We start from the raw sequence: 113,146 nt of genomic DNA, 5'->3' as shown, positions 1-113,146 counted from the left end.
CCATTTTTTTAAAAAAAAACTTATACATTTAATGAAATTCAAAATGATAACAATAATAAATATATGTTTTTTGTTTGTTTTTTCCTAACTATTCTTGAATTCTAAAATAAAATGAAGAAAAATGAAATTTAGCTATCATATTTTAGAATGAAAAATTTTGCTATCATTTTTATAATGAAATTTAAATTTATCTTCTATTTTTGAAATGAAATTTGCACTCAATTTTTTTTTATAAAAAATATATATCTTTAATAAAATTTAAAATAATAATAATAATAATAAATATATTTTGGATTTTTTTTCTCATCTATTAGTGAATTCTAAAATAAATTGAAGAAAAATAAAATCCAGCCACCACTTATTGAAATGAAATTTACACTCTATGTTTTTTTAAATAAAATTATATCTTTAATCTTTAATGAAATTTAAATAAATAAAACAATAACGAAATTTACATTCCATTTTAAAAAAAACGAACTATTTTCTTATTTTAAAAATAATTATTTTTGTTCTATTTATCTGTTGGATGTAATAATTGTCCCTGCTTGGTAGAGCCATCGAAACGTGATGCTTGAGCTGTTGTGCGGTTTAAAAAGATTTGAGTTGCACCATTACCACTAGCTATAGCTTTTGGTAAAGCGACAAGTGCTCGATCCTACAATTGATATCAGAGCTAAGGTCACGAGTTCGATTCTCATTGATTGCAATGAGTGCAATTATTGGGAGGGAGATTGTTGGGTGCAATAATTGTCCCTGCTTAGTAGAGCCATCGAACCGTGGTACTTGAGCTGTTGTGCGGTTTAAAAAAATTTGAGTTGCACCATTACCACTAGCTATTGCTTTTGGTAAAGCGGCAAGCGCTCGGTCCTACATTATCTCCTTTTTTGTTAGAATATAATTGAAGTTTACGTTTTTGTTCAAAATTTTATAATTCTCCAATATTTTAGTAGGTCTTTGTATGACCGAGTGCTTATTGATTTACCAAAAGCTAAAGCTGGTGATAATGGTGCAACTCAAATATTTTAAACCGCACAGCAGCTCAAGCACCACGGTTCGATCGCTCTTCCAGCAGGAACAATTATTGCACCCAACATTCTTTTGTAAGACGGTATCAAGTAAATATATCTCAAAAACGAGTTGATATTTTTTATTAATTAATGTTAATTCATTTAAAATAAATCAAAGAAAAATGAAGTTTATACACTTGTCAAAATTTTATACTTCTCCAATTTTTGAGTAGGTCTTTTGTGAGACGGTTTCATAGATATATATACTTGATACGTGTCAACCCAGTCATTTCCATATTGAAAAACAATGGTTTTTCATAATTCGGGTTGGATATGAAACATGTTTCACAAAATTGACTTACGAGACAGCCTCATAGGAGTTTCTGTGCTAATTTATTTTTAACTTGAGCAAATTAACATCCATGAATAATGTAAATAATAATATTAATTAATACATATCTATTTGTTTGTTTATTTGTTTTTTTCCATCTATTAATCAATAAATTCTAAAATAAATTGAAGAAAAATGAAATTTAGCAACCTCTTTTTGGAATAAAATTTAAATTTTGCCTTCATTTTTTGGAATGAAATTTACACTCTATATATTTTTCTAAGCTATTAATGAATTTTAAAATAATTTGGAAAAACTGAAACTTAACAACATTTTTTGAAATAGAATTTATACTCCATTTTTAAGAAAAACTATATATTTAATAGTATTTAAAATAAATAAATGAATAATAAAATTTATGCTCCATTTTTTAAAAATGAATTATATCCTATTTAAAAAATAATTTTTTTTGTTTGATTTTTCTCTCTTTTTTGTTTGATTTATGAACTCTATCTTAATTATTTTTGGATGTCATCTTTGTTTGATTTTTTTATTAATTAATGAATTTAAAATAAATCAAATGAAAATGAAGTATACACTTTTGTTCAAAATTTTATAGTTCTCTAATTTTTGAGTAGGTATTCTGTGAGCTGGTATCATGGATATATATCTGAGATATGTTGACCCGGTCCGTTTTCGGAGTGAAAAATAATTTTTTCACGATTCGAGTCGGATAGGAGACATGTTTCACAAATTTGACCAGTGAAACAGCCTCAAACGAGTTTTAGTGCCAATTTTTATTTTTAACTTAAGAAAATTAACATCCAAGAATAACGTAAATTATGTGAATTTACATGTGTGTCCTTATTTTTGTTAAATAGTATTAATAAATACACGTTATTTTTTGTTTTTGGGTATTAATTAATGAATTTTGCAATAAATTAAAGAAAAACGAAATTTTATTTTGGAATAAAATTTACAATCCATTTTTTTAGAAAAAATTATATCTTTAATGAAATTTAAAATAAGCAATATGATGTCAAGAGTACGCACAAGAACTTCCTAAGAGTTCATCAATCTCAGCACTACTTTCACTCATGCACGCTTAATCTAACAAAACTGAATGATAGTGAAAGATTAATCTTTTAATTCAAACATTTCTTGATCTTCAGGTCAAATGTTATATTTGTTACCCAAGACAAGACTTTTATTTCTTATAATTGTGATATACCGTGCAAAGCCATATACAAAGCTAATTATGAACATAATGAGAATTGCACTGACGTGGGTGTCAATGGGCCAAACCGTAAAAATTTATGCATGTCAAACCCAAATAATTGTTTGGTGCCATGAGAGAACACTTCAAAAGAATGAAAATGAGTTTAAATTGGGTTGACGTGTAATAATTACTCTTAAATTGGTTTGACGTGTAATAATTACTCTTACATACATCAAAGTGATAGAAAATGAGAATAAGAATGAATTCATATCTTTTTTATGTGAAACAAATTAGTCTTACATCTATATGATATTCCTAAAAAACGGGATAACAGATGCAATGATGAGCTGGGAGATGATCCAGTACCTAAGGATGGCGTGAAATCACGAGCAGTAATGTTAGAAAGGGCCGGAAAATGTTTCCGACGCATCTCTTCCGACGCTCAAGTTAAGTATGAGAAACGGGAAATATAATGAGTGTTGTTTGTGAGCAATAATGACTGAATTTTCAATTGATATATCGAACATGGTACTTACAGGAGAAAGGTTACCATATGTGTAGACTTCTTTCCTTGTTAAACTTCTTTCTTTATAGGACTCTTGATTTCGAAGACCTCGGACAAGATCAAATCATACCCAGGTGGTCCCTTTATCTTAGATATAGGGTTGCCACTACGTGGTCTTTTCTAGTTATACGAGCTTTGTTGTGACAAGAAATTTTAGTTATCAATGAGGGAGATCAGCTAGGGAAGTCAGATCACTGAAAAGGTTAATAAATTAAGCAGCATGGATTGAGGTCTGACATAAGGTCATCCGGTAGCTCAGCCAGATGTTGGAAAATGGGTGTGCGTGAGTGAGGTTGGGCAGTCCTGTGAGGATGATCTCCCCAGCGAACTCCAGTGATGAATGGACCGATGGGTCTCGGTTCTTGGGCCATAGAGAATGGGCCGTGCTGAGGGGTGAGCTGAGTTAATCCCAGGGGTGTCACAAGTCCCCATGAAGTCCAGCTCATGTCGTAGACGTGAAGCTTCTACCTTTGCCTCGAGATACCCCCAAGTTCTTCGACGAGCTGAGCTCCAGGCGAGGTTCAATCAAGGGAATTTGATCGATGCCTATTCAGATTCTGAATTTTGAAAAGAATTTCCATGGCAAAGTCGTTGCGTTTTTGACAAAGTCACCACAGAAAAGTTCTTGGTCATGACAACAATTGCCCCAAGAATGAATGTCAACTTGTTCAGACGATATATTCAAGATTCTCACCTACATGATGAAGGAAGCTCAGTCTCCAGGGTTTGCCATCCCCCTCTGTTAACTCCTGGAGAATATTAAAGTCAAAATGGTAGATGCAATTAAGCTCCACAAAGTCAAGGTAATTGGCAGGAACCACTGCGGATGCCACCGCAAAAGAAATATGTCAACTGATGTACAACTGTTGGCTGTTAAAATTGAGAAAGACGAGGCTCTGAGTCAGACTTATTTACTAGTTCTTTATTTTCTTGTGCTTGTTTCTTTCAGGATTTCACTGATGATATGACTTGGATCTCCATTTAGCTCATAGAAATGGCTATAATTACAATGACGGTATTCTTTCGTCCCAAAATGCAGCGAGACAACCTAACGGACGGGAGGACATTTGTTGTTGTTCTGTTTTTCATTGTCAACATTGTGATGTTTTGTGGAATGTCAGAGATAGGAATGACTATTCAAGGGCTTTCAGTGTTCTACAGACATAGAGAATTTTTATTTTATCCTGCCTAGACATATGGTCTTCCTGCATGGATAATCAAAATACCTACTAATGTTGTTGAAGTTTTTGCCTTTGTGGTACTTTCCTACAATGTAATTGGATAAGTACCCCTCGTCCTGATACAAGAGACCTGCATTTCCGAAATCCACAGCCTTTATTCACTCAATGCATGGCTTGTTTATGGAAACAACACAGGTCATATGGGCAGAATCCCCTTTACACTGCAGTAAGATTTCTGTATACATTCTTCCAAGCTCTTGTCGTTGGTTCCATGTTCAGGGATCTTGGTTCCAAAAGGTAAGTGGCAAACAAACTATTCATGATATGATATCTGGGATGACCTAACAAACACGAGTAGGACTGTGGTGACATCATCCAAATATGTACTGTGTCTTGTCTGCCCTTGCTCACTGATGTGGATTGGAAAAATGTATCATGCCCTGATTGCATGGATACTGAAGAAGACATTTTAATGCTATGGAATCTATGTATGCTTCTGTGTTTTCTTGGGGGATGCAATACTCCTCATAAGCACAGCCTGTGGCGGCGGCGGTTGAGAGAATAGTTGTCTACAGAGAAAGGGCTTCTGGGATGTATTCTGCCATCCCATGTGCCTTTGCACAGGTGATTACAAAAATTGACAAAGCAAATCTTTTCAAAAAAGAAAAGAGATCCATTTCGTTACATCAAAAAACAAAAACAAAAAACTCAAATTTCACCTCCACTTTTTGTAAAATGTTATTTTCCTATCTTCGTGGTGCTTGAGTAAATTATAGAGTTCATCCATGTGTTATACCATGCAGTACCAAAGAATTGACATATTTTCTTTTGATTTCAATATCACAGTCTTCCATTGAAATTCCATACACTTTTCTTCAAATTGTCATCTACGGAACCGCTGTCTATGCAATGATCAGATTTGATTGTACTGCAACAAAATACTTTTGGTATATATTTTTTCATGTTCTTCACTCTGTTGTACTTCATCTTCTATGGCAGTGGTTTGACTTCAAATCAACACATTTCCTGCATCATATCCATCACATTTTACTCCATATGGAGCCTCTTTTCTGGATATTTAATTCCAAGACCAGTAAGTTCAGATAGGTCTTAATTTGTAAAACAATTCATGCATGCACGATGAGGTGTGCAAGTGCGCTTGGGTTTGGTCAAACTCAAGGCTGCTATTTCTTTAAGAAAGGTCAAACTCGTGCTCATAGACAAGTCATATATTTATTTAAAGTTTTTAAATATTGCTCAGGTTGCTGTTACATTCTGAATTCTGTTGTTTTGAAAAATAATTATATAAGACTTCAAGGGAAATTCACTATTTTATACAGCAAAAATATTGTTGAAAATACAAAAGGTATATTTTATAAATTAGCTTATGGCCTATTGAACAATCAAATTTGAAGTTCGGTTTCAGTCAAGCTGGCTGGGCTTGCACTTGTGAGTTGAGTTCGAGTTTGAACTTGTATGCTCAACTTAACTTGAGCTGGGCTTGATGGCTTAATATTCGAGGTCGAGTATGAAACAGGTTTGAGCTCGAGACAACTCGTGTGCACCCTTAGTAGCATGCATGTAAATGTGCCAGGTAATTTTAACAAGAACTACTGACAGGTTTCTTCTCTTTTTTACAAGAACTGCTGACAGGTTTCTTCTCTTTTCTTTCCTTCTTTTTTTGCATTGTATGCCACAGAGCACACCGGGGTGGTGGAGATGGTGCCACTGGGCATGTCCTGTGGCATGGATCATGTACGGTTTATTTGCCTCGCAATTCGGAGATGTAACATATCAGCTCGACGCAAAACAATCAGTTAGAGATTTTGCTGCTAGTTACTTAGGTAAGACACGATTATTTTATCATTGCTGCAGCCATGGTTGTTGGATTTGCAGTTCTTTTCGGTCTTGGGTTCGGATTCTTCATCAGGGCAATCAATTTCCAAAGGCGATAAGTGTGTAGTGCATCCATCCATCTTACTTAAGAATTAATTATTGTGTAACAAAGTTATGTGTGATCTTCTGTTGTATTGTGTAATTTGATGTGTCATACATAGGCTATAACACATGATTGCCAGAGTTCTAACAATTTCATGTTTTCGCTAATCACATTTATTTATTTATTATTCACAAGCTACTAAATATTATGAACTTGTTAGATGGGAATTTGGTGATGTTTTTGAGCAACTCCATTTTATTGTGCATTGTTAGACATTATTGGACTACTAGTCCAAATTATGCATGTGGACATGTAAATAAGTAGATATATATATATATGTCATGTCCAATGTTTTACTGCCTAACAAGAAAACGTTGGAGGAAACAAACCAAAAGGAACCCCCACAAAACATTAAGACAACAGCCTAGTAAGTTGAACCCTGCTGGTACGCCCATGACTACTAGTTGAATGAGCTATGCCGATCCGAATTCAGAAAACCACTTTTCGTGCTTTTCAATATCAGCAGCACAAACACTCGGTTGGACTTTGGCTATGGCTTCCATGAAGTCACACATGGCAACAGGATCATTTGATATCTCGTCTTTGGACATGTTCTTGATCTCATCTCGTGTCTTTCCAGCTATTTTGCGTCTCATGTCATTCAATGAAGCGTCCCGACAAACATTAGTTAGATCGTCTCCACTGTATCCTTCAGTCTTACGAGCCACTTCATCAATATCCACATCTGCAGCTACCTGGTAGTGAAAACCCAACTCATAGAAGTCCACGAGTAGAATATAGCTAACTGGTCAAATGAAGAATCTATGTACTTGTATTAGAAAATCCAGGACAAATTTCTGAAGTAATGTATAGCGTTTTAACGTTTTTGTACGCGATGATGTGTCTTAAAGGTGTAACAAAGTAAGATTAACAAATAAGCTCAATAATGATAATGTGTCGGGTCGTATTAAAAATATATAGCATTGGTAGATGGGAATACAGTTCGAGATAGTGTCCAATGAATCGATGCCGCTTTGCAGTGAGGCTTGTTATCTCAGGGTAAAAATTAACGGGAGACAACAAACATCCTTAAGATATTACCTCAACAGTTTTCAAATTGATGCGTATCAGCTCCTTGCGAGACTCAAAATTCGGTAGCGGGATGTATATTCTTTTTTCCAGTCGCCTCCTGCATATATATAGATGAATCAGACAAAGTGACCACTCCTATTTAGAATGTTTTTAAACCACACTTCCATCAATTTTGGACAACAATGATAAATCCTGCCGGACAAAAAAGAGAGAATAAAGTAAAATGCAACCTCAAGGCCTCATCTATATCCCAAGGGAAATTTGTAGCTGCTAAAACCATCACAATTTTGCGAGTACCGTCTTCATTGGTGGAAGAAGCATTGACACCGTCTACCTGAACTAGAAGTTCAGATTTCACCCTTCTGGATGATTCATGTTCTCCCGAAGCCCTGAAAGATTGAAATTGCCCACATATCATGAAGAGTTCAAACTAGATGTCAAGCATGGCAGCTGAGATTTCTCCAGAAGCATGCCAAATAAATAGAGTTCAAAGTTTGAAAGCAGAGTCATTCATCTATTTCATGGAAATCACAATTAAAATTGCACTTCATCAGTTTCCAGTTTCATTATCAAGGCCGCCACGTTAGGAATGGAAAGTTATTTTATAGAATCACAAGCTACACAGACAATATGAACTGAAATGCATAATTTGGTGGGTTACAGGGAAGAGATGATCATATTCGTTCAAATGTAGCATACATTCTGACAGACAACTCACACGATGCTCAATAACCATACTGAGAGGGTCAGTTTACCTAGAAGAATCTCATAGTAAAGGTCGCACTCATGGTATATATATGGTCTAGAAATTCGAACGACGTAAGCTGACTGCATGCAAATCTAGGGTTTTGCTAAAATATGTGTGTAATTATTTTCAATGCATTAAATGCGTGATCATGACATGAATAGGTGTTTTATTTCATGATTCGTTAAGATTTCATTTATTAGGGCTTTTAGCAGTATTTCACGCTCGAACGATGAACGAAGACAGTTAAGGAAAAATGTTTTTTATTAAATAATATTTTTAATTATTTAATATATGATGTATATATATGATATTTTCGAAAATGGGCTTTTGTAGGGTATTTTTACTCATCGAGTCGTATTTTAAACCGGTATGCAATTTTTAGCAAATCAGAGGACTTTTTGAAGGTTCGGACAATATTTTCAAAAACGAACCTATATGAAATATTTTACGAGAGTGTTGGCTTATTGGGCCTACTTTAAGATATATTGGGCCTAAAATCCTACACATCATTATTATTTTAATTTAGGACCCAATATACACTTTTAAAATAAGTAAACTCTACCTTCCCAGACCCTAATAACTCACTCTCATTTTCGGCTAGCCTGTCATTATTCCAGCAGCTGCTCGTGCTCCTCCATCAGCCCTTGTGTCGACTTTTGCAAGAAAAATTCATAGAAACTCCTCCCTCATCTTTCCGGTGTCCATTCTATGCGATTATATCGAGATTTTCGAGCGTAAATACGCAAAGACACGCCCAATACCTCGTTTCTCGCATCACTTACATCATTATATGTTTATTTGGACGTTTATACATGAATGATATCAGATATATCATGTTGCATTGGATTTACACGACTTTGACACGAAATATGTATGTACTTTGACATGATACTCACGTTTTCCCTTGCTTGTGTGTAAGGGGCTGCTAGATTTCGACTCCTAGGGGCTGTACACGTCAAGATCGAAGGTGGCTAGGTGTGTCGATCGGTTTTGGGGTCGATTTACGTAAGGGCCGATCGGATCATGGTTTTGTTGGGGACGGCTTAGTGGAGATCGGGCTAAAGAGGAGAGGTGGCTGTGTAAGGGTCGAACCAGGCCATGGTGCAAACCCTAGGGGGTCTGAGTCGTGGTCCAGGATAGCTCGAACACGGCTGGTCACGGCCTAGGGGCAGATCGAGGAGCTAGGGTCGAGTTGTGTAGGTTTTTGGCTTGCTTCTTGTGGTTCTCGCACGCTTTCGTGCATGGGGCTAGGGTCCACGGCTAAGTCCGTCCAGGAGGATCCAAAGGTGGTCTGGGAGAGGTTGGTTCGAGTCTGGTTCGGGCTGATTGGGAGTAGGGTAGGGTTTGGCTTTGAAAGTCGATTTTGGGATTTTTCTGCAGGGTTGGGTTGGCGCTTCGATGCTTGTAGTGCCGCGGCACTGGTACATGGCGCCTAGGCCCTTACCCAGCGCCGCAGCGCTACATTGCCAGCGCCTAGGTGCTGGTACTGTACGTGTATTGTCGAGATTTTTGTGGATATTGCTCGTTTTGGGGTTTCTAGTAAGTTATACCTACATGTCTGTGGTTATAAATGGTTTAAGTTGAGTCATACGGGGTTTGGTTAGGAGTCGGTGAACTATGGTTAAAATTTGATTAAGTCTCGGGTTAATTCGGGTTAAACGGGACTCCGATCTAAACCCTGAAACGAAATATAGAGGTTAATGCAGGGTTTCAGGTTACGTTTAAGGAAACGTTAGGAGTATGTTTAAGGAGTTTGTTAAGTTTGAGCGTGTCGAGTTAGCAGTCCTGGCAGTGCCCTGATAACCAAAATTGCATGTTGAAAATGTATATGTTTAATATGAATATGAATTTTTATGAAAATACGGAAAATACATTGCATGATTGGCTTTAAGAAAATGTACGAATATACATGAATTTTATAAGTGATGAATACGATGACATGTTTTTGAAGGAGGTGAGTAGGTTGTAACTAATACGAACACGAACACAAACACGAACACGAACATGAACATGTAAGGCCAAGGTACCGTGGTTATACGTAAATGGATAGATCGACTTAGAGCTGATACGAAAGTCACAACTAATTATCTGAATTCAATAAAAGAAAAACGACCACGTATATGTTGATATGATGAGATATGATATGAATACGTTTATGCTTTGTCATGCTATGTTTAAATTCACGCTTTTAAGATCATGAAGTTTATTTTAATTACAGTTCTTTTCACTATTGCATGTTATGTATATGTACTTATTATAACGGTTCAGGTATGTTGAGTCTTTAGACTCACTAGGTGTGATTGATGCAGGTGACCACGATGAGGTAGAGACTGTAGGCGTCGCTGGGAGTGCGCACAATAACCCGAGGACCTCATGTTTTTCCGCACTGTATGTTTATGAGTTAGGAGTGAAACAGGGTTTTTATACATTTTACACCTTTTGATACGTCGATGATTTGGCAGGCTTTTGAATATTGCATTTGAGTTCTTTTAAAGCAGTAGTCTACGATTGGGATGATATTTAGATTTTTATTTAACTGCAGTTATTTTTATGCAGTAGTTGAATGACTTTTTAAACTGTACGATTGACTACTTTTATTGCATGCATGTATTCGAGAAATTTCGAAAATAGCTTACAAAAAAAATTCTAGTAGTAGACGTCACAGTATAAGTAACAAAGTTCAAAATCTTACCCTCGAGCATTGCAAAGAGAATCAATCTCATCTATGAAAATTGTACTTGGAGCATAAGCCCGTGCAAGATCAAACAAGCAACGGACCATTCTCTCACTTTCTCCACGCCATTTCGAAGCCAGGGTAGCAGAGGAAACGTTGAAAAATGTAGTGCCACACTCAGTTGCAACTGCTTTGGCAAGCAGTGTCTTCCCAGTACCAGGAGGGCCAAACATGAGTACACCTTTCCACGGCCTCCTAATTCCCTGCAAGCAAAGATATTTTAAGGTTGAACTAAATAAGCCCATGCATGAAATATTCTCACATTTGACAAACAACCCTGATTTTAAAGAGTACACAAAACAGCATCTAGTCACCGGTCCACTATATTGACAAGTTCAATTACAGTTCACACAAAAACAAAAGTCAAAGCTTTATACCTTGATCTGGAACTTTAATAAAGCAAAGAATAAAAGGCGGATACCAAGCACTTTCAGAATCCATCCATCTACCACTAAGTGCATTGTGAATGTCACAGATTTCAGTAGGACAGAACTAAACAAGTACAATAACTGAAAAATAGAAGTTTAAGAATGGATTTGCCGAGTAGGACCCGACCAGTGACCACAGATCCCTTGAACCATCTTCACAAACCAAAATCGAACCATTCCAAAACCGGAAACAGAACCGATACTCAAGGTTTGTTTCCATTTCCTAGAAATATGAAATCAGAACCAAATCTGAAACAAGAATTGTGTGGAACCCTAAGCTGAATTATAAATTCATCTTACATTTGAAGGTCACGGAGCATACAGACAACCCCTATTTGTATTTTTTAAACAAATAATAAAATATTCATAACATTTTTTCATAAAACTGTTAAAATTAAATTAACTAGTTTGATTACCTCGCAAACCATTAAGTTATTTTTTCTCAACCATTAAATTTAAAGATTTAGATTTATCCGACTGTAACCAAATCGGAATCAAAACCATCAGGAATAGAAAGCAAAACCATACTCAAGCAGTTTGATTCAGGTTCTACCTTCCACTAGAACCGAAACCCCCGATTTCAAAACCGAAACCTTCAGCTTTAGAACTGCCTATTTATGAGGTTATAAGAAATAAAAATCGTAGAAAAGAATCAATTTCTATCCAATTTCTAATACCTGGAAATATTCAGGCATCCAGAGTGGAAGAACCACAGCTTCCTCTAAAAGCCTTTTTGCTTCACTCAGCCCAGCAACATCGTCCCACCTAACACCTGGACTAGAATCCAAGACATCCCTTTCAAGCATAGCGGCCAAGTCAGAGTCAGGCCCTTCATATTGCACCTTTTTGGGTTTTCCATCCTCAGAGTCACCATTCTAACAATCACAAGTGAGATTGGAAACAAAATCTTTCAGCTAAAAGTATAAAAATATTGAAAGCAAATAAGATCAATAATCAATATCCTGAGAATGGTTTTCAATCCCCTCGATTACAGCATGCTGAATGTGAGGACATTTCTGAAAAACTTACGAGTTATGCTTAGAGCCGAGGAAAATTGAACATGACCCGTGAACTTTCTCCAAGTAGTAATAACTTTAAGGTATCCAAGGAAAGAATGGCCAAAGAAAAAATAGAACAAAAGAAGCATCAACCAAGAAGTGAGAACGTTAAAATAAACATACGGTACGACAACCTCTCAACAAATATAAAATTTCAAAAACATATAGTGCCAATAACATTAGTTTTGAATATGAAATCTGTTTTCTGACATTTGAATATTCGAATATAGAAGCATCAAAAGACTGTTCAAACTCGACTTGCATACTAGATTGGCTAGAGTATCTCATCAAGCCATCCAAGTATAGAACCCCCCAAACAATACTGCAATGTCACAATTAAATGCAATTAGAAACTGACCTGGCTAAGGGGATGATAGGGTGATTACAAATGTAGTTATAGATAATATAACTTTGTATGATAAAAACATTATAATAATTAGTCGATTGGATATGAAACTAAATTTACACTTTCGTGTAAGTTGACAACATTGCCCTTGTAAAACTAATTACTTTTTTTAAGTATCCATTTACCCACAATATCTTCGTTTCTCTCTCCTTCCATTCTAACACATGCGTAAACATCAATCATTTTCTGTGATCGCGTTTTCTCCATTCCTTTTAATCTGTTTCCACCTCCTTCTCCTCTCCGATTTTTGTTATGCATTTTTTATAAACTCTTATCTTCAGTTTTTCCTCTTTTCCGAAACTTTCACTGAAAACCATACTTTGAACAGTGAGACACTCACTGCACATAGGTTTTATGCCTTCTGCCATCCCCAAAAATATGTGAAACTGAGAGATGGGGAATCTGAAAATGTTGAGATCTATGTTGCAAAATTTGAGTATGAAGTACTAAATAAAGAATTAAGATTTCTAGTCAAGAAAATTGGTAAGTGCGAAGATTCGGGAAAACACGGGATAAAGTTATAACAGAACTGAAAACCACTGAAATTGCAGTGATGTCTAGAATCTAGTTAGATTTTAGTTTGAATAGAGAACCGGGACATTAAAATAATTCCCACCACTAGACCTGCTTCCAAAACCGATATTTTTGTGCCTTTCACATCACACATTTTACACATTTCATCTTCTCCGCTGCTGCAGATCCCTCCCTGCCGCAACCATTGCCGCAACCACCATAGATGTGGATAATTGGGAAAGCATTAAAATAATGGTTTGAGGGTATTTGGTCATTCATCCCACTTATCCTCTCTAATTCTACTTTTTTATTAATACTAGTATGATGCACGTGTGTTGCACGTAATATCAATTATATTATAAAAATTAAAAAAATTTGATTTTCTAAAAAATAATTTGAACCATTTTGTTATTTATTTGGGTTTTATATCTTATCATATTAGACGATTTATAAGAACTTATATAATTAGTTTCAAAATTGTTTCTCAAATTAAAATTCAAGCACTTGATTTTATATTATATAATAAATTATAATGAACATAATATATAGAACAAAATGAACTGAAACAAATTTCTGAAAAAATTATATATTCAAACATCACGTATAAAGCATAATAACCTAAAAATCAACCAAATTATGGATTTTATCAATATATAAATCATAATCTACAAAATCGAAGCATACTAAAGACAAATAATTATCAATTTAAAATCACTGTGACTAACTCATAAAAACAATATTAAAACAAATGAAATAGTAATATTGATAGTAAAATATAACTCATAATATTTACTTTAATCTCCTAAAGAATTTTTTTCTTTTTATTTTTACAATTCTATATCATGGATAATAAATTCTATATATCGATATTTCGTAGACTAACATTGATGACTATTAATTTCTTGTTAAATATATTATAAAATAATAAATAAATCAACATATGTAAAAAAATGCACATTCAAATAAGATTATATAGCAAATATCAAATAAACTCATATAATAATTATTAAATATATATTTTAAACTATTGGTATGATTTTCACCATTAAAATTTGAAATATAACAAAAGAAATAAACTTTCATAAAAAATGTTATTTTTGTATCTATTGAATTAATTAGTTTGATTTCAAAATAATTAAATAAAGATATTAAATTATATCATATATAAAAATTCTGATAATTTGACAAATGCTAATAAATGATCATTATAATTATATTTATTATAAGGATTATATCATATATTGTTTTTACAGTAGAAAATAATTTAGTGTCTTTTTATTGCTCATTAAATCTCTTTTCATGAATTACATGTTCAAAGTTTTGATTGATGATTGATTTTATAAGCAATACATGTAATTTTTTAGTTAGACAATTTAATAAAATAATTATGCATATAACATATATATTCGTTATAAATGATTTGTTTCATATTTTTTTGAATTCGTACTATCTTTTAAAATCAAAATTAAGCTCTTTACTTGCAATTTTTTGTTAAAAAAACCATTAAAATATGTTAGTTATTTTACTATTGCACATATAGTTATAAAATTTTCATATATCTTTTTGTGATACAATAATTTATTACTTAATTAGAAATTGCACTAAAAATATAATTACAAAATTACAATAAAATCATTGGAAAAAAATGTAGAGATAAAATTAAAAGGATAAAACATTTAAATGTAGTATATAGATGAGTTATGTAGTTATAAATTTTTCATATATCGTTTTGTGATACTATAATTTATTACTTAATTAGAAATTGCACTAAAAATATAATTACAAAATTAAAGTAAAATCATTGGGAAAAAATGTAGAGAGAAAATTAAAAGGATAAAACATTTAAATGTAATATAACGATAAGTTGATAAAATTAATATAGGAGTTACGTTATATTCTTGAAGTGTGTATAGAAAGTTAATTTTGTCATTGCACAATTGAAAAACAATGCCCTTTATCCACACTTTTATAGGTATATTTATTTGAATGACTCTTCATTCAAAGCACTCAGATACTTTATCATGAGTCCTTCGTATATATAATTTTTTGAAGTTTTTTTTAAAATCTAATTATACTAAAATTTATTTTTAATAATTCATTGAATGTATTCAAATGATAGTGAAATAGAACAATAAATAACGTAATTAATTTAATTTAGAATTTAAATGAATGTCCAAGAAAATTATTAAAATGAAAAAAATAATTGATATTAATATTAAGTAAATTTAATAGTATGTTTTTTTTTTAAAATTAGCTCAAACATTTAAGAACATCAAGAAAAAAGTCAAAAGCACAAAATCATAACCATAAAATGTGGTTAATTAATATTAATTATTAATTAATAGACTAAATGTGAAATTACCACATATGTTACCTAATAATGAAAATAAGTAAACATACGAAGGGTAAAAATGTCCCTTCACAATGAGAAAATTTTTCTATTATCCACACTTTTATAGGTATATAGAATATAGATTTAGCACCAAGCTCACAATTTTGCAACCCAACACATCATAATCCTGTATTATGAAACAATCCTCATGTTACATATCTACCAAACGCACACTTCATGTCGTAGGTCCACATTTTTCCAAAAAACCAACGTTAATGAGCAACAAAATCAATTCTTACTCAGAAGATATGAGTGCTAGTTGGATTGTTTCCCTTTCTACACTCTGGTGTCTCATGAATCACCAGTCATTAAATCAATAGGAATTTAGTCTCTCTAGTCCCTCATACTTGCAGCGCTCACAAAGGAAGTAAATAATCAATTTCAAATTTATTTTATTCTAAACTAGAGCATTGTTAAGTAGCCTGTACAACAAAAAACACAACTTTACGAGCAAGAAGAAAAGCTAAATTAAACAAACTGCAATAACTAGAATAGTAACTTACTGCAGAATCTGGCTTCGCAGAGGTGGTGGATTTCGCAGAAGCTTTCTTTCCAGTTGTCAATGCTCTAACTCCTGTGTTGACCTTACTAGAAACGCCTGTCTTTCCTCCTCGGCCATTTGTTCCTGTTCTTGTGGAAGCTCCACGAGCCCAAGCACCATCTTGTGGAGACTTTCTGATGCCTACTTGACCACCTCTTGCAGATCTTCTACCCGAAGGGTCCCGACTAGGAGGCCTCCACACATCAGGGTCATCCATTGGGTTACCAGATGACGATGGGTACTCATCCAATGGTTGATATACGAACGATGACTTGGTTGAAATGGGTGGCGAATTAGGTCGCCTACCCACGGGAACCTCCTTGAAAGACCTTTTCTCAGCATCTAATTGCTTCACGACCTCTGTTTCTTCTAAAATTGCTTTCTTTACATTCATCCATTTGGTACGAAGCAAAGAATCGTCAACTGTATTTAAATGCCTGAGAAGATTGAAGAGGATGGAGGAGGAGGAACGAACAACGGAATTTTACACGAGATCTCTATCAGATGAACTATTTCAATAAAATAAACTTAAATATTTATAAAAACAAATAAATATATTGTTTGCCTCCCTTATCGATCGCGTCAGCTCACAAAATAACTTCTGCAGAAATACAATAATTCCAGCCCTCCAATAATAATCATAACCTATGAACTACTAGCATTCCCTAGTCAAAATGCATCACTCATTTTCACTATTTAATCAAATAGAGTAAAACATGACGATCCAAAAAGCTTATCATCACATCTGTACATAAAAAATAACAATAACTCAGTCCAAAAAACAAAGGAAAGATTTTACTTGTTGATCTGAGCAATAGCACCGTCGAAGAAGATGATAGAAGTATCATAATGTCCTTCCACTGCATAATCTCTGGCCAACTTGACATGATCTTGCAACCCCACCAAAGACGAGCCTGCCATTTTCAAACCTTCCGTATATTGCACAAATTTTGTGCAGGAATTCAGAGTTTCATATCAGCAGGGAAATTCCCAGGAATTCAAAAGGTGGGAAATGAAATCCAATTTCAACAGCAGGAGAATTCACGGATTTCTTTTGCTTGCATTTTCGGTGGGTGGGTGGGTGCTGGATCTGGGGAAGACACGACGTCGGGCGATGGATTATTGTGAATTGGCCAATTGTAGGGTGAACTTTAAAAAACGGGTCGGGTGGTTTTCCAGTTGATGCGTATGTTTGACCCGATCACTTGAATGAACCTTTTCAATTTTCAACTGCTAATGAATTCAAAGTTATTATAAAATCATAACTATAACTATTTTTCGGTTTCATCCTAAAATATAATCAGAATCAAATTATTGAAGAATAGGTCTCTTGTGCGATAGTCTCACGAATCTTTATCTGTGAGACGGGTTAATCCTACCGATATTCACAATAAAAATTAATACTCTTAGCATAAAAAGTAATATTTTTTCATAGATGACCCAAATAAGATATATGTCTCACAAAATACGACCCGTGAGACCGTCTCACACAAGTTTTTGTCATTACGAGTAGGTCTCTTGTGAGACGGTCTCACGAATCTTTATCTGTAAGACGGGTCAACCCTACAAATATTCACAATAAAAAGTAATATTATTAGCATAAAAAGTAATATTTTTTCATGAATGATCCAAATAAGAGATCAGTCTCACAAAATAAGACTCGTAAGACCGTCTCACACAAGTTTTTGCCATTAATATAAACCAAACCTATAATTTTCATGACCCCTGGACCACTTAAGAATTGTAATTTTCATGTGCTTTGATGAGTCAATCTTGAATCTTGATACTAAATTTCTCCATCTTGTACTCCTTTATCTTGATATATATCTATATGACTATATATATATATATATATCAATATTTCAAAAAATTCTATATCACCTCATTCTTATCTTTTTGTCTGATAATAATTTATCCATACAATTTATATACACACTATTTTTGAAATTTGTACATTGATCTAGTTGAACGTTTCGAATTTCTTGAACATAATTTCCAACAATTCTTGATAATTATCCAGTTCAAATCTTGATAATCATCCAACAGAAATATAGGTAATTAAGAAATTACTGAGATTGAAATTCACGGGTTTTAAAGTTTTATCCAAAAAATTTAAGGCAAAAATTTGTGTGAGATAGTTTCACATGTCATATTTTATGAGACAGATCTCTTATTTGAGTCATCCATGAAAAATATTACTTTTTATGCTAAGAATATTACTTTTTTATTGTGAATATTAGTAGGGTTGACCCGTCTCACAGATAAAGATTCGTAAGACCGTCTCACAAGAGACCTACTCAAAATTTAAAGTGGAAGTTTAATATATTAATTTTAAATTAAGCATGCATAATAATCCTAAGAACTATCAAATTAACGAAGTGGTAAAAAAAATTGCAATAATTAAATTATATTTGAGATTTTCATAAAACAATGATAACATTTTCTTAATTTAATCTCATTACACAAAATTGAATAAATGAAATAGTTAAGAAAATATTATTTAAATTCTCAGATTATATAAATAATTAAAATAACTGACAAATCATTATCTTAAATAAACGAAAACCAATCACTAACCTGAAAGAACATAACTTGTGGTAAATCTTGCTCTTCCCTTAAAAAAAAGAAAGGTAAATGAGTTGGAATGCGTAGGACATCATCGTGTATTCAGTCTTCAAACATGTATCATATTCGTAGACGACATGATGTAACTGTGGTATGTAAGAAAAACGTGACACATAGCGTGTACAAATTGAAATTGGCGACGGCCAAGAAAATTAAGTTACGTACACGAATCTTCTTTTGAAATTCATACTCCCAAATTTTCTCGTTGATGGTATGAGATGCCTATAAATAGCAACGATTGAGGTCCCTAAGCACACACATCTCATAAGAAATATACATCATATACGGAAAACGTGAAGTGCTTAGAAGGCTTCAACCATAAGAAACTCAGAGAAATCAAAAATTTTCAATGGTCGGAGGTAATTCTCGATCCGCTTCCGCATATTATATATCATGTTTATATACGTGCAAAACATGATTTTTGAGAAAAATTTCTAACATTTGGTATCAGAGCCAGTGACACCTCTACCTTGAAAATTTGTTTTCTGAAAAATACGCGATATCATAAAATTTCTTTTGAAGTTTTTGTATATGAAACTTAACTGGAATTTGTTCTCGGCTGCATCTTGAAGATGAAAATATTACGTTTTCTGATTTCTGAAAATATTTTGAGAAAAAAAATTTTCAGACGAAAGGAAAATTTTATTCCAGAGAGAATGAAGATGATCGATATAATGAAGATACCTTTGTGATTGAATCATTATAAAATGCATGCGTGATTGAGCCATTATTAAATGCCTTTGTGATTGAATCCAACATGCCACGTGAAGTCATCAGAAAAATTAAATGCATGCAAATTTTATATTATTTTAATTTTTTTTAAAAAAAATTAAATTAAATGTGGGACCCACGAAAATTGACAAAATTGTCAATTCTCGGTAATGTTTTTAAATTATTATTATTATTATTTTAATAATAATAATTAATTAATAAATAATGATTAATGTGTTATTAAGTTATATGTTTAATTTGGTATACATATAACCTTTGGTTAAATAATTTGTACACATTAAAATAATTTGAACTTCGATGCAATTTTCAATACATTTTAAGAAATTATTTTTGCATGTTAGATATTGTGTCAAATATTATGGATATTTATTTGATATGGACCTGCAAATTTAATATTATATTTGCATTTATTTTGAAGTTTTTTTTAAATGCAAATTGTATTGAAAATTTTTTTTGGTAAATCAAAATTCACGTTATGTTCATATTAAATTATATTGAGTTGTTTATAATTTGAAATGAATATATCAAGTAAGATGTGAATATAAAATTTTAAAATATTTCAGATGTTCACAAATGAACAAATAATTCTCACTTTATCACTACTCTGATAAAAGAGAAAAACTGATGAGGAGCCCACATTTTCACATAAATGTGATCCTCACTTTATCACTACTCTGATTGAAGAGAAAAACTGATGGGAAACATATTTGTTCATATTAAGTAAAAATGTGAATATAAAGTTATTTAATGAAAAATTTTGGCTTATAAACATTCACATAAATGTGGATAATTAAGTTGAATAATAATTATAAGGTGACGTAAGAAAACATGATCCGAGGGAGTTCTTCATAGATCGGTTTAAATTGCCTTGACTAGCCACTGGTCTCCCTGAGGAATGTTGCTCTGTCTAGGAGTTAGGTATTTAAAGAGCATTAGCCCTACCTATCTTTCCTGGGAGCACTCTTGGAAAGTTTTGATTGCGAAATAATTATTATATAAAGGATTAAGTAAAGCCAAAATTTAGTCCGGTGAACGGTATAATTTTAAATAATTGAGGATTAGCCACAACATCTTTAATTATGAAAAATTATACATTAAGAGGATTTGGATCACATAATGGACAACAATTGTAATTAATTATATAGACATAATAAATTTTTCCCCACATGGATTTTTATTATATTTATATAACTAATTAGGTTAAAATATCAAATTATATTTTTCTTAATTTACCCACAGGAGTTAACGAAAATACATTTTGATAGTTTTATCATAAAGTTACAGAAAATTCTTATTGAATTAAAATTTTAGCCCACAGGCAAATTTTATGTCACTATATTTTTTAAAAACATGAATTACATTGGTAAAACATGATATTGTCTCAAAATTTTAAGCATATTATATTTTGTGCAGTTATGCAACCTGCGAGTTTTTCTGATATGAAATGTGACATTCCCGATCTAAAGGGCGATAATTATAAAATTTGGAAAGAAAGAATTCTTCTTCAATTGGGGTGGATGGATATTGATTATGCTATACGGAAAGACGAACCATCTGCTATTACTGAAAACAGAATTCCGGATGATGTTGATCTTTATGAAAAATGGGAGCGATCTAATCGACTCTGCGTAATGTTCATAAAGACCAAAATCTCTGCTGGTATGCGTGGTTCTGTCGATCAGCATAATAATGTCAGAGAATTACTGAAGGCTATTGATGAACAGTTTCAGTATTCAGATAAAGCACTTGCCAGTACCCTAATTATGGAATTATTTTCATTAAGGCTCACCAGTGTGAGAGGTGTGCGAGAACACATCATGAAAATGCGGGACATAGCAGCTCGGCTCAAGACACTTGAAGTGGAAATGTCTGAGACTTTTCTTGTACACTACATTTTATGCACTCTTCCACAGCAATATGGATCCTTCAAAATTTCTAACAACACACATAAGGATAAATGGTCAATCAATGAATTAATGACCATGTGTGTTCAAGAGGAAGGAAGGTTGTTGATGGAAACGAGTGATAATGTATTTACGACCACGCAAGGAAAGTACAAGAAGCAAGTCAAAGTCAAGGGAAAAGGGAAGGGAATAATTCCACCTCAACCTGACATTAAGAAAGAATCCAAGTGTTTCTTCTGTAAAAAGACGGGACACATAAAGAAGGATTGCAATAAATTTAAGGATTGACTTGAAAAGAAAGGTATTCCTACTTCATTTGTCTGTTATGAATCTAATATAGTTAATAATATTTATAACACATGGTGGATTGATTCTGGTTCTACAATCCATGTTACAAATACCTTGCAGGGTATGCAAAACCTAAGGAAGCCAATAGAAAATGAGCGAAGCATCTATTCAGGAAACAAGACGTCTTCGCATGTGGAGGCTATTGGGACTTGCTGCCTAGTGTTGAATAGTGGTTATATTTTAAAATTGGAAAAGACTTTTTATGTTCCTAGTTTTTCTAGAAATTTAATTTCAGTTTCAAAACTTGTACCCCTTGATTATTCATTTCAATTTTTGAATAAATCAATAAATTTGTTTTATAAATCAAATCTTATTGGAAATGGTATAATGGTTGATGGTCTTTTCTCTATTTCTTTACAAAATAATAACACCACTATGCATGTTCAAGGAGATATTAAAAGATGTGTTATAAATGAAGATTCCTCTATATTGTGGCATCGGAGATTGGGACACATCTCCATAGAGAGAATTAAAAGATTAGTAAATGATGGAGTACTCATTACTTTAGATTTTACTGATTTTGAGACTTGTGTGTACTGCATTAAGGGAAAGCAGACCAATAAGTCTAAAAAGGGTGCCAAGAGGAGTACAGAAATATTAGAAATCATACATTCAGATATATGTTGTCCAGATATGGACATGCAAAGTCCGAAATACTTTATCTCTTTCATTGATGATTATTCACGATACATGTATATCTACATGCTTCATAATAAAAACGAAACACTTGAAGCCTTTAAGGTTTTTAAGGCTGAAGTGGAGAAGCAATGTGGAAAACATATTAAGATCGTGAGAACTGATAGAGGTGGAGAATATTACGGTAGATACACTGAGAATGGACAGACACCTGGTCCGTTTGCGAAGTTTCTCCAAGAACATGGGATTGTTGCCCAATATACTATGCCTGGTTCTCCGGACGAAAATGGCGTAGCTGAGAGGAGAAACCGAACATTATTGGACATGGTGAGGAGCATGTTTAGTAGCACTAAACTTCCTAAATCCTTGTGGACTGAAGCTCTTAAGACAGCTGTGTATATATTAAATCGAGTTTCAACTAAGGCTGTCTCAAAGACGCCATTTGAGTTATTTAAAGGTTGGAAACCGAGTTTGCAACATATACGCATTTGGGGTTGTCCTTCTGAAATAAGAGTTTACAACCCACATGAAAAGAAACTAGACCCAAGAACTATAAGTGGATATTTCATTGGGTATGCCGAAAAATCCAAAGGCTACATATTCTATTGTCCATCTCACAATACTAGAATTGTGGAATCAAGAAATGCAAAATTTCTTGAAAATGAATTAATTAGTGGGAGTGATCATAACATAGTTTTTTAGAATGATCACATTAATGCACAACCCTCTTATTCAAATGACAGATTGGTCGTTATTCACATCCCTCAAGACCAAATGGGTGTTAGACAACCAGTTACTGAAGTTCCACAAATTGCTGATGAAAATCCAGCAGATCGAGTTGTTAATGAAGAACAACAAGAAATTGTTGATCAACCAAACAACCTAAGGAGATCTACTAGAATTAGAAGATCAGCTATATCTAGTGATTATGTTGTGTATTTACAAGAATCGAATTTTAACATCGGAGCCGAAAATGATCCTGAAACGTTTTCACAAGCCATGAGTTGTAATGAGTCAAAACTATGGTTTAATGCTATGAAAGAAGAGATGAATTCTATGGCAGTTAATGGAGTCTGGGATCTTGTTCAGTTGCCTGATGGTGTAAGAGCCATTGGATGTAAATGGGTCTTCAAAACAAAGAAAGACTCATTAGGCAACATTGAAAGGTATAAAGCAAGACTCGTTGCTAAAGGATTCACTCAACAGGAAGGAATCGATTATAAGGAGACTTTTTCTCCTGTATCTAAAAAAGATTCTCTTCGTATCATTCTAGCATTAGTTGCACATTTTGACTTGGATTTACAACAAATGGATGTGAAAACAGTTTTTCTCAATGGAGAACTAGAGGAAGAGGTTTATATGAAGCAACCTGAAGGATTCTTCTCTAGTAATGGTGAGCAATTGGTATGTAAGCTTAAGAAATTTATATATGGATTGAAACAAGCTTCCCGTCAATGATATTTAAAATTTCATGATGTTATCTCTTCATTTGGATTCGTTGAGAACCTCATGGATCAATGTATATACCAGAAGGTCAGTGGGAGTAAGATTTGTTTCCTTATTCTATATGTGGATGATAAGGGTTGTTATATGAGGTGAAACAATTTCTCTCTAAAAACTTTGATATGAAGGATATGGGTGAGGTATCTTATGTGATTGACATTAAGATACATAGAGACAGAATTCGAGGAATTATAGGTCTGTCTCAAGAAACCTATATCAACAAAGTTTTAGAGAGATATCGGATGAAAGATTGTTCACCAAGTATAGCTCCCGTTGTGAAAGGCGATAAATTCAATTTGAGCCAATGCCCAAAGAATGATCTAGAGCGGGAACAAATGAAAAACATTCCTTATGCTTCTGCTGTTGGAAGCTTGATGTATGCTCAGGTTTGCACTAGACCTGAAATTGCATTTATTGTTGGGATGTTGAGAAGATATCAGAGTAATCCAGGTTTAGATCACTGGAAAGCTGCAAAGAAAGTAATGAGGTACCTTCAAGGGGACCAAAGATTATATGCTTATGTTCAGACGAACTGAGAATTTGGAAGTAATTGGCTACTCTGATTCAGACTACGCTGGCTGCATTGATTCAAGAAAATCCACTTCAGGATATATTTTCATGCTAGCTGGTGGAGCTGTATTTTGGAGGAGTGCAAAACAGACATTGACTGCTACTTCCACTATGGAAGCTGAGTTCGTAGCTTGTTTTGAGGCAACCTCACATGGTGTATGGTTGAAGATTTTCATTTCAGGGCTTAGAATTATGGATTCTATATCTAGGCCATTAAGAATATATTGTAACAATTCAGCTGCTGTTTTTATGGCTAAAAATAACAAAAGTGGTAGTCGAAGCAAGCACATCGACATTAAGTATTTAGCCATAAGAGAACATGTTAAAGATAAGAAGTTACTTATCGAGCACATTAGCACTGAATTGATGATTGCAGATCCTTTGACTAAAGGCATGCCACCATTGAAATTTAAGGATCATACAGAAAGAATGGGACTTGGTTCCTTTATGTAATTTTGTTGTAAGAACAAATTCAATGAAACTATGATGTGATATTTTCTCATATTTGTTGTGCACACATTCAGTTATTCGAGAAATATCGATAAAGTTGGACCTCGAATAAACATAGGGTTTATTCATTAAGTTATTTTAGAGATGTAATACATTGTGATACATGGAAGATAATAATCGCTTTTAGATAACCTATCGCCATGATTCATGTATTTTATTTTCTCCTATGGTAAATGAGATATATGTGTCAAGTGGGAGAATGTAAGAAAAACGTGACACATAGCGTGTACAAATTGAAATTGGCGACGGCCAAGAAAATTAAGTTACGTACACGAATCTTCTTTTGAAATTCATGCTCCCAAATTTTCTCGTTGATGGTATGAGATGCCTATAAATAGCAACGATTGAGGTCCCTAAGCACACACATCTCATAAGAAATATACACCATATACGGAGAACGTGAAGTGCTTAGAAGGCTTCAACCATAAGGAACTCAGAGAAATCAAAAATTTTCAATGGCCGGAGGTAATTCTCGATCCGCTTCCGCATATTATATATCATGTTTATATACGTGCAAAACATGATTTTTGAGAAAAATTTCTAACATGGTAACCATTTACATGACTTCATATCGTGTCCATGATCAATTAAACCTTGTACATTTTTTTTTAAATCCGAAAGCAAAACTTGTGTGAGACGGTCTCACGGATCATATTTTGTGAGACGGATCTCTTATTTGGGTCATCCATGAAAAAACATTATTTTTTATGCTAAAAGTATGACTTTTTATTGTGAACATCTGTAGGGTTGACCCGTATCACAGTTAAAAATTCGTGAGACCATCTCACAAGAGACCTACTCAAATCCGAAAATAGTATCCCCGTTATAACTTATCTTTAGGCTCATACTTTATGTTTATAACCGATTTTCATATTTGACTAATATCGATTTCTTTTGTCATTTGTATCATATCTCATATTCTAAAAAACTTATAAATACTCCTTGTATAAGATTTTTTTTTTTTCCCGTGCAACACATACAACACATTATTTAAACGTTCAAAAGCATAAAAACACATGCAATACATAATTTAAATATTTAAAAGCATCAAATATATATTAAAATAATTGGTTTCCTAGTAAGTGGTCCAGGCTTCATGAAAATTACAATTCTTCTACTACAAATTAATTTCATTTACTTGTATTTAAATTTGAAATCATATATATATATATATATATATTACATCCGATATGCATCATAAAATTATGAGTAGGTTTCTTGTGAGACGATCTCACGAAATCTTTATTTGTAAGACATGTCAACCCTACCGACATTCACAATAAAAAATAATACTCTTATCATAAAAAAATAATATTTTTTCATGAATGACTTAAATAAGATATCCGTCTTACAAAATACGACCTGTGACACTGTCTCACACATATTTTTGCCAAAAATTATATCAAACAGAAAAATGAATTATGTAAACTACAATGAATTTATAAAAATAAAGAAAAATCTCAGAGTAAGTATCTTGTGAGACAGTCTCACGAATCTGAGACGGATCAACCCTGCCGGTATTCACAATAAAAAATAATACTCTTAGCATAAAAAGTAATACTTTTCATGGATGAATCAAATAAGATATCAGTCTCACGAAATACGACCCGTGAGACCGTCTCAAACAAGTTTTTGCCAAAATCTCCAACATATCTTAACTTCCATGAATAAAGTCCCGAGTCCATTTCCACCCATATTTTGCAAACTTGAGAATCAGAAAAATTTTGGGGGAAAATTCCTAGCTCCTTCCCATGTCCATTTCTGTTTTTCAAGCCATGGTTGTAGTTAAAACGTACATTTGAAATAGTCACTGTCAAATTACAACTGTTTCTCTAATTTATCGTTAAAAAAAAAAAAAAAAACACCAACGCAAAAGAGATTCTTTTGTTTTTTGACAAGGTATTCAAACATTACAGAAAGATAAAGACGATATTTTTCTATATAATATAAACATTAAAAAAGAAAAAAAAAACATAAGTTGACAGTCTCAATCAACTTTTTCTTTTCAAATTAAAAAAAGTTATAATATTTTTTGAGAAAAAAATAAGACAAAAACTTGTGTGAGACGGTCTCACGGATCGTATTTTGTGAGACATGTCTCTAATTTGAGTAAAAAATATTATTTTTTATGTCAAGAGTATTACTTTTGATTGTGAATATCGATAGGGTTGACATGTCTTACAGATAAAAAATCGTGAGATCGTCTCACAAGAAACCTACTCAAAAAATAATTTAAAATACCATAGTTTTGTTTAAAAAAATGATAATAATAAATAAATTAATTTGACCAGTTTGTCCCGAACAGAGCAAGTGGCTTATTTTACGTCTCTCCCAACAACCACCCATTTGAAACGGCCGAAAATCCTAAAAGGTTAAGCCCTTTTTGGTAATTCAACATTTATCGGATGACACGCTGAAGATCATTATAAAGGCTTCGCTTTTCTGGTGGTTACTACAATGGCGGCTTTCAACGTACTATCCCCGCGAACCAGAACTTGTCCGGTCCCAAGTGGTTGTATCAGTAATGGCGCCTGTTGGAATTATAACTGCAGAAAACTTCCCAATTACGGCCCATTTCCGTCGGTTGTTGCTGTATCTGAGGCTGAGGATCGACGCACGTTGAATTCCATGCCGTCCGCTAATGTTTTTGGCCTTTCAAATTCATACGGTAATCCGGGAAGAAAAAAAAAGAGATGCTATCATTTTGAGATGGTTGATTTGTATGACTTTGAACGGTTTGGAAACTATTGTATTGATTGTTGATGAAGTGTTTGTGTTTTTGCCCTTTTTTAATTTACTAAATGGATTTAACAGCGTTGCTAAACATAAAGAGCTCGGTTCTAAATGTGCTCTTTTATTCTTTATTTCGCATCGCGTAAAGAACAAAGCTGAAAAGTCATTAAACTAGTATCTGTCTAGTAATTTCTGTGGCTAGGGTGTCTGTTGAAGCAGAAAAAATGACACCATCAATCCAAGGATACGTTGTTTCACAACTCTAGTTATTGGGTTGATGGGAAAATTCTGTTAAAGGTATCTGGTAATTGCTGGAACTTAGCAATAATGTTTGTTGAAGTAGTGACAGATCAATGCGGTCACATGCTTTCACAATCAGGGATCCCTCGTCAGAAAGGAGTGTGAATGCATTAGTGAGGTGAATTATTTTGTGTTGGTTACTGAAGATGACCTTAACTAAACTTCCCGGTCTTCCTAAAATTCGGTTAAACTAGGCTTTACTATGCCTATCCATTGATGAACTGCGAGGCATATCTCTTGGTACAGAGATATATAGGGTTGTAATCATAATAGATGATGCTGTTGTATTCTTTCAATAATTTATTCATTCATTGTATCATTTCTTTATTTCTTTCTCACTATCTCTTTCTTTCTTCTACTCTTTTTTTTATATGTATTTTGCCCATGGAATCTGTGCCATTGTTTCATTATTTTCTTCATGCTTATGAAGGCAGTGGAAGAAAGTCAGGCCCATTGCACGCCGTGTTTCCTTCAACGCCAGCAAAAGTCTCCTCGGTCAGGGAGCTTTTTGAATTTATATGTACAGGTCCCCTTTTAGAAAAAATTGGCATGACCTCGGAGAAGATTGCCGAATCCATAGACAATTGGATATTATATGGATCCCAGCTCTGTAGATTGTTTGAATTAAATGAAATGTATTTAACAGAGCCTCAGAAAATTCGAATATACCATTACTACATACCTGTCTTCTTGTGGTGCATACAAGAAATTTCCCATCACAGTTCATTTTTCAAAGAAGGAGATCAAATCCCACCTTTAGTGGTACATTTAATGTTCTTCTTGATGATATTTAAGTGTCAGAACCTTATTTTGTTTTCTTTGGGGCAAGGTGTGGGAGCTAGAAACACTAAATTTGCTCATTTGTATTTTCAACGAGAAAATTGCGTTTATTTTCTGTGGGCATATAAACACCCTTTATGTTTCTTTATTTTTGTTGCAGATTGGTTTCAGTGCCCCACAAGGTTGTGGAAAAACCACCCTTGTCTTTGCCCTGGATTTTCTTTTCCAGCTTAATGGGAGGTAGAATATAGAAAAATGGCAATGTTTTCGAAAAATCATGTTGACATCTAAAAAAAGATGCTAAAAAGCTGGCAAATTAAATCTCAGGAAGTCTGCAACTATATCCATTGATGATTTTTACCTGACGGCAAATGAACAGGTAAAATTAATTAATTGCCAACCCTTGTGCAAACCGGTAAATTTTTGATGGTTTCCGATATCTTTCTAGGCCAAGTTAAGGGAAAGTAATCCTGGCAATGGACTTCTGGAGGTAGTTTTAACAAAATTTGGTGATTTTGGAGTTACAATTGTTGCTCAATAACGAAGAAATCTTCACATTGGCTTAGTTTCGTGGGAATGCTGGAAGCCATGATCTTCAATTGTCTGTTGAGACCCTGACTGCCCTAGGAAGTTTGACTAAAAAAGGCTAGTTGTAACTACTTATTTTTCCATCTTCCATGTTTTAATCATTTTTTCAAGCATGGTGTAAAAGCTTTGTTCTTGATTTTCAGGTGAAAAGATTAAGATTCCTCGATATAACAAGGTTGACATTTGTGACCAAAGTTTTTGATCTTGGTGTCTGGAATGTGAATTCGCTAATTTTGTATTTATGTACAGCATGCATTTAATGGTAAAGGTGACAGAGCTGATCCTGCTACATGGCCAGAGGTGGAGGGCCCTCTAACGGTAGGTGGCCATCCGGCATATTAATATCCAAGCTATTGACATCATTGTTGAATTTGGAAAAGTTCTTGGTGCCCTTTGTTATTTTTGGATAAGATGTTTTTTTCCGTTCTTTATTTTAAGACTAGTTAAAATGTTATTGGAGGTTTACAATGAAAACACATTCAGTGGCTTCAAATATAAAATTTCTTGAATGGTTGTACACTTGTTTGGTTATGGATTTAAACTATTGCCTTCTGATTCTAGTTCATTCTTATTATCATAATACTTTACTTGGTCAATAGGTTGTGTTGTTCGAGGGTTGGATGCTCGGTTTTAAGCCTGATCCAGTTGAAGTCGTGAAATCAGTTGACCCTCAGGTATGAGACCCAACTTTTAAAACTTGTTACCTTCTCAGTAGAACTCGTTACTTGAAATCACTATTGAATTTAAAACTTGCAGCTGGAGATTGTTAACAAAAACTTAGAAGCTTACTATGATGCATGGGACAAGTTCATCAAGTCCTGGATAATAATCAAGATTCACGACCCCGTTTATGTTTATCAGTGGCGATTGCAGGTTGTTCTTGCATGTCCTTGTTTTTAAGCTTTAAGAAAATTTCATGATCCATAACCAGTTTGGTGGGGATGATACACAGGCAGAGATCGCGATGAGGAATGATGGAAAGCCAGGGATGTCTGATGAAGAGGTAGGGAAAATGTCTCTACCCTTGAAACCAGCATATTTTATAGTTTTACTACGAAATAAAAAAAAATTCCTCCTTGTCACACAGGTTATGGACTTTGTTTCAAGATACTTACCAGCATACAAGGCGTATCTTCCTACCCTTTACTTGGAAGGGCCTAAAGGTGCTGATCTGAACCATATACTAGTCGTTGAAATCGATGAAGGCAGAAATCCCATCCTTGGAAATTAACTCAGAAGCATTCAGGTGAAATGAATCCTGTAATTATGTATAATTAGTGAGATTAAGAAAGTTCACGTGCATTGCGTGTTAAATCACATCAAATATGATCTTAAAAAAAATTTAGTCAAAGATCTAAGTAATACCAGTTTAATGTGATACGTTTCTTTATATATATATATATATAAATAAACGTAGAGTTATAAGCACCATATTGGTCTCTATTGTTTTATTTGTTTAAGTTCATTTTTCTAGAGAATGTATATATGTACAATTAGTAATGTATGACAATTTTTTAAATAATTATCATTTTTTCTTTTTCTATGTAATAAGAAAGTGAAACAATTGCAGTTCTCTTTCTCTACCAATATCGACCTTCTATTCTCTCCCAAAGTCCCAAGAATTTAGTTTTTTAGCTTCTTTATTTTGTTTTATGTTTAGAAAAAAAAAACCTTAGATGACTCATATGCCAAACTCAGAATTAAAATAGTTTAATTTGAGATGAACATGACAAATTTATAAGCTATAAAATTTACTTTCAGTCATAATCAACAACTTTATTTTTACTTGCACATTACTATATATAATACAACAGCGTCATATACTAATTATATGAAATCATGGTATAATTTTAAATTTGACTAAAACGTTTTTCATCTGATCAAATCAATACATAGTTTTACTATATTATAATAACATTTTTCCTTATTTTATTTTCTCTCTTATCATTTCAATTTTAAAATTTTATTATTTTTAATATAATTGTTTTTGAAAAAACTACTTCATTTTTTTTTATTTTACGAAACACACACGTCGTATGTTCGTACTATTCGCTACTATTTAATTAAACTTAAGAGTCCTATAAGAGTCCTATAATATTTATCATATGGTCAAATATCACAAATTTGGGAGCAACATATAAAGATTTAATTTTTTTGATTTTTTACCAAAGACCACTTCTACTTTTAGTAATTTTTTTTATATTTTTACCTACCTATAAATTCTGAATATTTTTAGAATGTATAAACAAAATTTAAACCGTGACACTCAAAAAATGTAATTTAAAATATCGGGCTTCCAAAAATCAGAGTTATTGACAACCATTATCATCTTTCCCTTTACATGCCCTTGATTTTAAACCGATTCATGATCAGTTTGAATACAAAAGTTTTAAAAAAATAAATAAGAAGAAACTATTTTATTAACGTTTTTCTAAAGTCTTTTTTCGAAGACTATGTCTTCCTCGACCAAAAAAAACTACGACACATCTCATTGTTAAGCCCTACAAATAAGAACAAGGGGATGATGAGCCATGAGTAACAATAGAAAACAGTAAATAAGACTGAGACCACCTGAGGGATATAACTTGTTGCCAAAGGTTCTTTTTCAAACCCATTGGGTTGACGGTCTGTGTCTGTCTTTATCGAATATGGTCGTTTGATTCGCTCTCCGACCCAGCTTCAGAAGCATGGTTCGCCGGAATAGTTGCGGTGCTTGGAACGGCAACTACTGTTCCAGTTTCAATGTTACATTGTGGAACGGTTGCGGAACGCTTGTATAAAAAAATTAATAAATTCAAAAAATTAGTAAACAAATTTAAATATAAATTACATCGTACTAAAAAAATAAAATATATGAAGTTATTACAAATTAATATATCAATACAAAACTATTTTACAATAATAGCACAATAATAAATACACACTAAAAATTATAACATACCAAAGCTAATACTATGAAGACTGACGCGGAGGAGCGAAATCATTGTTATATTCTTCATCAGTATCTCGTATATTAAATTGATTTCGAACATTTGGATATTGACGTGATTGTCCATAGGGATATTGATTAGTTTGTGATGACGAAAGATCATTAGAATGAGATGACTGATTTTGTAATAGTGTTTCGTCACGACGATTATAGTATCTGAATCCACGATACACAGTAGACCTATCATCTGTACTTGAAGATCTATACTGGGGACCATGACGTCCAACACCACGCCATATAGATGATGAAGATTCATTGTATCTATCACCAATATATTGAGACGACCCATAATCAAATCCACGATGTCTAATTCCATGTGTACCAGATGTTGAAAAATCAAATGATCTATCAAAAGAATCGTGTCTAGAATTATAATTACCCTGATATCCATATCCACCTGATTGATATCCAGTTGGATCATACCCAACATGCTGAGAGTCCCAATTGTAACTCATCGATCCATAATTATCTGTCATTTGAATTTGTCGATTTTCCCCAATCCAAGACATCTTATATGTTCTTCGACACCCATGTATGGTTGAGTAGAATCAGCTGAATGTTCTTTATCACTAGCACTAGAGAATTCTGATAAACTTTCCAAGAAACGACGTTGTTCCTCAATTCCAGGACGGTAACCATGATCAGTATCTTGTGTTGCATAATAATTTTCATCTCCTTTTGCCCATGTCATACCTGCGATATGTTGGTCATCTTGATGACTTTTATCATTTGTTGTATCTTGTGATTTGTGATATTTTCCACGTTCCGTTCCACCGTTCCCGTTCCACCCCACCGTTCCCTCGCCGTTATAACGTTGAAGAACGGCGCTACAAAGCATTCGCCGATTGGCCATGGAACTTTGGAACGCCAATGGCCGTTCCTGTTCCGAGACTGGCGTTCCGGTCGCGACGCAGCCGTTCCGGCGAACCATGTTCAGAAGTATCATTTGGTGTAGATGAAGAATCAATATAGTCTTTTACAGTTAAAGTGTCAGTCGATGTGCTGGGAGTGGATCTAAGGGCCTCAATGGACAGTTTGGTGGAAGTGATAATAAAGAAAAATTCAGCTGATGAAGAATTAAGTCTGTTCACAACCCATTTATTATAAATTCATAACACTTTTTTATAGGCATGGAAGAAATAACAAACCTAAAATTTCTCCTAAAATAAAGGTAACAGAACGTTTACTCAACTACTGCTAAGGAATAGGACTTCTTGACTAAGTCAATAACAGTAGACTTAAAACCAAACAAAATTATTTTATTATCTTAACAATCTATCCCTTAAACTCAAGTCCTTCATACTTTAGTTTACTTGTGAAACATCACTCATCGTGCAAACTCCCATCAAGCTCCTCAAATATTGAAAGGGGGCAAACTTGAGAGGCTTTGTAAATATGTCACCCAGTTGCTCTTCACTTTTGCAAAACCTTAGCTCAATTGTTCTAGCATTGGTGAGATCTCTTAAAAAATAAAACTTCACCTCGATATGCTTGCTTCTTCCGTGTAGCACATGTTTTTTAGAGAGTTTGATGGCTGAGTTGTTATCACAAAAAATTACAGTGGCTCCAACTTGCTTAAACTGTAAATTTGCAAGAATGTTTCTTAACCAGATTGCTTGACAAGCACAAACTGTTGCTGCTACATATTCAGCTTCCGTCGTCGACAACGTGACGGTTGGTTGCTTCTTGGATGACCAAGAAACAGCCCCAGTCCCTATGATGAAAACATAACCAGAAGTACTCTTCCTATCATCTTGATCCCCTGCAAAATCACTGTCAGTAAAATCAAATAAATCGTATTTTTGGTTTTTCTTATAAAACAACCCATATTCCTTCGTTCCTTGCAAGTAACGAAGGATCCTTTTTGCTGCTAGCAAGTGCATATCGGTTGGATTCTCCATATATCTGCTGATCAAACTCACAGAATATATTATATCTGTCCTTGTGGTAGTTAGATTCATAAAACTACCCACAATTTGCTTGTAAAGCTTGTCGTTCACCTTCTTCCCTTCATAATTCTTGTGTAGCTTTACGCCAAACTCAGCAGGAGTGCAAACAGGATTGCAGTCTTTCATTTCGAATCTATCCATAATTTCTCGCACAAATTTCTTTTGAGAAATGAAAATTCCATTAGTAGACTGATTTATTTCTACACCTAAAAAATATCTCATCATGCCAAGGTCTGACATTTCAAACTCAATCATCATAGACCTTTTAAACTCTTCAAACATGTTGCCATCATTTCCAATATATATAAGATCATCCACATATAAACAAACCATAAGCATTTTCCCTTGTTGTCCAGTTTTAACAAAAAGTGTGTGCTCATAAGGGCATTTTTGAAAACCTTGTTTCAGAAAATAAGCTTCAATGCGGCTATACCAAGCTCGAGGTGTTTGTTTTAGTCCATAAAGAGCTTTTTTTAGTTTATACACTTTATGCTCATTTCCAACCTTAATATAGCCCCGAGGTTGATCGATGAATACATGTTCTTCCAAATCTCCATGTAAAAAAGCTGATTTAACATCCAGTTGATGGATAGGCCATGAATTTTGCGCAACCAGTGCAATCACTAGTCTGATTGTGTCATGCCTCACTACCGGTGCAAAGACTTCCTTATAATCAACTCCATACTCTTGCTTGTACCCCTTAGCCACTATACGTGCCTTATACTTGTCAATTTCGCCATTTTCGTTTAGTTTTGTTTTAAAGATCCATTTCACACCAAATGTTTTGATTCCTTTTGGAAGATCACACAATTCCCAAGTACCATTTTTGTTTATGGCTTTTATTTCATCATCCATTGCCTTTTGCCATTTTGGTTCTTTGATAGCACTTTCAAAAGTTGTAGGATCAGAATCTGCATACAAAGCAAAGTGGGTGGCTAGATCTTCAATTTGATTAAAGTGACTTACCTCATAGTCTTCCATCCACGCAGGTGTCTTTCTAACACGACTAGCATTAGTTGCTGCTACAGTTGTATCTTCACTGGTTTGTGAAGTTTCAGCAGTGGAAGATGTTGCATCTGAAGAAATTTCATATGCAAGTTCTTCTTCTTCTTCAACTTCATCATCAACAATAATTGGAGTAAGCTGCTCCTCATTCCAATTCCAAGTGTTTTCCTCATCAAAAATGACATCTCTGCTAGTAACAATTTTTTTTGTGGAAGGGTTAAACAATTTATATGCTTTAGATGCTTCACTTACACCAAGAAAGACACATTTTTCACCCTTCGCATCCAGCTTGTTTCTTTTCATATCTGGGACATGTGCATAAGCGATACAACCAAAAACTTTGAAGTGATCTACAACAAGTTTTCTCCCACTCCAAGCCTCTTCAAGTGTCATATTTTTCACAGCAAAAGTAGGACTCCTATTTAAGACATGGATGCTCCAATTTACTGCTTCTTGTCAAAAAGTCTTTGGGATTCTCCTGCTTGCAAGAAGGCTTCTTACCATATTGAGAATGGTTCTGTTTTTCCTTTCCGATACACCATTTTGTTGTGGTGTATAAGCTGATGTGAGCTCCTTCCGAATCCCATGTACATCACAGAAAACATTGAACTCTTTTGAGCAGTATTCTTCCTCCGCGATCTGTACGAAGAGTTTTAATTTTTTTTCTTGTCTCATTTTCAACATGCGCCTTGAAGCTTTTAAATGCACTAAAAGCTTCTGATTTCTCCTGAAAGAAATAAACCCAAGTCTTCCGTGTAAAATAATCAATGAAAGTAAGTAAATATTTTTTTACCTCCATTAGAAAATGGTTTTATCGGTCCACATATATCGGAATGAACCAGCTCCAAAACATTTTTCACTCTCCATGACTTTCCTTGAGGAAAGTGAGAACGATGTTGTTTACCAACAACACAATCCTCACACTGGAATTTTGATTGGCGGAAGGCCTATTACCATATTCTTTTGTTCAAGTGTTTTTAGTCCACCAAAACTCAAGTGACCATATCGATAATGCCAAAGCCATGACTGATCTTTCCCCTCAGCCAACAAACAAGGTTGAGTACTTTCGATTTTCAAAGGGAATAACCTGTTTGAACTCATTGGAAAAACTGCAATAGTTCCTCTGGAAGAATCATAAATCTCACATGAACCTTTTTCAATAGTAATAACATAACCTTTTTCGAGCAATTGGCCTACACTTAGCAAATTGCTTTTCAAATCAGGAACATAGAAAACATTCGTGATTTTTTCGAGAAAACCATTCTTGGTTTTGATGTTGATATCACCCTTTCCCGTCAGATTTACAGTAGAGCAACCACTAAAGCTAACTACATAACGAAAGTCTTCATTTAAGTATGAAAAAGAAGACTTACTTCCACTCATGTGATTACTACACCCCGTATCCAAGTACCATACATCTGGCTGAGGTTCTTGGTTGACTTGAATAGTCATCAACAAAGTTTCAGTCTCTTTCTTTTCAACAAAATTTGATTTTTCTCTCCTTTCTTTATCATTAGGCAATTTAGCATTGCATTCATAGCTAAAATGACCAAGATTGTGACATCGAAAGCACTCTACCTTAGATTTATCATATCGTTGGTCTCCTCCTCTGCCTCTGCCTTTGCCTTGTGAATTGTCACATGCTTTATAACTCCCATTATTATTTTTGTTGCCTCCTCGATCTTCTTTTCCCCGACTTCTACCCCTACCTATGCCCCTTCCTCTATGATTTGATGAATGAATAAAGGTAGAAGCCTTTAAAGCTTTTTTCTCTGAAGTTGAACTTCCGTTCATTTTTTGTTCGTGAACTAATAATGAGCTTTGTAATTCATCAAGAGAAAATGCATCTATATCTTTAGATTCTTCTATTGAATAGACAACATAATCAAATTTATGTGTCAAGGAGCGCAATATCTTTTCAACTACATCAACATCTTTCATCTTCTCACCATGACATCTCATGTTAGCTATTCACATAGTTCTTGCACAATAGCTTATTACTGATTCTCCTTTCTGCATCTGAAGAGTTTCAAAATCTCTTCTTAAAGCTTGAAGATGCGCTCGCTTTACTCGAGATGTGCCTTGATATTGTTTCTTCATGGAATCCCGGATATCCTTGGAAGTTTCTTTGCAAAGAATGGTTTCCAAGATAGATCGATCAATTGATTGAAACAAATAATTTTTGGCCTTCAAGTCTTTGAGCTTCAGTGCTTCCAACTCCTTTTGATGGGCATCTGTGAGCACTTCAGCAGCTGGTATTGTCACACCACTTTCAATAACCTGCCTGTACTCTTTAGATCTCAAAAAATTTTCCATTAGCATGCTCCAATGGTCGTAATGACCATTAAACCGTGAGATTGCTGGATGAACAAAATTATCAGTAGCCATTTGTAGGTTTCCTTTTCCTGCTGAAAAAGAAAAATTTATCACGTATTCTGGCTTTGATACCACTGATAATAAAGAAAAATTCAGCTGATGAAGAATGAAGTCTGTTCACAACTCATTTATTATAAATTCATAACACCTTTTTATAGGCATAGAAGAAATAACAAACCTAAAATTTCTCTTAAAATAAAAGGTAACAAAACGTTTACTCAACTACTGCTAAGGACTAGGACTTCTTGACTAAGTAAATAACAGTAGACTTAAAACCAAACAAAATTATTTTATTATCTTAACATGAAGATTGGGTCCGTCTCCTCGGCAGAACGGGCAAAATTGCCTTTTTCTCTTTCCCAAACGTGGTTTGCTTGGGTAGGAGTTGTTGTGTGTCCTTAAACTTCTTGTTGTTCCTTGTAGCTGACATATCCAATTCGCATTTGGCACTTTGAGTGGCTGCAAAGAGAAACATGATATATATTCACACAATGGTGACAATAAATGGCAGGGAATCGATATAAACATGAATAAATGTGCCGGGAATCCCCAAAACCTCGGGAATAAAAGAAGTATATATAGTAGTCCACCATGAGAGATAACCGTCAGCCACTAAAATAGAAAGATTAATGATATGGTTCTTAAAGAATTTTGCTTGCTCGGATAGTTCAATGAGAGAAAAGGAGGTAAGTTTTTACGTGAGATTTCCTTCATCATCATGTCATTAAGAGAATGAGGCGTGTGCAACAAGGAACCCTCGGACACAGCCTTAGCTGGAAAGGATACATTGTTGGGTCCCCTATTCATCCGTTTGGTTCCTATTAGGTGCCACCTAACCCCAGATCCCAAATGATGTCCGCCTTCTCATATTGTCATTTTTCTATCGGTAATAAAAATTCAAAAGAATGATTGATATGGTCAAGGAGGGAAGTCCCATCAGGAACTAAAAACCTGGGTGGAGGATGGAAGTCTAAATAACATCAACAATAGATGAAACGTCTGCCTTCCTTGCAACAACTAGGTGTTCAACCCAGGGATAATTCTTCGCTTTGATAGTAAAATGACGGGGATGATGAGATGGCCGAGTGAAAAGTAAAGATTGAAAAAAAGATAAGGTCTTAGCAACAGTAAGATCACTTTGGCAAAATAAAATCTCTCTCCATGATAGGTGCTCAGTGATGGGCCTGGGGCAGACTTAAATGCTGGGACATATGAAAACAATCACATTTGAAGAATCCACATAATATCGTTAAGTTTGGACAAAGGGGCTTCGTTTACAGTGATGAACAACCATTGGTAAATTGACCCTACATACATTACACCACGACCGTGGACATGCCCAACACTCAAAGACCTAGCAAGAGCTAAATAATCTATGGTGGGCTTGCCAGAAGAGGGAGAAAACAAGTACTTACATATCAGCACCCACATGAATGAAATGCGCTCATCACTAGTGGGGGAAGTATTGAGCATATACGAGGGTCTAATGACTTGAGAATATGAAAAAGGGTTTATAAATGGTTCAACGAGCTGAGGTAGATTTTGAGTGTCAACTAAGCTGGCAAAGTCACTCTCAAGGAGCGGAAGCCCGGTGGATTGAAGGATATCCTGGAAAGTGATGGCCATAGGGCCGCAAGGGAGTATGAAAGAATTACATAGAGGGAGCCCATAGCCTAATGACCCCATCAAGAAGATTCAAGATAAAAGTAGTGTCAACGGTGGACATTTGGATTAATTGACAGAGGCTTTGTTTGCGCCACATACCACCATCAAATTTTTTCAATCGATCAACTCAGGCATTCCAATTTGTGTCACCTCTTGGCAAAGATTTGATCATATAATACTCGAAAGGGGGTGCTACTTTGCGGTTCAGATGCAAGGAACTAGATCTCAGAGATGATAAAGGAAACAATAAGTCGCTCGTCTCAGTGACTAAAGGAATGTAATTATAAGAAGGATCAATGATTGGGTTGAAAACTTCCACCAAGGTAGAATCTTCGGGGATTCATCGAGCATGAGTTAGTTTTTATAGTCAGATAAGACAGAAGACATGCCTAGGAGCAAGCATGGTTTTGGCAGGCAGAGGAAGATCAGCTTGTTTGTCGGAAAGAATTGTGCCATAGGATGGAAGATCACTATAATTTCCTGCAAACAAAGCTCACAAATCAATACATACTCAAGTCAAATACTCAAGTTTCTTATCGAACAAGCCACATCAAACAAACAAGACGATTGATTCTCTTTAAAAGAAACCGAGATCAAGCTAATTAGATACATAGTATATTTAAATGAAAGCCCATGATAATAAATACAAACAAGTTCTCCATCTCCAAACATAAGCGAAAATCTTGGGACACAAAGATCGCATAGAAGGACCTGATTTGTTGGATCCATAGCGGTAATTTGGTTTAAATATAGCCAAGTTGGCTACGGGAGCATTTGTGCCAAATTGTTATGTGAGCATTTGTTGGACCTAAATATTGCAAAAACCATCGGCAGTTAAATCTCAATTATACACAAAGGCCATAAATTATCAATGATCGTCAACCATCAAAGCCCACTAGAAATTCGGTTGGTTTGAGAAGAAAGCTGCATGAACGACTGAGAAAGATTGACCCATGATCCATGATGGACGATCGTGGAAAACGGCCAAACCGCTAGGAAGAACGGAACGAAAACGGACAGAAGCGCTGAACAATTTTCATAAAAAAAAAAACCTACTGCAAAACTCTCTATCTCAAGTTTAGCTTAATGATATCCATATTTCCAGTAGAATTTCATTTGTTTCCTTCAAAATTTAGCATCTTTATTCTTTTTTCCAATTTTTGTCGTAAAACTATTATCCCAATTCATAATAACATAATTAAATTAGATGTTGTTAATCAGTTTCTCCTGCAATTTTTATCATATTCCTCAATTAAATTTGTAGCTTGGTGGCAGACAGAGAGAGTCGTATTCATCACAAATTTGATATGATTACGTGCAAACACACCATAACGATTTTCTGTGCAAACAGTTGGCTAATTAACTAGTAATTCTAATATGAACTAAACAAGTACCATGTACTACAACCAACTTGAACACTGAATGATCTTATTTCCTCGAATATTAACAAAAGCAAATGCAATATTACAATCCCCAATGCCGCAGCTGTGAAGGGACAAATACAAATCAGATATTAAGACTACAACACATGCTAAAGAGATACTCCTCGAAATTAAAAACGAGCAAACAAAGGTCACCAACCACCACATAATATGACTAGGACACGTTCTTTTGATACTCTTCCATTTCCTTAAACCAGAGATCCCCGAACTCACAATCCTTCCATTGTTCAAACCATGGCCCCCCGAGTGTATAATGTATTGCCTTTGGGGACGTGTTTGGATCGCCTTCTACAACCTTATTATGCCCCACCAAGAAATTCCATACAAAAGAGATCTCCCCAATCTCATCATCCTCCAACCATTGAAACCTATGGAGGAATGCGCCACTCTCCTTATTCACCACTTCTGGGGTTAAAACTCGATTCTTTGGGTGACCGCAATTGTACAACACCATGGATGACCAATTCTTCCTCGGGTACACGGTTTGCATCGCACCATCCATTTTCGTAGTCTCTTTAGGTGTATAGTCGTGTTTCACACACATCACAGCGTATTTATCATCCACCATATCAAATAATTCCTTAATATCAGCCAAGTACAAGAAATCACAATCCACAAACATAGCCCATCCTTGATAATTGGCTAGATATGGGGTCAAGAATCTGGAAAATGAGAATTCAGTGCTCTCTAATTTACCCCTCTCACGCCAGTAAACACCTTTTTGCCGTATTTCAGATTGCTTAATGGGAAAAATCTCAACTGGGATTGAGGCTCTCTTCAACAAAGAATAGCGGCATACCTCATAAGCAAGATCCTCCCTTTGATCATATCCTACGAATATCTTGAAATCCTTTCCATTTTTATCAATCTCATTTACCAATTTTGCATTACCATTGCTCAAATCCTTCAAGAAAACATCAGAATTTTTCCCCTCTACGCTACCATTTGAATGCAAATATGTGCACCCTGACATAATTCTCAGCCAAGAACTTCAAATCTACAAGAACCCACAAAATAAATCCACGAAACGAACAAGATCAAGCTATTTCTTCCACTATCTAAGCATATAAAAGCAAACGTACCCGTACGGCAGATCTAGGAAGCGCAATGACGGAACGTGGAAAAAAGAGAAACTTTAAATTTCTTGAATGGAAGATAAAGGATCCAAGATTTATTTACTTTTATAGAAAAATAATAAGCGTCCGGGGATCGCCAATAAGGCCGTGATTGAGTGGAATAATATTAGAGGCAGAATTGAGGGATGAATGGCTGTCAGGTGCTTCAGTGATTTAGAATTAGCGGGGTAATAAAATCATCATATACAAATTTGGAACGATTCCGTCTGCCGGATATCCAAATACGATCCATTAGCTAGGCCCAATTAGATTCATCTCAAGCATCAATTAATGTGATGAATTTTCGTCTCGACTCGACTCGATCCGACGTCACTCGACTCAACTCTTAAAAAAATATTGTTTTTTTTTTTATATCAAACACAAAAAAGGCTACTCTTATAAATTATAAATATAATGTTTCTATATTCTAGGATGCTCTTTCATTAAGCATTAGAGCTTGATCACTTCTTTAATAAAGTATTGAATTTACCTTTAAACGAAAATAGTTAAAATCTGGATCTCCGAATTTAATAATTTTATAAATACTCATTTAGTTTTAAATTACTAATTCATCTATAATTAATATTATTTTCCAAGGGCTATTTTAATTTCGATATAATATTGAGCTTTTATAAGTTGAAGTGTATCAAGGTTTGTATTTTTCTTACATATAGTTTAAGGACGTTACAACTAACTTCAAAGTTGTATTTTGATTAAGAGCAGGTCTCTTGTGAGACGGTTTCACGAATCTTTATCTGTTAGATGGGTTTATCCTACCGATATTTACAATAAAAAATAATACTCTTAAAATGTACACAACATCAGTCAAAATTTTATACATAAAGTAGCATGGTGTGATCATCAAAAATTTGAAGTGCATATAACAATAATCTATATTTTAATCAAATATATCATATTTCCGAGTTTTAAATAAATTGGGATAATGTTAAAAAAATAAATAAATAAATTGGGATGAATCCAATATAGGACAACTATGGACAGGGCATGGGGAAATCAATAGTGATGAAAAAAAATGATCACGTGAAATAAATAAATCAATCAATCATAAATATACCAAATATATTAGGTTTTTTTTTTTAAATTATTAGGGCAGAAATAAAGATTCAGAAATAAACATTAGTGGACTCTAAATAAGATTGTAAACGAATCGAATCGAGTTGAATACCGCGAAAATTTGAAGACTCGAATTAGTTCTATTCGAGTTCGAGCTCGATTTGAAATTCAGAATTTTTTTTAACTTTTGACTCGAATTTGTTTCGAATTAAAGCTCGAGTTGAGTTCGAGTTCGACTTGAAAGATTTGAACATGCGCCCGAACTAGTTGAATCATTGTTCGAAAATAAGTACTCGAAAGGCTCGAATTCTATTTATTTAATACATAATTATATTATATTAAAAAATACTAAAGCTCGCGGGCGACTTACGAACAATCCAACAAATTAATTTAGACTCGAGTTCGGTTTGGAAAAAAGTTTGAACATGTTCGAGTTCGACTCGAATTTGATAAGTTCGAATACGAATCAAATATTTTTCGAGTCATCTCAAAAAACTCATAAACCACCTCAATTCGTTTACACTGAATGACATACGGAGATTATAACAGAGACGTCCTGTGTACCAAATTACAGCTCATCTCGTCCCTCTTCCTATTTCTGCCTCAAATGTCTTTTTCTTTTCTCTCTTTTTTAAATAATAAAATGTCATTTTCTTTGTTAACACGGCTACCTCCAAATTTCATTTCATTCATTTCATTTTATGAAATTTCAGTCGAAATTTAGGAGCTTTAACCGTATAGAAATGATATCTCACTAGTTATTGGAACACTTCCCGGAAATATTGAGAGATATATAAAAAGCTTGCATAATTTTACGATTGTCATCGTCGTAGTCTAATAAAGATTTGGCAAATATGGTTTAGTATCGCAGGAATCTAAAAAAAAATATTACCATGCTCCACTTGCCCGTATAACTATATCTTATAAATCACTCTGAAGAAGTTGGCTTTTCCTAGTTCTCCTAGGGAGTAGGGAGGGAGGGTGGACCATAATTACATTAATCTCAAGTGCAATATTTTTAAAATATGGATTTCACGTATGAAATACATTGAATTATCTAGCCGATTGAAAGATATACAAGAGATATCTTATGTAAACATATTTTTATATGAAAAAAATCATTTACAACATTTTCGTGGAGTTTTTATTGGCGTAGAGTTCTTGTATGTTGTAACTTTGAATCCGTAAAGATGGTCATGAGATATTTGGCATTACAAGTTAAATTTAAACCAATGACCAAGAAATAAGTTCGAGCTTGATCAGACCTTTTAGCTGGTGAGGTCTCTGATAAGATAATCATGGATGAATTTAACAAGAAGTTTTAATGATAAAGAGATTCAAGGATAAATTAACACTTGCTAAAAAAATAAGAAACTCTTGTAGAAATTTATTTCTTGGTCATATGCTAACAAAATTCCGTAACTAAAAGAACTTGTACATCACAAAAATGTAGATGATTTAACAAGTAATACAATTTTTTTGAGGTTTAATACCCCTATTGATTTGATGTAGGTTTATAAGCAGAGTATCCGAAAGAAGATTTCTTGCAAATTTGCCTCCAAATCACAAGCCAAACACGAGCCTCTCATGGTCCAGTAATCGAGAGGAAGACAAGATAATACAAACCAACACCGAATGTGCTTATGGTATACGTACTTGCAACATAGCGCATACCAGAGTATGGTGAAATCCTGGTTGATGAAACTTCAGAACCAATATTGCAGAAGTTTCTCCTCTTGCCTGGCCATATTTCTAAGTTGGGCCGATGATCAAGAGGGCCGATGATCTTCTCTTGATCATCGTAGCCTGATAATCATTTTTCCAAGGTGAAGCAGCCATGTCCAAGATCCAAATAGACACTATTGAATGACAAGATTTTTTAATGCCTCCAGTTTTTCTACATTTCCGTTTGATGCAACTGGGAATGCACGGTGGTTAGTAACTGAAATGTCGCCACCATTTTCAGTTACGTGAAATGGGTGGTAAGCTGAATTGGAGATAACAGAGCTGTGTTTGCCCTCAAAGTACGAGGAGTGTGGGAAGTACTCAGCACATCGAGCCTTCCATCCTACAAAGCACGACAAATGAAGTCACATGAAGGAAAGATTTTTCTTAATCTGGTAAAATGACAAGAGGCTTCCATTCTTTTGTGCTTTTATAATTTGACTATTTCTACCATCAATAAACACAATCACATAAGAAGTACATGCTTGAATAAATTGTCCCAATGTCTTGTGCCACTTCCATTACTGAAATCGGAGACTAAAGAAGTCAATCTATAGATTCTTGTAAAAATATAAATCTCAACCTTAAGCAGCTAGTAAAAGTTCAATTTGTCGTGTATATTTGTATTCTTGCTTGTGACCTAAAACAGGTTCAGGACCTAAAATCTGGTACATAGATCAACCATATGTGTTCTTAATTTCAGTCTCGCACTCTGATAACACGTCAAATTTCAACGTTCCATAGGATGTATCATTGAGCAAACGTGTTGAAGCAAATTTTCTTCATGTGGATACGAGATAATATTAAAAAACCAAAAGACTACAGTCAAAATGTAAACGGACTCTATAAAGGGCTACAAGTGTGATGCAGCTCATACTGATATATCAACAATTTTACTCTAGGCATCTGATGCTCCTTGTGTTAAGAAGAGAAATTATAAGACTGTAATCTACGGATACCATAGATTTAACTAATGACTTACTTGATGCAGCACTATGGTCATCAAGAGTCGACTCTAGTGATGCGTGGACTCTAATGCAGTCCTTTAGTTTCCAGTTTCTGATGGACCCAAGAGCTCCATTGCTGAGAGAGAGAAAAAAAAGCTACTCGATCGTGCAGGAAATTGTGGATTGATGGTTTAAAATACATTTTAATAACGCGACATACAGTGAAACTTGGTTGTTAGTTGATTCTTCTATCAAGTTAATAGCCTCATCCTTCTTGTTTGGCTCCGTAACAAAAATCATTTCTGCTACAGCAGCTCTATGCCTCAACGAATCTGTCAAAATTATACGAAAAATGTAATATTACGGACAAATTACTGTAATAACTAATAATCAATATTCAAATTGGTAGATTATGACCTTTATGTGCCTCAAGGAAAAGGGTGTTTGCCTCAACAAGAGATTTTCCATGCAACTGGCTGCAAAACAAAAGGAAGTGAACAAATCTATGATCTCACTCAGTGCACCAACAACAGTGAAAATCGGGTAGCAGAGATTCACCCAACAAGTGAAGGAAAAAGTAGACATAAGAAAGTACCTAAATAAAGGACGCTCAGCTTCTAAAACACCGCATACAAGCTTTTCGGTATAAGTTACAGGAGCTGGTATGGTTTCCACTTTATGGAAGAATTTTATCTGCAAAAAGCAAGTATCAAGTACAGCAAACAGCAAATCATTCCATCTGGAATCATAAGAAAGTGAATTAAAATCTAGCACAAATACAATTCCCATATATAAGATAAAAATGTCTTCATGCGAATGCATATTATATTGGTGAAAATGATCCAATAGATATCTACCATACCAGGCATCGATGTGTGTCTGGGTCATCGGCATCCAAACGCTGCATATGCTTTACTGCCTGTGGTAAATAATGAGATGATTTCCATCACTCCCAAAATTTTAAAAAAGCTGAAGCATCGAAGGAACATAATCCGGAGACTGAGGCAGCCCAATGTCAGGTTGATAGAGGAAGGAAAGATAATAAAAAAAACAACACCCATCATGATGCACACAAGGTACAATTTCCGCCTGACGAAATCATGCAAAAAAGATAAATAATGGCTTCCAGGAGAATTTTAGAAAATGTTTGCTGCAAAACTATGTAGTGAAGACTTCACCTGCAATGCAAGTATAATTTTCTGCTTTCTCATATAGACTTCAAAGGAGAGCAGGTGTGTCTCCAAGGAATTAGAAGAGTGTTTCTGAAGTAGCTTCAAATACTTTGCAGCTTCCATCAAGGGATCTTCAACCTACAAGTATAGATTACAGTATAATCGCTCCACATCAATTTTGGCAAGTGTGTTTTCAACAATCTGTTACTATTTATTAACTGCGACAGGTGGATAAAAGCTAGCTTCTTGCATAAAATGTTTTACTGAAATTAGCCTCAACACTCCCACTTGGATGACAAATAAACAGATAATAAACAAAATTAGGAGTGCTTGTATTTCAACAATAATGCCAAGACTTCACAAGTCTAACTTTAAATATCCAAAATAATGTGTATTACCTAAATTTCCTCGTTTGAATAAAATATATCATCATTCAACCACAGCAATAAAATTAACTAAAAATTCAAAATACAAAGATAATTTCATTAGGGACTACTAAAACAATTTCATTTTAATGACGAAGACATAAGATGACCTAAGCTGATTAAAGAAATTTGAAGGCATCAGGATAGATATCTTGCTAAAAGGAATTTTAACAATAACATGTACTCCCATGAAAGCATAAAAAAATACCTGCAATAACTTCTCTCCATGCGGATCAGTATCTACTGATTTTGCATGGCGTTTTCCAGATCTTGAAACAGTAGGGGCATTTGATCCTTCCTTGACTTCTGCTTCCTGCACCATTGCAATCAATGACTCAGAAACTATGTTAAACTACTTCTTTCAGGGAAGCTAAGGCTAGAAAGCTGATCACTTTCTTAGCTCGGGCCTCAGCTTTCCTCTGCTTTTGCCTTAACTTTTTTTTCTGTGAAGTTGGCAACTTTGATATCTCCTCATCTTCTGCAGATGACTTTGAAGGAGAATCATACAGTTTTAAGTAGCATCTGCAAATCATTTCAAATGTCAGGAACAAAGGTCGGAAAAGAAGACACCAAATCTGTACTTATTAGTCACTGATCGTGATGGCAATATGAGAAGTACTTCAGCCCATAGGATCCCATGTTACAAGAAATATTATTGAGAAGATGATGAAGCCAGAAAATATATCAGCGGAGAAATATAGAAAGAGTACTCGATTACTCCAGCAGCTGCTTTATGAAAATAACAATACGAGTGAAGACGATCTTGAAATTTCAGCATTTCTACATAAGTTCGGAGAGTCATTTTTCTTAAACAATAGGCATGGAAGTCAAATTGGTCCTCAGTAATGTCAGCATAATGCTTTTCCACAGATAAGAATTTCTTCAAAGCCCTTCCAAGGTCCCCTTGGCGTAGATAGCTTTCTCCCGATGCTAGCTCATACCTTAATAATAATGGGTAAAAAACAGCTTATGTATATGTTTGTTTACTTGAAAGAAGTAAAAAAATTAGAAATTTGTTAAAAAAGACATACCACATGCACTGCATATCATAAAGGTTATTGTGCTGTTCCCCATCTTTAGTGAACAAGACAGCTGTCTTTTCTGCCAAGACAACCTAGAACAAAATGTCCAGGATAAGGGCATAATGAAAGGGAAAACATGCGCTAATGTAACAAAGAATTATCTGAGCAAGGTTATGTAAAGGTGGAATAGAATGACATTGAACCTGATCAGATTGTAGCATACGCTTAACACATTGACTATTGACATAGCGATCCGCAAGATCCATGCATCTTGCTTCATCAGCCAATGCAGCCGCTGCTGCCAGGTCACCAGCATGCTTAAGAATACGGCTCTGTGATAATAAAGCCACAAAAATATATTAGCGCTACAGCAACCATGTAATCTCCAAATAGATATTAATAGGTTCTTAACCCAAGGGTAAGTGAGACATACGAATCTTATTAGTAAACAGGAATTCGAAGTTTAATAAGTAAACACATTGAAACCAAGATATTTATATCTAAGTCATATATTATGAGGAATGAAGGACAACAAACCATATCCCAAAACATCATTTACTCAGGTCAAAGAAGCTTTCACAAAAAACTCAAGTCAAAACACTCTGGAAGCAAATATACTACCATCTTGTGGGGTGCGCAGTGTGTGTGTGTGTCTGAGAGAGGATTAAACTGAGATATTCATGGACCCAAATCAAGAATGCATGCAGTTATAGGGATGACACACAACATATATGGAATGGAAGAGAAAAGAGCATTATGCATTAAAAAGCCACATTACAGGAAAATAATCTAGCTTCACCCCTAATATTGTTGGCTTTCATTTACCACAATAATGGATTCAACATCTCCAATCGATAAATTGCAGTTTTTATGTGAATTGAACTCATAAACGCCTCGCCTACTCACACACTTTCGTGGTATAGCCCATATGATAGTATTATTAGCTGTTCAATAAAAAATTATCCTCCCCCAGGTCCAATGGAACATGATCTTACTAATCTGACAAGTTTTTAGATATCTTTTTTTTTTATTGTAAACGAAAATTTTATTAGAATAAGATAACAAAGTACAAAAAAGCAGATGAGAAATCCGCAAACAAACATCAAAGAAAGAAAACTATTACACTTTTGTCAATAGCATAGAAATTTCCAATCCCTCGCTACGTCTGAAAAAAAGAGGTTAAAATCTGGCAACTTTGTCGTCCAACTCGCGACTCTGAATTTAATCTTCTCTAATTCCTCGTCCGTAGACTCGGCTATGTCTGTGAAAATTCTGTTGTTCCGCTCCAACCAAATTGACCAAAATAGGCAATGAATTACCAGATACCAAAAATTCCTAGTTCTCCTCCCGGTAAGTAAGCTTGGCTCCAAAAGAAACATGTTTCTTGAAAAGGTCCATTCGAAACCCAATTCCTGCAATACTTTTATTCAAATTCCGCTCGTGAACGAACAATGCAACAATATATGGTCTTGATCCTCTTTGTTCAGGCATATGCTACACCAGTGCGGGCTTAAAGCACAGACAGGCCATCACTTTTGCAACGAATCGCAAGTCGGCAATTTTCTCAAAGCTACAATTCACGAGAAAACTTCAACTTTATGCAGGATAGGTACTTTCCAGATATTAATGAAATACGGGAATAAAGAAAGTTGTTGATCGTAAAAAAAGAGTTCTGAAACGCAGATCCCAGTCAAAGTTGGAGTTAACCGGGAAGTCCACGACACTGATTAAGTTGCTAACAGGTTTGTTAAGGGACGTGGAAATCTGAATCAGAGATGGAAAACGCTCTTTGAACGACGAACCCCTCCCCCCCAATGATCCTCCCAAAAACGAATGAGATTCCCCCTTTTGAGCACCGCCCTAATTAATAGATGATAAGTCGGGTAAGAACGAGATATAAATTTCCAAGGGCTTCTAAAAGTCGAGTTCCTAGCCAACCCCATGTCCCACACATTTTCTTGTAGACCATAAATGCTCTTGATAACTTTTTTTCACAAGGAATCCTTTTCCACTGAACATCTCCACCAACATTTCCCTAAAAGTGCCTTATTCTTCAAACAAATATTTCCCAAGCCTAGACCTCCCTATCTTTTGGTTTACAAACTTGATCCCAGGCAACTACATGACAATGCGCCTTCCCATCGTCTCCGTCCCACATAAAGTCCCTCATTAATTTTTCCACCTTTTTTGCTACCCGAATTTGCACTTTAAAGAGAGACATGAAATACATTGGCATTGCACTTAACACCGACTTTATCAATATTAAGCAACCCCCCTTGGGAGAAACGTTTTTTTCCGCTTGCTAGTTTCTTAGACATTTTGAAAACCACGGGTTCCCAAAAATCAAAATTCCTAGGATTGCCTCCCAACGTGCCCCGAGATACTTAACTGGCCACTTCTCTTTTTTACACCCAATCGCTAAAACCAAACCTTCGACCTCCTCCACTTCCGAATAATTTAATTCCAACAAAACGCTTTTTTCCAAGTCAATTTTCAATCTCGATTTAAGGCTGAAAGAATTGAGAATTTCCCCCAAAGCAAGCAGATGTCTCTCTCTGATTGGACAAAAATCAAAGTATCGTTTGCGAATTGGGTGTGAGAGATTTCTATTTTGTCTCTCCTTACAGCCCTACTCCAGCCCTCTTACTTCATCTGTACCCTTGCCATGTCTACCAAACGCCCCAATCCATCGATCACTAGATTAAAACGGAAAAGGGATAATGAGTCCTCTAGCCTAAGACCTCGCTCCCCTTTAAATTTGCCTCGTGGCCATCCATTAATAAAAATTGAAAAAGAGACATTGGATACACAACCCTTAATCCACTTTCTTCATCTAACACCAAATCCTTTCTCTTGAAGCACAAAGTCCAGAAATCTCCAATCTACGTTATTGTATGCCATTTCCAAATCAACTTTAAGCACCCACCCTTTCCTCTTTTTCCGTCTGCATTCATCTACTATTTCATTCGCGATAAGAGAACCTACAATATGTCTCCCTTGAATAAATGCACACCGGTTTTCCACTATTGTATTGCTCAAGACTTTCTTCGACCTGTTGGTTAAAACTTTAGCCAAGATCTTTTACATGCCCGTTATCAGGCTAATTGGTCTAAAGTCTTTAACCTTGATCACTTCTTGTTTCTTTGGGATCACACAAATGTAAGTTTCATTGGTGATACCATTAACAACGCCTCCTTCGAAGAATTCAGCAAACACCTTCATTAAATCCGCTTTGACTGTATCCCAACACTTTTGATAGAAAGCCAAGGTAAACTCGTCCAGCCCTGGAGCTTTCGATCCATCGCTTTCAAACACCGCTTTTTTAATCTCTTCCTAAGAAAACGGAATCTCCAACTCCTCTGCTTCAAGCCTATCTAAAGGCTCCACTCCAACCCATCGAAACCCCCTCCCATCACCATCCGATTTCCTATAAAGATTTCTGTAAAAACCTATAATGGTCTATTCAATCTGGCTCTCCTCCGTAACCACAGACTCATCCTCCGGTTCCACCTTATCTATCATTGACCTATTCCTTCGATTATTCAGTAAAGCATGGAAAAATTTGGAATTCTGATCCTCGTCCCCCAACCATCGCACTTTTGCTTTTTGACTTTCCATCCGGAACTTTCTAAACGATATGACTTCAAGTTCACACCTCGCCGCCCTTCTTTCCTCATTAAGAAAATCTAACCAATTTCCCCCTGCTTCTAAATCATCCAAATGTTTAATTCTCTTTACCAACTCCGTGTATTCAACATCCACGTCTCCAAAGACCTCTTTATTCCATTTGGAAACCCCAACTTTTGTTCCTTTGAGTTTTTTCATAAACTTATACAATTCCCACCCCTGACTAACCCCATTGTTCCACCAGGACAAAACTGAGTCTTTCAAAGTTTGATGTGACAGCCAAGCATTCTCAAATCTGAAAAGAGATCGACCCCAACTCAACTTAGCAGTATCAAACAACACTGGATAGTGATCAGAAGTAGTTATGGGTAGCACCGTTTGTTTGAAAGTGGGGAAAATGTTCATCCATCCCCCGGAGAACATGTATCAGCCTAAACGGCAACAAATCAGAGTAGCCCCGAAGTTAGACCACGTTTACTTTGTGTTCAATAAAAAGGGGTCATGCAGTCTCAATTCCCTGATCAAATTGTCAAAACACGACATGCTCGTAGTATTTGAAAGGCCATTCATCTTTTCTCCCGTGTTTCTGACTACATTAAAGTATTCTCCCAAGCACCACTTGTCACCTCGTATTGATTTCAAGCCCGCCAGTTCGTCCGAAAAGAGTTCTCTATCTCTTGGCTTGCATGGTCCGTAAATAGCTGAGAACCCCGATTTGATATCATCTTTCCAACGGATCTCAATCGAGACCGAAAATCCCCCTATCAAATTATCACTGACTACCACCACTCTAGAATCTCACATCACTAAAATACCATCAGATCTTCCTAATGCCTGTAAGATTACCCAATCAACAAATCTGAACTTCCACAAACTTGCAACGAATCGATTATCCACCGTTTGTTTCTTGATTTCTAGAAGCACCCGATATCCGGTTTTTCCTTGCGTAAAACAGTGCGAACTAGTTTTCGGCTTCTTGTTGCCCCTCCACCCCTAATTTTCCAAGAGCATATTTTCATATCAACGCATTTGGACCCTTCGAAGTCGAGCCTTTCTTGTAGTTAATCACGCACTTCAGTCTGTTTAGTTCTCTGCTTAAGACGCCAGTTGATTTCTTGACACCTTCCCAACACTTATACTCTGAATACATTCCCGGAATCGTACTCTCAGCACAAGACTTGATCTCCATCTCAGCCCCTTTGGAAATTAATCTCTATACTCGTCTTAGCATCTACCCTCATTTGCCCTCCTAGAAAACCACCAGACAACCCCGGAACAAAGAACGACGAAGATAGAATAGAATGAAGCTCGAATGAGTAATTAAGAAATGATGAATGAAAACAAGATAGTAACTCTCCCACTATAGGTTTCGCATTTTCAGGTTGAAGTGACCCGGTAGCAGGCAAAAGTCCGGGAGATGATGAGAACAGCCCCTTAAGATCCACTACCTCTTCCTCGGTGTGAGCTGAAGACTCTGATTGACAAGAGACGTGGCTAGGCAGTAAAGCTTTGTGCCTAGCTTGCTCCTCGGACTCGTGGTTTATCAGGGATTGAATGGGTGATCTTCTGAATTCTTTAACTTCTTTAGGGACAATTCTTTTTGAAATCGTAGAGCAGCTGATAGAATCCGCAACTCTTTGTTTTCTACGAATGTTTGAATTACCCCAACCCGCCAAAGTCCTTTTGCCATTAACCACGACTTGAGCGTATGATTGTCGTTCGTAATACTCATAGGCTATTATGTCAAAAGTATCAACCTGAATTCGAATCTTTGTAGTCCCTTGTCCTCCCCATCCAACAGAATCTTCATCCTACTTTTATAAACCCTCCTTCGGTACCTTTCACCTTGATCTTAGCTGCCCCAAGATCTCTGAAGTATAACGTGTCAGCGCTAATGTCCATCAAACCCCCACAACGATCCCCGACAATTTTAAAAGTATCTGGCGACCATAAGTTTCAAGGCCAAAGATCCTAACCAGCTACTGCAGCAATTATAAACCATGTCTGACGTGTTGACTTCTGGTCTCCACTCCTCAAAGACCAAAGACACCCTTCTGTCGAAGAATCGTCTCTTTAATTTTAGAAAATAAGATAATTCTGACAAATTGGAAGGCCATCTCACGGCTTTATTAGCTTGAAAAGGAAATAGTTCAACCCTTCTGTTTACATAGTTACCAAGAGCAAGTTGTATATGCTCCCATGAAATGTTGACCCTTCCTTTGGTAACAATAAGTGCTTCATGCCATTTTTTATCCACCATTTGCCTACCACTGTCCTCAATGACCTTCAGCCCTCGACGAAGCTCAATCTCGTTTAGTCTATCTTTCTCATGTACGAAGTTACCTCTACCTGGAGCGTTGCCGCGTTCTAGAATGGGTTGGGCCTTCCTCTGAGAGTTCCCTGCCAGTAAATTTGCCAAGATGTTGGAAATTCTTTTCCAACCCCCTGAATTGTAACCACTAGGCACTAAAGTGATCTGTTTTCTGCTTAGCTTGTTGAATTTAGACACCTCTAGGAAGCTCGTTTGTTTGTAAATCTCTGAACGGTAAATACTGCATTTCTTCCCCTAAAGCAGCTATTAAAATCCGAGCACAAAGAAGGAAGATTGACGAAATCCTTAAATTTTAAACTGATCCAACGTGCCTCTTCTGGATCTAGATCAAGCACATAGCTAATGTTCCTAGTTTTTCAGACCACCATATTGAAGAACCCCCAGGTGCCCACCCTCAGCGTGAACACGTTTTGTTTGATCTTCACTTCTTCATCCCCAACTACTGGCCTAAAAACAGGAAATGACCTCCGTTGATACGACATAGCCCTGTTCAGGGCATACATCTTCTTGAAGGCGCTAATGTTCAGCGATCTAGAAGCAACAAAACACAGAGAAGAGGCCTCAGTACAGAGAGCGGTCAGAAGGCACCATTATCAACAAAAGAGCAGGAAGCCGGAGAGAAGACAAGACCGCTGGCTAGAAAGAAGACAGAGACCGCCAGCGAAGAGGTACTCCAGCGACGGCCGCTATCACCGGGAGGGGGAGAAACGAGGCAACAGGAGAGAATAAAGAAAATGAAAGAAGACGAAAAGGTAGAGGACCGCCGACGGCTGGCGCCGGGGGAGGGGGGGGGAATGCGGTCGACGATGAGCAGGAATAGAGGACAATGATTGAAGAAGAAAAGTTACTGATGGAACCTAGATGCATCTAGAGCAATAACAGAAACATTAGTTTTGTCAGACTCATTACATAATAAACTTTATAACTTAAAATAAAATAAAAGCAAAGAGAGAGAGTGATGGGAATTATTTCCAATCCTAGACCTTTACCTAAGTTCCACTTCTAAGGAAAAATGGCGACCGTATCAAACAAAATGCAGATAGGAAATTATTCTCCACTAACAAACACCGAATAACACAAGATGCCTTTTTGCGAAACATAAACATCTCCAATGCTTACTCAAATCTCATCGGAGGAACTGATTTTTCTCACAACTGATTTCAAGGAATAAAAACTGTAAGAAAATATTCACTAAAACATCAACAGCGCAATAGAATAAAATAGTCTAGCATATAATTACCTTCACCAAGTACAAATCAATAACAGTTGGAGTGTGTTCTATGGCCTCGTCAATTTTTTTGAGAGCAATATCATATAGACCGCGTCTGTCATAATGCTGGACAAAGAAAGCAAATCAGCAAAACAAAGAAAGCTTCTTTAACAAACTCAAGACAAAATCCAGCAGAGCTATTGTGGGAAGGGAAAACATCATATGCATCAAAGAGTAACAGCTTACCTGAGACAAATAAAACAAAGTCCACAGAAGTGTTGGAGGTGGCTCCTTGTCAACACTGCACATACCATCATATTTAATTTAAATGACATTCTGTATAATGGAGAAACTAATCATCCAACCAAGGGGTTGAGGTCAATGAGACTCTAGAGACATGCAAATATGAACCATAAAAGAGTTTGAAAATACGGTAAAATTCAAAGTCATTCCGAATCTAACTATATGCCAAATGTTTCTCGACATACCAGTAGATATATAAAAAGGTAAAAAATAAAATATCCTATGTTGCATGGATACAGGTACGAGTATCGTATCGAATACGATACGGATACGGCGACACGTCAAATTTTGAAAATATAAGACACGATACGACTAGGATACGATAATCATTAAAATATATATAAATATTATATATATTTATATTTTATATAAATTTAGTATTGAAAAGTAAAAATCATAGAGATAGATGTAATATTTTATTAATCATGATATCTTAGGTACAAAATATTAAACGCGGAATTCATCTTAAACAAGTAAAAAAAATCAAACATCCATATCGGTTTCATCACCAACACTGCCTTCATCAGTAAATAAGACTGACTCCAATTCAGGTACGTCAAGAGACAAATTGGCAATTTCAAGGATAGCAGCACCCTCCATGTCCATGGAATCGAATGCATCCGCTCCAACATCCCACATCTTACTTTCTCCTTCATTATAATGTGGACTCCTCCTTGATAAAAGACGAAGATTGTAGTGAACATACACCAAATCTTCTGCTCTTTGTGGTGTTATTTTGTTTCTCTTCAATGAGTGTATGAAATTGTAGGTGCTCCAATTTCTCTCACAACAAGAAGAAGAAGAAGGCTGCCCAAGTAGCTTTAAAGCTAAACTTTGAAGAGTTGGTGTGGAAGCACCATGTATAACCCACCACTTAGTTGGAGACATCAAACCTCGATCACGCATTGCATCATTATCAGAAAAGTCGTCAATGGCGGCTGAAAAAGAGGCAAACTCCTCGTTGACACTTCTTCGTTCTGATGAACAAGAATAATATCTTTCAATGCACTTTTTTCTTTCCCTTGAAACTTCGATATCCCTATGAGGAGGAAGACGATTGGGAGATTCTTGGAGCCACTCATCGCTGTAATATCTATACAAAAAGATTGATAATTAGATATGAACTCATATGTATAATTTGCTAAAACTTAGTTAAATTTTTTAGAGTTTTACCTCGGATTCAAAGAATGCGCCAAACAATGTAAAGGTGTATTGCTTTTATTCCATCGCTGCACCAGAATATCATGAACAATCTCATAAAACTTTGAATCTCCACTGTGAGGCCCTTTCGAGATAGCAACCCTAATCTTCTCTATCATTTCATTCCACCACTCATATACTAAATGAAGACAAGGATGATCAGTGTCTGCTTTCCTTAGCATCTCATAAATTGGACTTGTGAAAGAAAGTATATAATCAATGTTTTCCCAGAATTGTTCATCTAATATCTTGTACTTCACTGCTCTAGCCTTCAGTACGTCATCCTCCTTGTACAGATCCCATCTTTCACTAATCACCATGTTTTCAAGACATTTCTTGATTTGCCTGAACCTTTTAAGCATAATGATTGTGGAAGCAAATCGAGTCTCTGCAAGTGAGAGCATCTTCAAGTTTGAGTTATCGTTGAACATCGATAATCTCATATTGTGATTCATTATAAAATTCTTGATCATCAAAGCATTATCTGATACTTCTGCTATCCACTTGCACTCTTCAAAGACTTCTTTGTTTTGTATGGAGTCAATAGGTGCACAAATATTCTTCAAAGCAAGATTCAAAGTGTGCACAACACAAGGTGTCCAAAATATGTGTGGATACTTTGCCTCAACAAGTAAACCAGCGGCCTTGCATACAGGAGCATTATCTGTGACCACTTGGACAACATTCTGATGTCCCACTTCGTTTATGGCATCGATGAGCAACTTAGAGATGAAACTTTTATCCTTGTACTCACCTTCACAATTTATTGCTTTTAGAAACATAGGGCCACTTTCACACACTGCCATGGTATTAATAAGTGGTCTTCTTTGTACATCTGACCACCCATCACTACAAATACTAACACCTTTTTGTTTCCAAGCAGCTTTTGTTGGCTCCAACAACTTTTCAATATGAGCTTTTTCTCTTTGAAGAAGTGTGGTTCTCAATAAATTGTATCCCGGTGAAAGATAACCTGGAATCGTTCGTTGAGTAGCCATACTGAAAGCACGAATATAATGAGGATTTCTAGCAATATTGAAAGACAATCCCCCTGTGTAAAACAACCTCGCAATTTCAGAATGCAGCTCATCTCTCGCATTCAAATTAAAAGCTTTTTCAAGAGGGCCAAGTGTTCCTTTCCTCTTCTTTGTTGGATCATCACTTTGCAAAGAGAAAGGACTACTGCATGAGGATTTTGAAGCCATGTCTGATGCAGATGATGAAGGCAATTGTACTTCTTTCTTTCGGTTTAGCATTTTTCCTTCTCGATTCTGCGTCATCCAGGAGTTGTTGCATATGTTTTATTTGATCTATTGAAACAGCCACACAACCAGCAATTCCAAATCCTTTGAGTTTTAATAGGTGTGCTTTCACCCTCGAGTACGATCCCTTGCACACTTTAGAACAAATGTTACACGACCAAGTAACATTTCCTCCACCAGCTCCCTTTTCAATCTTCGTTACAAATTTCCACAATGGAGAAAAATCATTTACATCCTCTTGTATACTCTCCTTTTGAAAAATGTCCATTGCAAATAGGCTGTTAGAAGTTTTGAAAAGCAAGAAACATAAATTCAGTCATGGCACATAGAATACGATGTCATCCAAATTGACCAAATTCTAATTTACAACAAATATAGTTCACCGTATACTGTATGGCCAATAGTTCACTGTATGGCCAATAGTTCACTGTAAGCCTCTTTCTTACAAATAATGTTATAGCATTAAACTCTTTTGTGATGCTTGAAAATTATTTTCCTATAGTAAAACAAGAGATAGAATACTCACTGTATAACCAAGAGATTTTCAAAAAAAAAAAAAAATTAAAGTTAATTTATTTATTATAAGAGAGATGCAGAAAAGATTACTATCCTCTTGGTTGCAGGCGGCGGCGGCGGCGAGTGACGGCGGCGACGGCAGTGGCGGCAGCAGTAGCAGCGGCAGAAATAGAGAAGAAGGGCGACGCGTTGAGTTGAGAGCGGCTTCAGCAGAAAGAGAAAGAAAGAGACGACAAATGTATATTGGAATTTAAAAACCCAGCCCAATATATGTTAAAGTATTTTCCTTTTAGTCCTTAGCAATTTTACTTTTTTTAATTAACCCCTAAAACTTTTAAAAATTTGCAATTTTGCCCAAACGTATCCGAAAAACGTATCCACGCCGTATCCTTGGTGTGTCCTCGCCGTGTCCAAAACGTATCCGACTGGTCAAGCCTAAACAAAGTCAACGACACGGATTTTGGGGTATCCGACACGCGTATCCGCGTATCGTATCCGTATCCGTGTCGTATCCGTATCCGATACTTCAAAAAAAAATTTCAAGGTATCCGTGCTACGTAGAAAATATCCAATATGGGCACCATCCAAACTTGTAAGCAGTTGTGGTAAATCTCCATAGAACATGCATGAATTTGAATTATTTACCCTATTTATAAAATTCAATCTATAGATTGACCTCACAAAAGCGCTAGAATTTGAATGTAACCTACTAAAAGGATAGTTCAGAATGAGAAAAAAGGAACTTCAAAGAGAAACTTGGATATGCATGAATCATTGGACCACGAAAATTAATTTAGTATAAATAAAGGTAAAGTCAGGCAAGAGCATGTAATCAAAAAGTAAATTAGGCGAGAACAAAAAAAGCTCATCTCTGCACACATCCATACCAAGAAATGGCATAGAGAAATTACCTCCCTGGAAATCCACCTGTTGTCTTAATAGAGTGCTCTACCTCAAGAAATAACTTCCCCAAAATATCTGCCTGAATAAAAGTAGTTGGAAAGTTTTAAACATCATCAACCATACAACTCCATGCATCCATGCAATTATCAATATTCATATAGAAGAATTCACTGACCTTTCCAGGGTGATCATAAAGAGGAGAAAGATCAGAAAATAGAGAGGGAATGCCCTACACAAGAATCAAAATATATGTGAGTAGAACATCTCCCAAACTAGCCAACAATTTAGTAAAATTAACAACTGAGTAGGGTACCTTTGACAGAAAAGGTCGAATGTAATGTCCAGCTGCCACATGAAATTTTTCAGCACTTAGAAAATCAAGTGGAATTCTCTGTCCAGTGGATATTCAAGAAAACAAAATGATTAAAACAAAATCTGGAAAAAACAAAGGTCCAAAAACATTTCCATGAGATTCTAGACTTCCTTTCCCTGGGAAAACTTGATACAAATTTGGAAAGTAAAAACATGATCAAAAGAAGACGAAAATAGGTTCTAAAGCAAAACATCAACAGACAGTTCCTGGAAATTAAATTATGAACTGCGTGACTAGACATTTACAAACGAAATAATTGCAACCTTAAATTCTTAATTATGTGCAGCGTGACGATGCACATAGAATTTTAGAGGAGATGATGCAGTTTCCAGGAAGCAGATAACAAAAAAAAAAACAGGTGTGGTACCTTCACAGCAGATGACCTCTTATATTGTTTGCTAAGAGATTCATACAAGGCCTCCAACTGACAAATTTCATCAGAAGAATAGTGACCATCAACAGAATATAGTTGCTTACACCTTTGGAGGCCTTCATAGTACCTAAATAGGCGAGCGATTAAAAGTACGACAAGAATATATGTCGAAACTTCTAGAAATGAGATGATAAAGCTAATCACTCAGGTGAATTGAAATGTTCGATAAAAACAAAACTGATCATTCAAATGGATTGCATTATTGACTATTCAATAAAAATCAATCCTAAATCTGAACAAATAAGAGCTGACTCTCAGCAGCCACTTCTCCACTTGTATCAAAGGAAAAACACAATGTATTTTGATATTTTTAAATACTGTTAGCAGTGTCGATTTCCCATCCCCAAGATCAATGAAATAAGTAGAATCGCCCATGTCATGATTCTAAAAGTTGACTGCACAATACATATAAGTTGGGAATACAACATATTGAGCAGGCCATGGTTTTCTGTAAGGCATCATAAACCTCTCATTAGCGAAAATTTTGTTGGAAAACAGCTGTTTTGTCTCAAGCTTCGACATTTAAGACCAATCAAAGAAGAAGTATGTTGGAACTTCTCAGTTCGCAATCTTAATTTTGATGTTAACAAAACTTATCATCTTATTTCTAACCATTTACCTTATTGCGCAGACAGCTAAAACTGAACTAATCAGTTCACGAAATCATAACTGAAGCTATCGAAGATATCAACTGATTAAACCAACTGATCGCCGAGACCAAATCAGTCCAACTGGTTCTTCTATCAAGCAGTTCTGTTAATTGTCCAGTTGATAAGTAATTCAGCAGGAAGATCTCAAAAGCCTAGCCAGCTGAAGTTGGAAGAGCTCAACTAACCAGTTCAAGCTGAACAAAGGTGAAATCAGTTCAACTGACGAGTCAACTAATTTCATTAAGCCCAACTGAAGATCAGTCAAGCTGACCAAACTGAAGCATCAGTTAAAAACCTTTCAGTTGCAGATTAAGACAAGCTTACAGTAAATGGATTCCAGCTGTACGTAAAGGTACAACCCCTTGTCCAGTCAAAGGACAATAATGGCCGTTGCATCAGAGCATTAGAAGACAAAACGCTTCAGAAGGACAGACGAAAAGACGAGACACAAAGTCCAAGAAGCCGATTCAAAATGCAACGGATACAATAAATGAGTCTCACTGTACGATCAGTTATTTCCGCCTATATAAAGGGAGATCAGTGAAGACTCAACAATAATAAAAAAACAAGAAGAGAGTGAGAAAAAGAAAAACAGAGAAGGGCACGCTCAGTTGCAAATCAGCTTATAGAAGCATTCAAGCCCAGAGGGAACTCGTTATCATTGTATCTGCTTAGTATAGAAGCCATTGTCCCTCAGTATGTGAGAACACTTTTGTTCAGTTCTCACATACACACTCACTCTCAAAACCACTCAAAAACACTCTTGCACAAAGACGTTAAACTTGTGTATGTAGTCTTTGACACATAGACGTTAAAGAAGTGTTGGCTGGAAGGTGCTGCCTTCAGTCGTAGCTAGGAGTTCAGTTTAGGCAGTAGTGTAAGTCCTAGCCGAGTGGGTTTGTACAAGTAGTTGTATAAATCAAAGTCTTCTAGTGGATCCTATCCGTGGAGATAGAAGGGGTGACGTAGGAGCAGTTGAAGTCTCCGAACATCCATAAACATATCTTGTGTATTTAACTGATTAACTATTGTTTCAAACTGTTTTGATAAGTTGGAGTATTCGTCAGTTCAGTTGTCACCGTAACTGAACTGAAGAATGCAAAAACTAATATGTCTTATTTCAGTTAGTCAGTTTACATAAGTTAAAATGTTTTCTAAATATAGCAGTATTTTTCACGAAGGATTACTTCAAGTTTCTTCCGCTTGGTTTTAAAACCAAACTCGATTTACTTCATCGGTGTTAATATTCTTAGAACACGAGCTATTGAAGCTCATTGGAAACTGTTGTGTACGAAATGCCTTCGAAGGCACTAGCACACACGATCCTTCAAAGTAAAATTAAATTTTCACAACATTTCTCCTGTAATATTAAAACAATAATTTCTCCAAATCAAAGGATCAAAATAGGAACATGTAATGATCATACTTAAACACCATGTTTCACAAGTTTACAAGGATGTAACAAACCAATGTAGTGACTAAAACCTTTGAGAGTGAATTGTTTCTGATAGGCGAAATTTATTATAATACGATACCTGTAATTGTCAGGATTCATAGAAAGCAGCACGATGTACAACTCCTCTGCTTCGTTAAAGAGGCCAAGCTTTTCGAGTAGAGAGACCTGCTGCTCCTTGAAAGATAATTTATCGATCTACAGTACAGAACTACAAAATATTAGGTGTTTAACAACAAGATCAAATATCAGTGCACCTAATTCTTTTACAACCACTTACAATTTTGGATTCTTTGTTGCGCAACTCCTCAAGAGCCCTCTGAACCAACCCACATTCTTCCAACAAAGAAATCTGTAGCAAATATTTCCTCAATGTTTGATTAAACAATAAATAGATATGTAATAATCAGATAGATATTTGTCGGAAGAATTCCATATTTTAAAGATGCACAATTGCGAAGCAAGAGGAAAACCCAAGAATCAGAGGAAAAACATAAATTTCTGTCCCCGTATAATATTAGATATAGTTAACCAGATGCATTGCAGTTCATTCAACACTAGCTCCGGAACCTGCTTTGTCTAGAGCATAATATCCAATATCTAATCTAAACAAGTAAAAAAGTAAATTAGAGACCAAATTCTATGCCAAACGATTACTTTAAAGTTCAAGTCTCAAAGAGAGCAGTAAAAGATTGCCTCACTGTGAATAACAATAAAACAGCCAAATTTCAGGAAACTGACAAAAGAAGTGCATACGGTTCAAGCACTTGTATGCCATGCAACGTCAAACTCAGCTCCAAAGTACAACAATTATATGCTAAAACAATATGTTCTACATTTATTACACGAAATGTAACAAAGGTAAAAGAAAATATTTCAAGCAATTTATAGATACACAAGTAGCTTCCAGTCAACAACATAAAGTTAATCATGCCCAGTACCTTGTACAAAAGCATTTCGTTATGCTCGCAACGTTCATTATCAGGAGGATAGTCATCCTCGAGAGTCCCTTCATAGGCTTCAAGGATATCAACCGCCTTCAATGCACTAGAAATTAAAAAAGGTAAGTACTATCACAAAATGAGAAATCATATACAATTAATTAGGCTTCCAAGATTTCTGAGTTTTTATACTATACTTAAATATCAACATTTACAAGTCGGTATCAAAGTATACAAAATAAACTATCAATCTCCTCCATCCAAAAATAAGAAGTTTGTCCAAGTATATATTGCCACATGTATATGTTGCCACATATACCGTGAAGAATTTGTCTCCGGTCATTGACTTTGCGAATTCTAATCCTCAATTACAAAATAGCTTCAAATATGTCTGATACTCCAAATGGATTACCAATTAGACACATGGATTTACTTTACTTGCTAGTAGTTTTATTTTATTTATTTGAGTAAATTATTTACTAATATTCTTTATATTTTGAAGGAGTGGGGTGGAGGCTGAGCAGAAAGGCTGCAAAAGAAACCATAGAGCTCTAAAGAAGAAGGGCAACATAATATATCCTCCCTCCAAGGTGTTTAAAAAATAATCAGAAAGAGATGCATGAAATATTAAGACAATGAAAATAAGCCACAACATACTTGAAATTCAGGTGATGTGCAACAGCAAATCCAAGCCAGTTCATTCTATGATTAGGTTTCAAGGTGAGCAATTGTTGCCTCGTCTCAATAAAACCAGACAAGTCGCGCATTTGTGCCTGTAAAACAAATATGGAAACAACATGGCACAATATTAGCTGGACAATGTCAAAAAAACCCTAAGCTACTAACAAGCTAGAGCAGAAAGTTTTAATATATTCTTTTTCTACTTTGTAAGACGGGCAAGAGTCCAAAGAACTATAAACAATTTAATCTCTTTTCTCCTCAATTGTTTAGAAAATTTTGGAGGAATCATTTAAACACGCACTCGTGAAGACAGATCCAGAGGACAAGTTTTTGATTGTTAGAACAGTATGGAAAAATGACTAGATTCACAACCTTTGAAAAGTGCATTGCATGTCCAACAGCATACTAGACATTTTATGGATTACACAACAGAACACATCTAAAACTAACATAGGTAGCACAAGAAGAACACGGTGCATGTCAAATTTAGGCAAGGTTTTTGAAGAGAGATCGAAAAAAGAGGCCCTTTTGCCAAAACCCGAATGGCGATTGTTGATATCTATTGAACTGTTTTAAACTTGTAAGAATAAGAATCTCCACAGAGACACTGCTGCCCTCTCTTTTTGAATAATTTCCAGGTTCATTTGTCGAAGTTAACTCTAAACAAGTTATTTAAACTCCATGGTCTCACTTTAACCAAGATATTTGGCTCAAGCAATTTAACTTTTTAAAAGATAAACATAAAAAATAGTAGCAAGGGTACAGATTGCGAGACAATGTCGTGGACATCTGGCAAACATTTCAATTGGCACTCGTGAAAAGAAAAGTTTATACTAAGTTTACACGGAAATTATGTTTCTCAATCAGATTCACAAACAAATCTACTTAGGTGGCGTTTTCAAATGCTTAAAAAAGGTGATTTTTCTTTTATGAATTGCAAAATTTTGTAAAAGAAAATTTCGTAGTCACATTTTTTTAAGCATTTTGCAAACACTACCTTAGTCTGTTTGATGATCTATTATTCTGTTAGTAATCAAGTCTCTACACTGTTTTGTATGTCTAGCCTGTGATTTATTATTCTGGTGACTAATCAAGTCTCTACACTGTTTTGTACAACCAGCCTGGTATGACTTTTTGTTGACTAAAAAGACAACACAGGGAAAAAAACATGGGTATTCATCATTCCATTAACCATGCCTAATTAAAAATTCAGCAAGGGATCAAAATGTACATTCCCTCACAGAGGGGTGATGAGGAAATTTGAGAACAAATACCGTAACAATTTAATTTTTAAAATATATATTACATCTCTCGCTTCTAGCATAACAAGACTTCTTGTTCAATAAAATATCACATAAAAGTGCTTATGATGTTGCATACCTGTAAAAGAGAGAGATCCCGGAGTATTTCAATATTATCAGGATCAATTTTAAGCGCATTGCGATAACTCTTAATCGCTTCCCTATATTCTCTGTCCGACCGATACAAAAGACCATAAACATGCCAACAAACATGACTCTTAAGGTCATTCTGCACAAATGGGAAGTGGATTTGATGTGTAAACAATAAGGTAGTCAGTTAAAGCATAAATGGCCTTTACACTAAATTCAAGGAACGGTAAATATGAATTAACCTTTAATCCAAGTTTAACAAGTTCATATGCTTCTGACTTGCGATCCATGCAATTCAAAATCAAACCTTTCATTGATAGAGTTTCTACAACCAAAAAATAAAAAAAATAAAATATAATAACACAAACGAGTATCAAGAGTGAAAAACTAGCATCTATGGACAAAAACCAAAGTAGTTTGCTTGGCGAATAAGCAGATGGGAAATACCTTACCAGCTCTTATCCTGTTACCCCCTCATCCCATGAACAAATAAAAGTTCAGTGAGCATTATCAAAACTATCATGAATGTCACAAAGCAAAGAGCATGTAGCTCAAGAAGATTTTTGGTATTTTTACACGGAGACCATTGGATCGCTCAACATATAACATTTTCAATAGAACATGAGTGACCAATTTCTATAGGTTGATCAGAGCAATAGACATAATCCACCATTAATTTCCCAACAAAATAGAGAAGTTAAAGGTGAAGACAGAAATACAACAGACGAGAGAAGCTCCCCGCTCAATGCATCCTCAGGTTCCATCGCAATTTATATTCACAACAAATCAATATATTATTGACAAAGATTTTCTACATTGATGGACATTTTGAAATATGCAATCCAGTTTACATTTTTTTACCTATTATCCTATCATTGAGGGTGTACCCCACAAGCTATACAGAGCTCTGGAGAATTGCCCCCAAAGTATAAATGTCTAAATCACATGCTCGGTAAAATTGAAGTGGAGGAAAATTGCATGCTTTAGAATGTATGAACAGCTCTTCCGGGTCCTAAAAGATTCGAAATAAGTTTATATCATAGTTAAACACCTTGAGGAGGTTATAGACAACTGTGGGAATCACCGGGATCTCAAATCTCGCCATACATATTTTAGCTCAACTTGGGAAAAATCCAATAAATAAAAAAGCTTTGGAGTGTAATAATGGTAGACAAATATTCCCATAGCAAATACATTGTGCAAATACCTGATTCATACGCTAACATAAAATAAACGAAAAGAAACAAGTAAGTTGTCTGAAGGATGATGTTGAAAAGTTTCCTGGAACCATTACCCCTCCCACACACTTATAAGCACAATGAAAAGATAAGAGAAGAGAGGTGCATGAAGTTGAAGCAAATTTCATCTTAACTATTATGTGTAACAATTGGAAAAAATAAGACGAATAGAATAGGCTCTAAAGTAGAATGAAAGTAATTTTTTTACACTAAGTTGACTAGAAATTGAAAGAAGTGTATCAAGTTCCTCTACAAATTACCCCGTAACTTTAATATAAATTATCAAATCAACTACCAAATAAGTGATTTCACAAGACAAAAAGTTAAAAATAATAATAATAAAAACTCAATTACATAATAAATGGGTTTGGTAGTGGAAGTTGATTAGAATAATAAACAGCAGATAAAACATATTTCCATGGATATATTTTTTTAAGTAAAAGAATGTGATTGATGGCATCCAGTAAACAAAGATTAAACCTTCATCACTGTGACTGACACATACCTCCATGATCAGGGAACTTCTTTAAAATTGCATCAGCAGTCTTTAAACCCTTTTTATACTGTTTTGTTTCGTAAGATTTCTGCACTTATCAAATAATGATTATGACTCAAAAAAGTCAAGCTAGTTGTAAAACCATGAGAATCAAAACAAAAATGTCTTACAAGAAAGATATTGTCGAAATTTAAATTGATTTGACTTGCACATAATTGAAGATCAAATGATATTCATTGTATATGATAGCTAGTAGAAAACGATTCTTGTCAAAAATTCGGTTGCTGATGCACTGTTAATAATACTTCAGTCCAAATTCTATGGTACACGCAGAAGGTTTACTACCATACTCTTATGAATTTAACTCACAGTTTATACATTCCATCTTCCTTAATCCTTTTCCTTTTGTTCATTTAAGAAACTCAAGATCAATGACAATCGTGTTCCAGGAATTTTATTAGTATACTACATCAATTATCACTTGAAATTTCACGTTATGAAGCATCTAAAATCTTTTTTCAGATTTTTATTATATTTTGGTGTTTTGGAATGATGACAAAACTGATTTAGAAGTTTATTTGGCGAGTAGGTTGTTGAGAAGAACATATAGGTTAGTATTCATTTAAATCGTAGAACAAGATTCAGTAAAGATGATCTACGAAAGCTGTAGCAGTCAACTGGCAGGAATGATTGGCTGGAACTGGAATACAGCATTAGCAGGTGGTTGACATCTAAACGGTTGAGAGAATAACTAGCCAAGACAGTTTACTGCAATCACGTAATCTTAAAAAGGTCATTGTAAACTGTACTTCACGAATAAAAAATTCTAACAATTTCCCTTTGGAGTGGAAAAGGAGAGGACATTGATGAGCTACAACACCTTTGAACACTTGTTATCTCTCTTCAGTTCATACATTTGTTTACTTTGTTAACTATTTGTGTCTTACTTATAGTTTTGCTCATATCAAGTCCCTGCTGACTTTGCTAGAGTTTAGCACAGTGTTAAATATTCAAGCAAACACAAAAAACTCAAAATAATTCCAAGAGACTAACAATTAAAATACTTTCAACAAGACCCAAACATTCTATATATTTTAAAATCATAAAGATCAATTCAGTCTACTAGAGACTATAATATCCTCAAGATACAACTTTACTTGATTTCAAGCATGCAGCATACATAAAACAACTAAAGAACAATAGCTTCTGATATAAGCCTCATTAATCTCAGAATGGGCCATTTATTCTTCCCTCAAGTAAAAAGAACGCCTTTTCACACACAAAAAAAAACTTTCTAAAGCAGAACAAAAATCTTAACCGAAGTGTAATGAACAAAGACAGAAATTTGAATAAGATGTAAATTGCACAAAAAGCGACAAAATCATAGCTAAAAAGGGATTATGCATAAGCTAACAAGCACAAGCCGCATGCCAAACGCAAGGAAAAAATCGATAACGTATAGTGGAATAATCACGATCAAATGCATAATAATCCTAGGGAAATTTCAGATTGATGCAAACTTACAACGATGAGTTTGAAGAGGTTGGCCTCTTTGGGAGGTAGTGAAGCCCCCATTGAAAATTCGCCGGAGAAATTACGAAGGGGAGGGAGAGAAATGAGAGGAGGGTTTATCTGGCGCAACCCTACCGGCAACACTGATAATTCTGATGGAGAGACCACCACAGTAAACAGCTGCAAAGGATAGTTTTGTTATTTTACATTTTTGTAAGATATTTACCTCAACTATCTTATACTATAATTCAAGCGACTCATCCGATCAAATTTCGACTCTCGATCAATAATGGATCTCTCGATTGTAAATATAAATTTTAAATCTTACCATTATTTTTGAGCTCAAACCTGAATAACTCGATATTTTCACGATTCGGGTTCAAAATATTATACTCAAATGAGTTCGAGTTGAATTTGAGCCTACAAAATTTAAATCCGGTCGATCTCAACTCGACTCTTGTGTGTTCTTATATATTAATAACTCTTTTCAAGCATCAACTATTAGTTACTTGGTAAGATTTGCAGTTATATTTTATTGTTTTTAATTATTTTTGAATAACGGTAAATATATAATTTGTAGAAATAATGTGTTATTTTTTAAAGTGGGTGAGAGAAATGGCCGTGACACGAGTAAATCATAGATTTACTACATGTCTGATAGATTAGTTTGTGAATTGATCTTATTAAATCGATTAAGTTGAGCAGTGGCTTAAACTTAACTGCTTGATATAATCATTTCAGTGCAATCTAGCTTGACATCTCGACGACCAGTAGCAACATAAGAATACATATAAATAACAATTATATCCGAAAACAACTCAAATTTTTTTTTGTTATAATCAAAACTTAAGATATATTAAATCTAACAATATACATATAAACACTACACACCACCTGTGGGCAAACAATGTGGGTGCGACTGACATGCTCCCAACTCAACATTTTAAAAAAATAATAATAATAATTGGTCTTTTGAAAAAAAAATTCTTCACCCAAATTTTGCTCGTCGTTTTTGTCTTCTGCTCAAAGCCTGGTTATATCTCTGAAACTGGTGGAAATTTGAATCAAAATTATATCTCATGAATGTGAGAGTGTCTTTTGGCTCTCCACATTCTTGAGTTAGTTGTGGCTTATTATTGTAGGAGTGTCTTTTGACTTTCCGCATTCTTGAGTTAATTGAAGAGTTTTGACTCTTCATATTCTGAGTTAATGGGAAGATTAATTGAGTTAATTAATCTTGCATGACTCTTGGTGTGAATTTTGGGGCTTATAAATAGTGTGTTCATTTCCTCGTTTCAAAAATATGAAAATCTTATATCTTCCAAGTATTCTCTTGCATTCATATTGTTAGCTTTTCATTTGGTCTCCGTTAAATCTCGGTGATAAAGTAAAGGTACGTTTTCAGTTCGCCTTAGTAGTGTCTTGTGCTAAGTCACTGCTGGTTGTTTCCGTTGTATCCTGGGAAACAGACGTCCAAGACGATCCTCTGAGCAAATACAGGAGGGGACAAATTTGTTTTAAGGATTCTGTATTTCATACATACATCGATTTGGTTTTTTTTAAGCATTATACTACTGTTTTGTTCACCATACTCAGTAATTACATTTCTGGCAATAATGTGAATAAAAAAACCATATCATGGCTCTTATACCAATAGGTAAAATTGAGTGTTTTCCACCTTGATTTTGTCACCAGATCACACCATATTGTTCAAGAGGTTTGCCTTGAGTTTATGTCCTCACATATCAACAAAAGTATTTTCATTGTGCTTATGTCATCATTTAAACGTTCTTTGAGAAAAATAACCATAGGGTGCCTGATAAGCCCAAATCTTATAGAGATTTTAGGGATTTTATTTTATAATATTTGTGCTTATCTAGAATTATTATCCCTAATTTTGTGCTTATCTTAATTAATTTTATAATGATTGTAGATTTGAATAGAAGAGGAAAAAATACCTATATTAGGAGATAAGATGATTTTACAAAATTTTAAAGGAAACAAAATACCAAAAGAAAGAAAATAAAATATTTTATATTTTATTCCTTGATAATATTGAAGTTTTGGAAGAAAATTTTTGAAAATCTTGAAAAAGAAAATCTCTACAATAATATCTACAATTTTTGAATCTGACATGGGCTTCAAGGAATTGGAGGATTAATCCCATTGAGTAGGGATAAAAGGAGAAGAGGCAGAGATATGAAAGAGGCGCACAAAAGAGAAAAACCAGCGCAGAAAAAGTGAGAGGAGGAGAAAGGAAGAGAGGAGGAAAAGAACATAATATAGCATAGCAGAGGAGAAGAGAGAGGCGTGAGAAGAAAAGGAAGAGAGAAGAGAGAGAACGGAAGAAGAGAAGACGGAAGTGCAGGAAAGAAGGAGGAAGCGTAACAGAAGACTGACGGTAAGAAAAGGCACCGACAGTGAGGAGTGCAGAAGGGAAGAAGACAGAAGACAAAAGCTGGAGGAATTCCTCACACACGCCTAAATCACAGAGAATTCATCTTATTTACTTCTTTCTTTTATTTTTTTCTATGAACTTAAATTCGTGCTCTCACTTTTGTTTTGAATTCATGGATTAATTTTATTTAAGCTAAGACCACGATAGGGCCAAACAATATTTTATTTGATATTTTTTTATTTTCATTATATTATTTTTCTAAATTTTAATTATTGATTGATGTTAGTTTAATATTTCTTGTTAATAGCCTGATCAACTATTTACATGTATGTTGATTAATCACGAATCGGAAGATGATTGATTAAATATAGCAACAAAGACGTCATCAACACATGGTTAAACTGACTAGAAATAGTATTTGATTTCAGTGTGCGGTTTTAGGTGAAAACTGAAATTCCACGAAGATTTAATGTATTTAGATCTAATTAAATTCAATTAGAAATAATTGGACTATTAGATTTAAATAGGTTTATTAACTCGAGGAATCGTTTAGTAAATAAATTTGGGGATTTCACCGTGATTGTCAAGAATTAAATAATTAATTGAATTTTAACACTTGTCAACATAGTAGAGTTTGGCATCGTTGTGTGTCTTAGTTATTTATTTGAATTTGAATCCCTCCTTGATATCTGAATCCGTCGTTTTAATTGATATTATTTTATTTTAATATTTTAGATTAATAATCCACATATCATCTTTTTATTTATTTTGTCTAGCTTAAGTTAAGTGATAGAAATTCTAGTAATTAAATATTAGTATATGTGAGATCGATACTTGGACTCATCATTCATTTACTATAATTTGACCTAGTCGGCTTGCTAGATTTATTCCCAACCGAAATCGTCGGTCAGTGCCCATCACATAATTGCTACAAGTAAATTTAAATTTGGAGTTTTTTAATTATGGACTTCCAAAAGAATATACAACTTACTCGTATGAGTAATGCCTATTTATTTTTTTAAGATTTCTCTAATATGGTTTGGGGTCCAAAGTAGTTTATTCATGTTCATTTCACCTAGAAGTCTCGTCAGAAGCCGTAGTTTTTTCGTGCTACCTCTTAGCATCGACTATCACTCATCGCCCTCATCAGTCTTGTGACACACATGCCCACCAGCCTTCTCATAGTTCATCACCACAAAACTTAGAAAGTCAAGCTCCCAATATTTGTTTTTTTCTCCAAGCAGAGGCAATTATTGTTTTTCAACAAAACTCAGCTTAACCATGTCTGGATTTGTTAGTGTTTCTATCCATCGAATTATAATTAAAAAGTTTTTTCCCTACTGAATTCATATCTATAACTTTTATTCTTGTGGTTTCCTCGGATTTGGTGAAATAATTGACTTCAGGTATTGTTGTACAATTCGTAGGTAACTTGAAAAACAAAATTTCTTTATATCATTCAATGTTCAGTCATTTCATTTTAAGTTTTTATTGGCTCTAGTTCCAATCTTTTGTTTATACAAGATTCCAAATGTTGTCTCTAATTTTTCAAATAATATAAGAGAAAATATATGTTTTATTTGTTGGACGTGAACCATGTGTTTATGACTACGTTGAGAGAAAACGTCTCCTAAAGTTACATCCAGTACATTATTATTAAACAAAATATCCATATAGTAACTACCATTGGACTCTAAAACAAAACAAATATAACAAGGACTTGAAGAATAAAAACTCAAGAACAAAATTCAATGTGAAAATATTATTTCGATATAATCCGCTTTATACAAAAAAAAATTGTACAAAAATCTTTTAAAATAGATAAAAATATATTTTATTTAAAATTCTAAAGGGTTATATTAGAATATTTAAGCTCAAGTCACAGATTATGTATTTGCTTAATCTGTACATGAACGGGCCCTGCTTTGCGATGCTCATTTATATAAATAAGGTAAAATAACAAGCAACAATATAAGAAAAATATTTGAAAAATGTAGTTTAAGGATTTTTTTTGCAGAGTTACAGGGTAGAAGCTATGGAGTTATAAGCTTCATCAATTTCCTCTTCTGTCATCTCAATCGTTTCATCACTGTCATAAGAGGCGACATCTGTGGCATACTTCTCTTGATCCTTGGGAGCTTTCTTGTTCCCATAAGATTGGGGCTGCACGTTGAGAAATTCGAGCTCGTAGATCTGTTTACAGACCATTGCTTCCTTGCAGAGATCTTCTTTGCTAAGTGAAGCCTTAGAGTCTGTTGCTGAGTCCAATTCTGCCAGCTCCTTAACTAATCGAGGAACGCATGCCCATGCTTCAGCTATAGCTTGGATGTCCTAAAAGACCACAAATGTAATGCGTTATATAAAAAATTTCAGACCGAGATATCCAAGAACGAACTGAGCAGGGGGGTATGCCCCGGAACAAGTAACATAGTTCAAATTCAAATTTTACGTGTTTTTCCTAATAATGCTACTTCCGAGGCATAAAATCAGCTGCCTCAGAAGATATGCATACTGGGTAACAATGACGTGTAAAGGACATTGTAACATATGATATAAAGTCATACTACAATATCTCAAGCGAGAAAGAATCAGTATAGAAACAGGAGTATATCTAGTTTTATATGCCCGTGCAAGAAAAAACAGATAATCTATTGTTTCCAAGAACCGCATTCATTTAAAATCTATACATGCAATATTAAACTTAATCAGATCAAATATGTTATCATGTGCCAAAGTATTTGGCAGAGGCAATCAAATCATGGAAATAGAAGAAAAAACAAACTAATTAATGGTATACCTGTCCCTGCTTGAGGGCATCTACGGCATCTTGCAAACATGTTAGGATTCCTTCAGAAGCTATGTTATTTATCTCGTGGGGATCTGGCTACAGAAAAATAAAAACTCAATAGCGCTAATGACAAGATAAAAGTACGGTTTAAGAACAAAGTACAAAAATTATGATAAATCCAGGACTTACATACATAGAAGTTAACAGCGTTGGTAAATAAAAAATCTCCTTACGAGTTTATAAATCCAACACTATCACAAAGATTTAATAACTATTAGAGGTCTCATCGTACAGAAATGAGGTGGGAACAGACCATTGTAATCAATGATGAAGGAAGAAAACAAATACCACTCCTAAATATTTTAAACAATCTTTCAAAAAAAAATTCCAGGTGAGAAAAAATATGGTCCAACATTATCTGCAGCCATATTGAAAGTGCAAATATTTTAATTAACAAATTGTTGAGATAAAACTGGCGTCACAGTATCAATCTTCAGTAATTTTAACTTTTAAGACCATTAAAGAACGGATACTAGTATTGCAACTAACCTTTTCGTCTTGATTTTCAAGCCATGATATGGTTCGTTTCAAATCTTCAACAGCCCACTTCTTAACTTTTGGAGGAGAAAAGCGACTTTTCATCTGGTAAGAAGTAACCCCATACTTAGGACATGAGATAAAAACTAATAGTGGATTGTGCATGAACAATGACAAGCACCTACAGGTTACGACTACATCTTATTCTAGCCCGCAAATCTTTAACAAGAATGCAACTAACAGGACGATGTGTATAATATATTAATATCTATATCCATTTCAAGTATAATCACCATTGCAACAATTTATGATCCTTAAGACCTCAACTGATCAATAACTGGTAGATAGATGGCTTCATTTGAATGCAATAAATTTAATGTTCTAGCAAAATGCAATACAAAAATGCATTTTTTTGACAAAGGTGAAATATGAGTACCTTGGAAGATGCAATACTCTTCTTCGAATGTGAGCCCTTCTCTTCTTGTTTCAAATATTTCTTAGGCATCGGAATTTTTACGTCTACAGGTATAGCTTAGTAGTGTTACAAAATAGCAGTGCAGCATGCATGTGTGTGTGTGTGTGTGTGTGTGTGTGAGAGAGAGAGAGAGAGAGAGAGAGAGAGAGAGAGAGAGAGAGAGAGAGAGAGAGAGGTGGTGAGCGTGTGTGTGAGCGAGAGAGACAGACCTTGGCTGGTTTCAAGAGAAATGTGTTGCTTCCTCCATGGTTTGCCCACATTCAATAAATATGATTCTATATCGACAAGTTTTCTTTCATTATAACACTGTGATATCCAATCCTGTAAGGAAGATTTAAAAGGAAATAATAGAAAGTCATGTATCGTTCTTAGGGGTAGAGTATGGACAAACAAATATGAGTAATATCTCCGTGGGGAACATTAATAATGATAGATTTTAGTTAGGGGCTCGTTGTAAGCAATAAAACTACTAAAGCATGTTAAATGTGAAATGTAATCGAACAATAAACTGAAGATGTGAGTTTATAATATGAACTAGATCTGCAATAAATCTTTAGTGCTTAAGAGACAACTGCATGTGGATTTCTATATAAATAAATTACTTGATAATCCAAAAGCTTAAAATTCCTTCAAAGCTAAGGAAATACAAATAATGAAAGAACGTCATAGAGCGGTGTTTTACCACCAGGATCTGCATAAATAGAATGAGAAATCATAGAAAGTACCACGCAAGGGGGAATAAGAAAGAAGAGAGGAGTAACAATGAACACCAAACTGAGAATCTCACACGATGTATCACTGGCTATCTAAAGCTAATCATTGTAATGATATATTTCAGTTCGTAAAAGTTTTTTTTCTGCTTCTTTTTTTTGATAAAAAGCCAAAGTTCAATCACATATGTCTGATATCATATACTAATACAAGCCATTGAATAAATTATGTTTAAAAAGTTTTAAACCATTCATCTTTGGCAAAGTTGGACAAATGCCTTCACCCAGCAACCTTATTGTGCTGTACATGAAATAAGAAATCAAGGCTTAAAGTAAGCATTGGACCTTTGATATAATAGTTCCATCATCAGCTTCAACTTGCCTAAATTTTGGTGTGTTAGGAAAAGCACATACTAAGAGGGTGCTATTCGAATCCCAATCAGGTTGATATTCTGCACCCATTTCCAGCATCTGTGACCGTAGAATACCACGCTCTGGATTCACAAAACCTGATAGCACAAACACTACTCCTTCCTACACAATAAAAAAACGACTTATTAATGCTATGGCTCAAAAACAGAATTTCATAAACACGTGATGGATACTCAAATAACTATAGTACCATAAGCTTTGAGAAATCCAAACTGCCTTTCCTTTCTACCTCAACGGGGCTTTGCTCCTTCTTGGATTCGCCCTTGCTTCTTGGTTGGTTGGTTTTTTCATCACCGTCATTTTCATCTTCTTTAAAACTCATCCATGAGGGTAAATTACGTTTCCTTGCAGTTCCATGACTATTGCCACCTTGGCTCGACATTGTCCCAGACTTGATGATAATTGCCTGATAAAACCCCTCAAGCCTCTCTGTCTCACTTCAATCCATAATATTGCACAAAATTAAAACAATCAGATAAAAAATACAACTTTCTTCATAGCTTCCAAAACAAAGACATCAAATGAAAATAATCTACACATGTCTTGTCATTAGCTACCTCACATGACAATGTCGTGTGGTTTCATCTAGACAGATGAAAAGAAGATTGCAATGCCATTTGCTAAGTTGTTCATCCTGATGGATGAAAAAAGCATTGCAAAACAGAAAACTGGGAATGCCCAAAGCAAGCACTTTCAATTCACATCAGTTATCATTAGTGATAATGGTAAAAAAACAGGTTCAATAAGAAGATTAACCAACCTTGTTTGACCTTAAACATGGAATCGATCTAGCTAGGGGGAAAAACCCACAAAAACAAACATATATAATCAACGACTCAAAACTTTAAGTGGGTTTACCTTGATGGAAATGATCGAGGGAGGGAAGAAATTCGCAATTGTTGGGGCTTCGTTTCAATTTCTGCTTTCTGCCATAATCTGACGGTCGAGTTCGCTCACGTGTACTTGGTTTGCTGGTTGACTGGACTGTTGGGTTTTTTTTTTTGGAAATAGACTATTGGGATTTTTTTTAACAAAAAATGATTTATAAATTATTACTATTTTTTGGAAATAAAAAATTACAATTTATGGATTTTAAATTTTGGATTTGACAATTAAAAATGAAAAAAACTTGTGTGAGACAGTCTCACAGGTCATTTATGAGACGGATTTCTTATTTGGATCATTCCTTGAAAAATTATTACTTTTTATGCTAAGAGTATTGTTTTTTAGAGTAGGTTTCTTGTGAGAAGGTCTCATGAATCTTTATATGTAAGATGGGTCAACCCTACCGATATTCACAATAAAAATCCTAAAGGAGGTTCAAACCAAAATATAATGTATGACTCGGAGGAGTGTATTATGGAAACAAATGAGGAGCGAAAAAGAAGCCGTGAGATTGAGCATATCACATATTCACAAAACAATATGGAAATGGGTATTGATATGCAAAAAAGTGAGGCCCAACAGAGTATGAAGACTGATGCTAGCAACCCAACAAACTTCTTATTGGCAGGCTATGAATCCCAGTCTTGCCAAAACCCATGATCATGTTAAGTTGGAACTGCCGAGGATTGGGCAACTCTAGGGTGGTTCCTATGTTACGTGAGTTAATAAGAACTCACACACCAGATATCATTTTCCTTTTTGAAACTCTTGTTCATGCCCTAAAGTTAGAGGATATACACTATAAAGATTGGTTATGAGGGATGTTTTCTGTAAATCGAGATGGAAGAAGTGGGGGAATTGGTGTTTTCTATAGACGTTCTTCTACATATTCACTGATGTCATTCTCGAATAATCATGTGGACATGGAAATACTAGATAATGCTATAGGTGGATGGCGTTTGACTAGGATTTTATGGGTTTCCAGAAAGACGCCGAAGAAGTGATTCTTGGAATTTTCTTAGCACTATTGCTATTGCATCCACTTTGCCATGGTGTATAATTGGTGACTGCAATGATCTATTACATATTGAGGACAAGCAAGAAATGGCTAGAGCATCCAGAATGGTTGTTCAAAGGCTTCCGGGAAGCTTTGAATGATGGTGTACTCCAGGAAATCTCGATGCAAGGATATCAATTCACCTGGTCCCGGAGTAGATGTACGCCAAATGCAGTTGAGGAAAGGCTTGATCGAGCTTTTGGAAATTCTGAGTGGATGGCTCTCTTCCCAGATGCCCAGTTGAGTAATTTGGTTGCTGCTATCGCTAACCACTCACCATTACTGCTTAAGACTATTCAACCTGAAATCTTTCTCCAGAAGCACAAGTTTCATTTTGAGAACAAATGGTTAAGAGAACCAATTTTAAGGAATTGGTACAAAACAGTTGGGATGCTGGTTCAAGTCAAGATCTACTTCCCAGACTTGAGAGGTGCTCTGAAGTATTATCAAATTGGGGAAAGAAACGCTTTGCAGCTTTCAAAAGAAGTATTAATTTGTACAAACAAAAGCTGGAACAGCTTAGGAATTATTCGGATCCCGACTCGGTGGAAAAATATGACATGATAAGAAAAAATATGATCGATCTCCTAGTGCAAGAAAAAGATCATTGCCGTCAGCGAGCAAAAAATCATTTTGGTTGAGTGAGGGTGATTAAAATACAAAATTCTTTCACTCAAATGCAAATACCAGAAGAAGGAAGAATAAAATTACAAGGCTACAGGATGATGGAAATGGAATTTGGCATGAGAATGGAACAAATATATCTCACATTGCTATGTAGTACTTTGCTGATCTTTACTCAGAAAGTAATAGGAATTATGATCTAGTGATGAATGTGATAAATACTAGCATTTTGGCAGAAGATAATAACATGCTTCTTGCTCCTTACACTCTTGAAAAATTTAAAGAAGCGGTGTTTCAAATGCACCCAGACAAATCTCCGGGACCGGACGGCTTCAATCCAGCATTTTATCAAAAAATTTGTCATCTGATGGGTCAGGATGCATATAACAATTGCAAGAAATGGATGGAGCAGGTATCTTTCCCAGCAGGTCCCAGTGATTCAAATATAGTTTTGATTCCGAAATGTGATACCCCATCCTCTATGAAGGATTTTCGTTCGATTGCCTTATGTAATGTAGAATTATGGCCAAGGCGATAGCAAATATGTTAGAGTAGGTGCCCGGAAAGCCAACTTGTGGCTTGAGCTTTATTGACTCTAATGTAAAACAATCTTCATTTTAATAATATTTTACGATTTTATTCGATTATGACATTATACTTTATCTGTATACCCATGCAAGCTGCATAGATAAAGTCCTTGAATATACAATTGGTACCATGAGGTCTGCGTCTCAATGTAAGATCATGAAACTCATTAGGAAGCGTACCGTATATTCTAAACAGGTTCCTAGTCGATTCAGCCGCCTAAAACAAGGATAAAGGTCGCTCGAGCTCGAGACTAGCATCTGTGGTGTAAACGCCATGTTTCATTGGCAAGGGCATGGAGATGTCTATTCACACAGATGGGTGATCATATGATGATGCACCGAGCAACCTTCCCTCGGACTATCCAAGTGGTTCCCACTTATCGAGTGGAATAGTCCGCAGTTATGGTTGTACACCATTAGTCCTTTGACCCGGGACAATGTAGGGGCTATACGTACTAGCATGCCTTTTGATCCGCAAGGGTCATCAGGTGGCAAGGTTGGGTGTAGTTTCGAAATACGTAGGAGCGAATGCATTGTAGTCGAGGATTCACTGTTCACCTACGGGTGAAGATATCCTATGTGATCTGATGAGTTAATAGTGCAAGGAGTCTCTGGCCAGAGCAAGAAATGTGCTTTAGGGAAAGGTGTTTTCCTAGTTGCACATACCATGCAACTATTAGTACTCAAAGATAAATCGCATCGTTATCGAATTCATATGCAACTCTCGATATACCAATGGTTGCAGATTCGATCGGGATATATGTGTTGAAGGGACCGTACTAGTACGCTAACCATGAATAAAGATTCTTGCAAGAACTATCAGTGATACCTAGGGGATCATGGGGCGATGCTACTAGACGCTCTTACCATGATCCGATGGGTGCAATCAGAAATGAGTTCTGACATTCTTGATCAAAGAGTTGATGAAAATAATGAGGTTAACTAGGGTAAACCCAAATAAAAATAAGTGTTATTCTGAATCACATGGAGATGTGAACCCACAGCTAGCTGTATCCCTGAACCATTGAGGGTCACATAAGTATCGGATTCTGTGTTCTCGTTGAGATAGTCAAATTTCAAGGAGTTTGAATTTGGTGACTATAGTTTGATGGAGATCAAACAGGAAGCTTATAAAGGAGTTTATGAGCTGATTCCATAGGATGGAAGAAGTGGAAGTTAGCATGATTGCTAAATAAGGAAGGAGAGTGGAAATGCCTGTTTTTTGTGAAGGAGTTCACAAAAACTTGAAGCTGCCAAATATGGTAACTGCCATATATGGTAAGTTCTAAATTTGGTAAATGAAAATTTTGATTTTCGAAATTTTCAATTTTCATTATATGAACAAGATTTGTATCCTTGGTATATCGGCGCTCTCGAATCGTCGATCGGGGTTATAATGAGTTCGGAATCATTTATTTAGTAAATTGAGAATTTACTAATTAAATGATTGTGCTAGTAGTGGTGACTACTAATATGCACAAATTCCCATGAATATTCTAGAGGAGTCTAGAATTAAATTAACTAATGAGTTAGTTTATAAATTAAATAATAGTTATTCAATTTAATATACATATATACATGTATATATTTTATATGATGATATAAAATATATGTATATGATATTATTATATCACGTGTCATTAAATGTTAATAAATACATTATATTTTAATTATATGGTAGTTTGAATATAATGAAATTAATAGAGTCCTTGTGGGAGGGCTCATTGTTGAATGATGAATTATTCTTCACACAAAACACAAGAAAATTCCTTCCTTTTCTCCCTTGGAAGTCACGGCCAACACATAGAATTGTGGGAAGGAATTTTGGCAAATTGATTTGTTTAATTGTTGATTAAAATCAATAATTAATTGTTAATTATTGGTTAACAATCAATTAGCCAAAATCCATGTTTATGAACAATGATCTCTCGGCCATACTTTCAAAAGATTGGGAAAATTTTGGCCAAGTGATTTTTCCTTCCACCACCGCGCCGACGACGCTACACCGTCACTGGATTTTGGAAATTCGGAGTGCACAGTTTCAACGCACAAATCGTTTGGATTTTCTAGTGCAAACCAAACGAGGAATTCAGTTTCTGATTGTGGACCTAATTAGGCGATCAAAGGAGAAGATCCATTCGTAGGGATTTACAAGAAGGACTATATCCGCATAAAACGGAATAGTTTGGAGTCCAGCGTTAAGAACGCAAAGGTATAATTCTAAACACCCTATGTATATTTTTAAACACACGACGCCCAAGAACAAAAATTTTAAACTTCCGTTGCGTCTTGGGTGCGAGAATACGATGTCCCAACAAAATAGACTAAAGAAAATTTTGCCAAAGGTGATATATTCATCGCAATCCGTTTTTGTTCAGGGTAAAACTATAACGGACAATATCTTGATTTCCTTTGAGACTCTTCACCATATGAAAAGGAAAACAAAAGGCAAGGTGCGCGGTGTAGCTTTGAAAGTGGATATCAGGAAGGCATACGATAGAGTCGACTGAGATATCTAAACTGCATTTTGATTAAAATGGGCTTCAACACCAGATGGGTACAACTCATTATGGAATGCATAACTTATGTCTGGTACTCCATCTTGAGAAATGATCAAAGCATCGTCCCTGTTCAATCTCAACGTGGCCTCCGACAAGGTGATCCTTTATCAGCCTTATCTCTTTATTTTATGTGACGAAGGCCTTTCTAGCACTAATTCGAAGAGCGAAAGCACATGAGTTAATGCATGGTTATAAGGTATGCGGAGGGGCACCCATTGTATCCCATCTTTTATTCGCAGATGATAGCTTTTTCTTTTTTAGATCCACAGCTGAAGAAGCTAGTATCATGAGAAATATTTTTAAAACATATGAAGAGGCATCGGGGCAAGCAATAAACTTTGGAAAATCAGGTATTTTCTATAGCGGTAATATACACCATGATGTAAAAAATAATGTCTCATCAATTTTAGGGGTGAACTCTCTTCTTGATACCGGCAAATATCTAGGTCTCCCATCATTGATTGCACGAAGTAAAAAAATGGTTTTCAGCTGTCTTAAGGAGAGAATTTGTTCACGAATAAAATCCTGGAAAAATAAACCAGTGTCAAAATCAGGCTGTGAGATACTTATTAAGGCAGTGACACAAGCTATACCATCATATTGTATGAGTGTTTTTCTATTGCCGGTGTCTATAGCAGAAGAAATCCAGCGAATGTTGAATTCTTTCTGGTGGGGATCGAAGAAAGACAACCAATGCTATATTCATTGGCTTTCTTGGGACATGATGAGTGTTAGAAAAGAGAAAGGAGGTCTAGGGTTTATAGATCTCTATGGTTTCAATATTACAATGTTAGGGAGACAAGACTAGTTCTTTATTTCCATCCCAAATACACTCGCAAGAAGAATCTTCAAAGCTAGATACTTTCCTCGAGAGGGCTTCCTCACAGCCTAGTCGGGCCATAATCCAAGTATAGTTTGGAAAAAATATCTGGAGCTCTCAATCATTGTTACAAATTGGAAGCCGTTGGAAGATCGGAGATGGAACAAAAATTAATACTTGGAATGATCCTTGGCTAAGAGAGGCCAACAATTTTCAGGGTTCAAACTTCAATGATCTCTAGAATGGAATCATTAATGGTGGCTCAACTGATGATTCCAGGGTGCAAGCAATGGGATGTTGAGCTAATCAATGAATTGTTTAATGCAAGGGATACATGTGAAATCTTGAAAATACCTTTACAGGAGACTCCAATGGCAGATACAAGAATATGTCATTACATCAAAAATGGGAGATATACCGCTAAATCGGGGTATTGAATGTTTTCTGAGATTATGTCTTCCAATATGGAATTTAGGACCTCGGGAGAATGGAAAAATGTTTGGAACTTACAGATCCTACCAAAAGTCAAAACCTTTTTATGGCGAGCGATTAGAGACTGTATACCAGTTAAAGCAACTCTTCAACGCAAAGGTATTCCCTCTCACATGTATACATTGTGATGGTCATATTGAAAACACATGTCACGCTTTTTTGCTATGCCCTTTTGCTCAAGAATGTTGGAATGAATCCCATCTCTCCCATGTTATAAACTCGTGTGCAGCTAAGGTGGAAAGTTTTGCAGAAATGACATTTTTGATGATGAATACATTAACGAATATGGAAGTTGGGAAGTCTGTTATGATCATGTGGTGCTTATGGAAACAAAAAAATGATAAACTATGGAACAATAAGCATTGCACATCGTCACATCTGGTCCATGGAGCTATACAGAGATTGTATGATTGGCTAAAAGCAAAAGAAAAAGGATCTCTATTCAATCCAAACGTGCAAAGTGTTGACCCAATATGTAAAAGATGGCACAAACATCCCCCTCATTTCCTGAAATGCAACACATATGCAACCATCTTTACGGACAATAATACATTTGGCCTTAGATGCATCTTGCGAGATGAAAATGGAGATTTTATGACATGTCGAGTGCAACACGCCCCTGGAAATCCAATGGTGAAGGAATGTGAAGTTCTTCATCTATTCAATGCTATAACCTGGATCAAAGAGATGAACCTGACAAATGTGATATTTGAACTTGATGCAAAAAATGTTGTGGATGCTATCAAATCTCCCGACAATGATACTACGGAGTTTGGATCTCTTGTGCACCAATGCAAGCATCTATTGAATCAAGGAACCTCGTTCTCGATTCAGTTTGCTTATAGACAAGCAAATGTTACAGCAAATACTCTAGCAAAAGCTGTTCATTGTTATGCTAGTCCTTCAATTTATTTTAAAAGCTCGTCTTGTTTGATTGAACATTTAGATGATTATTGTAGCTTCTTGCATGATTATGAAATTTTCTTTTAAAAAAACTAGTGAAGGTTTTTAAAAAGAAGAAATAATTTATAGAACTTTTAAAAGTATAATTTTTAAATTGATTTTAAAAATAAATTTCTCAAAATATATAATAAATTTTGTGAAAAATAATATTAATGAATTTGGAAAAATGATTTATACTCTCTTGATGTATTTATATTTAAGATGTTCACGTGAACAACTTATTTCAAAAGAGGTCATTAATTCTTTTTGTTTTAAAGTAAGATGTTAGCACGAAAATCTTATACAAAATACACTTAAAGTAACACTTTCGATATAACATAAAACAACTTATTAACAAATATATATACATATCATTTTAGTGTTTGAGAAGATATAATTTCAAAATAAAAATGATATTTAACTAGATTTGATAACATTTGATTCAACCAATTTTTAATTAAACACACGGAATTTTTGTGATGTTTCCTAAGCCTTACACTGTTTCCCAAGGGATTTGAATCTTATTTTGTGATGAAAACACAACATTCAGTATTTTTTTACATGAGATTATCAACTATCATTTTATTTCATTCGATAATTTTTTAAATTTATCTGACGACATTGCGTAAAGTCTAAAAAAAACATTACAAGTGTTTTTGTTTTCGGCCAGAGCAATCCAAATAATTTCCCAAGGGCATTTTTCTTTTAGCTCCATTTCCTGATTACAAAGAAAACCCAGGACGAAATCCCGCCGCCGCCATTTCCTGCCGTTTTCGCTGGAAGGAAAAATGTCTGAAAATAATTCATTGATTAAAATGGTGGATTTGAAGGACAAAGGAAGAGCTTTGGTCGCTTCCCAGCCGCTAAAAGCTGGCCAAATTATCCTCCGCGACTCCCCCATCCTCCTCTACTCTGCCATCCCTCTTGGCGGAGGAGGCGCCGCCGGATGTTACTGTTGCCATTGCTTTAGAACAATCCCCCCAAACTCCACGACTATCGCATCTTGCCCTCGTTGCTCAAATGCATCAATTTTCTGCTCTCCACAATGCCTTTCAGTTGCTATTTCCACCTCACACTCTCCTTTCGTCTGCCAAGCTCTATCGATCATTCAAGCCTCCAATTCTCCGCTTCTCCATCACAACCACGACCGCCAGTTACAAGCCCGGTTCCTCGTGGCTGCGTACAATCTTGGAATGGTGTCTCCTTCCCATTTTCAGACTCTTTTGTCACTGCAAGGTGAACCCATTATCGATGATGCATCGAACTTCCTGCATTCTTTGATTTCTTCAGTTTGTTACCCTTTTCTTGATAATTTGAAAATCGGGTTCTCATTGGACCTGACTGCATCTCTTTTGTCTAAGGACAAACTCAATGCGTTTGGATTGATGGATCCCTTTCATCAAGATAAAGAGAGGTCTGTTAGGGCGTATGTAATTTACCCAAGGGCCTCGTTTTTCAACCACGATTGTCTCCCTAATGCTTGTAGATTCGACTATGTTGATTCGAACTCTGGTTGTGATAGTAATACTGACATTGTTGTGAGATTAATTCATGATGTTCCCGAGGGTAGAGAGATTTGCGTTAGCTACTTCCCTGTCAATCTTAAGTATTCTGAAAGGCAAAAAAGATTAAAGGAAGATTATGGCTTTTCGTGTGACTGCGATCGATGCAAAGTCGAGGCTAATTGGTCTGACAATGAGGAGGAAGGAGAGGAAGATATGGAGGCTGAGGAGGACATGGAAGAGGATGGTGATGATATTGGGGAAGAGGATTCTGTAATGGATCAAGAAAACAATGATTTCCCTCATGCTTATTTCTTCCTGAGATATATGTGTAATAAAGACAATTGCTGGGGTACATTGGCTCCTCTTCCTCCTGCCGATGCTCTAGTTTCAACAGTCATGGAGTGCAATGTTTGTGGCAATTTGAGCAACTCGGACGATCTGATGAATGGGAATTTGTAGTTTTTCATGGTTGGTACAAAGTCGGGACTTATGTTATTCTTGTAGTTTTTCATGGTTGGTACAAAGTAGAACTTATTTTTTTTTTTGTGTTGTTTGAGGATGCATGATATGCTATATTGTTGTTTATCATTTAGGTATATGATCTTTGCAAGTCTCCAAATTGGGATATTGTAAACCAGAGAGCACCAGGATTTAGAAAGATGAAAAATATAAACTGTGGGATTACTTCAACTTCAGTTTTTAAAGAAACTAAACATAAAATATTAAAATTTTCCGTTTCAGGTAGATAATATGTGTTTTTCCTTAATAATTTTTCAAAAATGTGCAATTTTAGTCGTTTTACCTACACCTCTTCTTCTATTCCCAAGTATTTCTTTTGGTTGTGAATTGTTAGATTGGCTTTTGTTATTATATTTATTTTTTCCAGATTTTAGTTTGCTGCACATTTCCTTATTGTCACACAATTAAGTCTAAAATTTACGTGTAAAGATGAATGCAAGAGAAATGAATTTTGGAAGATGATTAATTAAATTTGGATAAAAGGAAATCCAATTTGGGCTTACTTGAATTTGAGTATATCTCACATAGGATCGGGAGCTGCCATACAAAGAGAAATTTTCTCTGTCATTCTGCCTCAATTGGTCGGGGTCATATATATATATATATAGCAGTCGTGGCCATGTTTTGGGATGGCTTCATTATGAGATTTCTTCTGTGCAGCATAGACTCACTCATCTCACATATATGTGAACTAAATGCGAGAACCATAACTAGTTCATGGCGCACATGTCAACGGATAGACAAATGTAATCTCAAAGCATCTTCCTAGGTCCCCCATTGATCTAGACAAATGGAGAGTGCTGATCTAGAGGACACAGAGTATACAGTGGGTTAGACAAAATGTATGTGAAAAATCATTGATAGAGCTCCGGAAGGTAACTTACCCCCTTACTAGCTCTCGTTGATATGCAAGTTCTTCATCTCATATGTTTCTCCACAGTATAGTATGTCTCGTGAAAATGAGATGCATACCGGAGTAGAATAAATGAATGGAAATGAAGCACAGGAGGCGAATAATACACGAGCTGCATGTGTATATGAACAAGTATAATATCAGCATGTTAGGTCTGTCTTTTTTGCAAAACTAGGTCTCTCTGAATATATCTTAAGAGTGTAAAGTAATTATCTCAACGCGAACAAGTCATTTTACTCGTGAAACAGTCACGCCTCGTAATCCTATCAAACCCTCTGCTGTATGAGTCAAAACCATCACCGTACCTGTACCCCATTCGACCTTGCTCGCAGGATAGAGCTCATGTTGAAGCACAACAATCGGCCCTTCCACCTGGCAAGACAAGAATGTGATACAAAGGCATGACTGTTTCACGAGTACACTATTATATTTCAGACTTTTATATTCTTGATTTATTTAAGTGAATTATATACAAATTTCAACAGATTTATGATATTACAATCTAAACTTGTATTGATTGAGCACTGTCTTTAATCATGCTTTGGTTTTTGAACTCATACATTGAAAGGAGCGAAAGCGAGACTTCGTCTGAAGCTAGAAAATAAATTTTGCATTAGTTCGAGATTTTTAGTTTCTTATGTGCTGAGACAATTTCATTTTGATCTGGGATGCAGCAAACTCCTTCGTATGCTCAGTTTTTGTCTGTCGCCATTATATTTTAAGTACAATCTTAGTCGTTTTCCCGATAAAGAGAACTTTTAATTTGCAATCATATTTTCGTTTGCTTTGTACTGAGATTTTTTTTAAAAAACAATTTAAATGGGATATTTTTTTTGTTTGAACGTGGATTCAAATTCACGTATCTCCCCATTTATGTCTCCACACCACGAAAAATTTGGTTTCTTTAAAAATGAGATATGTTTTTTTGTTCGAATGTGGATTCAAATTCACGTCTCTCCCCATTTATGACTCCACACCAGGAAAAATTTGGTGTACCAAGATGGATAATCATTGTTCCACTTAATCCACTAGTTCAAGTTAGTTTCTTTGACAATACTATTGTAATTTTCCTTGTGCACCTTTATTAGTACCATGAATATCATGTATTGCAAATTCTTTCCCCATCCCCAATTAAATCTCATATTCCTGATGGAGGTCTTTTATATTGCACATGGACGATACTATGGTTCAGCTCGTAATTTATTCTCGACAACATTTGCAACCCAAGATGAGTAGCTCTAGGATGCAGTCGACTGCGCAAATTGTCCTCTACACAACTATGTTCTAAATGGCATTTCCTAATGCCAAAGAGATTATCAGATTTACGTGGTGATGCATATATCTTCCAATCTCCATTCACAATCAGTACTATCTATGACTGTAAACCACAATCACCCTCGAACCATCGTTTTTTCTTGTACAAAAAAAAAATCTAGCCTTCAAATTAACGAAAGTTAACCTCATAGAGCTTTCGCTTCATAAAAGATTGATTACATTCACAATAGTGAAAAATATAAAATCACCCACAAACTGCTACTCTATATAAATTTGTCTTAAGCCTGTTTGACTAAATAATATTGAAAAGTGTAAATCCTTTCTCTCATCTAATTCCAACATAATTTAATCTTGAAATTGTTACAAAACTCTACTACAACTTGCTGCAAACAACCAACCAACTTGCATTTTACTCCATGTTATTTTCCCCACATCGATAGTTCACAGATACCTTAGCACAGTGCACCTTTGTATTAAAAATGAGCCACTCGGTGAAAGACTAAAGCAAGTAAATAAAGCTCTGTAGAGATAAACTAACAAGAATATGCAAAACCCTGGAAAACAAAGCTATGAAGCATGCAAATATAAGATACTCCATTTAACAGCTACAGTTGCATCACATATAATCAGATCCACCTTATAAGATACATATTACAGACGAGTTCAAACCCACCTCTCTGTTATTACTTCAACAAAACAAGAGCAAATTTCGCAAATTCAGAGACCTGACATGCAAAGAATGTGAAGTCCTCGTATCTGTATTTTGGACGACAAGTGACAAGGTCACAGACCAGGAAACAACCTGCCGGATACAAGTATAGTTGGACACAAAAACATACTTTGAGCATGATTAGTGCATACTACGTAATATTCCGTGCAAATAGCCACCACTCATGACTAAAGATACCAAGGAGACAACACCAGCTGGAAAGATCTTTGCTGACCTCTTAAAGCGAGAACCCATCACTATAAGGAGAGAAAACGATAGACCAAGGCCGAAGCACGACGCCAAAACAGGGTTTGTTGGAAGAATACTGTAAACAATATACAATACAAGAGCTGACAGTCCACCTGAAATTAATGACTTCTTGCTTCCACCTTTAATATAGCCCATTGCACCACCAACTCCAACCAAGGCAGCATACCCAAGTGTGAGTTTCTGGGACATTGACATGCCCACTTTCTTGGCATCTCCACCATCGTGACCATCATTTTCACCTGGTCTCCCCTTATCTTTATTATCATTACCACCATTGCCACTTCCACCACCTTCATCACCATTACCACCATTAAAATTGTCATTCGAACCACCAGAATCTAGTAAAATATAACTGCCTGTCCCAGCAGAAATAGGGGGGAAAGTGGTTGACATTTTTGAATCTATGAAAAAACCAGCTTTATCTTCCAAATAGAGAGAACCAATAGTTCGCACTTTCTTCAACCTTGTCGGGACAAAACTCAGAGCCACAGCTCCAGCTGAGAACGCTTGCCGGCGACCAACATGAAGTTGCACTTGCCTCGAAATGCCCAATTGATGCTCAGATCTTTGCAGTAACGAGGACTGCGAAAACGTTAAGATTTCTCCCATGTACTAGATTTGATGAGTTAATATAGATATTTCTCCAAGCTTATCCAACAGTGAAGGAAGTCGACATATATTAACGAGGTTTTTCTCCCAGATCTTGCAGTCTCAACTCTCAACAAATTCCACGACAATCAACCTTCTGTTAATTATCAATTCTATCTGCGATGGCATGCAAGCTAAAATTCAACAAGATAATCACGCAGTGACATTGTTAAACATTTGAGAAATCTTATGATCCACTTATCAATATTCAGAGTCAAGGATTTCAACTTCTTTTAATATTTTGTAGGGGAAACTGAATCACCACCAGCAGATCAGATGATAATATGAATTCAAAACATGTCCTATTCCATCAAAAGAGCCCCTCAAAACAAGTAGAATGCCAAGCACTTAACCATAACCATCAAAAGCATAAAAAGGCATTTTTTTCCCATCATTGAAAATGAAAAAAAATAGAAGAAAAAATAGGCTGGAATAACGAAAAAGTTACCACAGGTGACATTACATTTAAAAAAAGCTCACGATCAGGCAGCCAAGAAACAAAAAAGAGCCGATCAGAAGAGAATTATGGATAATGCAGGTCACTCGTTTCAAACTGTATATACCGGAAATAATTCACCGATGAGGAGACGCGTTTCCTCATTTATCGTTTCCTCATTTATCCAATGACAAAATCATGCTCTAATTTCAAGATCAACTCACGGTAAACATGGATAAGAGGCAACTACCAAAAAAAGTTCAGAAGTAGGCACCCAAAGGAACAAGAGGCTAATATTTTCAGACACCTTTCGAGGGGGATGCCCGTATACTTTCTTACATCTATACACAGAAACAGCCAGGGGAAAAAATCTTAATGATATAAATACCTTCCGCTTTAGATGATTAATTTATTTCATCATCTCATAAATTCACAGAAAATAGAAAAGCAAAAGGCGACAACTTCAAACCTATCTACATCTCCATAGATCCAAATCACTTATAAAAATTTGAATGGCTGTCAATAAAAACACAATGGAATGGTTAAGGAAGAAATCCTACTTCAGCTTAAGAACGCAGCTAAAGAGAAAATCGCCATTGGTTCTGATCCTGGGTCGCCATTTTTGCTTCTTCTCGGAGTGTGCTGTGCTGATGTTGCTGAGGTTAAAATATTTATAAACCCAAGTCAAATCAATATTTAAAAATATAATAAAATATGAAAAAAACTAGAGAAATACTACAAAGTTAATTGTTATTAAAATTCATTCAAATCAAGCCATATAAAACTTACTATGGCAGGCTAGGCCGAGCCCGACATGACAACTATAGTGTAGTGTGTTCGATTAATACTAGAATATTTTTATTTTGGAAATTAGAGTATAAAGTTCTTTGAATTTTTGAGTTTTCTTAGTTACTATTGTTGACAATCTCGTGTTGATGTATAAAATGGTTTTTTTTTATTAAAAAAAATTTATTCACCTATTTGAAAAATTATAGAATTGGTAAATCGTATTATCGCATGGTATGTTGAAATTTGTAGTTTATAATCAGATGACAAATGTTTAGTCTCGATACCAATTTATTGAGTCATTGATGCACATTAGAGTTTTGGATGCTTTGCTTGTGGGCGATGCTCTGTTTAGGACCTCGGACCTAACACTATGCATGACGTCCATAAAATGTTTATTAGACAAAAAAAGCAAGGATTTGCGCCTTCAACATACAAAATCTCTATCATCAATGAGAATTGAAAGCAGATTTGTTGGACCAACTCTTTAATTACCGGTTTTCACGTTAGTATCGTTCCATTTGATTGATTTGCATTCCAAGTTTACTTTCCAAATGTTCATTCGATTGATAGCCAGAACATATTGCGTCACAACACCAGCATATGACATATTATTGATTTGATTGATTTGCATTCCAAGTTTACTTTCCTAATGTTCATTTGATTGATAACCAGAACATATTGCATCACAACACCAGCAGATGACATATTATTGCTACTTATTAACAATTAGAGTCAATATAATATATAAGTTGTAACTTTTTTAATGTACTTTTATTTATATATTAAAAAAAAAACAGAATCAATTTTGACATTGAGATAAATATTGAAAAATGTTTTTGCTCTAATTTTTAAATATAAGTAGAACCAAAAACCCAAAAGCCAGAAATTCTAGTTTCTAAAAAAAACACATTTTTATATATTTTTTAAAACATTTTTTGTAACCAAATACTATAATTTTTAAAAAAGTATTTTTTTGTTTTTTAAAAATTATTTTTAATAAATTGTCTTCAACCAAACGGACTCTTAATCGTTTAATATTTATATTCGGTATCATACTCACTCTTTGAGATGATTGTTCCATGCGTATTTAAATTCCTCAACTACGTAGAGCGAAATAACAGTTAAGAGCGTTGGACGTCAAAGCTATTATGGAACCGAATTACTTGTCATTGTTCGATGAGTTACACTCATGAATTTTAAACGAGATTCTGAATTTGGGGAGACATGAAATACCATTTTTATAAAAAAAAAATAAAATTATTATGAAACATTTTTGGAACGATGCATATTTTTATTTATTGCTATTTATCAACTCTTTTGACTATACACACGTTTGCTCCTTCTATTTTGAATATTGAAAATGACTATTTTTAAGTAAAAGGAAGAATCTTTTTTGCATTTTATAATTTTCTTAGAAAAAAAACAGTAATCCACACGCTAATAAAAAAAAAAGGAGCAATTGGAATCAAGCACACAATACTTGATATGAATCTGATCGGACATGACGTACTAATAATTTGCTTTTCGTTTTTGAAGAATCGTATCAATACTACCACCTTTATTACCGAAGTTCCTGTGTATCTATTACTCACAAATCGCAGTAGCAAGCGATCATTCCAAACTGAAAATTGGTATTAACAAGTATGTAGTAAGTAGAAAAAAAGTCGACAACTATACTTTAAATAAAAACTGGAAATTACACCTTGTATGCCTGTTGTTACCAAACAAAATTCGTTGTGCTTATCACACCACAGGAAGAAAAGACACTATTCCCCAGATATGAACAACTCCAGGCGACCTCAAAAGTACCTGGAACAAGAATCAGACTCGTACATCGGTGCGCAAAGAGATGAGGGGGCACAGATGAATTCTCTCACAGTATCAAAGTAATAGGGATCGTTATATGAGTACGAACGTGTCACTACTCTATCTACTTAAATGAGATGAAACAATAATTGCAACATAACAAAACTAAATTAGTAGCCAATATGAGAAAGTGCTTCAAGGTCTATGAGAATACAAACTTTGTTGTCAGCCACATGCCAGATTAGGAGAAATCTTTCGTTTATGCGAACGACAAAACAGAACGGGTCATCTAAATACGGAGTCAGCCTCAACTATGAGAAATAATGTAAAATTACATATCCCTAGTCCAATAAGTATTTGCTTGCTGAGTTTTGAAACACAAGAGAAATGATTTGACACACTCATGAATGTTTTATTTTCTGAGAACGAACATCCGAGAATATGATTCAGCACATTGCTCAAACAAATACATATTTTCAACAAGAATGAATAGCACAAGTTCAGGATCAAGCGTTATATCAAATCAGCTGACCAAATGTTTCGATTTTTTCAATAAAGGAATACGATATAATAAAATCCTAACAAGAATTAGGCATCAAATTCAAGGTGTATAATTGCGATAATCGTTTTTTAACTAATAAGAAAAACTGTACTCAAATCCATTTTTTACCTAATGTGCACAAAATATAGAAAATGTCATCAGCAGTTGTATATTCAGTAAAAAAAATCCTATAACACCAAAAGTAATACATTTCAGATTAAGTAGACCAAAAAATAGAAAATCACTTCCTATACATCCTTGTAGCAAATTAATAAATATTTGGTACCTGACAAATGAAAGAATTGCAACTAAAATACATTTCGTAAAAAGCCTCGATTCTTACCCTGAGAAGTTATACATCGCTGGAGCCATATGTCTTCAGAGGGCCTAATGATGTGGTGTAAGCACTGTCAACTCAGACAAAAGGGGAGGAAAATTAAGATTCGGTTGTTATAGGATTAAAACTGTTACATAAAAATAATATAAAATGTCATTATATAATTTTTCTGCAACCTAAGTTTTGCTTTCCAGCCAAAATTACATTAAGTTGCCAAAGCAATATGATACGACGACTCATATGGAAAGCATATTACCAACTGGTCGAAGAAAAAGATCTTGCAACTGATTATGAAATGAAAGGGCCACTAAAATATATGGCGTCCATGGTAGTTAAGAAACACCATAATCAAAGATAGATAATGATATCACATGAGCATACATGATCTCATTTTACCTCATTTCCACAAGAAACTAAAGGATATGTCATAAAACAGCATCAGTTCAAACACTAGTATGCTTTCTCTCAAAAGGGAACTCATCCCACTTACATTAGGTTATTAATTCAAACTAGTAATCAATGTTTGCTGGCTACTAAAACTGTGTATTGATAAGAAGATGCATATGGGACCCTGATGAATATATAATTAATTGATAACACAAGATTGCATCAACACTACAAAAATTGGTAGTCTACGAAGCAACTAAAAGAAAATCAATTAATCACCAGCATCAAAACTAGGAATTTCACACGGCACAACCAATTGCTTTTATGCTGATGGTTTTCCTTCATTATTCGTACCCCACTCTTCCTCTGCTTCATTTCCATTAACGAGTACAGCACTATCTGTAGAGTCAGCATCCACCACAACAGCCTCATCTTGGCCCTCATCATGCCCCTGTATATGTGCTTCACCTTGCTCGTCTTTCATTTCATCTCCATTCTGCTCAGCAGCCTATACAAAATTGGAAAAGAAAAACACCAACTCCTGAGTGTCGATAGTATAAGAGACTAAAAATTTTAAAAATTGACGCAACATTTGTGCAGGTTCATATCAGCACATATAAAGAATTCTAGCAGCTAAATGCTATCGAACAATAAAAAAAAACTTAAGCACATAAAATAGACCTAAACATCCCTTCATTCAACAAGATGCATAACGGACAACTAGCACATTCAATATTAGAAAAAAATGCCGGAAATCCTTTGTGAAGCAGATACCTATTTTTAAAAAATATTCCACAATCAAGACTTGACAGAATATAGATACAGACAAAACTACTAAATTTCTAAGGAGTGGATGCTCTTGTATATCATCTTTAGTTTTCTGTAAAGTGCAAAAATGCTAATTATTGAATTGAAAAATAGTTCGGAACAAAGAAAATGCATTCTGCTCTACCTCATGGTCCAAGTCTCCATTTTCCAGTGGTTCTTCTTCATCCATTTGCATATTTCTAAATATTTCTACAAGACTTGCAGCCGATCTATCAACATGGTGCACGTATTCAGCAGCAGAAGGATATGTACCCCTACATGGAAAACAAGTTGATATTAACTCCTCTCGGGCTCATCTTCAAACATTAACTTATAAAGCTTGTCCCAAACTCGGTACATTAGACAAGGAAACTGCAAAAAAAAAAAGGCAAATACTACATCCAACTTGGATCAAATTTACACTAGCCTTCAAATTAACAAAAGTGAAAAAAAAAATCATGATCGCAATATGTGGTTGAATTTCTACTTCTTGTACTATAATATGTATCATTGAATAGTGAGTATGAGAAATTCATCTGCCAAACATAAATAGATACCGTGTTTCACCAGCTTTAGCTTCAACAGCAAGCGCAATCTGCCAATCTTCAAACAAATTTGGATACTCTTCAGGGTCAGCAAGAGATTCAGCAGCTTTTTGATTAATCTGACAATTGCATTCAATCATAGAATCAGACCAAACAGCACAATCAACCAATAACCCTCTTACACTCCATTAAACAGCAATTTTTATAAATTAAAAAAATATACAGTTTATATAAATTGACTGCAACCTTGCCGAGGTCCTTTCTCCAAAGCGCGACTATTTCTGACACCTTACTTGGGAGGTAAGAACGAGCCATCAATGCAGCTTCAGGTATCCGATTGCTGGAAACAATTTTGTATTCGTATTAATCAAGGCAACAAATAAAAACAACAACCAGATACAATCAAAAAGAGTTACCAGTCAACCAATAGCTGAAGGCATTCCTCCAGTTTACCCAACATAAAAAGACACAGGAACGCAACATTATTTTTCCCATGCTCTTTGGCAAGAGATGCAAGTTCGGCAATTCCTTCAGCATTTCCTAAAGAAGAATAGAGTAGCAACAAACCACTCAAATCATTTGCTTGCTTCAAACATTCTTCAGCCATCTCTAACTGCAATAACCAACAGAAGCATTTGAATCCAGTACCAAATGGATTTACAAGTGTACCTCATTAAATCAACAAAGAGGGAGAGGGGATAAGGAAAACGTCGTATGCTCTCGCCTCTCGTGCATATATATTATTATGAAGTCATTTGGTCCACCTTCCCATGAGGATATATCTCATTGTGCAAATGAGTCAAATCAGTAAAATGACATTCATATTTCATATTCAGGTTGAACTGCTCAAGCCTTATGTTCATTGAGTTGAACTGAAGCCTAATGTTCCTTGCGTCAAACTTCAGTTCGACTGAAAACTAAAAAATAACATTTTGCGTTATAGGGTTCTAATTTGGGCTCCATCTGTCTCATTTGGACGGATATAAAGGATATGGATAATTGTGGTTTTTAGTAAGGTTTCTTCCGGGTAAAGGAGGCATGAATAACATCTTCATTTCTAAAAATGAAAAATAGAGGGTAAATTAGACATCCTATAACTGCCATTGCCTGTTATCGACAATACTTCACCGTGTTACAGGTAAAGGGAAAGTTGTAATGGTGATTGTTTGGGGCTTGGAGGTCTCTCCTCAATAGGCTGATGTTAAATAATTTGTGCATCAACAAAACTCAAGGCATCAAATATAAAGCATTACATCAAACTTAAGAAACATCAACTTTAAAATTACTGAAGTGATGCATGTTAAGTTAGGGCTAAATGGTGGAGTGCATACCATTCCAGTAGACATAGCTAATTCACCCAATTGCTTCCATTTAGATTCGCTCTGAGCTACTGCAGCGATTTCCTGTGCAGAAAATGTTTGAAAGCACCGAATCATTCACCGAAGTACAAAATATGAGAGATAATATCGTAATAATTCAAGTGCATGCAAACAAAATAAACGAGTCATTTACCTTTGCAATCTCTAGTTTACCCAGCTGTATGGCTAACTCAAATCTGTAATCCGGCTCAGTAGCAACTTCTAGGGCATCTTCTATCATTCCTCGGGATTCCAAGAAACGAGCCACACTGGGCACAAAATTAATTGATATCCAGAATTAAGTTAAAATAACTGTTCTAGAATCAGCAAATCAAAACCAGATAAGAAATGGCACATAAGCTGAGAAATAAAAACAGCAAGTTAAGGAACATTATTCTTATCCTATGAGCACAGGCTCCTAATTTTATTTTTTTTGGAAGTATCGGACACGCGTACAACAAGGATACGGATATGAAACGCCGATACGTGTAGGATACGGAAAAATCCGTGTCGTTGAATTTTTGTGGGTTTGACCAGTTAGATATGTCTTGTACACAGCTAGGATACGGAATCACTTTTTCTTCTTAAATCACTATTCTGAAGTTATACATTATATATATTTACATAAATATATATGTCTATACAATATATTTACAAGAACATATATATCTCTACAATTTTTATTTTTAATACTATATTTAATTTTTAATAATTATTGTATCATAGTCGTACCGTGTCTTATATTTTCAAAACTTATAGTATCACTGTATCTATTGTATTCAATACGGTACCGGTACCCGTAACCATACCCGTATCCATGCAACATAGTTCTTATTTCAAACACAAGATCTTGATTCGAAAGAAAAATGGCAAAGAAAAGCAATTGAAGTGTCATAGCATCATGCATGAAGATTTAAGAAACCATAATAACAAAAATGAAGAGGTGGCAAACCTGTTATGATGCTCCTTTGGGATTGATGGTAAAACCTCATTTGCCTTTTCCAGATCACCACGCATTACAAGAGTTTTATACTCAATCAAGCTGAGCAATAAAGTATATCCTATAACACTGCAAATAGATCAATAGACACAATTAACAAAAACACTATATTTCTGATACCACTCCCAATGTGAACAAATGTGATCAAAATACGCGAATAACAAATGTAATCAACACATGCTAATTATAAAATTTTGCATGAGCAACTTACTTGAATTCTTTGTCTATGAGGAAAACACGGCTCTGGTTAGCCAGGTATCCAAGTAAGTACATTGGCCGGTCTAAATGAAACATTGTTGTCACCTACAAAGTCACAAAGATAATCATTGCTTTCTTACTCGAGGAAGAAAGAAACAGAATATAATGATAATAATATTATTTGAAAAATCACACCATACCTCACCACCTACGCAGTAATTGAGTCTCCAGGAAGAGTTGTTGTAAATAAAACAATCCCCAACCCAAAGTCCAGTCCTTACTCGTTCATTAATTTCATAAAGAAGCTCAAAAGCATCTTCCACGCCTTGTTCATCTGAGGATCTTCCACTATCCAGATGTGCAGAAACCACATCGCGCTGCAAAACAAAAAGCAAATCGGATTACTTAAACTTCACTAGAAAGAACCACCACGTAAATTCATAAGAATCAGAAGAAAAACAAAAAAAATTACGTTAAACTTAAGTATGTAGAATGATGTGTCACTCGCGATAGCCACCATATCCCCGCTGTCTGCCCAGTAAAGATTCTGGATTACGTAACCAAGAGACAGATAAATTAACTTTCGTAATCAATATTGGCACCTTAGAGACATAAGCATACTATAACTCAAGCTATAACTTTCTTACTTTGACATTCACGTCAATTCGTCGTATCAACCTGCATTCAGCCCAATCGTAGAAACAAATAAAATCATTTGAACACATTGCCAATAAAGTTCCTCCAACTATGTGCTCCGCTGAGAATGTGGGACGAATGTTTTTCTTCTCCTGAAAAATGTGATATTACTGTTATGATAGTGGACAAACCATATGATTTCCAACCAGACTAATGTTTAGAATTTTAAACTTGAAATAAGAGAATGGGGAGCCAAAAAGCCATCGCAGTTTATTTTTTCATTTTGCTTCAGTGACGAATAATGAAAAGGAAGGAAGAAGAAGAAAAACCTGGAAATTTTTACTGAAGATTTTAATTTTTGATGTACTTTCTCTAACGGCATATTCTCCTTCAGTTGACCACACAATTTCCAACGCAGAGCCGAATGATCTGTTTCTCCAAGCCAAAGCTGTGTAAATAATGTATTCGCCATCTCCACAAACAACAACAAACCTCCCATTGGGGTTATGCTTTAAGCTCTGCGTACAAGAAAATTTCGAAGTAAATATTCCAAAACACAGAGTCGTGAGTAATTGTTATAGCTGAATGGAATTCGATATTTTAAACATTGGCAACAAGAAGATAACGAACAGCTTTTTTAGAACTCCTCTTCCACCCCAATCATTAAAAGAAATCAACTTCAGCAATTTTCTCCGAAAAGTTCTTCTAAAAAGGTAATAGGAAGATCATTCAGCTTCCTTGCCAGATAGAATGACTGTATGATTTCATGTACTTTTAGACCACACAAAACAAACATAGAACTAAAATAACCAATAAAATTTTAAAAGTAAATGGATGAAACAGTAACTTTTCTTTACAATAACATTCATAAAGACAAAAAAGTGGCTCTATAGAGAATGTATCAAGATCTGAATACATAATATATAACCGCACTTAAAAAATATCGAGACAACATACAGCTTTCACAAATCAAGGAATAATCACCTGTGGGTAGAGGTCACATGTACCCAATTCTTTAACAGCCAACGGCAATCTTTCTCCATCAGCTACCTGGGAAAAACACCAAGTAATTTGAGAACATCAATTTGATTGAAAACTGATATGTTAAATTCCAGCAAAAGTGTTACCTCATAATCAGCTCCAACACTCTTAATATTGACCGTCTGAATTTCATTATGCTTAGCCCAAATGACTTTTCCACTATTGTCCATGCTAGCGACTGGTACTTCTCGACCGAGTTTTACCATGATGGATCCTTCATCATAGCCAATTACAACCCTGCATTCATCAGTAAGACATATATCCTCAAGTAAAATAAAAATCAAGACAGAATTCACAGAAAGGATTTATCTTCACCAGGTAATATGCTATGACAAAAAAAACTATGATTTTGGAATGGGATTCTTTACTGTTAAGGTTGGAAAATGAGTTGAAGGCTTATCACAACTACTTCTTTCAGAAACAAGCTTTAAAATGGTACTAACATGTTTGAACAAGGTGTATGTAAAGGACTTTTAGCCAAATATAACTAGCGAATCAACAAGGGCGAATACTGCCAGTATCAATGCCCGACTTTCAGATTCATCAAAAAAGCCTCAGAAGCACATTAGATTAACAGCACAAAAACTTACCGTCTTGAACCTTTCATGTAACCAACTGCCCAAACTCTCTCGAGACCATAATTCAATGTGTTTTCAAGTCTGCAAGATGACAAATATCATGAGAATACTTTGGCAACATTTGAAGATGACTTTCTACAGCAGAAAAGCTAAAAGAAATAGACGTAGGCATATTCCAACTATCAAGTATAGAGCCATCTTATAGCAAAGAACTACCTATACGTGGTAGCATGCCATATACGGACAGTACCATCCTCAGAGCCTGTTATTATAATCGGAAGTTCAGGGTGGAAACAAACTGCAGAAACATTGTGTGTGTGACCCTCTAGCGTCTGGACACAGCTTTTTGTCTGATAATCCCAAACCTGTTCGGCATAAATTGCATATGATTTCATATGTTGTTCTAAAACCCTGAATAAAAGAGAAGATGAAAGGAAACATATGTACAAACCTTGGCAGTGTGATCATCAGAACCCGTGATTAGATAAGGTTTATCCCCGCCAGTAAAATAATCTACACAATTGACTCCTTTCAGATGGGCATCGAGCGTAAAGTTCGGGTCTGGGGCTCCAAGATTCCAAATCTACAAAAATAAATATTATTGGCTAAAATATTGAGGTCAAAGTAAGAAAAATATGGATAAGGTCATCGACAAAGCATTCAGATTGTACCTTGATTGTCCGATCAAGCGATGCACTTGCAAAAGTGTTGGTATCTTTTGGATTGAATGTTACTTGCATCACATAATGGGAATGACCCTCGAATATTTGAGTGCATACCCACCCCTTTTCCCAGTCCCAAAGCTTTATGAGCATGTCATCAGACGATGACAGCACATATGGAAGAGTGGGATGAACAGCCACACATCTAATATAATCAGTATGAGCCTCAAACACTTTGACTTTATCCATCGTATTGTAATTGTACACACGAATGAACATGTCATCAGCACCAGCAACAACCCATTGCTTGCGTGCTATGAATTTCGCAGACCTAACTGTGAGATTAAACGGTAGGATAGAGCATGAGAAAATACTCCTTGTTACAATAGAAAATGTTATTCGAGCGTAAAAGATAAATAACATTCAATTCTAATCATGCACCTGGTAGTTCCGTAACCTCAAAAGACTTCACCATTGTCTGCAACACAAAAAATAACATTTTAAAAAGTCATTTTTGGCTTTAAAGTTTAAACCCCCTCAAAAGATAGACAACAGCAACTTGGAGAAACTTCAAGAGCACGCCAAATTGGTAATAATGGGTTACATTTATTTTTTAAATCATTCATATCGTCAAGTGCACCCAGTCCAAACTTCAGTCCAATCAAATGATCAGCGGCTGTCAATATGTCTCAAGGTAACAAAAATGTATTGTTCTGGGGTATATCCAAGTTCAGTCTCAGGTTTATATTACGTCGACCAATCCTTACCAATTCACATCTTTGTTAAAAGAACTTCTTTTGTAATTGCTTACATAATTCACACTGTTCTCATACCGATACAAACTAAAGAGAAATAATATTCTTTGTCCATTTATCTCCTTTCAAAACTTTCCTCCTAAAGCAGAAAACTTGTAGATTACGTAAACTAAAAAGCTAATACCAAGCATCACACGCACATATATAAAAAAATAGAAAAAACCTGGAAGGAGTTAGATATGAAAGAAACTAACAATTTTTTTCTCTACGCTAAATTAATTACACTGTCAATAGTGTGTAGGATCAGAGTCGTGATTAGGCCAAATTCTCGAAGATTTCAAACAATAATCCATACCAAGTTTAGAAAGTAAATGGAAAATACACAACATCCAAGCGAGATTCAATAGCAAACACTCATCAGAAACTAATATTCACGAGTCACAGAACATAAATAATAATGTCAGCTACAATTTACACACCTGGGTCTGATAGTTCCAAATGCAAACAGTCCCTGAATACAAACTTGCCAACATCCTGTGAGGAACAAACATTATGAATAATTAAAACCCATCAAAATTTGACCAATAGAGAATAGTGAAGCTTTTCATGTTCAAACATCTCAACCAGAAAGCACAGAAAACCTTAAAAAGATGCTGTAGTGGGATGTCAATGAAGTAGTAGGATGCTTAAACATTTAAAAAATAAGAGAAAATAAATAAATGGGGAAAAAAATAAGAATCATTAATCCATTCCTAACATAAAATGCCAGGAGCAGCAACTAAGGAATGGAAAAGAAATCTAGATTGATCGCACAAGATGCGTACCATGGCTCCGATGGGTGAAGATCCACACATTTCACTCTTTCTGATCTTTGAGCAAGTTTCCTCTGGTGGAAAGATTTCAAGTCAGCATCAAAACAAATTCTCCAGTCACAAGCACGCACATATTACAACAACGCTATTTAAAACAGTAGCCTCGATTTAAATGTTTCTCAGTACCTTGATTTCGAGTCTGAGCGGCTGCAGCGGCACCAACATCAAAGTTCATAACATGGAACAACAATCGCAGATTAGGTCAGATCTCAGAAAACAAATCAGTCTAAAATCCAAACAGATAACGCATCTTCCGCGTGAATTGAGAAGAAAAAAAAAACACATCATAATCCCCACCTCTCCCATAAACTCTGATCTAAATAAGTAAAAATTTCCGATACCAGATCTAATATACAAAACACAAAACCAACTTCAGACATAAAACATAAAAAACGACTCGCCATTGCTGCGGATTGAGTGATGCAACTGGGAAACCCTGAAGATCCGAGCGTAACAAGATCGACGAGTGGCTCGGTGTGTGGAGAAAACACGGAACTCGAGAGTGTAGAAATATAGAGAGAGAGAGAGATTGAGGAAATACTACTGAGAAATTACAAAGGCAGATGAAATTTATAAATAGGCTTTGTAGTGAAGCATAACTGAAGGTGTCCTGAGACAGGATGTGTAATCTGACGCAGTTTTTGCCGTCGATGGATTTGACCTGCTAGAATCAACGGTCTGGATTTCGATTGGTGTGTCATTTATCAATTTCTGAAAATTCTTCGCATTTTCTTGCTTCGATTTGGATATGAAAAAAGAATGTTCCTACAAAATGTCTACTCGAGATTGTTTTATGCAAATCCGAAATTAAATTGATTATTTTCTGTATGCTCACCGTTGTATCGTGAGATAATATAATAAATGATCGATATCACATTCATTTCATTTGTTCAATAACAAAGATATCAAAAATGTAATGACAAAAACTTGTGTGAGACGACCTAATAGGTCGTATTTTGTGAGACGGATTTCTTGTTTGGGTCATTCATGAAAAAGTATTATTTTTTATGCTAAGAGTATTACTTTTACTGTGAATATCGATAGGACACCCGTCTCACAGATAAAAATTCGTGAAATCGTCTCACAAAAAAATTACTCTTTCACGTTTAATCCTAAAAATACATTTATTTCCTACATTTTTTTATTATTGGGATACTCGTAGTACTGCACAAAAGCTGATATTTGTCATATGGGTTTGGATTTTAAAATCTAAAATATTTTAACTTTTAAAATTGAGTTACTCTAACTAATACAAAATTAATTTAAATTTAGCATATAAAAAAATTAGCATGGTGGCCATGCACGTGACTGGGTTACTGGTACAGTACGTAGTGTGATGATTTGAATTTTATTTTGTTTAGTGATGTATTTGTAGTATGAGTTTCAAAAATAACCATGTCAATAAGGGCAAACTCAGTATAAAAAAAAATTAGGTAGTTTCAAAAAATAATCATGTCAATAATTTGCCGAGTTCGACAGATAGCTAAGAAGCTCGACTGAGATGAATAGTGTGATAAGTCTTTTGAGGAGTTGAAGAAAATATTTGTCTGAACTCTCAATTTTAGCTAAGTCGATCACCGGAGAACAATTATGCATCTATCCCTCAGCTACTGACGGACAGTAAACTAAGTCCTAATCAAACATGAATATCTGCTCAGCAGTCAGCACCCCATCTATTGCATATCCCACACACTCAAATGAGCTGAACTAAGATATACAGTTGTGAAAAAACTGTCTTTGGAACTGGTAATGATTGCTCGGAGATTAAGGTATCTCATCCTGATATTTACTAATAGTCTTTTTGGGAGAATATTTACTCAAGCGGACTATCGGGGAGGTTGGTAAAATAGACTACTAAGATGGGGGAATATGATATACAATAAGGACCACGACAGGCTATCAAGGCTCAAGCCTTAGCCTTTTTTCTGGACGAAAAGTGCATGAAGCTGTCAAAGACCTGTGGAAGGTGTATATTGATGGCTCAATTTGGGGTGTTACTTGGTACATTTGGTTAGTGGCTTTTTTTTAAAATGGCGAGTGGCTTCTTTTTTTTTTTTTTTAAATGGCGAGTGGCTTTTTTTTTTACTTTTATTTTAACAGCTCAAAATTTCATAGTTTTACCCTATATTAAAATTTAAACATGGGTTACAACAAGTATTTGGGGAACTATCACTTTAACAAAAAAATTCACCCAAGACTAAAACTAATAACTGTCCGTCATAGCAAATACGATATTTCTCATCAAAATGGACACTAGATCCAACTGTTGTATGAAGGATAAATCAAAATTTAACTGCAAAACGAATCGTTAAAAATTTTTAATTACATTAATGCATGTACAAATATTTTACATATAAATTGGACAAATAAATTCGAAGTTGAGCAATTGTCGTGTGAAGATAAATGTATCTGTGAAATGGAAACAAGGAGATTGTTGCATAGTGGATGAGAAGAGGTGAGCATGAAGTTTGTTTATAATCCTCAATTTTTATAAAATATTAGAGATATAAATAAACATGGTATAAATATAATAAAAATAATTATGAGCCAAAGAAAATATAAAGAGTGAACAAAAATAAAGATTTATTTAGACACATATTAAAAAATATAATAACATTTATGAATATTTTGAATAAAATTTAGTAAAATAAAACATGGGCCGGTGTACAATTTGGATGTGCGAATTGGGCCTGGTGATTGGGGCTTTACCAAATTTAAGTTTTCTAAATTATTTAAACCAAATTGATTTAAGTTCAACATGGTGACGAAAGATCTCCACGCGATTCTCTTTTTTGCTCCTCGATTCAGCGCCAAACCCACAAAAAATCAGAGTTCCGATAAAAAATCAAGAATAGTTGCATCTTGTTTGTTAATCTGAGAAATCACAGAAAGGGGGAAGTGAATTGAATTGAAAAGTCATGTTCTATGGTGCGGTGGCTTGGGATCCATGGCTGATTGTTGCCCAAATCGTGTGCCTTCAGAGCCTGCACTATCTGACACTTGGAATATTTTTGTCAATTCTTGTTGGTACTCGGGTTTCGAGGATGAGTCTGGTGTATTTCTTTGATTATGCAACGGTTGATGCTTCTACAGTGACTGGTTGGTGCATAATTTCTTCGATTCTTCTCAGCTCTATTGCTGGGTGAGTTTGTTTTAACACTTCTTTTATATGATTGCGGGATAATTTTTGTGTTTTGCATTAATCTATAGTCATTTAGGTTGGATTTAGTTTATGGTTCGTGGTGTTGTGCTTAAATTTCAGCCTAAATTTTATACATGTTTTCCATCATGTTCAGATTTGCCACCTATAGATCAGTCTGGAGTTGTAGTGTGAATCTTGACATGGGAAATAAATTCTAAATTCATGAGCATAATTCTGTAGCAATTTCAGAACATTCTATAGTGTTTTTGCCAATTTGTTCAGCATTTGTAGCTGTACTGCTTTTATGTTACTGTAATGAAGTTATGTTGATTCAATTTCATGCCTTAAATATTCTGGTTTGTATTAAATATTTGGCGTCCATTAGAGTTTAGGAAGATTATTGCTTCAAGCAAACCGAGAACATTCAAATTTTGCTTCCTTTTGATTCATTCAATCCCCTAGTTTTCCAGAAGTCTAAGAGTTGCGTTTAGTCACACATTTTTGTGTGTTGCACACCTGGAAAGCCTGCATTTTGTGTGTGTATGTGAGTGTATTACTTTCTGCGGAGATTATCTGATGCATGAGCGAATTCGAGATCGCTAGTCTCGTAAGAAAATAGATTAAGAAGAAGATAGGATTGGGGTAAAAAATGAGAGAATCTTATTCAACAAGAATAGAGTTTGAATTAAAAGAATATACATGTTATTTCTTTCTTACTTCCTCTTATTTATATTCAACTATTGTAACTACTACTGTCAACTAACTCAAACTCTAACTACCTAACTTTAACTTCTTCGGGTTGCTCCGCAGTCGTATCATTGTGTCAAGGTTCGTGTTTTGACATTCACTTTAAAACACAATTGTTTATTGGATATGTTTATGTTACGTGCTGAACTTTTCTATAGTTTAGACTTGTGATGGATTTTTGAAATTTTCATCACTGACAAACTGCTTTTTATTTAAGCAGTGCTGGGTTTTCACTCTATTTAGTGGAGAGAGCTAAGAAATGCCTGGATTTTTCTGCTACCGTTTATATCACACACCTCTTCATATGCATTTTATATGGTGGGTGGCCGTCATCAATGACATGGTGGGTCGTGAACATCACCAGCCTGGCAATAATGGCATTGTTAAGTGAATATTTGTGCATGAGGCGAGAATTGCGGGAAATTCCTATCTCAAGATATCGTTCAGGTGAGCCCTTTTCTATTTTGACTCTTTACTATTTTATGATGATCAATTTTTGGTCAAAACAACTTCTATTGTTACCACCACTTTCTCCTTCATGTAGGTTCTTTAGTCCATACAACACGTATCTTTTCGTATGTTATATTCTTCGAACTTTATCATGCCTTACAAATAGGACCTCAAATAGTCAAATGTTTGAACTTCTTACATTATATAAACTTAGTTTAATCATCCGGGTTCTCTTTTCTTATTTTCCTGTTACATTCTTTGCGTGCGGGATCACAGCCAAAAGAAGAATAAAAGTTCACTTTTACCAACAATTGCAACATTTTTTAATGAATAAACTGATTTTGATTTTTTTTTGTTGAGAACTGGTTTTGATGATCTTGAGTTATTTTTCTTTAATGACACGTTTTGGGAAAGGAAACATCTGACGAGGTTTGTCTTTTCCAATCACCGGTTTAGTTAAATGAACTTCGAAAACTAAAGCAATTCTCCTAATTATCTGGATGAAGATCATGAATATTTAAAGGAATGCTAATTCTTATGTGCTAGAGGAACTCCTAGCTAAATTCAGTTCTATAGTTTGTCCACGTTGATGCGAAAGGCTCAGTGGAATTGAGAAATGGTTTTTTAATAATGAAATTTACATAATTATTCAAGGAAAAAATAGTTGACTACTGTTCTGACTGATTGGAGTTTCTAGCATAATTTTGACTGTGCTCCTTCGAGAAACCCATATTTGCACATAAGGTATTAACTCTGAGTTTCCATGGCGTTTTAAGGGATCGTGTGTACTGCCGAGTTCATAAAAGATCAATTGGACCTGCAATTGAAGTCCATACACATGTAACTCTACATTTTGTAGCTTCGACTCTTACAATGTCATGAACTAACATGTACTTTTCTTTTTGCCAATGAGTTTATGGAAAAAGACGTAGCTACATCTAATATCAAATCAGCTTGGGGACATTGATGAAGAGTGTTGAATAATTCAGTTACCTTCTGCTGATCCATGCACTCCTGTATCTATGCACTTGTCAAATGCTATTCTAACTAATCCTGCATGTTTAACTGACCATTTTTTTCGTTAAATTTGATGCAGATGTTTGACAAATGGAACTAGAATCTTGTCACGGTCTACCTTTTCGCGGTTGCGGTCATCTGACAGCAGGATATGAATTTCTGAAACATTTTTTTTTGCCTTTTCTGTTTATTGAAATTGCTCTTATAACCTGTCATTCACAGTATAGTAGATTATTTGACTCAACTCAAACTCTAGGTAGTCTGTACTGATGTTTTCATGATTGAACAGGTGATCGAAGTGGTTTACCTTATAAACGGTTCAATCGGTCAACGATCGGATCGGAGAACTTTTATATTATATAAAATAATAATATAATATATTTAAATTATAAATAAAGATTTTAAATATGTATATAAATAATAAAAAAAAAAAATTTATCCAAGTTTAAAAATCTAAACAACATATTTATAAAATATGATTATATATATATAAAAATCAAAATAATGTCTAATATTATTAATGTTAAAAATATTGTTTTTAATAAAATTCAAAATTCAAATAATCACGTATATTTAACAAAAAAATAAAAATTTTAAATATAATAAATAAAGTTTTTTAAAAAAATAAAAAATCGAAATTTTTATACAAATTTTAAAAAAATGGGTAAACCGGTCTGATCGTTCTTCTAGCCTAAATTTAAAAACACTGGCTATAGAAAAGACTAAGAATTGTACTCAATGAGTTCCATATATTAATGATTTTTTTTTTTGGTCTCGCGGCTTATGTGTGAAGAATATGTGCTAGATTTTTCCTATGTTGTGCGGTTTTTGAGTCTTTGACTTAAAATGGACAAGTCATGACAAGGAAAAGAGGTGAAAAAATGGTAAGTTTGTTTTAAATATATAAATTTAAGTTTGCATTCAATCTTAATCAAAATAAATATATGTTTTATATTCCCTTATCCACAAAAAAAATTTACGTTCTTCGAGTCCACATGTCTTTTCTTGAATGAAAATCAGTACAAAACATTAAAAATATAATATTCATATATGACATATGATTACCAATTGTTTCAGGTCTGATACTAATATATGATTTTTGAGTACTCAAATACGTTTCAGATGAAAATCAATACAAAATATTGAAAATATGGTACTAGTATATGATATTTGAGTAAAATCTATTTCAAATTTAGTATTAATATATGATTTTTAAGTGCATGTATTGGTATTAGTGACATATTGTCTTTTCATATATGCATATCAATACAAAAGACTGAAAATATGATACTAATATTTGAGTTTCAAATATTTCAAATATGATACTAATACATGATATTTGATTATCCAAAATTGTGTAGCAAATCTTGATTTTAATAAAGTTGTTCTAATTTTATACTTTTTGTAGCAAATGTGAAAGTTTTGTACTCAAATATCATATATTAATATCATATCTTCAATATTTTGTATCGATTTTCATCTGAAAAAAGACATGTAGACCCATGGAGTGCATAAATATTTTTTATGGATCATGGAGTGCAAACACATATTTTTCTGACAAACTGGATACAAACTTAAGTTTGAGTTCGAGGATTTAAAACAAATTTGCCCAAAAAAAGTGCTTTTAAATAACCATTTAAATTGACATTGATGATTTTCATGCCTACCAAATCGAAGCAACTTAATTTAATTGGTTTACACAACACGATTTAATGTTTTTTCCAAAAAACAAATTCTTTCGAAAATTAAGTGTTATTTTTTGTTTGCAGTTTATCTGTTGTATTTATTGAGGGAACCTCTCGCTGACTTGGATATATCCTAGGCATACGGATGAAAATATACATTTAAATTTTAAAGTAAAAAAAAAAAAAGCATAACAAAAACTTATAATTGTAAATTATTTAATTTTCCCTTTTATCAATGAAATATTGCAAATTTTCTCCCTTCTCGCATAACACATTTTTAAATCATTGTCTCAGTTAGATTGTGCATATATTTTTTATAAGTTTCACCTCATATGTTGCTTTAAGTGGGAATTTAAGTTAACTAGAAAAATATACGTGTGTTGCATGTCGAAGCAATTCGATTAAAAAAAATAGTTAATTCAATAAATGAAAATTAGTCAAGTATCAATATTGTTGGGTACATATTTTTTCTCTATATTTTACCATTAAGATATTTTTTGTACTTGCAATGAGAACCCACAGTCAAGTGGTCATATTCTTTACATATGTTTTAATTTCAACATTTAATACCCAAATAAAATAACTAGTATAAAATAATATCAAGATATTCAAAGAATCGATATATTTAATTAAGTATACAAAATTCTCAATCTTTATTATATTTTTCATCTTAAAATTCGAGAGTTAATATGTTTTTCAGATGTTATGATTTTTTACAATATCAGTTTAAAATACCAATCTTTTCCACCAAATTTACAATAGCTCATAATAATCTCGCACAAATCTTTCATTCTCGTCCATTTATTAGTTTCAATGTTCGAACGTGTCCTCCCAACTCCTCCCAACTCTAAATCTTAATCCAACAGTTAATTTTTCAAATTTCATCAACTTCAAAATAAATCAATTCAATTTTATTATAATATCCAATAATTACAGAAATGATAATCATTTATCGGTTATTTCTTAGCTCGATAATTATCAAAATAATTCCAAAAACACTAATTTCCATGATGTCGCCAATAAACTCAAATGAATAGGTCTCTTGTTAGACGATGTCACGAATTTTCATCTGTGGGACATATCAACTCTACCGATATTCACAATAATAAGCAATACTCTTAGCATAAAAAATAATATTTTTTCATGGATAACCCAAATAAGTGATTCGACCCACGAAATTGATCTGTTGACCGTCTCGTCTCACAAGAGTTTTTGTGAACTCAAATATGGAACTTAATTCGCGATATTATCAAACCACAATTATCTACTAATTCAATCCCAATAATAATGATATAGAAACAAAAATTCCAATTATTAAAGCCAATAATTCGATTTTGTTTGGGTTTATCGAATTTAGCTTAAAGCCGAGCGACTCCAGTACTTAGTGCCAAAAATCCCACGATAATCAACACCTTGTGCTGAAATCGAACTAAAAACTAAACTAAAAGCTCGGGAAATTCCTCACCTTCGGAGAGTTTCGAAATCGAGGTGCAAGTCTTGAAATCGAGCTAAACTCAAATTTTAGAAGACGGGCCAAACGCAACCGGTCTGGGAGGTTCGTGTCGGTTCACGTCAGGAAGACCGGTTCAACCCCTTTTCCGGTGAATCGTGGCAGGTTCTCGGTACCGATCTAAATTGAAACCCCTAGAATTCGAAGATAGGCGATCGTAACACTCGGATCGGGGCTGGAAAAGAAGAGATTGGATCTCAAAGTCACGCATATGGAAGAGGGAAACGGGTCGACCTTGATCTTGAGCTAGTATTCGAGTTCCTTGCAAGCACGTAGCAAGAAAATATTTTGATGTTGGGTTGAATGAATCGATAAACAATATTAAATAATATAAATCAAATATTTAATAATCATAACATTAAATTAACTTAAAATAAATACAGCATGAAACCACATAGATTTAGATGGATGATCATTAATTTAGGTTTATGTTATTAAATATAGCTTCCGCATCAAATATAAGGATCCAATCCAGTTGTCTCATTTAATTGTCTTGTAGTTTTTGGCATTGTTGGCTTGCTTTGTCATCCCCAAAAAAAGGGAAAAGTAACAAAAATTCTTTATCAATTTTATATAAACTCAGAGCCTCTTAACCCCAATTATTTTCTCACAACAAATCATGTACTTCAATTCTAAAATTGAACTATACCTAAAACCTACACAATCACCACCAAACCGAATAAGCCACTTACACTGCCAAGTCACCCTAGTAAATAAATTAATTTCTCCAAATACTAAAAATATACAATTGAAACATTCAATACCAAAAAATCGCAAATTTTAAACAAAAGCCAACAATAGAGAAATAAACCATGATTCCAAGCAAAATCAATTGCCAGCAATATTGAAAACAAAATCAACTACACAACGTGTGAAATATGCTGACTAAACAGACACCCACATGAAAGATCCATTTGTTGGAGATGAAGTTATGAAATTTGAAGCTTTTTGTGCAGAAAGAAGTGAAAGAAGATCGATGACAAAAGCTCTTCTCTTGGCAGACGACTGTGAAAAACCCTCAAAGAAATTAACTACAAAAATGAGCTCAAAAAATTTAGTAAGTTAAAAAGGCAAAGCTAAAACTTAATTAAAAAAAACTCAATTCATACTACTACCTTGACCCAAAAATATAGCCTGAGCTAGAGCCCATCTCAACCTTTGGGTTAGCTCCGTCCCTGGTTCCTTGAACATTTAGGTATCAATGGAAATCGACCACAAGGATTCCAAATCTATGGTCAATTGAAGTTTTGATTGCAAATCAAAGGAGAAATCGTAGGATGAACGTGCGTCTAGGGTTCGCGAACTTGGTCAACGTGCTTGCCTTAGTTGCTCGATCTTCTGAATGGATTTGTAGAAATAACTTGAAGGATTTCCAAGAGGGAGGTCGGGCAACCAGTTCCCCGACGTTAATCGGCTAAGAAATTATCGGAGTCAGTTGAGCCAAGGACAAATTGGGTAAGGGCTTGGGAGTTTCCGATTTGGATACTTTGGTGGGTGAGTTTACGTGTTTATGCATGCACCAACTTCTATTTATAGTAATTCAGGCAATATATGACTCGGTCTGGTTTATTCCAACATGATTGCTATTTCATATACATATGTGTAGTTTATCTCGTTTAAAAGCCTGATATTTTTTTCACTATATATTTTATAAAATACTTTTAACTTTTATTTGACATAATAATTGCCAGGTTGTGGAAATATTAATAATCATGATTTTGATGAAAATAAAACTTGTTATCATGTTTTTAACATATTTACTCAAGTGTGTAGTTGCAAATATTGATTTGGAAGCTTTGAGAAGTTGAAACTAAAATGTAGTCAAACTGAAAATATGGTGAGCTGAAGTTAGGGATGACAATAGGACGGGGCGGGGGCGGGGGCGGGTTT

The 113,146-nt window shown here is 34.9% G+C and overlaps 11 protein-coding genes across 23 annotated transcripts; 5 read left to right on the top strand and 6 right to left on the bottom strand.

Annotated features, from left to right (window-relative positions):
- Window positions 1-6,553: 6,553 nt before the first annotated feature.
- Window positions 6,554-17,287, bottom strand: LOC142546730 (katanin p60 ATPase-containing subunit A1). The gene is made up of 7 exons (XM_075654613.1): window positions 16,954-17,287; window positions 16,117-16,591; window positions 11,922-12,119; window positions 10,775-11,019; window positions 7,565-7,723; window positions 7,344-7,431; window positions 6,554-6,997 (listed from the first exon to the last, which is right to left on the bottom strand). Exons 1-7 carry the CDS (start codon window positions 17,073-17,075, stop codon window positions 6,716-6,718), a joined length of 1,569 nt encoding a protein of 522 aa, XP_075510728.1. The 5' UTR covers window positions 17,076-17,287; the 3' UTR covers window positions 6,554-6,715.
- Window positions 17,288-27,399: 10,112 nt separating this feature from the next.
- On the top strand, window positions 27,400-30,783 carry LOC142546726 (D-glycerate 3-kinase, chloroplastic). Its single transcript, XM_075654600.1, has 12 exons — window positions 27,400-27,650; window positions 28,446-28,777; window positions 28,956-29,035; window positions 29,123-29,174; window positions 29,244-29,285; window positions 29,362-29,440; window positions 29,527-29,558; window positions 29,633-29,701; window positions 29,983-30,057; window positions 30,140-30,256; window positions 30,336-30,386; window positions 30,471-30,783. The coding sequence occupies exons 1-12, from the start codon at window positions 27,440-27,442 to the stop codon at window positions 30,612-30,614; spliced, it is 1,284 nt and encodes a 427-aa protein (XP_075510715.1). The 5' UTR covers window positions 27,400-27,439; the 3' UTR covers window positions 30,615-30,783.
- Window positions 30,784-44,375: 13,592 nt separating this feature from the next.
- Window positions 44,376-69,010, bottom strand: LOC142546687 (N-terminal acetyltransferase A complex auxiliary subunit NAA15). Its single transcript, XM_075654534.1, has 26 exons — window positions 68,823-69,010; window positions 67,308-67,386; window positions 65,807-65,889; window positions 65,554-65,703; window positions 64,150-64,265; window positions 63,493-63,598; window positions 62,832-62,903; window positions 62,634-62,749; window positions 60,383-60,515; window positions 59,956-60,033; window positions 59,818-59,871; window positions 59,651-59,721; window positions 55,705-55,759; window positions 55,489-55,584; window positions 48,493-48,621; window positions 48,299-48,381; window positions 47,978-48,208; window positions 47,660-47,789; window positions 47,476-47,580; window positions 46,849-46,980; window positions 46,533-46,589; window positions 46,266-46,363; window positions 46,088-46,146; window positions 45,891-46,002; window positions 45,706-45,806; window positions 44,376-45,066 (listed from the first exon to the last, which is right to left on the bottom strand). Exons 1-26 carry the CDS (start codon window positions 68,871-68,873, stop codon window positions 44,858-44,860), a joined length of 2,706 nt encoding a protein of 901 aa, XP_075510649.1. The 5' UTR covers window positions 68,874-69,010; the 3' UTR covers window positions 44,376-44,857.
- Window positions 55,956-58,479, bottom strand: LOC142546693 (uncharacterized). 2 transcript variants are annotated; one of them, XM_075654547.1, is made up of 2 exons: window positions 56,935-58,479; window positions 55,956-56,854 (listed from the first exon to the last, which is right to left on the bottom strand). In XM_075654547.1, the coding sequence occupies exons 1-2, from the start codon at window positions 58,239-58,241 to the stop codon at window positions 56,245-56,247; spliced, it is 1,917 nt and encodes a 638-aa protein (XP_075510662.1). In that variant the 5' UTR covers window positions 58,242-58,479; the 3' UTR covers window positions 55,956-56,244. The 2 variants fall into 2 exon arrangements, with proteins under 2 accessions (XP_075510662.1, XP_075510669.1); XM_075654554.1 differs by having other exon boundaries at window positions 55,956-56,845.
- A 4,102-nt stretch (window positions 69,011-73,112) lies between the features above and the next one.
- Window positions 73,113-77,147, bottom strand: LOC142546662 (DNA-repair protein XRCC1). 4 transcript variants are annotated; one of them, XM_075654507.1, is made up of 9 exons: window positions 77,009-77,146; window positions 76,713-76,818; window positions 76,341-76,587; window positions 76,064-76,252; window positions 75,218-75,329; window positions 74,970-75,052; window positions 74,546-74,638; window positions 74,006-74,092; window positions 73,113-73,539 (listed from the first exon to the last, which is right to left on the bottom strand). In XM_075654507.1, exons 2-9 carry the CDS (start codon window positions 76,733-76,735, stop codon window positions 73,228-73,230), a joined length of 1,146 nt encoding a protein of 381 aa, XP_075510622.1. In that variant the 5' UTR covers window positions 76,736-76,818; window positions 77,009-77,146; the 3' UTR covers window positions 73,113-73,227. The 4 variants fall into 4 exon arrangements, with proteins under 4 accessions (XP_075510622.1, XP_075510639.1, XP_075510616.1 ...); XM_075654524.1 differs by having other exon boundaries at window positions 76,708-77,147; XM_075654501.1 differs by having other exon boundaries at window positions 76,713-77,147.
- Window positions 77,148-78,107: 960 nt separating this feature from the next.
- Window positions 78,108-79,254, top strand: LOC142511762 (uncharacterized). The gene is made up of 2 exons (XM_075619661.1): window positions 78,108-78,578; window positions 78,874-79,254. Exons 1-2 carry the CDS (start codon window positions 78,108-78,110, stop codon window positions 79,252-79,254), a joined length of 852 nt encoding a protein of 283 aa, XP_075475776.1.
- Window positions 79,255-83,089: 3,835 nt separating this feature from the next.
- Window positions 83,090-84,166, top strand: LOC142511746 (uncharacterized). Its single transcript, XM_075619660.1, has one exon. The coding sequence runs from the start codon at window positions 83,090-83,092 to the stop codon at window positions 84,164-84,166; it is 1,077 nt and encodes a 358-aa protein (XP_075475775.1).
- Window positions 84,167-84,789: 623 nt separating this feature from the next.
- LOC142546637 (histone-lysine N-methyltransferase ASHR2) lies at window positions 84,790-88,108 on the top strand. 4 transcript variants are annotated; one of them, XM_075654476.1, is made up of 2 exons: window positions 84,790-86,091; window positions 86,808-88,108. In XM_075654476.1, exon 1 carries the CDS (start codon window positions 84,907-84,909, stop codon window positions 86,080-86,082), a length of 1,176 nt encoding a protein of 391 aa, XP_075510591.1. In that variant the 5' UTR covers window positions 84,790-84,906; the 3' UTR covers window positions 86,083-86,091; window positions 86,808-88,108. The 4 variants fall into 4 exon arrangements, with proteins under 4 accessions (XP_075510591.1, XP_075510582.1, XP_075510599.1 ...); XM_075654467.1 differs by having other exon boundaries at window positions 86,912-88,103; XM_075654484.1 differs by having other exon boundaries at window positions 86,803-86,895.
- An 815-nt stretch (window positions 88,109-88,923) lies between these two features.
- LOC142546619 (uncharacterized) lies at window positions 88,924-91,197 on the bottom strand. Of its 3 annotated transcripts, XM_075654446.1 has the most exons (3): window positions 91,179-91,197; window positions 90,954-91,021; window positions 88,924-90,074 (listed from the first exon to the last, which is right to left on the bottom strand). In XM_075654446.1, exon 3 carries the CDS (start codon window positions 89,916-89,918, stop codon window positions 89,181-89,183), a length of 738 nt encoding a protein of 245 aa, XP_075510561.1. In that variant the 5' UTR covers window positions 89,919-90,074; window positions 90,954-91,021; window positions 91,179-91,197; the 3' UTR covers window positions 88,924-89,180. The 3 variants fall into 3 exon arrangements, with proteins under 3 accessions (XP_075510561.1, XP_075510552.1, XP_075510570.1); XM_075654437.1 differs by lacking the exon at window positions 91,179-91,197 and having other exon boundaries at window positions 90,954-91,079; XM_075654455.1 differs by lacking the exon at window positions 91,179-91,197 and having other exon boundaries at window positions 88,924-90,091; window positions 90,954-91,050.
- A 1,580-nt stretch (window positions 91,198-92,777) lies between these two features.
- LOC142546600 (coatomer subunit beta'-2-like) lies at window positions 92,778-103,267 on the bottom strand. 4 transcript variants are annotated; one of them, XR_012820491.1, is made up of 26 exons: window positions 103,107-103,267; window positions 102,832-102,852; window positions 102,658-102,719; window positions 102,313-102,367; window positions 101,520-101,556; window positions 101,088-101,413; window positions 100,868-100,999; window positions 100,633-100,781; window positions 100,429-100,497; window positions 99,925-100,075; window positions 99,782-99,847; window positions 99,127-99,315; window positions 98,809-98,949; window positions 98,634-98,708; window positions 98,362-98,538; window positions 98,175-98,266; window positions 97,916-98,032; window positions 97,118-97,232; window positions 96,937-97,008; window positions 96,022-96,218; window positions 95,852-95,945; window positions 95,618-95,724; window positions 95,206-95,335; window positions 94,533-94,761; window positions 93,873-93,936; window positions 92,778-92,991 (listed from the first exon to the last, which is right to left on the bottom strand). XR_012820491.1 is itself a non-coding variant. In XM_075654428.1 (26 exons), exons 1-25 carry the CDS (start codon window positions 103,107-103,109, stop codon window positions 93,917-93,919), a joined length of 2,751 nt encoding a protein of 916 aa, XP_075510543.1. In that variant the 5' UTR covers window positions 103,110-103,267; the 3' UTR covers window positions 92,778-92,991; window positions 93,873-93,916. The 4 variants fall into 4 exon arrangements, 3 of the variants coding, with proteins under 3 accessions (XP_075510543.1, XP_075510523.1, XP_075510535.1); XM_075654428.1 differs by having other exon boundaries at window positions 94,608-94,761; XM_075654408.1 differs by having other exon boundaries at window positions 92,913-93,936.
- A 2,195-nt stretch (window positions 103,268-105,462) lies between these two features.
- On the top strand, window positions 105,463-108,305 carry LOC142546595 (uncharacterized). The gene is made up of 3 exons (XM_075654397.1): window positions 105,463-105,847; window positions 106,815-107,041; window positions 108,141-108,305. The coding sequence occupies exons 1-3, from the start codon at window positions 105,624-105,626 to the stop codon at window positions 108,146-108,148; spliced, it is 459 nt and encodes a 152-aa protein (XP_075510512.1). The 5' UTR covers window positions 105,463-105,623; the 3' UTR covers window positions 108,149-108,305.
- Window positions 108,306-113,146: the final 4,841 nt, after the last annotated feature.

Source organism: Primulina tabacum, chromosome 1 (genome assembly GCF_025594145.1).
Source record: "Primulina tabacum isolate GXHZ01 chromosome 1, ASM2559414v2, whole genome shotgun sequence".
NCBI lineage: Eukaryota > Viridiplantae > Streptophyta > Magnoliopsida > Lamiales > Gesneriaceae > Primulina > Primulina tabacum.
The sequence above is the reverse complement of the archived record's forward strand: the minus strand, read 5'-3'. Positions and strand labels throughout refer to the sequence as shown.

Bases quoted from the DNA above. Each gene is read 5' to 3' on its own strand.
- LOC142546687 (XM_075654534.1), bottom strand. From the start codon at position 68,873: ATGGGGGCTTCACTACCTCCCAAAGAGGCCAACCTCTTCAAACTCATC. The intron at 55,760-59,650 runs GTAATTTCTCTA...TGGTATGTGCAG, and splicing joins ACAGGTGGATTTCCAGGGAG to TGTTGACAAGGAGCCACCTC. The intron at 48,209-48,298 runs GTATGTCTTTTT...ATTATTATTAAG, and splicing joins TATGATATGCAGTGCATGTG to GTATGAGCTAGCATCGGGAG.
- LOC142546600 (XM_075654408.1), bottom strand. The intron at 102,720-102,831 runs GTACTGAGAAAC...TCTTTCCACCAG, and splicing joins CGCTCAGACTCGAAATCAAG to AGGAAACTTGCTCAAAGATC. The intron at 97,233-97,915 runs GTTTGCCACCTC...TTTTGTGCCCAG, and splicing joins CCAAAGGAGCATCATAACAG to TGTGGCTCGTTTCTTGGAAT.
- LOC142546662 (XM_075654501.1), bottom strand. From the start codon at position 76,735: ATGAAACCACACGACATTGTCAT. The intron at 76,588-76,712 runs GTGAGGTAGCTA...TATGGATTGAAG, and splicing joins AAACCACACGACATTGTCAT to TGAGACAGAGAGGCTTGAGG. The intron at 74,093-74,545 runs GTTAGTTGCAAT...ATTTTTCTGTAG, and splicing joins TTGAAAATCAAGACGAAAAG to CCAGATCCCCACGAGATAAA.
- LOC142511762 (XM_075619661.1), top strand. From the start codon at position 78,108: ATGATCTATTACATATTGAGGACAAGCAAGAAATGGCTAGAGCATCCA. The intron at 78,579-78,873 runs GTATTAATTTGT...ATTGCTATGTAG, and splicing joins CTTTGCAGCTTTCAAAAGAA to TACTTTGCTGATCTTTACTC.
- LOC142546637 (XM_075654476.1), top strand. From the start codon at position 84,907: ATGTCTGAAAATAATTCATTGATTAAAATGGTGGATTTGAAGGACAAA.
- LOC142546619 (XM_075654446.1), bottom strand. From the start codon at position 89,918: ATGGGAGAAATCTTAACGTTTTCGCAGTCCTCGTTACTGCAAAGATCT.
- LOC142511746 (XM_075619660.1), top strand. From the start codon at position 83,090: ATGGGAGATATACCGCTAAATCGGGGTATTGAATGTTTTCTGAGATTA.
- LOC142546726 (XM_075654600.1), top strand. From the start codon at position 27,440: ATGGCGGCTTTCAACGTACTATCCCCGCGAACCAGAACTTGTCCGGTC. The intron at 27,651-28,445 runs GTAATCCGGGAA...ATGCTTATGAAG, and splicing joins TGGCCTTTCAAATTCATACG to GCAGTGGAAGAAAGTCAGGC. The intron at 29,441-29,526 runs GCTAGTTGTAAC...CTTGATTTTCAG, and splicing joins AGGAAGTTTGACTAAAAAAG to GTGAAAAGATTAAGATTCCT.
- LOC142546730 (XM_075654613.1), bottom strand. From the start codon at position 17,075: ATGGCAGGCTCGTCTTTGGTGGGGTTGCAAGATCATGTCAAGTTGGCC. The intron at 16,592-16,953 runs GTAAAATCTTTC...CAATCTTCTCAG, and splicing joins GCTATTGCTCAGATCAACAA to GCATTTAAATACAGTTGACG. The intron at 11,020-11,921 runs GTATTAGAAATT...CTTTGCTTGCAG, and splicing joins GGATGCCTGAATATTTCCAG to GGAATTAGGAGGCCGTGGAA.
- LOC142546595 (XM_075654397.1), top strand. From the start codon at position 105,624: ATGTTCTATGGTGCGGTGGCTTGGGATCCATGGCTGATTGTTGCCCAA. The intron at 105,848-106,814 runs GTGAGTTTGTTT...TTATTTAAGCAG, and splicing joins CTTCTCAGCTCTATTGCTGG to TGCTGGGTTTTCACTCTATT.
- LOC142546693 (XM_075654547.1), bottom strand. From the start codon at position 58,241: ATGACGCAGAATCGAGAAGGAAAAATGCTAAACCGAAAGAAAGAAGTA. The intron at 56,855-56,934 runs GTAAAACTCTAA...CTTTTTGTATAG, and splicing joins GCGCATTCTTTGAATCCGAG to ATATTACAGCGATGAGTGGC.